Here is a 144,179-nt window from a genome sequence, read left to right on the forward strand (position 1 = left end):
TCCATCATCATCCTACGGATGGATAACCAGAAGAAGACCATGAGCAAAAAGTACAGGGCACACAGTGGCACAAGGACAGTTTCTTCCCGGCTGCCATCAGATTCCTAAATGATCAATGAATCAATGCCTCACTTCGACTTTTCTTCCACTATTTTGATTTGTTTGTAAAGTGGTTTTGCACTGTGAATGCTACCACAAAACAACCGAATTTCGTGACTTGTTCATGGCAAAAAAAAATCTGATTCTGAATAAACAATTGCAACGCTCGCACTTGCTCATGCGGCGCCCAGAGTCTTCCTGCGGACGGGGGAAGGAGCCCACGCCCGTGGGCGTGTTTGGGCTCCTGGCAGACGCCGCGTCCTCAGGCTCCAAGGAAGAGGTCCTGTCTGGCCAAAGGCCACGGCCAAGAGCGGTCCTCCAGCGAACTCGAGGAGCAGCCAGGAGCTGGGGGTGAGTTCGAGCCTGACCCGCCCGTCCCGTGTTGGGGATGCGAAGGACATCGGCCAATCCTCCATCTCTCACTGCGGCTGCACTCGTTGACACTGGAGCTGGGTGTGTGCGGTTGCCCTTCCGCTCCGCTTCGTGCTGCCGCCCTCTCAGCCCCAGTGACCGGCTGCGCAGGCCGGAGTGGACTTGAGAAGGCAATGGCAGGGAGAGAGAGAGTCTGCAGCAGGAGGAGGCAGGTCTCGCTTATTCAGGACGGATTCCCAATTATAAATAAAGGGTTACTGTCAGACCTCGCTTAGGTTTACAGTGATACGTGGACGTCCACAATCCGTCTTGCTGTGACATAAGATGGAATGTATGAGTCTGCTTTTCCCCTTTAAAGTGAAATCTTGAAGCAGATTTTCAATTTGGTAACTTGCACAAGTTGTGCTGATGGTGGAGATGTTGAAGTGGCGCCCAACTCTAGAAAGTATCATTTCCTGGTTTCCTTAACAGCTCCACCTCGACCATTATAAGATAGTTCGAGTGCAACTTCACAATGTTCCGAGACAGCACTTGTAAAAGACCTAATTTACACAATTAGGTCTCGGAGACATAGTGCTTTCTCATTCTTTAACACCATCAGACTAACATAGCTACTGACATACAGAGATATTATATATACAGTGAGCCCACCTCGCTGACAAAAGACAAAGGAGGAAAAACCCAACACCCAACCCCAACCAACCAATTTTCCCTTGCAACCACTGCAACCGTGTCTGCCTGTCCCGCATCGGACTTGTCAGCCACAAACGAGCCTGCAGCTGACGTGGACATTACCCCTCCTTAAATCTTCGTCCGCGAAGCCAAGCCAAAGAAGAAGATATATATGGAGGGGTGACATCATGACCTGGGCATATGATGGACAGCAGAGTGGACTTATACACAACACTCTTCCCCCTCGTGCATAAATGCTGAATGGGCGCCTTCTAACTACCATTACTACATCAGGCCCACAACTATGAGCGAGAATTAGGGTACATGTACTGAGAGATTATAATAAGGAAAGGCACTTAATAGTCCTTAAAGCGCTCGGGTTGTCTTCTTTCTCTCTTGGACCGACTGGTATTTGCTCAGGGCTGTTCTGGGCAGGACCCATAGATAGTCGGGTCAACGGTGACTGCCGACCTTCGCTGGCTTCCGGGGTTCTGTGTGCTGGGCTGCTTGTCACAGTTACGGGGATACCCATCTTTGTGCTTGGATTGCCACGGCGGGTCTGGTTCTACCTCCTCCAGGTCGTGAGGTAGTTCGTGGACTATGCTCGCAATTAATCATTGTGTCATTTCCACAGTCTGTCCCGCACTAGAAAAGAGTATGAGCAAGGGCTCAACTTTTGTAGGATCACTTTGTATTGTCTGTAATCTCATGCCACTACTCTCTTGCCCTCTCCCAGTGCTCAAGGTAAAATTTGTGGCAATGCTGATTTTTCTAAATGGAAGCCCAGATCTGGGTGAACCGTGGACAGCCTTGTCCGCAGGTTGCGGCCGAACATTAATTCCACTGGGGTGCGTTTTGTGGTAGAACGCAATGTGTTTCCTATTGTGTACCCCAATAGGAAACCTGTAATCTTGTGAGTCCAGGAGGCACTTAGAAGTTATTTGGTTTTCATCACCTTCTTGAATATTTGCACAAAGTGTTCTGCCTCCCCATTAGTACTTGAGTGATAGGATGCCAACAAAATATGTCTGATTTTGTTGTTGCACATAAATCCCTTAAAATGTCCTGATGTAAACTGAAGTCTACTGTCCCTGACCAATTTGTGAGGTAATCTGTATGTGGCAAACATGGCCCGTAGACATTCAATTGTAGAATTGGCTTTGGTGCCTGGGAGCAGGATTTGAACCTTTCACTGTCCACAATCATCTTCTTGGTTTTGCTAACGTTGCGGGCAAGGTTGTTGTCGTTACTCCATTCAACGAGCTGATCTACCTCCCTCCTGTACGCTTTCTCATTGCTGTTGGTGATTCTGCCAACAATTGATAACCGCATATCGAACCTTCTTTCAAATATAAACAAAGCATAATATCCTTTGGCCATTGTGTATGTGTAAATGGAGTACTATCTTTCCATTTAATTAAAATTGCACATCTGGTCATCAATTAAGTTAAAAATAAACTGCGACATTGAATTGAAGTTAGTAACACATCATTTTCTTGGAATGTTCTAAAAAGAGCAATTAAAGGACTAGGTTCCAATTTTAAATTTAGAATTGCCGATAATGTTTGAAAAACTTCCTTCCAACATTTTTCTAAGCTAGGGCAAGTCCAGGACACATGAATTAAAGAAGCATCACCTTGTTTTACATTTATCACATTGGAGATTTATGTCTGAATAAAAATGAAACAATATAATTTTAGACATTTGTGCTCTGTGAACTACTTTAACTTGCAGCAGACAATGCCGTGCACAAAGGACTGTAGTGTAATTCAGTTTAAAAATAGAGTTCCAAACCTCATTGGACAGTGAATGGTTCAAATTCTGCTCCCAGGCATTCTTGATTTTAATTAATGGAGCTTGTCTTAGATCAGCCAATTTATCATAAATAAGAGATATTAAGGCTTTATAGGGAGGTTGTATCTCAAAAAAAATGTATCAAGAATATTTGCCTCTGGAGTCCCAGGAAAATCAGGAATCTAAGATTGAACAAAATGTCTAACTTGTAAATATCTAAAAAAAAAGAGCTTTAGATAATTAAATTTTGCAACCAAATGTTCAAAAGATGCAAAATTGTCAATAAACAGGTCTTTAAAACATTTAATATCCAGTCTGTCCCAATTATTGAAAGCAGAGTCTTGCAAAGAAGGTTGAAAGAAGTGATTAGATATAATAGGACTAGCAAGAGAAAAGCTATGAAATCCAAAATAAAACCTTCTAAATTGTGCCCATATTCTCAAACTGTGTTTAATGACAGTGTTGTCAATTAGTATAAAGAAGAGGAAAAATAAGACCCAAGAATTGCCAACATGGAAGTATTCTTAGTAAAATTTAGTTCCATTTCTACTCAAGTGGGATAGTCAACTCAGTTATCAAATTTGCAATATAATAATCAAATTATGTGTATTGACCACTCAATAATAAAATCTAAAGTTAGGAAATGCCAAACCACCGTTCCTTTTAGATTTTTAAAGATGAACTTTATTCAACTGGGGGTGTTTTCCTTGCCATATATAAGATAAAAGAGAATCAAGTGAATAAAAAAAAGATTTTGGAATAAAAATAGATATAGATTGGAAAAGATACAAAAAATTAAGTAAAATGTTAATTTTAATAGAATTAATGCTACCAATCATAGAAATAGATAAGGGTGACCATCTTGTTAAGAACAACTTAACATGTTTAAATAAAGTAGAAAATTTTCCTTTAAATGATGTTTATAACTCTTTGTAATTTTAATACTAAGATAAGTAAATTAATCCTCACAATCTTTTAAAAGGAAAATTAAAATATCTTGGTATAGGAGCAAGTACCTCCCAGATACCAAATAAGACAGCAACAGGCTCAAAAAAATAAATTTTAAACCCTTACGCTTCTGCTGAATATTCTAAATATAGCTCCTTATTTTAAAAGAATAATTATTAATGATTTTTCGAGACGATGAAAAACTGCACAAAAGAATACCATCAAAATGAAAAATTTGCAGTAAAGATACATGATGCATGTGTGTTAAATTCGCATCTCCCTTTCCCACAGTCAGCAATAGAAGAAGAAAAAAACATACGCTAATGCATTAAATTCACAAACACTTCTAGACGTCAAGCATTCAAAATAATACCAGATCATTAATAGTAAAAAAAAACAAAAAAAAATATAGAGACCAACAGAACTTTGCAGGCTCAGTAAAGCAAGTATCCAAAACCTAAGATTTCCCGTACATAAAATGGGCTATGCGCATGTATATTATTTTAACGTTAACCTTATTTTCCCATGGTCATATAATAAACTAAGCCCAAAACTGTTGGGTATAAGCCACGCCCTCTGCTGGACATCATGATGCCCACGTCATGATGTCATCCTTCCATAGGTATATAATCCTGTGTGTCAGTAGCTATGTTAGTCTAATAGAAGTAAAGGATAAGAAAGCATCACATCTCCGAATTTTAACTGTGTGAGTGCATGCACAATACTGGCGACGAGGAACTAAACAAACTCTACACATTCTCCATGCATCAACAATGAGAATAAAAACAACAGAAGAAAGGTAGAAGATGACTATCTAACAACCCTAACAAGTTCCTGCCAAAAGATCAAGGTGAAAGTGCACTAAGATGCCGGAGGAAAAGTTTGGGAAATTCAACAAAGAAGAGAGTTGGGATAACTACGTAGAATGGTTTAACCACTACTGCATAGCCCACAATATTATGGAAGGTCCAGTAAACCACAGACAAGCCCTCTTCCTCAGTATAACTGACAGCAAAACTTTCAATCTCCTAAGGATCTTGCTGGCCCCGGAAGATCTAGGGATTAAGACATACTCTGTTGGGGTACCCGTAGAATTATTCCAGCCAAATGGCAAACTACCATGTTATCAGAAAAGCACCATAACCATCCGGGAATGGTACAAATTAAGGCACTGGCCTGGATGCATGTCTGATGGCCCTCCATAGACAGGGACATTGAAACAACAGTAATAGAATGCAAAGTATGTCAGTCAATGCATCCAAAAATGCTGCAAGCTGAAGCTAACCCATGGAAATGGCCATCGAAACCTTGGCATCAGATTCATGTAGACTTTGCTGGACTATTCATATGAGACTTTCCTACTGGCCAATAGTTTCACAGCCGAAAAACACCAAAGCAGATCCCGCAATTGTCTACGAGCTATCTTTGCCATTTACCGATTGCCTCATGAATTAGTTGCGGACAATGAACCTCAGTTTACATCAGAACCTTTTTTTTAAATTAGGTGCAACAACAATATCAGCCACACCCTATCACCTAAGCACTAATGGGGAGGCAGAACGTTTTGTACAAATATTCAAAAAAGCAATGAAAACCATGAAACTTCTAAATGCCTCCTGGACACACAAAATTGCAGATTTCCTATTGGGGTACAGAAACATGCCACATTCTACCACAAAACACACTCATACTCTGTTCTACTGGGGGACAGATTGTGGAAGTGACACTAAGGTCACTAAGGTCCATGAATTGCCTCATGAACTGGAGGAGGTGGAACCAGACCTGCCGTGGTCTGCCCCAACCATCCCATCCCTCGAGCTGAGTGGTGGGGGCAGGGGGGCAGAGACGGTTGCAGAGCCGAGGAGTCCAGTAACTGAGATACACAGCCAGGAGGGCAGTGAAGAAGGATAGTCACCGCTGAAGGTCATCGAAGGTGGACAGTCGGCATCGACTCAACCGTGACCCGGCTACCTATGGGTCCCGAGCAAAGACAGGCACAGCAATCCAAAAGAGAAAGAAGACCACCTGAATGCTTTAAGGACTATGTGCCCTGATTATTATTAGATACTTTCCCTTTTATAATTATAATTACTCATGAGGTGTATTCTAATTCTCACTTGTAGTCCTGGGCCTGATGTCATCTTATTAGTTTGAAGGGGCCCAATCAAAATTTATTGCTCAGGGGTGGGTTGGGGGGAAGAATGTTAGGTATAAGCCCGCCCTCTGCTGCACATCATGATGCATGATGTCACCCTTCCATATATATAACCCTCTGTGTCAGTAGCCATGCTAGTCTAATAGAAGTAAAGGATGAGAAAGCATCACGTCTCCAAGTCTTAATTGTTGAGTGCATACATAACAAAAATATTACTTGCTCTATTGATAAATGAGTAACAAAAAAAGGAAATTAAAATCAACATTAATAAGCCAAAAAGAAAGAGCAATTAAACTAAAATAGAAAAAATAAATAAAACAGAACGAAACAATATACCAAACAAGAACATTACTTCATCCATTAACAAAGGAGAATACAAACAAACTTCACCCAATTAAAGCAAAACAAAAAAAACCTTCAGTAATAGAAAACTTCAGACACCAATTCCTTGCAACTATCATTGAAAGGTAATCCAAAGCGAGCTAGATATAACAAGGCAGGCTTGAATCCTTTTTTACACAGCTCAGACATGACATCTTTATATTCTCTGCGCATATTCATGACTTCAGGCAAAGGTCTTCCACCAGTCTTATTTGTTGCCCTGGTAATAAAGATTTCTCCTCTGACGAGCCTCACAAATTACATGATCCTTTACTTGAAATTAATGAAACCGGAGAATTACCAAACGCAGACTATGTCGTGAAGCTGGCTTCAGAGCCAAGGAACGATGTGATCTGTCATGCTCAGGCTGAGTAGAGAAAAATTCCTTTCCAAATACTTCCAAAAGTAGATCTTAAAAAAAGTTAGTCAGCAGGCCCATTTCCATATCTTCCTTTAAGCCAAAGATTCATTTATTTTGGCGACTGCTTCTGCTCTTCAAATCAACCACTCTCGAAGTTAATTTGAAATTGTTGGCAGACAGTTCAGAACAAAGAGTTTCTAATTTGCCGATAAATCAATAACTTTTCAAATCTTCCTCCACAGATCCAAGGCCCTCATCAATTGATGATATCGACTGTGAAATCTTTTTGAGTGCAGATTTAATTTCCCTTTGAAATTGTTTTATCATTTTGTTTATTTCTCGTGTGTGTTTATTCATAAGGTCAGAAATTGAGTCTACAGATAGAGTGGCTGTCTCTTCCTCCTTTTTACCTTTTTTTCCATTTTTTGCAACTCTAGTACACCTTGTCGCCATTTTGAAATAATTGATTAATATAGTGGAAAAATATAGAGCACTTTGGTTGAAACTTTAAGGTGCACGAATGGAAAAAGTTTAAAAAGTAACAAGAGCACCTAACTACTGCTACTATTCCATACAGTAGCCAGCCGAAGTCCCTTTGCTATCCTTTGATACATCATGCTTTCCCACCCCCTACATTCCCTGCAGAATCCAAAGCAGTACACGTTATGGAGGAGAATAGTCAAAGGGTGTCTGTCTTCTTTCTTCCTTTACACTTATTAGTAGTTACCAAACTATCTGCAGCCTGCACCTGAGGCAAGACCTTGTCATTATAACTGTAATCTATGAACCTCTCAGCCTCTTGGATAATTCCGAGTTCATCCACATTCAGTGAGGAGCTTTAGCTGGGTGAACTTAGCACCGTTATAGTACCCAGAGTTATTGGATGCTCTTACCTTCCAGATAAGTATTCATTTAACTGGACCCTTCTATCAAAGTTTATATCCATCCCAATACTGATTAAAAACAGGCACTTGCTGAGCTACATAATAAGGTCAGTAAACAAGAGACGGACCACCCCAACACACTACAATCTTAGTCGGCGACGTTAACAAGGCCTGTCTCAAGAAAACCCTGCCCAATTATCACCAGCACATTTTCTGCTGTATAGCTCCTGCTGTACTAGACATCCCAGCACACTTGATCATCGCTGGTCAAAGATAAGGAAGGCCTACTCTTCTTTCCAGAGACAATATTTTGGCAAATTGGATCACTTGACTGTGCTCCTTCTGCCTTCATGCAGGCAGAGACTAAAAAGAGAGGCTCCAGAGATTAACACAGGAGCCTGAAGAACGGCTCAGGACTTCCTTGAGTCAGTGGATTGGTCGCTGTTCAAGGACTCAGTTGAGGATCTGAATGATTACACCAGAGCTGTCACAGACTTTTCCCCAACCAGAAGCCCTGGATGAACAATAAAATCTGGAATTGGCTAAGAGCCAATTAAGTCCAGAGATCCAGATCATGGAAGGAGTAGGTACAACCTGTAGAGAGCCATTTCATGGGCAAAGTGGAGTTTATGGACAAAATGGAAACAACAAGGGATACCCGACAGCTGTGGCCTAGCCTAAATGACATAACCTGTGACAAAACCAAATCTGATGCAGTAGGAGACAGCAAAGCTTCACTCCCAAACTCAATGCGTCTATTCCCAATTTGACCACAAGGGCAAGGAAGAACCACCACTGTGCACCCTTTGTCCCCTGATGATCCTCTCCTGTCCTTATCCAAAGATGATGTGCGGGCTGCCTTCAGGAGAGTGTATCTGAGGAAAGCATCCGGTCTGAACAGAGTACCTGGTCAAGTATGCAAAAACTTGTTCTGACCAACTTGCCAATATATTCACAGGTATCTTCAACATCTCATTCCAGCAGGATGTGGTACCCACCTGTTTCAAACAGGCCTCAATTGTACCAGTGCCCAAAAAGAGTGTAGTACCCTGCCTAAATATGTATTGACCAGTAGCACTCAAATCAACAGTGATGGTGTCTTGAAAGATAGGTGCTGAAGCGTATCAGTTTTTGTCTGAGCGGTGACATGAATCCATTCCAATTTGCTTACTGTAGCAACAGATTTATGCCAGATGCCATCTCGCTGGCTCTACACAAAGCCCTGAAACACCTGGACAGCAAAAATGCATACATCAGGATGCTGTTTATCAACTACAGTTCATTATTCAACACCTTTATGAACCATAAAACACTACAGCACAGAAACAAGCCACTTTGGTCCTTCTAGTCTGTGCCACATCATTTGTTTTGGCATAGCCCCACTGACCTGCACCCAGTCCATAGCTCTCCATACCACTCCCATCATGTACCTTTTCAAATTCTTCTTAAATGTTAAAATTGAGCCCACATTCACCACCTCAGCTGGCAGCTCATTCTGCACCAGTGGTTCCCAACCTTTCTGTGTGAAGTTCCCCCTCATGTTCCCTCTAAACTTTTCTATTTCACCCTTAACCCATGTCCTCTAGTTTGTATCTCACCTTCCTTCAGTGGATAAAGCCTATCTACATTTACTCTGTCTATCCCCCTCGTAAATTTAACTACCTCTATCAAAGTTTGCCTCATTCTATGCTCCAGGGAATAAACTCCTAATCTGTTTAACCTTTTGCTGTAACTCAGTTCCTGCAGTCTAGGTCAAATCATGATAAGAGTGCAGAGATTATTTACTTTCCTGTAGTTTAGGTGACCAAAACAGCACACAATTCTCCAAATTTTGCCTCACCAATGTCTTAAAAAACTTTACCATTACATCACAACTCCTGTACTCAATGCTTTGATTTATGAAGGCCAATGTGCCAAAAGCTCTCTTTACACCCTATCCACCTGTGATGACACTTTCAAGGATTTATGCATCTGTATTTTCAGGTCCCTCTGTTCTACTGCACTCCTCGGTGCCCCACCATTCACTATGTATGTCCTTTCTTAGTTTGCCTTTCCAAAATGCAATGCCTCACACTTTTCTGCATTCAATTCCATCTGCCATTTTTCAGCCCATTTTTCCAACTGCTCTGGGTCCCTCTGCAAGCTTTGAAAACGTTCTTTGCTGTCCACAATACCTCCAATCTTAGTGTCATCTGCAAACTTGCCGATCCAATTTACCAAATTATCATCCAGATCATTGATATAGATGACAAACAATAATGGTCCCAGCATCTAGTCACAGGCCTCCAAACTGAGAAGCAATCATCCACCACTACTCTCTGGCTTCTCCCGTCAGCCATTGTCAAATCCAGTTCACTATTTCATCATGAATAGTTAGCATCTGAACCTTCCTGACTGACTTCCCATATGGGACCTTGTCTATGTAGATAACATCTACAAACTTTCCTTCATCAACTTTCCTAGTAACTCCTCAAAAAGGTTCATAAGATTGGTTAAACATGACCTACTACACACAAAGCTATGTTGACTCTCAAATTAGTTTCTGGCTATCCAAATAATTGTAGATTCGATCTCTTAGAACACCTTCCAATAATTTACCAACTACTGACGTCAGGCTCACTCGCCTATAATTTCTCGGGTTATTTTTGGAGCTTTTTTTTGAACAATGTAACAACATGGGCTACCTGCCAAGCCTCCAGAACCACACCCGTGGCCAAGGTCATTTTAAATATTTCTGTCAAAGCCCCTGTAATTTCCACACCACACTCCCTCAAGGTCCCAGGGAATTTCTTGTCAGGCTCTGGAGATTTATCAACCCTTATTTGCTTTAACACAGCAAGCACTTCCTCCTCTTTAATCTGTATAGATTAAAACACTGCTTATTTTCTTTACTTCCCATAACTCTGTGCCCATTTCCTGAGTGAATACTGATGAAAAATAAACCATGAAAGATAGCCCCCATTTCTTTTGGCACCATACAAAGCTAACCACTCTGATCTTCAAGGAGACCAATTTTGTCCCTTCCTATCTTTTTGCTCTGAATATACTTGTAGAAGCCCTTAGGATTTTCCTTCATGTGGTCTGCTAAAGCAAGCTTATGTCTTCTTTTAGCCTTCCTGATTTCTTTCTTGAGGTTTTTCTTGCATTTTTTTATACTCCTCATACCTCATTTGCTCTATGTTGCCGATACACCTCTTCTTCTGAACCAGATCCCCAATATTCCTTGAAAATCATGATTCCCTCTGCTGCTAACTTGCTTTTAACTCTGTACTCTCCAAATTTCACCTTTCACCATCATCCCATCAAAATTGATCAGTAAACTCCAAGATCTGGGACTCAATACCCTACTGTGTAATTGGATACTGGATTTCCTTACCTCCGAACCACAATCAGTGAGAATTGGTAAGAACATCTCCTCCACAATCTCCATCAGTACTAGAGCACCACAGAGCTGCATTCTTAGTTCCCTGCGCTACTTGCTATATGACAACAACACCATCTACAAATTCATTAACGATAACACGGTAGTGGGTTGTATATAAAGGGGTTATTAATCAGCTTTTGCGGGGGGATTGAAAACAGCTGAATGGTGCACCAACAGCAACTTTACACTCAGTAAGTAAATCTGGGCTCACTCTTAAGTTTTACAAATAAATTAGATAGATACATGGATGGGAGAGGTCTGGAGGGTTATGGACAGATTCCAGGTCAATGGGACTAGTGGAATAATATTTTGGTACAGACTAAAAAGGCCGAATGGCCTGTTTCCTGTGCTGTTATGTTCTATGATTCAGTGTCACCAAAACCAAGAGGAAGGGAAAACCAGAGGTGTACAATCCATAGATCATTGGGGGTTAAGATGTGGAGAAGGTGAGCTAAGTTTGTGGGAGTCACTATCTAAAAGGATCTATCCTGGAGCCAACACACTAATAGCATTGTGAAGAAAGCATGTCAGCGACTCTACTTCCTCAGGAGTGTGGCAGGGGTGGCCAACCTTTTAATTTTTAATTTAGATACATAGGACAGTAACAGGCTATTTTGGCCCATGAGTCCATGCTGCCCATTAAATCTACTCCCCTGGAACATACTCATGGACCGAAATGGCCTGTTACCATGCCATGTGTCTAAATTAAAAATTAAAAGGTTGGCCATCGGAAACCCTGGCAAATTTCTACAGATGTGTGGTGGAAAGTATATTGACCAGCTGCATCACAGGGACACCAATACCTGAGTGTAATGTCCTGTGAAAGCTAGTGGACAAAGCCCAGGACATCACAGGCAAAACATTTCCCATCATCTGAGAAGAGAACACTGCCATTGGAGAAGGACACCAATTATCAGGATCCACAATGCCTAGAACATGTTCTGTTTTCACTGCTACCATCAGGAAAGAGGTATAGGTGCCATAAGACTCACGCCACTAGGTTCAGGAACAACTGCTACTCCTCCACCATCAGACTCTTCAACAACAAACTCAATCAGGGACTCATTTAAGGATTCTTACTTTTGCACTTTATTGACTTTTTCTCTCTCTGTATTGTACAGTCAATTTGTTTTTTTTTTGTTTATATCAGTATGTTAAGTGCAGTTTTTTTTGCACTACCAATATGTGGTAATTTTGCCATGCCTGCATGAAAAAAAGAATCTTAGGGTTGTACGTGATGTCATATATCTGACAATAAATCTGAAATCGAACAACAGAGAGGACTGGCGGAATTTTAGAACAAACAATCTCCTGGCTATCATTTATCACAAAAATAAATTAACTGGTTATTTATCTTATTAGTGTCTGGTGTGTACAATTGGTGAATAGCATTATGATAATAACTTCAAACATTTTTCTTTGATTTTTTTTAAGCTGTGGATATGTAGCAGGGGTGTATTTATTCACCTCTCCCCATCTCTTCACATCTAATCTTCCTGCAGGAAAGTTCATTGGGGAAATAGATATAACCTTTCTTAGTTGAACTTGAACTTGCCTTTGTCTCAACCCATACTGACACTTTCCTCTATTTACCAACATCTTTTCTTTGTGAATTTGCATTGATCTATGGCAGTGGTTTTCAAACTGCACCCCTAAACTCACACTCCACCTTAAGCAATCTCTATGCAAGAAGTGGTTTGTGAGTGGGAAGGGAAGGTTGAGAACCACTGCTCTAGACCCAAGTGTTACTGAATTATTTTGCTTGAGAAAAATTGTAATTGGCCCATTTCCTTTGGAGTTATGAAACCATGCACATAACAAGTCAGTGAGGTACGATTAAAACAGTGGTTTTCAAACCTTTTTCTTTCTACTCACACACCACCTTAAGCAATCCCTTACTAATCACAGAGCACTCATGGCAAAAGGATTGCTTAAGGTGGAATGTGAGTTTGGGGAGCAGTTTGAAAATGACTGTATGGTTTTGCACCTGTTCTCTTTAACTTCCTCCAGTATGACAACTCCCATTCATTCTGCTTTGACACCTCTCCTTTGACCAGCCCTCATATAAGGAGGTAGTGAAATGGATTCAGCAGTGGTTGGATGGAAGGTGTCAGAGAGTAGTGGAAGACAATTGTTTGTCCAATTGGAGGCCGGTGATTAGTGGAGTTCCTCAGGGTTCAGTCCTGGGTCCACTATTATTTGTTATATATATTAACAATCTGGATGTAGGGGTAGAGAATTGGATAAGCAAGTTTGCGGATGACACAAAGATTGGTGGTGTTGTGGACAGTGAGGTAGATTACCGTAGATTAAAAGGTGATTTAGGAAGGCTGGAGGTGTGGGCTGAGAAATGGCTGATGGAATTTAATACAGATAAATGTGAGGTGCTGCATTTTGGAAAGGCAAATTTAAATAGGTCATATACATTGAATGGTAGACAATTGAGGAGTGCAGAGCAACAAAGGGATTTAGGAGTTATGGTAAATAGTACCCTCAAGGCTGATACTCAGGTAGATGGTGTGGTGAAGAAGGCATTTGGAATGTTGGCCTTCATAAATCAGAGTATTGAATTCAAGAGTAGGGAGGTTATGATGAAATTGTACAAGGCATTGATGAGGCCAAATTTGGAGTACTGTGTACAGTTTTGGTCACCAAATTATAGGAAAGATATAAACAAAATAGAGAGAGTGCAGAGAAGGTTCACGAGAATGTTGACAGGATTTCAGGGTCTAAGTTACAGGGAAAGGTTGTGCAGACTGGGGCTTTTTTCTCTGGAGTGTAGAAGATTGAGAGGGGACTTGATAGAGGTGTTTAAGATTTTAAAAGGGACAGACAGAGTAAATGTAGATAGGCTTTTTCAATTAAGAAAGGGGGAGATTCAAACTAGAGGACATGGTTTAAGATTGAAGGGGGAATATTATAAGGGGAACATGAGGGGAAATTTCTTTACGCAGAGGGTGGTGGGGATGTGGAATGAGCTTCCGGCAGACGTGGTCGAGGCGGGATCATTGGTTACATTTAAGGAAAGACTGGATTGTTACATGGATAGGAGGGGACTAGAGGGATATGGACCGGGTGCTGGTCAGTGGGACTAGGAGGGTGGGGATTTGCTACGGCATGGACTAGTAGGGCCGAACTGGCCTGTTCTGTGCTGTAAGTGGTTATATGGTTATATGGTTATATCCTCCAAAACCAACTTATCCCAAGCTTGGTTTACCCCACTTAGCTCATTGGCTGTTTATGACAGATCAATTTGCTTGTATTAAAACCAGAGTATGGATGTAAATTTCCACCATTAAATTACTTATTTTATGCATCCCATTCTAGAACTGTTTTGTAACAGTTGGGAACTTTTGACTTTAATGAAAGGTTTCCCTTCCTCCTCTACATTTTGAAAGGGGACAGATCTCCAGCAGGTTTCTCCCAGATAATGTGAGTGGAGATTTAGGTGCCAATGTTCCTGGACACGACAGATACATTCTTCCCATTTAGCTCCTGCATGGGAAAGAGCAGGAAAATTGATCTGGTGACTTCATATCCATGCTTTTGTATGAGTTTAAAATATAAAGCCATTAAAAAAGTTAATCACACAGCCAAATAAATTGTTATTTATGATTATGTTCTAGTTCTGTTTGTGAAAATCATTATGACTTTCATGTTGGTTATCTTGTCATCAACTTCTCCACCCTTGAACCAACAATATAATACATTTCTGATTTGAAACTTCTGTGCTAATGATCTGATGGATCATGTGTGACAATCCAAATGCTGGAATTTTTCTCATAGAATTATGATCAATTATAGATGTTATAACCTTTATATTATTGCTGCTAATTGATTTATAATTTCCTTCACTATATTTAATCAGATACAATGGCCTCTACAATCAGTAAATGCAGAACAAGAGCTAGAACAAGCACATCTCAATATTTGTCTAAATCACGTATGGACCGAAGACGCACAAAGATGGATTCAGTGTCCAAAATGTGCGACACAGATGAGGAAGAGGAATCTTCAAGTGAAGAGGGTGAGGATGAAGAATCAAAGAGTAGTACTTCAAATAATGAAGACGATCAAAATCCAGTCAACAAAACAACAGATAGCTCAGATGAGGAACAGGTTATTCAGAACAAGTGTTTACGTTTGAATAATGTATTCACTGAGAATGATAGCAGCTCAGATAGCGAGATTTGTAGCAAGCCACTAAGGAAAATAAAAGGCAATTCGCAACGTATATTTGTACCAAAAGAGGAGGAAGAAAAAGAAGAAGAAGGCAGTGTTGAGAAAAGGACTTCAAATATTAATTTTTGTATGAAAATTGAAGAGGTCCCTTATTCAGAAAAAGAATTAAAAATTGCTCGAAAAAGGAAACGACATTTGGAGCTTCAACGTTTATCACAGAAGATAAAGTCCCGACGCAGAACTAATACTAGCTTTGAATTAATTGAGGTCAGTTTCCTTCAATAATTAATTGTTTAGCTGATAGTTATCATTTTTATTTCTTTTCATTGCCAAATATTTAATTCTTCCACATCTATTTCAGGCCAGACCAGGTTGTTCACACCATTGAAGTTATGTTCAACTTCTGAATTTCCTTCGGAGCTAATATCTTCTCAAGTTCAAGTTTAAATTTACATCCTCAAGGTTTTTTTTATCTCAGCCATATCTCATTCCTTTTATCTTCATACATGGATGCTGCAGAATACTTCTTCTTTAACTTAACTATGTTACGAGCCCGGAGGAATCCAAAACCCAGCAGCAATAAAAAGTTCACCAAGACAATAGTTACTTAAGCCAAAGTTGCTTTTATATTTTTTAAACATAATAATAAGATTAGACTTTAACTTATTACTATTAACAACCTAACTTAACCCCCTTATTCTCAGCACACATGTATGTAATGTGTATATGTTCAGGAAAGTTCTTTGTTTCACAGTCCAATCATTCACTTCTCACTTCTCCAAGTTCACCGGTATCAAGCAATTCTTATACTGTGCACAGAATTTAATATTTATGTATCTTCACCAGGCTCTGGTGTTTAAAGTTAAATAGTTACCACTCAGGAAGTTTTTTTGTTGCTTTCAGAGAGATATTTGTTGCTGATTGGACATACACAAACTGATTTCCTCCAATCAGTCACTTCAGTTTCTTGCCAAAGAAACTTACCCTATCATGAGTTTTCCAAATGATAACTTCCTCTTCCAGGTCACCACAAGAGTTCCTCTTATTTCCCTTATTTCAGGAGAAATACTCCATTTCATCTTGTAAGGACTACAAGGGTTTTGAACAGGCTGAACTCAGAACTTACAACTCATCTTCAAAATGGGGTTTTTATACAAGCCTGCCAGCTTGCCATTTTGCAGCCTCAACTGCTACTGCAAAGCTGACTTCTCTCTCTCTCTCTCTCTCTCTCTCTCTCTCTCTCTCTCTCTCTCTCTCTCTCTCTCGCGCTCTCTCTCTCGCTCTCTCTCTCTCTTTTTTTCTCTCTCACAGAGAAGAAATGTTGTTTTTTCCTCTCTCTGCTTGTAAAATCAAATAACCTCCCCCAAGGCTCCAAACCCAATCTTTGAATGATCTTATCAGTACTTGAGACTAAACTTTGCTCTATTTGCACCTCCTTTTGAAGTTCTTTTCAAAGCAGTTCCGTTGTCTTGTAGCTAGCTGCTACAAGTTATGACTCTGTGGAGCCTATAGGACAGGAGAGGTTATAGCTGTATGCAGGTTAGCTCAGAAAGAACGCGCTGTTCTCAGAAAGAATGACACAAACCCTGGTTCAGTGCTGTTAACACTTTATTAGGCTCACAGCCCTGCTTTCATTCTCAAGCTGAGGGGCATGGTCAAAGCCCCCTCAGGACTAATTAGTGCATTTGTAATCCACTTTACTTGATAGGCCAGTTAGGCTCCTTTAGTTGTGGCCAATTGGAGGGCAGCACTGTGGGCCTCGTGCATCCTGCTGGATCGTCGTGTTCATCCTTCATTTTGTGAGGCACCCTGAGGGGGCTGTGAGGGTGAGTAATGTTTCAACCTGCCAATGGTAAAAGTGTCCTCTTGGCCTCCGATGTCAATTACACAGTTGAACCATTGTGCCGGATGATGCGGTATAGCCCCTCATAGGGTCTCTGCAATGGGAGTCTTTGCACTCCACTTTTTAAGAAAATGTGTGAAGTTCTGAAAATCTTTGGGGACAAATGTGTGCTGCTGGCTAAGGGCTTTGGATGGTAAAGGAGCAGGGTTCCCAACTGCTCACAGAGGTGTGCTAGGGCTTCCCTTGGTGGGGGGGGATTTTTCGGCATCCCTGTTAGTGTCCAAGAATTCGCCCAGGATAACTAATGGCCCCCCCATACACCGTTTCAGCAGATGAGACTTCCAAATCCTCTTTCGGCAAGGTTTGGATGCCTAAGAGTAATTCATCAACCCAGTTGGGCTCAGTGAGTTGGGCCATCAGGGCTACTTTTAGGTGCCTATGGAACCTTACTACTACCCCATTCACCTGGGGATGGTAGACTGTGGTGTGATATAGCTGTGTCCTGAGTGCTGTTGCTAGGGCTGCCCAAAGACTGCAGGTAAACAGGGCTCCTCGGTTTGAAGTAATGTGCTCAGGGACCCCAAAATGTGCCACCCAAGTGTTGAGGAGTGTCCTGGCATCTTTCAGTAAATATTTTGGATAAGGGAATGGCTTCCGGCCATCTGGTAGACCTGTCTACCATAATGAGTAAGTAACGAGTGTCTTGGGAGATGGGTAAGGAGCCCACTATACCAATATGAACATGGCTGAACCTGTGCCGCAGAGGTTCAAATATTTGGAGTGGGGCTTTAATGTGTCTCTGAACTTTCAAAGTTTGGCACTGTGTGCGTGTTCTGGCCCAATTAGTGACCTGTTTACGAAGGCCATGTAAGACATAATGGTTGGCCACTATCTTGACTGTGGTCTTGATGGCAAGATGGGCTAAATTGTGCATGGATTCGAATACCTGCCTCCTCCATGTGGTGGGAATAATGGGACGGGGTTTATCGGTCGAGGTGTCGCAGAGTAAACTTGTTGTCCCTGTACCAAAGGGAACGTCCTCAATACGGAGGCTGGTGATAGCCGTTCTGTAGGCTGCAACATCGGGATCGGAGTATTGTGCCTCAGCCAGGGCCTTGTAATTAATGCCTGGAGAGGTGGTGTGGACAGCCGATAAGGTTTGGCATGACAGCGCATCTTCCATGACATTTGCCTTGCCAGCAATATGTTGGATATCTGTGGTAAATTCTGAGACACAAGAAAGGTGACGTTGTTGACTGTCTGACCAAGGGTCCAAGACATTCCTCAAAGACAAAGTTAGTGGTTTGTGGTCAGTAAACATTTTGAATTTCCTTCCTTCCAGGAAGTAACAAAAATGTCTTATCGCCAGGTACAGCACCAGCAGTTCTCTGTCGAACGCACTGCATTTTAGTTCAGGTGGCCGGAGGTGTTTACTGAAGAAGACTAGAGGTCTCCAGTGTCCATCAATTAATTGTTCCAGTACTCCTCCGACTCCTATATTGGAGGCATCAACTGTGAGGCCTGTGGAAGCCTCTGATTGTGGGTGTGTAAGGAGAGTGGCATCTGCTAAAGCGTTCTTAGCCTTTTGGAAAACCTCTTAAGCTTCTGAATTCCATTTGAGATCTTTTTGGGTGCCTGACATTAGAGGGCCACATGATGTGAGCTGCTGCCAGTATGAATCTGTGGCAGAAAATTATTTTACACAATTTTATAATGTGGTACTGCCTACTGTTAGACCCATCTTCTACAATGTCAAAATAATTAAGTGGAATGGAAAAGCAGACTTGTATTGGAATAGACCTTCATAATAATTTGCACGATCTTGTCAAGCTTTTGATTTTCTAATACGACATTAAATCTGTTATCAGGATTTGGATGAAGAATTTGAGGCACCATCTCTTCCCCAAGTGGAAAGTAACTCAGGAACAGAGTCAGAAAATGACAGTTTAGATGGCTTCATTGTATTTGATGAAAATGATCTGCAAGCGACAACATCAAGCCACAATGAATTATCTCACTCTCTTCTGGCAAGACATGTTCCAAACTGTAAGTAACAATAGCCTTTTTAAAATTGCCCTTGTTACTGTAGCATAATGGAAAGGAAGAGGCAATTACTAAATAAAAAGATAACAACAAGATTTCAAATCTTGTAGTACACAAGTTCAGTATCAGCTGAGTTTTGCAGAGTAATAAATTAATAATTCCTTACTTGTGACTCATTTTTAATTTCCCTTCATTTGACATTTATTTCATTAAAGATCTGGAGTAATTTGCTTTGCATTTGGCAACATTAGGCAGTATGAAGAACTAATTAGATTGCAGCACAAAAATAAATAATTTTAAAAGGTAGTTCACCTGATTTGTGTTAAAAATACTATTTCAAATCTTCCTGCAAAATCTCTACGCTTTGGTTTTGTGTTTTTCAGGTTGTTTTTTCACTCTTATTTTCCCTCTCGACCTCTCATCTTGATTTTCTGTATAGGCTCTGTCTGGAATAATACACAATATAATTTGTGTTTTCTACCTTGGTTCCTTTTATTATTTTTAAATTATTGATTTAATTGCCTCTGTACTTCTGCAGATCAAATTCTCTCTGCTTGGCAGTGGTTTGGGATGCAGCTTGCCACTATTGTTTGGGAAAGTTTGCCTGATCTGTTTCAATGTTGTGGTGTGATTGGCAGAGTTGAAAGGAAAAGCATCAATGGGAGAAGGAGCATGCCATCTCACATAATACCCACTTGGTCAGAATGCTATAGCCATGCCTGTCCAATCATTAGAAACTCATAACCTACAAAATAGGAATGAATGCCCTTCAATCCTGGGGAATAGCCTAAAAAGAATTGGCCCTAAGCAAACTTCAGTAAGCATCTCTGTCAGATTGAAACTTTCAATTGGGGCAAAATGACTCATGACAGCTAAAAATTGACCAGGCAGAACCATTATAATAATGAGTTTATTGTCATATACATTGTATAATCTACATATGCACCAAATTTCCTACATGCTTCAGCCAACAGGTACTTTATCAAAGAGCTCCACAGTAGACATTAAATTAAAAATTGAGAATAGACAATCATACAAAAAAAATTCCGTTACCATTGAACAAGAAAAAAAATGATGTTACAGAGAGTGCCTTTGTGGTAATGGAGCAGTTCAAGATCAGTGTAATAAGGGAGGTCCGAGTCCCTGATAGCTGTTGGAAAGAAATTTGTTCTTGAACATAGAAATGCTGGTCTTCAGATTGCAGTACTTTCAGCTAGCAGTGAGAACAAATTCTGAACAGGGAGTCCTTGATGATGAGGCATCCTCTCACATCTTCTTTCAGTGGATTAGAAGTTGGCGCCGGTTATGGATCTAGCTACAGAATGTTTGCCACCTTTTGCAGCCTTCTCCATTCCTGAGCACTCGAATTGCCAAACCAGGCTTTATTGAAAACAGTCAGTATACTCTCCACCACTGTCCCATCAGCATAGACAGGTATGTGGACCCTTGGCCTCTCCTTGAGAAAATCAATAATGCTTCTTGGTCTTAGTGATGTTGAGAGCAAGGTTGTTATTCTGGCATTACCCAACCAGGTTCTTGATCACCATCCAATATCCTGTTAATTGGCCAACTATGCTGATGCCATCAGTGCATTTGTAAATTGCCTTGGAGCTGAGCCTGACTATGCAGTCACGAGTGTACAGGAAATAGAGCAGGTGTACTAAGCCCACAGTCTTGGGGTGCCCCTGTGTTGATGGTCTGCGAGGAGGAAATGATGTTGCTGATTCCCACTGACTGGGGTCTGATGATGAGGAAGTCAAAGATCCTGTTACAGTGTCCCAGATCCCTCAGTTTGGTCAAGTCTTGTTGGATTTATGGTGTTGAGCAGTCAGTGAACAACAATCATTTGTCGGCGTTCCTGTGGTTGAGCTGGTCTAACGCAGAGTGGACAACAAACGAGTTGTGATAATAGGCAAATGGAAATGGGTCCAAGTCTTTCTTGAGAAAGGAGTTAATCTGCTTCATAATTAACCATCACAATGGGTGTAAGTGCCACAGGCTGATATTCATTGAGGTGGGTCCCTTTCCTCTTCTAGGGCATTGTAATTATGGATACCCTTTTGAAGCAGTTGGGTATCTCTGACCACTGTAGCAACAGGATGAAAATATCTGGAAAAACTCCAACCAGTTGGTTCACTCAGGTTTTAATACCATCTGGGCTGGATGCTTTTTGACAATTCATTTCGTGTGCACGTGAAGTGAACTTTGATGGATTTAAATCTTTGAAGTTCCATAATTCCATAGTAAGTGTGAGGTTATCCACTTTGGCAAGAAAAATAAAAGAGCTGAATATTATTTAAAGGGTGAAAAACTACAGCATGCTGTTGTGCAGAGGGACTTGGGAGTACTTGTGCATGAATCGCAAAAAGTTAGGTTGCAGGTGCAGCAGGTTATTAAGAAGGCAAATGGAATGTTGGCCTTCATCACTAGAGGAATTGAATTCAGGAGTAGGGAGGTAATGTTGCAACTGTATAAGGTACTGGTGAGACCGCACCTGGAGTACTATGTCCAGTTCTGGTCTCCATATTTGAGGAAGGATATACTGGCTTTGGAGACGGTCCAGAGGAGGATTACTAGGTTGATCCCTGAGATGAAGGGGTTGACTTATGATGAAAGATTAAATCGTCTAGGATTGTATTCGCTCAAGTTCAGAAGAATGAGAGGAGATCTTATAGAAACATATAGGATTATGAAGGGTATGGATAGGATAGATGTAGGAAGGTTTTTTGAGCTGGCTGGGGAAATTAAAATGAGAGGATACAGTCTCAAGATTCGGGGGAGTAGATTTAGGACAGAGATGAGGAAAAATAGTTTTTCCCAGAGAGTAGTAAATGTTTGGAATTCTCTAACCAGGGAAGTCGTTGAGGCTGCCTCATTAAACATATTTAAAATTCGGTTAGATAAATTTTACATGATAGAGGAATTAAGGGATATGGGGAGAAGGCAGGTAGGTGGAGTTAGGTCATATATTAGATCAGCCATGATCGTATTGAATGGCGAAGCAGGCTCGATGGGCCATTTTTGGCCTACTCCTGTTCCTACTTCCTATGTTTCTATGTTCCTATAAACTCCATGGATAATCTTGGGATGGACTGAGATCAACATGAGTGCAGGAAAGTACATAAATGTTATTGCATTGGTGAAACAGTAGTGTAGCTGGATGAACAGCTGCCTCACTGTTTCAGGGACCTCATTTCACTCCTGACCTCCAGTTCTACCTATTGCAGGCTTTGTATGTTCTATCTTTGAGTTTCCCAATAAGTGTTCTGGTTTCTTCCCACTTCCCTGAGATATGCAGGTTAAAATATGAAGGATTAAATCAGGGGTTGCTGGCCACAGGATTATCTGTTATTCATGGATTTGGATGAAATTAGCCCAAATCCTGGGTCCTCAATGATTATGTACAATTGCAGGTTGCAATTGCAGTTCCAGCAATTTTGGTAATTATGGCAAATTTCCTGGCATAAATACTGAGGAATACACAGGATCAATGACCATTTAAGTGTCCTGATAACATCACTGTGCCCAAGACCATCATAACTCAGAAGCCATGGATGACAGCGGAGGTGCAGGTGCTGCTCTGGAACCAAGACACTGCCTTCAGAGTGGACGACAAGGTAGCCCTAGCTATTGCAGGAATCAAACAGTCTAAGGCCATCAGTGAAGCAAAGCGTGCGCATGCCCAACGCATTCACAGTCACTTCCTGGACAGCAAGAACACGTGACGCATATGCAAGAATATCCAAGACATCACCAGCCACCTTCTTCCAAGATGCACTGAACAACATTTGAGGCAAAAAACGACATTGCACCATATGACCAGGTGCTGTGTCTTGTACTGGCCAATCTGAAGAGAAATCTAAGCAGTCAGCCCAAGGAAACTCACTGACATCTTTAACTTTTCCCTGAGAAGAGCCATGGTCTCAATATGCTTCAAAGTTGCCACCATTGTCCCCGTGCCGAGAAAGTTGTCTGTGTCCTGCCTCAATTCCTTTCACCCTCCTGCACTCACGTTTACCGACATGAAGTGCTTCAAGAGACTCATCATGAGCACATCAAGCTCTCGCTGCCCCCATCACTAGGTCCCCTGCATTTCGCATACTGTTAGGTCTGCTTTGTTCATAAATGAGTGAGTCAAACACCAGACTGAGTCGAAATCAAGGTTCTTTGTTCTTTATTGCCGGATTGTAACACTTGCAACTAACAGTGTTAGTTGGAGAAGGCGCATTCTGCCGTTATCAGAAAATGGTGTTTTTTATATACCTTAGGATACGTACTTAGTAAATTATCATACCATGACATTGTCCAATGAATAAACTGTTGCTGTCCCTCTCTGCTAGCCTCCTGCACATCAATTTGTCATCCCCACTCTTATCTTGAGAGTACAAGGTCACAACTGCATCTTGTTACGGCCCAGCACTGGGAGACTCCCTCTACATTCCCAGCTCATGATGTTTTTACCTAACAGTAGACGACCTGCTATTAGCAGGGAGAACGGCACACGGGTGCCTAATAGGGACAGCGGTTTTACTCAAGGGGTTAGGTGAGGCTGGGTTTAAAGTAAAGAGGTTGAAATGTCAGATCGGAAGGAGGGTGGTAACTTTCCTAGGGAGACTCGTCGGTAAAAATGGTACGGCCATGTCCGAGGCACATAGAGAAACGATACTAGGTTATCGGAAACCTACAACAGTACAAGACATGCTAGCATTTTTGGGGCTCTGTGGATATAGTCGAACTTATGTCCCAGGATATGTGAGTTTGACCCAGGGTTTGAGGGAAATGGTCACAGAGATAGGTCACCAGAGGCTTAAGGAACCAGTCAGGTGGAATGTAGAACGCGAGGCGGTTTTCCTGCGTGTTAAACAGGAATTGGGGAAAACGATCAGCCTGGCTAATCCAGATTATAGTAAAGAATTCCACTTGGACGTGGCTGAAACTGGGGGGATTGTTAGCTCAGTTCTGTATCAGAGAGATAGAGGACGAAGGAAGGTATTGAGTTACTATAGTTGCAGACTAGACAATGTAGAAAGAGGAAAGGCCCCATGTCTCCGATATCTCGCAGCAGTAGCTAGAACGATACAAAAAACCGCACATATTGTCCTCTGTCATCCCCTGATTATTAATACAGACCACAGTGTCTCAGCCCTTTTAATGTCTAATGCTTTCAGCTTCTCGGCCAACAGATCCATTAAGATCCATTAAGATGGAGGACGCCCTTAAGGGCGGGGGGATTGAACTCGGGATTGATGGAAACGCATGACTGTGTAGCAAGAGTTAAGATAGATTCCAAGCTGAGGGAGAAGCTATTTGAGGAGCCCATGGAGGAGGTGGATTGGGAGTTATTTACAGACGGGAGTTGCCACAGGAATTCAGAGGGTAATGTGGCGGGATATGCAGTGGTAGGGTGGGAGGATGATGCACCCTATCTAGTAGAGTCCTCTATCATCCCCCAACCGGCATCAGCACAATTGGCAGAAGTGATAGGGCTCATACGAGGATTGGAGCTGAGCGAAGGTAAAACGGTTAACATTTATACTGATTCTGCGTATGCTTGGAGTGCAGTCCATATTGAAGCACCAGGCTGGATAAGAAGGGATTTTCGGACTGCTGCCGGACAAAACGTCCGTCATGATCTGGTTTTACGGAGACTGGTCAGGGCGGTCATGCTTCCCCGGGCTCTGAGCCTAATTAAGGTGGCAGGCCATTCCCTAGAAAACACGAAGGAAGGGAAGGGAAACACGGCGGCTGACAGGGCAGCCAAACAGGTTACTGGTTATCATGAACCTATACAGGGGATGATTTTGAGGTCCCATGGCAGGAAAGAAGAATTGGAGAATAGGGAAAATTGTATCAAGTTGAGTGACCACACAGAGAAGGAGGGAGAGGGACCCCCACCGAATATTGAGCACCTGATAGAAATACAGGAAATAGCTAGCCCTAGTGAGAAAGAGGAGTGGATGAAACGCGGTGCTACACGACCTAATACACGACCTATTACCCACCTATTATGGCCCCTGTAGAAATAGCTTGTAGACCCCCACCCTATGCATATGTGGAGTCACAAGGTACCCCTGACACCCCAGACGGGACCCAGGAGTCACGTCCCTTATATCCAGATATTGAAACACTGGGACATGACAGGAACATCGGGAATAGGGACACGTCAGACAAGGTACAGGCCCCTTTACTAAAAATAGAAGGGAGTAATAGATGTCGAGACCCCCGTGGAATCCAAGAAAATAGAAAAAGACTTAGGGACGCAGAAAAGGAACATGAAAAAGGTTCAGGATAACATTGAAAACTTAAACAAAGATGTGAATGTGCTGGGGCAGAGCAGTAAGGAACAAAAAGAATTAATGGTAGGTGTATTGAAAGAAATGGAAAAGATAACTACAACACTGTCAGCAGAACTCCAAGCTGGAGGAACAGTAATAGGAATAAAGGACGAAAAGTGTAGTACAGATGAGGAAACGAGATACGACCCACCATGGGAGAAAAGTAGCATTAAAGAACTCAGGAGGGAGAAGAGTAGACATGCCTGCCTGGACATAGTTAGGATGAAAAAGAAAGACGTGAAACCACTAGACTCTAACCGAAAAACTTATCTTAGAGATGACCGTGAACGATATACCTTTGACTCTGAGACATCAGAACCTGACGGGGACAGTGACAGTAGTGACGAAGAGGTGTCTGAACAGGGGGGAATAAATAGATGTATTCCAAGAGTAAAAAAGGAACAGAAATCCCCAAAATTGAGACCTCAATGCCCATCGCTGATCACGGGGCGGGGAAATCAAAAATATGTACCCTGGTCACGAATGGACTTAGAGAGTCTAATGAAAAAACTTCCCCCATTGAATAATGGGGCTGGTCCATGGATCTCTTGTTTTGAGCGAGAAACCTGTCAAGAACAATTAGCACTCGCAGATGTCAGAACTATCATGATAAAAATAAAGGCAGAAGGGGCCCTGAAGCAAATAGAGAGAATCCTTAAAAGTAGTAAATTGGGGGATGAAATAGGATTTGACTCAATTTGAAATAGATTTTGGGAAGCACTTAGAGAAACGTTCCCTACACCCTATAGTTTGGACGCCTTGGTAACCCTCCAACTAAAAGAAGGGGAGACTGCGCACGAGTACCTCTCTCGAGCATGGGACTTATGGGAGACAGAGACTGGAGAAAGACCTGACCACAGCCCCCTGGGAAATGCTCATTTTCGTAATGGGACAATAAACGGACTGCCTGGTCGGGTTCAAGCAAAATTAAGGGACATTGGGGGATTAGAGGCGATGTCGGAGGACTTGTGGAAAAGACATCTGACACATGCACTCAACCGACACCGTCAATCAGAGCAGGTTAAGTCAGAAAGTGCATCCCAGAAGGGAGAGGACAAGACAACCGATAAATTGATGAGAGCCATAGAACAAATAGGGATTAAATTAGCGGCCCAACAGATAGTCCCACAGGCCATGGGGCCAGTGATAAATCCGGGGCCCCACGTAAGGAATGGTTGGGAAAGACCCCTAAGTACCATGTATAGAGGAGAACATACCATATGCTGGCACTGCCAAAATCCTGGACACTACCAGCGGGACTGTCCAGAGGCAGGGAGAGGAAGCGGAAGAGGATTACCCTCTATTAGAGGCTATAGAGGAAGAGGAGGAAATTTTAGAGGACAAGCAAGGGGTAGGGGTGGACACTTTGATCGGCCCCAGAAAATTGGGGGCTGGCAGAGTGATCAACAAGTCCAGGCACCCCAGTGTGATGACGATATTTGGGAAGGTGCTGAATTTGATTATTGACGGGGCCCTGGAGAATCAAAAATCACGCCTCCCTGGGAGCCACCAAAAATTTGGGGGACGGTAAATGGAGAAAAAAATTGAATTTATGATTGACACAGGGGCAGCGGTTACGACCGTGATTAAACAGCCCCCAGGGAGCACATATTCGGGTAAAACTTTATCTACAATAGGATTCTCCGGGATAAGGGAAACACAGCCCTATACAGATAACATCGACATGACATTTGGACGACCAAGGGTTAGAGCACCTGTCCTGGTTGTGCCAAGTTGCCCCATTAATTTATTGGCAAGGGACATTCTTACTAAACTGGGAATAACTATACAATGTTCTGAGAAGGGCCTTCGGTTAACATACCCGGGGGACACACCAGAAAGGGAAGGACAGTTTATAGTAATGACTCCAGCCAATGCTTCAGAAGACTCTGTGGAGGTTATTATTTTCTGGATTCGACTACTGTATGATGAACCAGGCCCGGGGTTGATTAAACAGTTTTTTGAGTGGAGGGCCAGTATTCCTCAGTATGGGGATTACCAATATCCACTGGATCCTATGCATGTAACATTAAACTATACCATCCACCCGGACCAGGAGTATGAGGGGAGGTGGGACTCTCTAAAAGAAGGGAAGACAGAAATGATACATTGTCCATTTATCTTTGTGGGTAAGGAGGGAATAGCTGCTATGGTTGTCATGACAGAAGAACAAATGGAGTGGTTCTGCTTAGGAGCAGAAAGTGTGCCACACGTAACCTTGGGAATTGCCAAAGATCACCACGCCCGACAGTTGGGTCCGATGGTGAAGGAAGCGATGGGGTGTAATTACAGGCAGACAGAAATCCCGGGATATTCCACCTCGGAGGGAAGGAAATTTGTCAGACTGAATATTGAAGCATGGGATCGGGTAGTGAATGAGAAAGTAGAAAGAGACCGACCCATAAAAGGAGAAAATATTGATCACGGGGACTCAGACAAATATCTTTCTGATCTGAACCCACAAATATGGACAACGGGGCCGTATGATATGGGAGCAATAAAAGGGGAGGTATTTCTGGAATTGGCCAACCCCAGTCAGAAACCGATATGGAGAAAACAATACCGCTTGTCACCCAGTCAGGAGGAGGGTATTAGAGGAACGATAGGAGGGTTAATGGAGTCAGGGGTTTTGAGGGCGGCACCAGACAGCATGTGGAACACGCCCATCATGCCTGTCCCCAAACCGGGTAGAAAAGAATGGAGGATGGTACACGACCTCCGGGAAATTAACTTTGCTACCAAGACCATCGGGAGACCAGTCCCAGACCCATACATTGCACTTAGGGCTCTGAGTCCAGAGCACGAATACTATACTGTCATTGATGTGGCAAACGCATTCTTCTGCTTAAAATTAGCCGAGGAGTGCCAAGACTGGTTCGCCTTCACTTACCAAGAAAAGCGGTACACATATACTAGATTGCCTCAGGGTTATAAGGACAGTCCAGGATTGTTCAATCAGGCCCTTAGTGAAATCCTAATGAAATTGAAGCTCCTGGAAGAGGTTACACTGATTCAGTATGTAGTGTTAGGTCTGCTTTGTTCATGAATGGAGTCAAACACCAGATTGAGTCGAAATCAAGGTTCTTTGTTCTTTATTGCCGGATTGTAACACTTGCAACTAACAGTGTTAGTTGGAGAAGGCGCATTCTGCCGTTATCAGAAAATGGTGTTTTTTATATACCTTAGGATACGTACTTAGTAAATTATCATACCATGACATTGTCCAATGAATAAACTGTTGCTGTCCCTCTCTGCTAGCCTCCTGCACATCAATTTGTCATCCCCACTCTTATCTTGAGAGTACAAGGTCACAACTGCATCTTGTTACGGCCCAGCACTGGGAGACTCCCTCTACATTCCCAGCTCATGATGTTTTTACCTAACAATACAGACCTAACTGCTCTACAGGCAATGCAATTGCCACCACCATCCATCTAGCCCTCATTCACCTGGAAAAAAAGGGCACATGTTTTGAATGCTATTTATTGACTTCAGCTCATCATTCAACATAATCATACCACACAACCTGAAAAGGAAGCTGAGCCTGCTTGATCTAAATACCTCCCTCTGCAATTGGATTCTCGACTTCCTGCCGGGGAGACCTCAGGGAGTCCACATCGGTAACAGCACCTCCAAGACCATCACACTGGGCACAGGGGCCCCCCAGGGCTGCGTGCTTAGTCCAATGTTCTTCACTGCTGACCCACAACTGTACAACCAAACACAACTCGAACCTCATCATCAAGTTCGCTGACGACTTGACCATGGCAGGCCTGATCAGTAAGAATGATGAGTTAGCATGCAGAGATGAGGTACAGTTGCTAACAGACTGGTGAAGAGCTAACAATCTGTATTTGAATGTTAAAAAAGCAAAAGGTATAGTTGTCGACCTCAAGAGGGGCCGGGGGAGGGGGGGAGGACCTTGCTCCGCTGACCATTGATGGCTCCACCATTGAGGTCATCAGGGATATTAAGTTCCTTGGACTGCATTTGGCAGAGAATCTTGCCTCGTCCCTTAACACAAGCTCCATAGCCAAAAAAGCCCAGCAGGACCTCTACTTCCTGCGAAGGCTGAAGAAAGTTCATCTCCCACCTTCCATCCTCACTACATTCTAGAGGATATATCAAGAGCATCTTGTGCAACTACATCACCACCTGCTTTGGAAGCTGTACCTCCTCGAACCACAAGACCCTGCAGAGCATAGTGTAGTCAGTGGAAAATATCATTGGGGGAGGGGGGCGTGGGCCTCCAATGGAAGATTTAAACCTTGTTTTTTACTTTTGCAGCCTTTGCTTCTGCAAGGCTGAGAACCTGCTTGTTTTTTAGAATCAGGAGACATAAGCTAAATTCCACCGAAGGGCCAGAGATGCAGTTATCTGACGAAAGGACATCTGTGTACCAAGAACATTTAATCTTCCTGCTGGTTTTGGTCACAGACTGTCAGAGGCCTAGTCTTGATGCAAAATAAACCATTGTATTCAAAGTGATAAGCTGAAAATTACATTATTCGATAGAAGCCTAGGCATGCTAGCTTGCTCGCTTATCTTTCTTACTGTGCTGGGAATAGGTGGTTGGGTAAGCACTTTTTGGGTAATATAAGCCATGGTCCCGCTGCTGAAGTTTGAGACTCTCCGAGAGGTAGCAACATCTCTCAGCAAGAAGAAGAACTTCTAGAGTCCAGCCAACGTCCCGGTCAGGGGAGGTGGAGAAGCTGCTACCGGCTCCCCGACAACCTACTACAAGTGTGCGGTCATTGCCTCGCTTCGGCAGTTGGGACCAGTCCAGGCGTTGATAAGTATAATTTGGAAGGGCTAGCATATTGTAGTTTGAAATCAGCTTTTGAATTTGTAATAAAAATTTGTATAAACTGAACTGCTCTCGGTGTGTGTGTCTATTTTCTTTTGGTAGCTCAAACATTGTGACCAATCTATAACGAACAAAGTGAGAGGTACAAGTTTACCCAGGACAGGGCCTCTTCTTATCATGAAGGACATCTACACCACTCAATGCAGGCGAAAGGCAATAAACATTGTGAAGCACTCCACACACCCCTCATGTTAACTGTTCTCCCTTCTGCCATCTGGTAGGAGGTACTGCAGCACTTGAGCCCTTACGTCCAGATTGAGTAACAGCTTTTTCTCCCAAATCCTCAAACTTCTGAACTCCCAGAACATTTGTGGATAGGGTACCGTGGACTGTTACTGTATTGGTCGTAATATTTTAATGTGTTTAACTTCTAACTTATATTTATGTAAATATGCTCCGTGGCCCTGGAGAAATGCTATCTCATCTTTATTGTGTAAGCATGGTATGAACGATAAATAAAGGTGACTTGATTTGAAGATTTATCTCATGTTCCCTGAAGAATCTGACATCAGAACACTGGGAAATTCACTGGCAAAGAGCGTCTTTTTTGTTTGCATGGGAATCTCAAAACACAGAGAAATTCCATGTGGAAATGCTGGGACCTGTGTTCAAAATAAAGCCGCTGTTTGAAAGTTACCAATTTGTGTTCCATTCTCCTGGACCCCTCTATTACAAATCTGCTATTATGCCTCACCATTTTTATTTTCCTAGATTTGGTAACCACCAGCACAAATGCATGAAATACCTTGTCCATTCTTACAGAAATGAGGACACAACACTTCACCCTTCCACACATCTCTTTTTCCAATTATTTTCTGCACCTTGTAAATTGTGTAATATTTATAGATGCCCAGAGGACATGGTTCTCAATCCCAGATCTACCCCAGTACTTCTTTACTCTCATTCCCCAAATCCATAATATTGTCTGCCATATTATGCTTGGAATATTTTATTGCAGTATTTCAAGATATCCCATCATCATTACCTACAGGAATCCAAATTCTACTCAGACTCTAAGCTCAGCTAAATTCTATGGCATTTTGCCATACCACGATAACCTGTTCCCAGGGATTCCACAACTCAGTGACTTTTCTTATGTTGATACATTAATGACCTTAGTCCACAACTTATATATAATAATGTTCTTCCTAGTTTATATTAAATCTGTCAGCATTAAAGTAGATTAGGAAATAAGGAAATAAATGTGTTTTCCTATTTATTTTTTACAGTCCACATCCAAGATTCGTATTCACACTTCCAAAGAGTTGTCAAAGCATTGTTGATCAATTCATTTGATATCAATTTCCTTAAATCCCTGTATGGTGAGTATATGTATATAACGAGAAGAGAGAACTCCTCAAGAATTCATTTGATAAAAGAATTACTTGGTATGGAACTATGCTTTATTTAAAATCAGTAAAGAACTTGAACTTTTTAATTAATGGTGCGTGTTAAATCCACTGATTTGAGCTTCATTGTCTAGACTAATATATTGGCGGCAGGGAGCTTTAAGAATTAGTATCAATCAACATTAAAAATGAGATTTTTTAATTTCATATTTCTTGTAGCTGCATTAGTTTGCTTCTGTATTATTTCATCTAGTAGAATACTTGGATGCTATAAATAATGTTTAGAAATGATAAAATAGGTTGGGAATGCTAGCCAATAATCTGAGCACAGGCTTACACGAAAGAGCTAATAGATGAATGCAGGTGGGAAGGTAGAAGAGAAAGAAGTGACAGGGGAAAAGGGTAGAGGGCTATGAAGGATAGCTCTCTGATAGGAGAAAGAAGGGATAGGATCTGGAGAATAGGAGACACAGGGATAGGTAAAGTGAGAGATTAGAAGATTGGAGGTCAATGGAAATTGGAGGTCAATATTAATGCTTTCTGGTTGGAGACTGCCACGATGGAATGCAAGATGCTGTACCTCCAGCTTGTGAGTGGCCACAATTTGGCAGTGTTGGTGTGGCAATGGTGTGTGGAATGAAAATTGTTGGGCACTGGGAGATCCTTTCCACTGCATCAAACAGAGCAAAGGTTCTCAACAAAACAATCTCCACTGTGACCCATTTCCACGGTTTAGAGAAGACTGCAGCGGGAGCAGTAAATAACCCCTACAGATTCACAAGTGAAGTGTTTCTCAAGGCATTTTTTTGCAAGGACTGTTTGAGGTTAAAAATGGTGGTGAGGGACGAGGTGGTCACAGGATAGGTACCAAGAGGCTGATTAGTAAAAAGAGATAAGTGGACAGGGAAGTCAGGGAAGGAGCAATACCAATGGAAAGAAGAGAGGGGAAAGGAGGGGAAGATGTGACTGGAGACGGATCCCATTGTAGGTGCTGGAAATTGTGGAGGATAATATGCTGGATATGGAGGATGGTGAGTTGGTAAGTAGGGGATCAGAGAGGTCCTTTTTCTTCAGAATACTGCCATTATCTCTGCCCTCACCTGCATTGCCTCTTTTTCCCACAAATCTGCCCTGTCCTTGTAACGCCTCTGGTGGGAAGGGTCCAGGGCAGATTTGTGGGAAATAGAGGCATTGTGAGTGATGGCCAAGATAATGGTAGTATTCTGAAGAAAAAAGTATATCTCTGATTCCCTGGAATGGAACCCCTCATCCAATGAGCAGATTCAGCAGCGACAGAGGAATTGAGAGAAAAGAATAGAGTCCTGACAGGAGACAGGATGGGAAGAGGGGTAGTTAAGATAACTGGGAGTTAAAAGGTTTAATGAAGATGTCTGTTGATCGTTTGTCTCCTGAGATGGAGACAGAAAGATCTAGAAAGTGCAGAATGTTGCTAGATATGGACCAAGTGAATTTGAGTCTGGTGAAAGTTGACAGAAAAGTGGGCAACACCAATATAGTTGTCAGTGTAGCAAAGGAAGAATATTACATCTTGTGTCAGACAATGATGAGACCAAATTTGGAACATTTTGTGCAGTTTTGGTCACCTACCTACTGGAAAGGTATCAATAAGTTTGAAAGAGTGCAGATAAAATTTACAAGGATGTTGCTGGGGCCTGAGGAACTAAGGAATAGAGAAGGGTTGAATAGGTTCAGACTTTATTCTCTTGAATGTTGGACATTGAGGGGAAATTTGAAAAAGGTACACATAATTACAAGAGGTCTAAATAGGGTAAATGCATGCAGGCTTTTTCTATTAAGGTTCGGTAAGATTAAAAACTAGACTACATGGGTTGTGAAATACTTAAGGGGAACATTTGGGGGAACATCTTCACTCAGAGGGTGGTGAAATTACGGCATGAGCAGAAATGGTGGACATGAGTTTGATTTTGACATTGTAATTGTATGGATTGTACTAATTGGCCGATAAAGGCTCGGACTGGCCCGCCCCCTGATGACACTCTCACCTGGATTCCTCCCCTGGGACCCAGGCCATAAAGGTCGGGCCACCTCTCCCTTCCTTGCAATTCCCTCGCTTGAATCCAGGCCAGCTCAAGCCTTCTGTACAATAAAGCCTATCGTTCTCCTCAGTCTTTATCCTTTGTGATTATTGGGGCAACTGATAGTGCCCAACAGACATCTAAAAGGAATTTGGATAGGTACATAGATGGAGGGATACAAAGTACAGGTCACTGGAAATAGGTAAAATAATAGTTTGGCATGGACTCAATGGGCTGAAGAAAATGTTTCTGCTATAGTGTTCTATGGTTCTAATATTTTAATTGTTTCATTTATTAAAATGTATTGGGACCTTTTAACATATGTCTAATTAACAGGCATTTAAAAATGGTTTTAAAAAGGCATTTGGCATCAACAAGCAGTCAAAAAGCCATCAGATGTTCTAGTTCACTGTCTGAGGTCTAGTGGTTCCTTGTTTCAAGTTTTGTTTTGCTGAAGGTGCAACATCCAATCTTTCAGGCTGATCCTCTGACACTGCAAAATTTGTGGGGAATATTGGGGCAAATCAGCCATTTCATGAAAATTTCTGTGTGCAAAATCTGGCAGTTTCATAGTCATTTTTACCAATACTAGTTTAATGATTCCAGATTTATTTAATGAACTGAATACATATCCACCAGGGTGGGTCTTTGAAATAATGTCAGAATATCAGGAGGAAAAGCCTCTGGATTCTAGCCCAGTGACTTAAACTGCTGAACTACCATAATATTGCTAGTTGGGCAACAATCAGCAATGATTCAGGACTTGGCTTGCTCTAATATTTTGTATTACATCATCTGTTTCCTCTCTTTCATATGGATTCCAATAGAAGGGAAAAGGAAAAAGAAATATGCAAAAGAAATCTTGAACTCACTGAATTATTTGGATAAGCGTTGTGTGCAGGTGCGTCTTACAAACTTAAAGACAACAAGTCGGTGGACTAATTGCTACCAGGTGAGCAGTCAGAATCTGATCCTGTTACTTGGGGTGGCATGGATAAAATAGTGGTTAGTGCAATGTGATAGTCAGCCCAAGACAGAACATACACAGTAGAACCACAGAGCATACAAATTACGTGGGAGCGAAGAATATCAAGTCAGGTAGATAGTGTCACCTTGGTCAATATTGACCTGCACTCAAAGATCACAGTGATTCGGTACAATATTTATGGCAAATTTTGGCAGCATATTTCTCACGTTGATAAGCAAGTTCTTTGAATTCATTTGAAGTACATTGTTCCATTTCCTTATTATCATTTATCATTGTGGTTCTTTCTTAAGAAATGTAAATTACTGTATTTACACACATTAACAATTAATCCTTTTTAAATCTCAGAACTTTAAACATTTGAGATAACGTCTCGTCTCGAGTGGTTGTCTCCAATATATATCGAACATGCTCTGTACGTTTGGATTTTGATATATTTATCAAATGCTAAGTATTAGTCTGAGAATTGATCAAATCCTTAACACACACACACAAAGCAAAGGCATCTGATACTGCTGTGTAATGTCTCTGCCTTCTGTAGTAATTCTGACAGATCACTTATCAGCCAGCCGAATGAATGGGAACAGGTTTGACAGATCAATGAGCTGTATTCTGACTGACTGCTTATCAATGCCCAATTGGAAGCAGATGCTTTCTATTAATTTAAATACTAATATAGCTGTCTGGAAAGGCTAATGAGTCTGCTTTCAAAAATGTGAACTGTGATTTTTTTTCCCCCATCACTGGTTTATCCGCAAGCTAGGGAATTCTGTATTAATAAAGACAAATCAGTGATGTTTTTCCTTAATAATTGTCATTTCTGGATGACTTAAAAATAGAATCTTTTGAAACGTACAGGGGTTGCAAATTAATTGGGTGTAATTAGGTGGCATGAGCTTGTGGGACAAAATGGTCTGGTACTGTGTTGTTCATTTAAATTATAAAATAATTTTAGCAAAAAACACACAAATCCTGGAAAAACTCAACAGGTCAAACTTGTGTTTTACCTCTGTTATTTTCTCCAGCATTTGTGTGAGGTTTTTCTTTTTTCACTTAACCACTGTGTTTTACCTCCCCAAATAATTTTAACAAAGTGAGCAGAGGACAGGTTTCACCTTGAATGAGCTATCAAATTGTCTACCCCAGAATGTCTTCCTATTCAGACTGTATGCTGAAGTGGTTTGTTGAAACTGTCGCATCACTAACTGTGGAACACTGTGTTAAATAGCATGTGACAAAATATTGTGAGTGTTGTTGCCCTGCAGAGAGCAGAGACAAAGAGACATAAATTGAATGCTTTTGCCATCCCCCAAACACAAGTTTTATTATCAGAGTTTGTTGTACTCTCCATTTGGAGGTTTTGGTGTACGTGTAGTTAGCAAAATGACAGAATGAAGTGTATTATTTATGAATTGTATCCAATTGATAGTGGTATTAGGAATATGAGGCAACTTGAAAGCTGCTTGGTGATAATACTGTCAGAGGAAAGAAGAAATATTATCAATGGCATTTGCCAATTATTATGTTGTTTAACAACTCACAGAAGGTATTGAGGTCGTAATTCAAAGATTATCAATCTAAATGCATGACTCCTGAGCATCAGGGAGATTTATCATCATCTTGCAGAGCATCTGGTGGAGTATTAAAAACTACTTTTTAAAAAAACACTGTTGACTTGTTTGTTTACTTTCTGTTGCTGAATGCTACTTCAAGCTGTAATTTTTGAATTTTTTTTTCACTGATTAGTCTGTTTATAATGGCTTAGAAGGAGATTCAAACCTAGAAATTGAATCAGAAATTAAATATTTGTGCTTACTTCATGTGCAAATCGTGTATTAAAATACGTTTTGCATGTGTCAAGTGCTTCTAAACAATTCTGGCAGACACTTTGTTAAAAATTTCCATTGGGTACTTCGCACTGTGATTTCTTCCAGTTTCTTATGTACACAATAAGTAGGGCATGCTTCCGATGCACTAATGAAAATTGGATCAAAAGGTCATAGCATATGACCTGAGATTTCATTCACAGTGAAACAAGAGGGAAAGCATAGCCCAACTTAGAAATCTCATGCAAGTTAAAAGGTTGCCAGTGGACATTTGCCTTTATAAGCTACACTTCTCCTACATTGAATTACAGTCAGTTCTCTATAGCAAGCCATTCTCAAAAAAAAAATTGTCTATGCTCCCCTACCCATCCCCCTCCCTGGGGACTCTGCTCAAAGTTTATGGGCCTCCTTCCCCATGAAGCAGTCCTCATTTTGAATTCTTCTATACTTCTCTCCTACTGATGAGATAAAAATTATTAAAAATATTGATGTTTTATGAGGTGAAAAGAAAAAAGACTTTTACTTAAATGTGCTGTGGCCCCCAGGGGAGAGGGGTTCAGGCTGTATGGCCTTCACTGAGAATAGCTGCTCTATTAGCTCACTTACTTTCAATTCATGTGATTCGGGGGCATATAGAAATTGTTGCATCACGAATAGTGGTCAACAAAAAAATAACACTATGTTATCATGGAGCTAAAATAAAGATCAGTGCTCCTCAGTGAATCTAAATAATGGATATTGCTCTGGAAACTCAACAACTTCACGTCCACTCTTAAGGCTACTGCTGTCTTTTAGTAGATTTCGTTGGCATGACTTCAAGTCCTGCTCATCTCACTACCCATCTACTCTGTGAGTGCCATTTGCTGCTTCAACTCCAAACTGGAACATTTCAATCAATTTATTTCTAATTTCATCCCTTCCTTCATCTTCATTTCTGATATCTACTTTCTTCAACCTGACTCTCTCCATTTGTTTGATAGATTATCAACTTATATTTCCATTATATTTTTTGCAAGGATTCTACTTCGTTCTACCATATTTTCTAATTTCTGCATATCCATGCTCATCCCACTCCTGTTCACGCTACTGACCCACGACTGCATTGCCAGATCCAGTTCCAACAGTGTCATCAAGTTTGCAGATGACACAACAGTCGTCGGCCTCATCAGCAACAATGATAAATTGCGAGGTCACGTGATGCAGGGAGAGTAGGCGAAGGCAGAACCCAAGAGCTCCCAGGCTTTTTAAGCAAAATTAGGGTTAAAAGCTAAGTATCAAAAATACCAGGAAAGGGCTTCGGAAAGTATTTACAGTACAGAATGACCAAAAAGGGCAAGCTGCTGAGTAAAAATACTTACCCCGAAGCAAGAGACTAAGCAAGGTATGCCTCGTGGTGGGAAAAATGGTGGGGCCATCCTGGCACTCGAAGTGGAAGCTGCAATTTCAAACATGAAACTTACCAGATGGGAAGAGCAGGACTCCGATGGAAATGGCCTGCAAGTACCTGAAGAAAAATCCCCTGAAGCCCTTGGGGATGGGGAAAGGATCGGGTCCCCCCTCCTTCAACAGGACCGTCGGACTGGGTGCACTCGCGGGGAGTGCGAGGCCCACGAAGAGGACAGCGTCAGCAACGATCACGGGGCAGCAGCGCTGAACCCCACAGACTTCAGAGCAGCCTGACAGAAGGGGAACCGGCAAGAAATCGACGTCACTGCAGACAACGGGTGAGATTAATACTTACCTCTGCCCCAGTAGTGGGTCCAGGATCGAGTCCCACAGAGCAGTGGGAGCCCTGACAGCAACTGGCATTGAAGCAAACAGTCCAGCTGGCAGGAGCAGCGCTGCTCTAGAAGGGATCTCTAATAGCAGTGGGGGGGTCCAGAAATCTACAAGAGCAAGACTTCAGCGATGACGACAGATCCTGTAGAGCAGGGAGACCCAGAAAGAGAACTCTGCTAAAGAAAAGCAAGCGGGGGGCTCCGAGCCCTCCCTGCAAGATGTTATGGACAAGTTGGGGCAAATGGAAAGCAGGCTCTTTAGAGCTGTGGATGAAAGAGCCCAAGACATGGAGGGGAAGCTGGACAAGGTCCAGAGCACCCTATCTGGGCTAATGGGTAGGGTTGCTGAGGTGGAGGAAGGGGTGAGCCAAAATGTGGATAGTAAACACAGTATAAATAATAGGGTAGAAATATTATTAAAGGAAAGGGAAAATGTTTGGAAAAAATTGGATGCCCTTTAAAATTTTAGCAGAAGAAATAATATTAAGATAGTGAGGTTAAAAGAAGGGGTGGAAGGGAAAAATCTGACACATTTCTTCCAAACTTGGATCCCTAAGATGCTGGGTAGGGAAGTGCTGGGAGAAAAGGTCGAGGTGGAAATGGCGCACAGATCTCTTTTCCCCAGATCTAGTCCTGGACAAAGGCCACGATCTGTCCTGGTAAGACTGCTACGTTACCAGGACAGAGAAAAATTGCTGGGGGCAGCAACAATTAATGCAAAAAGAAGAGGGTCCTCCCTGGAGGTAGAAGGCAACAAAGTTTTGTTCTACCATCCTGAAAGCAAGAAAAGCATTAGAACCATCTAAAAGATCAGTTAAACAAAAAGGTTACGACTGTGTATTAAGGTACCCAGCCACCCTTACGGTATCGTTGCCAGGGGCTACAAGAAAATTTATTGCAGACCCAAAGGAAATGCGTGAATTTGCCAAGGGTTTACCTGCAGTGGGAAACATAAAGGAGAAGTAGAATTTGAAGGAAAAGATGTTCTAGATTATACTTATATGTTGTCTAACCTTTCTTGGTATTTAAATTGTTAAAATACATTTTTTTAAGAAAGGGGTTAACCCAAATAGCTATAATAGTTTTATCTGTGACTTTTCCCAGGGAGCTCAGGTGATGGAGAGTGGATTAGATGGGTGCCAGTGGCACAACCTATAATTATGGGGAATGGTTGACAGCTGAAGGAAGGTGTCAACAAAACAGAAGGGTGGGTGGATGTAGTATGGGGCAGAGGTTGCATTGGGAGGGTTATATGGGATTAAGGGGAAGTATGACTGTGAATGTCTTTTGCACTTGGTTTCATGTTGTTCTGCTCAGTTATTTGAATTATTGTCTTTGTCTTCATCTCCCCTTGTATTTTATTTGCTTATTCTCACAGTTTGGGTGGAGTGGATCAAAGGTTGGATGGTAAGAGATTGGGAGTGCATGGGGGAGTGGCAGTGAGGGGGGAGGTACTTTGGGAAGAACCTGGAGATAGTGACTAAGAGCATAAAGGTAGTCTCTTTTAATGTTAACGGCCTAAACAGTCTGTTGAAATGAAAAGGGGTCTTGGCACACATTAAAATAATGGGGGTGGATCTGGCCTTTCTTCAAGAGACACATTTAACTGAGCGGGAACATCAAAAGTTAAAAAGTGAGTGGGTGGGCTGGTTTATATGCTCCGTGTTTGGCTCAAAAGCAATGGGAGTGGCACTTTTAATAAGAAAGAGTGTTCCAGCGCAGCTGCAGAGGGTGATTGCAGACCAAATGGGTAGATTCATAATGGTGCACTGTCAAATATACTCAGACTCCTGAACATTAGTTAATGTGTACGAACCCAATTTTGATGATGAAAAATTTATACAGGACATTTCCCTACATTTGGTGGAGGGAAGTGAAAATATTTTGATAGGAGACAACTTTAATTTATGCCTGGATCCTGTATTGGACAAGTCCACAAAACATATAACTAGGACTAGAGCAGCAAAAGCCACAATTGATTGTATGAGAGAGTTGAATTTAATATATGTGTGGTGTAGAATGCATCCAAGAGAGAGAGACTACTCATTCTACTCAAAACCACATGACTCCTACTGTAGAATAGATTTATTTTTGGCTTCAGCCCATTTAGAGAGTAGGATCATGGAAGTTGAGTACAGAGTGAGACTTCTCTCAGACCACTCCCTTCTGGTTTGCCAGTTAAGCAGGACACAGCATACAGGTGGCATCTTAACACTTTGCTATTGAGAAAGCCAGAGTTCTGTAGCTTTATAAAATCTCAAATAACTGAGTTTTGTGAGGACAACTGTCCCTCTACTGATAAATTTCTTCCATGGGACACCCTCAAGGTGTACTTTAGGGGTCAGATAATTGGGTATACAAAGATGGTCAAGAAAAACTATATCAGAGAAGTGGAGGAATTGAAAAAGGACATTACCCAATTAAACAAGGATTTTCAGGAATCAGGTCTAAAGGACCAGAGCTCTCACAAATAAGAAATTGGAATATAATATGCTTCAGACGTATAGTATGGAAAAGGTTATTATGAAGTCGAGACAAAAATATTATGAATTGGGGAGAGAGTTCATAAGGTTCTCGCGTGGCTGTTGAGGGTGGAATAAGCCTCAAGAACAATTAATGCAATACAAATGGGGAATGGCCAGATCTCGTACAAACCAAAGGAAATTAACGAGACCTTCAGGGAATTTTATAAAGGATTATATAAATCTGAATTGTCTGGGGACCTCAATCAAGAGGACAAGTTCCTGGCCAGATTAGACCTCCCCTGCCTGAGCCCAGAGGATCAAGTAGGATTAGATCTTTCTTTTACTGAGGAAGAACTGGGTAAATCATTGAGAGCGCTGCAAACAGGCAAATCTCTGGGGGGAGAGGGGAAACGGGTTCACACCTGAGTTCTATTGAGAATTTAAGGACTTATTGATGCCTCTGTATATGGAGATGATAGACCAGGCTAGGGAAACAAGGTCCCTGCCGGAATCTTTTGCAGTGGTGATTGTTATAATGATCTTGAAGAAGGGTAAGTATCCGCTTTTGTTCTCTTCCTATAGGCCATTTTCTCTGCTGAATACTGATTACAAGGTCCTAGCCAAAGCTCTGGCAAATAGATTGGCATTGCATTTGCCAAAATTGATAAATAAAGATCAGACAGGCTTTGTGCAGGGAAGGCAGCAGATAATATTGGCAGATTGCTGAGTGTTATGCATGACAGAATCTAGAAATCAAAAGGGTCTGGCCATCTCCTTGGATGCAGAAAAGGCCTTCGATAGACTGGAATGGGATTTTTTATTCAAGCTGCTGGAGAAGGCAGGGTTGGGACCAATTTTTTCAAAACTGGATTAGGGCGCTATACCACGCGCCCAAGGCGAAAATTGTAACCAATGGGAAGGTCTCTTCAGCCTTTTCACTTATCAGATCTAGTAGGCAAGGATACCCAATCTCACCAGCTCTCTTTGTGCTGGCAATTGAAACATTGGCAGAAGCCATTTGTCAAGATCCAGCTATCAAAGGTTATAGAGTGGGCCAGGAGGAACACAAAATGAATTTGTTTGCTGATGTTGTACTGATATATTTGACAGACCCTGCGACTTCTCTTGACTAGATTCACAAGGTACTGGAGGACTATGGGGAACTGTCTGGGTATAAGATCAATTGGGATAAGAGCAAGGTGATGCCACTCACAGAGGGTAATTATAGTCAATTTAAAGGAATTAGTAATTTCAAGTAGCCATAGAAGGGGATCAAATACCTAGGAGTTAATATTGATAGTGACCTGAATAACTTATACAAGTTAAATTATGCCCCCTTGCTGGGAAAAGTCAAGGAGGACTTAAAGAGGTGGATGCCCCTGCCTATCACACTGGTGGGCAGGGTCAACTGCATCAAAATGAATGTGTTGCCAAGATTCCAATATCTTCCACTGCTATCTTCAAATAAGATCTTTTCTACGGGACGTAATAGGTCCATGTATGGTCCTACCTTGTTGCAGTAGCATAGAAGCCCTGATTTGAAGGGGGGTTGGCAAGAAATTTATTTCAGCAATGTATTACCTGTTCCAATCAGACGGACCTAAACTGGGTCTTCATAGGTCAAGAGAAAGATGGGAGTCGGACTTGTGTATTACAATTGATGAGAGGTGCTGGTCCAACCTGTGCCGGGAAAGCATGACCACAGCCATTAATGCAAGGTACAGGCTGGTCCAGTATAACTTTTTGCACCAATTGTACATAACACCACAAAAAAATCAATAGATCAAAACCAGAATTCTCGGATCAATGATTTAGGTGCAGTGTTGCAACCAGGACATTCATGCATGCAACCTGGTCATGAGGCAAGGTGAGGCCCTTTTGGGTAGATCTAGGCCAAGTTCTGGAGAAAATTATTGGTAAACAGTTACCTCAGGACCCGGATTTGTTCCTGTTGGGAAATATATCGGACATAAGGCTTACAATGAAGCTGTCCAAATTTCAAATACAATTTGTGTTAATCATATTGTGGTGACCTGAAAGTCCGACTCTATTCTTAGTATTGAGCGATGGAACAAGGAAATGTAAAGTTGTGTTCCCCTGGAGAAAATAACTTACAACCTGAGAAACAAGTATAGCATCTTTTGGAAGATTTGGCAGCCATACATGCACTACATAGGTGCATGGAAATCTTTGTTCTACCGTTCCCTGCTGTGGCTCCCTCTCTCCCGATCAAGGAAAGTCAAGAATGAGTACCGAACCGGAAGCCATCCATTGAGCCATGATAGTCCCTGTTTCTTTTTTATTATTTGTACTCTTATTCATTTCCTTAATGTTAATGTGTGTTATTTTTATTGACATTGTAGTATGAATGAATCGTTTCGTTTTATAGGTGGGGGGAGGGGGTTGGGTAATGATATGGGCTTTTATATACAGTCATCAAGAAAAGGAGTACATATACATGTATACGAGATTGTGAACTGCCAACATTGGCAGATATGATTGTACAGGCCTGTGTGAAAAATTATAAATATTTTTTAAAAAACATTGATAAATTGGACTACAGAGAAGGGGTGGACAATCTCATAACAACCTGAGTGTCAAGATGGACAAGACAAAGGAGATGATCGTGGAATTCAGGAGGATCAGAAACGACCACCCTCCACGACACATTATAACTCTGTAGTAAAGAGAGTGGTGAGCACCAAGTTCCTTGGAGTAGAGTTAATTAGTGACCTCTCATGGACACAACATCTCCTCACTCGTCAGAAAGGCGCAACAGCGACTGCACTTCCTGAGAAGACTTAAGTGCACAAGGCTATAGGCCACCATTACTTCAATCTTCTATAGGAACTCTATTGAGAGTGTCCTGGCCAGCTGCATCATAGTGTGGTACAGTTGCTGCAGAGAAATGGATCTGAGGTCATCCACAGGACCATAATAGTGGCAGAGAGGATCACTGGAGTCTCCCTCCTTCCCCCTCCCCCACCATCAATATAATCTTCCAGGGTTGATGGCTGAAGAGGGCACGCAAAATCATTGTGGATCCCTTCCATCCTGCACACAGCATCTTTTAGCTGCTCCCATTGGGAAAGAGATACAGGAGTATCAGAGCCAGCACCACCAGGCTGAGGAACAGCTTCTTCCCATGGGCAGTGAGAATGCTGAATGACCAAAGGAACTGTTCATGCAAACCATCTGAGACTCATTTGTACAAAAGAATATTTATTCACTAATTTTTATAGATATAACCTCCTGCATATGTGTGTACACATAAGTACACAAACAATATTTGTCTGTATGTGTGTTATGTCTGGTTGCATGTCTGCATGTTTTTGCACTGAGGATAGGCAAATACTGTTTCGTCAGGTGTACTTGTATAATCAGATGACAATAAACTTGATCATTACCTCCAAAGTGCAAGGATACTGATTTACAAAGAGAGATTTGTTAAGCAAAAACATAATTTAATAATTTTGGGGTTCATTGTGGAGTCTGATAACAGCAGGAAAGAAACTGTCCTTGAATCTGGTGGTGCATGATCTCGTAGTCATGAATCTTGCTCCCGAAGGAAGGGGATGGGATAACTCTTTTAATATGTTTGCTGGTTTTTCAAGGTAGAGGGTATTATAAATGGTGTTGGACAGGTGAGGGTATGTGTGATTACCTGATCCATATTCACAACTGTGTGAAGTGCCTTCGCATTCACAAAATATGCTCAAGACAAAAGTTGAGAACAAAGAACATTTATTTATATTTACAACATTGCAAGGTTGGGTACTCTCCCCTTACCTCAGGAAAGTACCCCGAGGGCAGGAAGCTTCTTTGTTTTTATACAATTTTTACTTCACCTCCCCTTACATTTGTCTTACCTTTGTCCTTCTTGGATTGGTTTGGCACTTTTCCCTATTCGTCTGACTCTTGATTGACTTTCTCTTTTCCCGTGCTCACATCTCCTTTCCCCACCCCCTATTAAAAAAGCTCTGTGTGTGTACTTGCATATTAAATTCCTCTTATCTTGTTTACACTGTTCTGCTGTTTTTCATGCACCATTTTACACAAAGAATATTTTAGCTTTTTTCTTGCTTTTTCTTTCTACCTTCTATAACTGTTTCAGAACTCCTAACATTAAAATAATAACTGTTTCTAAACTCCTGCAATTAAAATAATAACCATTTCTAAACTCCTTCAATTAAAATAATAACTGTTTCTAAACTCCTACAATCCACCCCTTAAAAAGAGCTACGCTTTCAAACCTGTCTAAATAATTGAGGTATCTTTTTCCCATAGTTTCAGAAGGTTCTCTGCCGTCTCAGCATAATCCTGTTGTTGCAGAACCATAATGGGACCGATTTGTCGAATGGCTCATCTAACCAAACACTGGAGGCAAGGAAGGATGCAAGGGTTCAGTATTAAGGCAAGAAGTATAAAGGCAGAAAATATAAGTGCTGAATGTATCCATGATCAGGAGCCACTAAACCATGTAGACAACCATGAGCCAACGGCAGGGTGCCATGTTTGCACAGGCACATGGGAGAGTTTCCATATACCTGAAGAGATATCTTTAACAGCTTGTCCATTATTATCAATTGTAAGGCAGCAATTGGAGAGATTCAGCTTGCCACACACACCACCTTCTGCAGCCAATAAATAGTCCAGGGCTAGGCGGTTCTGATAAACGGTAGCCCGGATTTGCTGTTGTTCCTCTGCCAACAAATCTAAGGCAGTAGCTGTCTGGTTAGTAATTACTTCTAAGACAGCCTGCAAAAGGATTAGACAATTAAGCATGTAAATTGGAGTTCGGTACCCCCATGAACCATTCTGTGCCCACATAGCCGGTACATAGTATGAAATTATGCATTCAGGGGGCCCGTCATCCCCCCATTTGCTGATCTCAGCTGAACGGCATTGTATGGGGGAATGTAATCGAGTGGAAATATGTTCATCGGAATCTGGAGGAAGAAGATGGAAATGTGGTTGAATCATATCAATACAACAAGCCCCACTCCAGTCGGGTTCAAGGTATGTATAAGCCATATTCCCACAAATCCAATGCAAGCCGTCGGGTGCATAGCCGGAAGGACTAGAATCTTCCCAGAAGGATGACAACGCAGGAATGGCCTGATAAGGGTTGAAACCAGTGCAATTCCAAAACTCAACGTCAGCAAGGTCAGATGTGTCATTAATGGGAACCGAGGGTACACAGGGAACATTTGATCAATTAGAAAGGGACAGGAAGCCGGTAAGCGGGGTTGGAACCCAATTTCCACTAGTGATATTATTCCAGCGGCAGCAAGCCAAATCGCCCTTTGGGTACCTGCCGTGTTCTTTTACCAAGCACTCAAAGTCTTGTGGATAATTTTCCAACTTCAAAGACTCACAGGATCGACCAGAAGTGCTAGTGGAAAGATTGGAGGCAAGAAGTGTACGATCATCTAATGGCTCACCTCTCCATGGCCAAGTTCCATCCCAGGTTGGGGCGCTACAAATCCAACAGTTACGAACACCAAGCTCCTGGGCGATAAGTTGATGTAAATCGACCCATAGGTTATCTCCAAGTCTATGCCTATTGGCTTGTGTTCTTGCCCTCTCGAATAAGTTCTTTTGAGACTCATGTGGCGAAACGGTGATCACGTCGGTACCACTATACTTAGAACCTTCCAGCAGTGAAATCACTTCCTTCACTAGAGGGTCTCCCGGTTTGCCCAATTTGGAGGCACAGAAGGGTCCCGGGGTGGGAGGGGGGGGTGCAGGAAGAATTTATTTCTTGACCTACCTAGGGGAGAACCCTCTCCTAGACTTAGAAAAATGGTATACGTCTTGGAGGCAAAAGAACAATTGTCGTTCTTTCTGGGGACTACACAACCCTCCTTCGTCCCCGTCCACATCTCAAAATACTTAATCTCCCTAAGCTCAACATCATTGCCCGAAGTGCTGCCCCTCTTCCTAAAGGACTCAACACATTGGGAGCAAGATGGAGTGGAGGCGAAAGCAATGGAGTAAATAAAGAAAAATACAAACAAGGACATTATTATTATACACAAATCAAATTTTTCGTCGTAGGGTGAGCTTGAGGTCGCTAGGATGTCGCTCCGACTGCCAATATGAGCCTTCTGGGTCAGTGGAGATATTCTCGAGGGGCTGGTGATAACGTTTCACCCTCTGGACATGAGTCCACCCTTTTTTCACGCGTTCGTACAGTATCTGTAACAAAAAGGACCATCCCAGGTTGGTGACAACTTAACATCTTTCCAACTCTTTATCAATACCCAGCCACCGGGTTGAATGGTATGTATGGGGAATTCCAAAGGCGGAGTCTGCGCTAGAATCCCCCATCTTCTCAGATCAGCCAATGTGGCAGAAAGTTCCTGCAGATACTTAGATATAAACTGATAATTTGCCTCCGGTATTGGGAGGTCTGTATGGGAGCCCAGATAAGGAAGGCCGAACATCATTTCATACGGGGAGATGGCAATATCACAACGGGGAGCGGTACGAATATGAATCAGCCAGGGTAAACATTTAAACCAGGGGAGACCTGTCTCAGCACACAGGCGGGTGAGCTGAAGTTTACTCCCATGGATGCCTTCTTTGCGACCTCATCTACCTGTCCGTTACCTCGGTTACCTAGGGCTTTCCCCTACCTGATGTCCCCAGACATGGACCACGGCCACCTCCTTAGGCAGCATTAAAGCATCCAAAAGTTTGATTATTAAATTTTCATTGACTAATTTTTGGCCCTTTCCTGTAATTAATCCCCGTTCCTTCCAAATTTTTCCAAAGGTATGTACAACTCCAAAAGCATGCATTTAGAATCTGCGTAAATTGTTCCTACTTTCCCCTGTAGTCCCTGGAAGGCTCGACACAGCGCATATAATTCGCATGTCTGAGCCGACCAGAGACCGGGGAGGCGACCAGCTTCGATAACAGAACCATCTTTTCCATCCACTATGCCATATCCACTGTAACGAGTTCCTTCTATACAACGAGAAGAACCATCTATAAACTAGATCACTCCGGATCTTCGTCTGCAAATCTATTATTTCCAAGGACTCATGTTCCAGCTGATCATAGGCCGTCTCACTTGACGGAGATACTAAGAATGAGACTAGAAAATATGCATATAACATAAGGGTTGGCATGTGGTGCAATGAGAAATTAAGAAGGTTGAAGGAATCTTGGCCTTTTTTCCTGCAAGGACTTGGAGAATTAAACTAGAGAGGTTTTCATCTAAGTTTGATCTCAGCTGGTGAGACTCTACAAAGGTGACCAAAACTGCATACATTTGGTCACACCAATATCTAATTCAATTTCAACATCATATTACCAACACCTGAAATAAGTATGTTGTTTTAAAAAGGCCAATACACCAAACCTCTCTACTATGATGCCACTTTCAAGGAATTGTGTGTCTGTATTCCCAGATCCCTCTGCTCTGCCACCCTCCACAGTTCTCTACTGTTTACCATCCATGTCCTACACTTGTTCATCCTCCTGAAGTGTAGCACCTCACACTTGTCTGCACTAAATTCCATCTGCTATTTCACATCCTATTTTTCCAGCTGAACTCAACAATTTGTTACTCGCAATTTAAAGAACAAACATATTTAATTTGAAGTATGCAGGAGCAAATCTGACCAAATGTGCTCTAAAAAGTCCTATTCCATCAAAATTTCCTCCTCTGCAGGTTACTGATTTAATTGGCCACTGTAAATTGTGCTTCTGATGTAAATAGTGGTAGAATGTGAGGAGAAAACATGAGCAATGTAAAATCGGAGTAAGTGGGCGTTTTGTGGTCAACATCGAAGCTGTAGGTCCAAGGACAAGTTTCCATTTATTGTATGACTGATGCCATGATTATAAATTCTGGATGACGTACAAGAGACTGCAAATGCTGGAATCTAAAGCTAAACACACCTTTCTGGAGTAACTCAATGGGTCAATGAGCATCAGATGGAGTAAAAGAATGGTTAACATTGTGAGCCAAAACCCTTTATTAGGACTGAGGAAAGGTTTTCTCCAGCAAAGTGTGTTTAGCTTGTAGCAGCCCACGCTCCTCTCCTCGGGCCAGCACCCGAAATGGCCATTGAATGCTGCGACAGTCAAAATCTGGTAAGGGCAGAGATGCCCGTTTCCATAGGCTGCTGGTGGAAAGGTGAAACTGGCCAACCACTGCCAGTGGATCACATGGGGCCAAATTGGGGCCCTGATGCTGGAACCAAACAATCAGCTGCCAAGCCACGCCCCTGGTGGTGATGCAGCCAAGCTCACTATAAAGAGCAGAGCTGCCCCTGAATAAAATCAGTGTCGATTATACTCCACCGGTGTGCATGTCTTCTTTCCTCTGCAAGTTTCAAGCTACATCCCAGGAGCTATATCCGTGAGCTATAACCTGGCTGTAGCAGTAGCGACTGCACTACAGTGGTGACCCCGCCTGGTCCAAATGGCATTTTAGACCCATCGATGGAGCAACAACCCAAGATCAATGCCATAACATTGAACCTGCCCTGCTTCTGGACTGCCCAACCATGGATGTGGTTCCAGTAAGCAGAGGAGCAGTTTGCCATTCGAAGAATCTCCAAGGATGACATGTGCTACTACTAGGTGGTCAGTGCCCTTGACCAGGACACAGCAGCTCAGATTATCGATTTTCTCCAGCAGCCCCTGGAACAAGGAAGGCATGTGGCCATCAAAGTGCTACTAACCCACACATTTGGGTTCTCAAAGCGCAAGCACACTGCCCGCCTGCTGCATATCAACAGTTTGGTAGACAGGACCCCCATCTGTCCTCATGAGCAACATGCTCGCTCTCTGCGATGGCCACACCTCCCGCCCGCTGTTCCAGCAGATATTCCTGGAGAGGCTGCCAGAGGATTTCTCACTGCTAATCGCTGAGGAGGATTTCAAGGACCCCAGAAATGTAGCTGCCTGAGCAGACATGCTATGGGTGGCAAAGAGGGATGCCTGTGCTTGGATCAACCAGGTGACAACACCACATCAACAGCGCCCAGCCACGAAGAACACCGACCAGACATCCGACTGATTGTTCAATCGATTGTCTGACCGCCTGTCCAATCAGCCATCCATCTGACCGGCTATCCGACCAACTGTCCGACCAACCGACCAATCATCTGATCAACTATTCCATCGACCATCCAACCAAACAAGGTACCCCACCAGTGAGCCGTACTGTTATTATCACTAACAGTGGGACTCCGATGCCCAGCAATGCTGTTCCCATGCCGAGCATGCCATCCACTTGCAGCAACTGTTCTCCAGGCTGAGCAATTTTGGCTTCACCATCTTCCGGCCAAGTGCCAATTTGGCCAAGAGACTATGGACTTCCTGGGCTATCGAATCAATCATCACGGGGCCAAACCATTGCCAGCAAAGGTGGAGGCTATCCATGCTTTTCCCATGCCTTCAACCATGAAAGGGCTACAGGAGTTTGCAGGTATGGCCAACTCTATCACCAGTTCATACCTGCAGTGGTACATGAGCCCACTCTTTCCCTTCATGGTTGGGCTCAATAAAAACTTACAATGGACCCAAGAGGCCACCAAGGCCTTCCAGACCACTAAGAACACCCTAGCCAATGCAGCCCTCCTCATGCACCCCAGGACAGATGCCATGACCACCTTCACCACAGACACCTCCAGCACATTGGTCAGTGGTGTACTTGAATAGCTGGTTGAATGACATTGGCAACTACTGGTCTTTTTCAGTAAACATCTCAGGCCACCAGAGCTCAAGTACAGTGCCTTTGACAGAGAACTGTTAGCTAAATACCTAGCAATTTGGCACTTTCGAGGGCAGAAGGTTCAAAATTTACACAGACCACAAACCCCTTACATTCGGCTTCCGTAAGGTGTCCAACCCAGGGTCAGCTAGGCAACTGCAGCACCTGTCCTACATCTCTGAATTTACTACAGATATTGACCATATAGCTGGTAAATCCTATCCCAGCCAGCTATCTCAGCATTGCATGGTTGATACTGTATAGTATCAACTATACAGCCCTGACAGAGGCGCACCAGGCAGTCTCTGACATTCCTGCATACTGGACAGCGCTCACCGACTTACACCTGGAGAACGTCCAGATTACCCCGGCTATCGCATGCAACACCTTGATGGGTAAACCTCACCCTGTTGTTCCAGCCACATGGAGGAGGCGAGTGTTCAACTCAGTCCATAACTTTGCTCACCCTGCCATTAGGACTACTGTTAGGATGGTGGCGAGCAGGTACATCTGGCACGGCCTCTGCAAAGATGTCATGCTATGGGCCAGGACTTGTACACATTGCTAGTCAACCAAAATTCAGACCCACACCAAAGCTCGCCCCCACAGACATTTGAGCCTGCATGTTGCCGATTCAGCCATGTGCACATTGACATTGTGGGGCCCCCACCCGTGTCCAGAGGCACACGCTACCTCCTCACCCTGGTCAACCAGATGACCAGATGGCCCGAGGCGGTGCCAGTATTAGAGGCTTCCACAGAGGTATGCACACAGGCCCTACTCAACACTTGGATAGTGCGTTTTGGTGTCCCCGAACACCTCACTTCAGATGGGGGGCCCAATTCACTTCTAGTCTGTGGACAATCTTAGCCCAAGCCCTGGAGACCCAACTCCACTACCACACGGCGTAACACCTGCAGGCCAATGAGTTGGTGGAGAGGATCCACAGACACGTCAAGGTGGCTTTAATGGCAATGCTGACGAGCTTCTCTGGGTCCTGTTGGGAATTCAAGCCACACTCAAGGAGGACCTCAAGGCATCTTCTGCTGAGTGGCTCTACAGTGCACCCTTGGTCATACCAGGCAAATCTGTAACAACCCCTGAGGACGTAAGGGAGCCCCAGCAACCACACTGTACCAGCTTCACGAGCACCTTGGCATCCTGGCCCCCACCAAACCTTGACCCCACAGCCAGCCCCGCACATACATCCCCAATGGCTTGGTTGATTGTAAATACATATTTGTTCAGTGCAGTGCATACCAGTCACCTCCCCAGAGACCTTATGAGGGGCCATACCATCTCATAAGAAACAATGGTTTCACCTGTGGCAGAGAGGAGACTTTCAACATCGACCGGTTGAAACCGGCCTACTTAGACTCTGACCAGCCCATCATCCATCCGACCCCATGGTGCAGGGATCAGCCTCCTAAGAACTCTGCCTTGATCATCAGTTCTGGGCAGATGGTCGTGTAGTGGCCCACACCTTGGGGCAAAACCAGAAATGGTTGTCAAACACGGCGACTGGCAAGACCTTGTACGAGCTGAGCCACCCATTTCCATAGGCCACCAGTGGAATGGTGAAACTGATCAACCATCACCGCAGGCTCGCAGGGGGCCCAGTCAGGTCCCGAATGCTGGAACCAACCAATTGGTGGCCATCCCGCTCAAGCCACGCCCTGGTGGTGACGCAGCAAAGCTCATTAAAAAAGGCAGAACTGCCCCTGAATAAACTCAGTGTCGAATACACTCAAACAATGTGCTTGTCTTCTTTCCTCTGTAAGTTTTGAACTACAGCCCAGGTGGTATAACCTGGCTGTAGCAGTAGCAACCCTGCAACAAGCTGTAAATTCTAACTCTTGTTTCTCATTCAGGTCATGTATAAACAAATTAATTTATTTATTCAGAGTACGAGTCTCAATTTGATAAGATAGTATTTGTAAAGAGAAGAATCACAAACCAGCACATGAAACAAAACCATAGACACTGAACTTGTGCATGTTTCTTGCCTTTCACTCTGCCTTTTTTTGGGTAAAATGTTGTTGATATGGACTCAGGCATTTCCTGTTTTTAAAAGTTTTGTTTCTTTTTGCTGTTTTTACAGGAACGTGTACATTGTTATCCTGAACTTAAGTTACAAGAGCATTCAAAAATCGAAAGAGCATGCCAGGCCTGTAATATGAAACGCACCTGTAGATTCAGCGTTTTCCTATCAGGGCACTCATATGACCCTGAGAGTTTGAAACAAGATAGCTTCATGCCACATGACACACAGGTAAAACAAAAGTAACGCCGAATAAGGAAACATTAAGTATTTGCAATGCTCAGTAGTATTAGAAATCAGGTTGGAGTTGGAGAAGGAGGAGGGTGGATTTGGTGAGTCTTGTGTCTGTCTAGAGCAGAGGTTTTGAAATAAATCTACATTTAATCACCTTCATCAGCAGTGAATTAAATGCTCTAAATTGAAGGAAGTGTATTATGTTTGCTACCTCTTATGGCCAAATGTTCTGAGTAATTCAGGCTTTATGCAATAGAGCAAGAAAGACTGTCAGTGCTCTATTTTGTATCCTTCATGATATGTTTTCATTAAAATGGCCTATTTATTTGCATCTGTTAAAAAATATTCAATTGATATATGTTCTATCAACTTGTTTCTTTGTAATAATGACCTTGTCCAATGACATTTTTTGTATTGGAGGAGTATTAATGGTTATGGAGAAAAGGAAAGTAGGTGGAGTTGAGTCCACAGATAGATCAGCCAGTATTGAATGAAGGAACAGGGTCAACAGGCAATACTCCTGCTCCCATTTCTTGTGTTCTAATGTTATGTTGATTTATCTCAACTTACGCCAGCAATCTGATTCTCCATGTAAATATAATTTTATTCCCTTTCACTTCTCATTGTGACAAAAAAAATCCATTCAGTCATTTTCCAAGAATAGGATTTTCTTCTAATTCCCCATTTAATTATTTTTGCTAATTGATTTAAATATAAATCCTTTTGTGTTGGAAAGAATACCAGGTTCGGTGGGTTCACAGAGAGACGAGAATGGACATAAGTGTTACAATCACACGTGACTTTAATTAACACACAGGAGACAAATGGGAGAACATTAAATGGCTTTAGATTACTATTTCACTTAAACGATTATATAAACATTAATCTCGGACATAGGTTGGACTCCAACAATAGCGAACCTATACTTGACACACTCACACTCTTGAGTACACAAACTACAATTAGGGACTCTTACACACACCCACTTCCCTGTACCAGCAGGGGTGCGGCTCCCTGCAAATATTGATCTATCACAATACTACTGCTCAGCTTTCACACTTTAGCTGTGACACTTCCAGCAATGTCTACAGTTAGCAACCTGGCAAGGAGCGGTATCTAGGACTTGGACCATGAGGTAGAGAGAAAGAATGTGCTGTGTGTTGATGTTATATACAGTGCTAATCTGTGCTTCAGCCAATAATGACCCAAGGTGATTTAAATGAGCCAGCAGCAAAGTGTACACTAATGGGTGGCCAGAGTCCAACCTTAATTGAAGGTGATGTGACTTCCAAATAAGTTTCAGACAGGGAGGACACATGGCCATCCACAATACACATATTCCAGACTGACAGGGAGGTCACATTTCCTCCATACACAACACCATCACATTATTTACTTTTCATTTTGGTTTATAAACTCTGACAGTTTAACCATTGAGCTTTTCAACATCAGAAAGGAAGAAATTATCGGCTTGACCTATTTATTTATAAAGTGTTTTTTTTTAGTTACTGGAATGAGTACTGTCTGTAGATTACTCAAAAATGCTGGAGAAACATGTTTATGCAGCATTCTTTGTGTAGCAAAGATAAAGATACATAACCAATGTCTCAGGTCTGAGCCCTTCATCAAGGTATGAGCAAAAGCAGCCAGGCGCCTGAATAAAAAGGGGGTGAAGAGGCAAGGGGAGGAGCACAAGCCCAAAGGTGGATATGGGCGGGAGAGTATAAAAGAAAAAAGCTGAGGTGATAGGGGGAAGAGAGAGCTCTTCAAACGGAGAGGGAAGGGGGTGACGAGCTGGAGGAAAGGAGATGGAGGGATGGGGAAGAGAGGAAGACAGGAGTAGTCTAACAAAAACAAGATAAGTCAACGTTAATGCTATCTGGTTGGTGAGTGTGCCAGAACAAATATCAGATGTTTCTCCTCCAGTTTGTGTGATTTCAGTTTGGCAGTGCATGAGGCTATAAACAGACACATTAGTGCAGGAGTGGGATGCAGAATTGAAATGGTTTCCCACTGGGAGATCCCCGCCATTGCAATGGACAGACCAACCTCACTATCAAACCCGCAGACAAGAATTAGTACTATTGTGGTCTGGCGCACTGACCTCTTCCATGCTAAAACCAGATGACAGCTCTTACTTACTCCTTCAACAGGTCTTCACCAAAAAACATCAGGCCACTATCTCATGTACCATCTCTAACTTATCATCTCCAGTCATTTCCTTCCCACAACCTCCAACCTCAATATTTCCCAACCCACACTGCCATGTTCTACCTCTTATCCAAGATCCACAAATCTAATTGGCCTAGTAGACCTGTTGTTTCTGTATTCTCCTGCCCCACCAAACTAGTATCATCTTACAGCAACTCTATTTCCCTGCCATCACCCCTCTTGTCCTCCCCTCCTGGGTTCAGTCCGTCCCTACATAATCCACAATACCTCATCAGCCTTCCATCATATCAACAACTTACAACAACCGATTCAACTGCTACACTTTCTCGATGAACGTCCAAACTTGATATATATATCCATCCCCCATACCAAAGGTCTCAAAGCCCTTTGTTTCCTTCTCAACAACAGACCCAACCAGTCCCTCTCCACCACCACCTTCCTCCAGCTGGCAGAACTTGTTCTCACCCTTAATAACCTCTTCTTTGACTCATTCCACTTTCTCAATGTAAATAGTGTAGCTATGGGGACTTGCTTGGGCCCCAGGTATGCTTACCTATTTGTTGGATATGTGGAGCCATCCATGCTACAAACCTACACAGGCAAGCCTCCACAACTATATATACACTTCATTGATGACTACTTTGGTGCTGCTTCATGCACCCTTGATGAGCTCAACTTGATCCACTTTGCAGCCAACTTCCACCCTGACCTCAAATTCAGTTGCTCCATCTCTAGGAACACTTTCCCTTTTCCCAGTCTCTCTGTCTCCATCTTGGGAGACAAAAACTCTTGACAGATATATCTACAAACCCACCAACTCCCATTGTGACATCAAGTGCACCTCCATACCATGTCCTGTTAGGATCCATTTCTTTCTCGCAATTTTTCTGCCTCTGTCGCATCTGCTCCAAGATAAGGTCTTTGATGCGACATATTCCAAGGTGTCCTCCTTCTTTAAAAAATGTGGCTTCTCCTCTACCACCATCAACTCAGCCCTCACTTTATTACCCATACATGTTCTGGACCTCTCCACCCCTAAGCCCAACAAGGACAGGATTCCCCTTATTCTCGTCTACCACACCACCAGCCTCCACATCCAACATGATCCCACCATCAGACACATCTTCCCCTCTCCTCCCCTCCCTGGTTTTTGCAGGGACTGCTCCCTCCATGACTCCCTCAATACCAATCACCCCCCCTTGGCACCTACCCCTGTGATCCAGGAGATGCTCCACTTGCATCCACACTCCCCCCCCCACGCCTCACCACCATTTGGGGTCCCAACAGTCCTTCCAAGTGAAGCAATAGTTCACTTGTGAAACTGCAGGTTCCATCAACTCCACTCAATGGTCTCCTTTACATTGGAGAGACTGGATGTAGACTGTGAAATTGTTTTGTAAAGCACCTGTGCAATAGTCTGCTGCAATAGTGGGGATTTCCCAGTGGCAACCCATTTTAATTCCTTGCCCCATTCCCATTCTCCACCCACAAATCGGAGGAACAACACCTCATTAGATGTCATTCTCATTAATTTCTCCACATTCTGTTAGCCCGCCCCTCCGTCTCTTCCCTTCTCCTATCCCTGTGTTTCCTTTCCTCCAATTCTGCATTCACAGAACCACCCCCTCCCAATCAATTCTCATCTTTCTTCTCCTGTCTTCCTATCCATGTCCAATTATTGCCTTTTTTTTCTATTGGAATGTGCTCCTCCCCCTGCCCTTTCTTTCCTCCTCCCCATACCTTGAGTAAAAAGCAGACAGGCATAATTAAAAAGTCTGGGGAGGAGGAAAGAGAAAAGGGGGAGGAGCACATTCCAACAGAAAAAAGGCTACCCTGGATGCTGTGAAACCTGCTGATTTCCTCAACTGTTTTTTGTGTTTTAACATGAGTGTAATGGTTATCACAATGTTATTACAGTGCCAGCCTCCCAAGTTTGAATCAGGCATTGTCTATATGGAGTTGTACATCTCCCTGTGTCTGTGTGGGTTTCCTCCCACATTCCAAAGACATATGGGCTTGGTATATTAATTGATCACAGGGGTGTATTTGGGTGGCATGGGCTTGTGGGCAGAAGGGCCTGTTTCAGTCCTATATCTCAAAATTTAAATATAAAAACAATTAAAAATTTGGGGAGGGGGAGTGATGTAGCAGGCCCATCAGTTCACTGCCACCATCAGTTCACAGACTTACCTGACACATCGCGGGCTTGCAGTGCTGAGCACCAAAGTACAACGATCAGATGAAGCCCCTGCCGAAAGGGGTAGGGCATTAATGGCTCATAGCTTTAACCTGCTGGACCTGTGGACTAGCAGCTGTTCACTAACGAGCTCATTAACAGGCAGGGAATAAAAGGCTTGTGTCTGTCTGCAATAAACCAGTCTTGAGTTGACTATCTACGCATTTGCCTTTATTCAGTAGCTGGAACTGCAGTAACTACTACCAAGTAATTGTTCTGAAGCACTTCTAAATATAAATGAAATTTCCATGGAATTTGGGATTTATTGGTTTTCTTTTCCAAGCAAATTTAAAACTTGTGTGTGGAAAAACAGCAGCAATGGATGTGGATACATTTTTGTCACAACCATTGCTTGCAGAGCAAGAGAAAAGAAGAACTGATGGTTATTTCTAAGGAATTAAAGCTGACTGAAGTCAAGCATTAGATGAGGAAAATACAAATACAAAGGATTATAGTGAAATATATAGGTGAGGGAAAATTTGTTGAGGAAGACTTAGATAATTTTCCAGAGGCTAGATCTTTTGAGTTGTAATTGGAGAAATTGAGGGTGGAATAAGAGAAAAATGGAGGCTGAAAAACAGGAAGTATGAGTTAGAGGAAACTGAAAGACAAAGAAAATATGACTTGGAAAAGATTGAAAAGGACAGACAGTTTTAATTAGAGAAGTTAAAAATTGAGATGGAATAAGAGAATTGAGGCTGTAACCTCTGGGGAGAGGTTTTTGGCTAGTAGAGGTAAATCTAGTTCCTCTTTTTGATGAGGGAGATATAGATACATATTTTCAGATTTTTGAAAAGGTTCGAGAGAGCTCAAAGTGGCCCAAAGAAAAATGGCCTCTTATGCTCCAAAGTGTATTGGAAGGAAATGCACAAATTGCATCCTCTAGTTGGCACTGAGCAAGTGGCAAATTATAATATGTTAAATAAGCAGTATTGAAAGCTTGTGAGTTGGTTCTAGAAGCATATCAACAAAAAGTTAGGAGTTTGATGAAAACATGGAATCAATCTTGTATGGATTTTGCTCTGAACAAATCTGAATGTTTTGACTGTTGGTGCACCTCAAAAGGAATAAATAATGATTCTGACAGGTTGAGAGAATTCATAGTAATTGAGGAAATTAAAAGGTGTGTTCCAAATGAGATTAAATTATACCTGGATGAGAGAGACGTGGTGACATGGCGAGAAATGGCTAAATTAGCAGACGAATTTGCCTTAATTCACAAGAATACATTTCTGATTAGTGAGCATTTTCAGAGAATTAATGTGGAACAGATTAATAAGCCTGTTCAGAGGGTTAATGTGGAGCAGACGAGTAGGTCTGAAATTGGGTCTAGGGAGAGTGTTAAGAGAAAAGATTAAGGTAAGGTGGGAAAGGACAGAACTTCTGAATTTATATGTCATTTTTGTAAGAAACCTGGTCACGTCATGTCTAGTATTGAAAAAGAGACGAGAAAGTATCATCTCTGGATGAACTTGATTTGTTCTTGAAAGGTTAGTGATGCTCGGTAAAGGTACAGGTATGAGAAAGGTAAAAGCTGCAGATGACAGAGAGGTTGAGAGGATGAGCGGGTGTGGGTTCTTGGGAGTCGCTGTCTTGGAGGATCTTTCTTGGAACCAGCACACCAATGGCATCATGAAGAAAGCCTCTACTTCCTCAGGAGTTTGCGGAGAAGCTAGTGGAGTTGTTCAAGTGAACCGGTACGGACTTGAAGGGCCGACATGGCCTGTTTCTGTGCTGTAAACAGTTCTATGGTTATAAAAGGAGGTTTTACCAGGAGCATGTATTAAGACAGTTGAATTTAAGGAGAGCAGATATTCCAAACCTGGTAAGGATGTCATGGATGTTTTCAAACCTTTTGTGTCAGAGGGCTTGGTTTCAGTAAAGGAGGGAGAAGCCCAGGTTCCAGTTAAAATTCTTAGAGATACTGGGGCTGTTCAGTCACAGTTGTTGGAAAATGTTTTAACTCTTGATCAGAAGAGACAACTTTGATTAAAGGTGTTGGAGGTGAGGTGGAATCAATATCTCTTCACAGCACAGTGAAGAATTCAGAATTAGTTAAAGGACCTGTTGTAGTAGGAGTAATTTCAACGTTACCCATACAGGGTGTCTTGATTTTATTAGGGAATGATTTGCCAATCAAATATGGGTCAGTTTTGAGATTAAAAAATCGGCCTAGTAATGATGAGATTGAAGAGGATTGTGAAATACATCCTGCATGTGCTGTAACAAGGTCTTTGGCTAAGAAAATGATGAGAGCAGAGGAAGATCCTGTTGATAGAGACTTGCCCAGTGCTTCTGAAATACTTTTGAAAGAGCAGGTTAATTGTGAGAGTAAGGATTTTTCTTTGTCAAGGAAAGAGTTAATGCAGCACTAGAAAACAGATAGAGATCTTATTGACTTAAGGGACAAAGCAGTAAGTGAACAGGAGATTAAAGAAATGGCTTGTGGATATTACTTGAAGGGGAAATTGTTGATGAGAAAATTGAGACCTCTTAATATTCCTGCTAATGAAGAGTGGGGGATGATTCATCAGGTGGTTGTTCCTAGAAATGACTGGAATGAAATTTTAAATCTAGCCCAAGGTATACCTTTGAGTTCTCATCTTGGTGTAAAGAAAACCATTAATAAGATTTTGAGACAATTTTTCTGGCTTGGGTTGAGGAAGGATGTTGTAAATTGGTGCCGGACATGTCACTTTTGTCAGGTTGTGGAGAAAACTAACCAGGGTCCTCCAGTAGGTCCATTGCAACCTATTCCTGTTATTGGGGAACCTTTCACAAGGATTATTGTGGATTGTGTTGGTCCCCTGCATAAAATGAAGTCTGGTAATCAGCACTTATTAACAATTATGTTTACAGCGTCGAAATTTCCAGAAGCTATACCATTAAGGAATATTAAAGCCAAAACGGTGGTAAAGGCTCTGGTAAGATTTTTCAGAGTTTTTGGATTATCTAAAGAGATCCAGAGTGATCAAGGATCTAATTTTATGTCTGGGTTGTTTCAGCAGTTAATTTATAAGTTGGGAATAAAACACATCACTTCATCTGTGTACCATCCTGAAACTCGGAGAGCATTGGAAAGGTTTCATTCTACTCTTAAAAAATATGATGAGGATTTATTGTTTGGAGAATGGAAAAGATTGGGATGAAGGTATTCATTTATTGTTATTTGCAGCAAGGGAGCCTGTGCAGGATTCATTAGGTTTCAGTCCTTTTGAAATTGTGTTTGGACATCAGGCGAGGGGACCTTTAATGTTGATAAAAGAACAGTGGGTTAATGAGGATGTGCAGTTGATTTAAGCATAGGTTACAAAAAGTGTGGATTTTGGCTAAAGAGAATTTAGGCTCAGGGTGAAATGAAGCATTTATGTGACAGGAAAGCTCGTGAGGAATTTTAAGAGAGGAAGTAAAGTTTTGATTTTGTTTCCAACACATGACAATCCTTTGAGAGCTAGATTTTTTGGACCATACATAGTTAAATCAAAACTGAATGATGTTAACTATGTTGTTAACTCTCCAGATCGAAGGAATAAAATTCAGGTTTGTCACATAAATATGTTGAAACATTAGTATGAGGATAAGGGTAGTGGAGAACAATCTGTATCAGAGGTGTTAGTTGTTGACGGGGTTGAGGAAGTTATGGATCATAAGATTATGGAAACAATCTTGTGAGGGTAACCTTAAATAAACCATGGTTCCTGTGCTCCTGCCTAACTCAGCAATTTTGGAAAATTTGGAGAAAAAGTTAGACCATCTTAAGTCACAAGAAGATGCAGTTGAAATAATTAATTTTGAAATATACAAATTTGTTTTCTGATGTTCTAAAAATGACATCAGTGATTTATCATGATGTAGATGCAGAGAAGCAAGTCCCATAAAACAACACCCATATAGAATAAACATTCAGAAGAGCAAAATCATGGATCAGGAGGTGGAATACTTGTTGAGAAATGATATTATTAGACCTTCAAACTCAGATTGGAGTTCTCCTTGTATTCTGGTACCGAAACCAGATGGAACTGTTAGGTTTTGTACAGATTACAGGAAGGTTAATTCAGTAACTAAAATACTTATTCCATTCCAAAAATAGATAACTGTATTGATAAAATTAGGAAAGCTAAATTCCTCACTAAAATGTATTTATTGTTGGGTTACTAGTGTGTGCATATATCTGAGAGAGGAAAGAATATTGCAGCTTTTATATCTCCATCTAGTTTATATGAGCATAATGTGTTACCTTTTGGCATGAAAAATGCCCCTGCAACATTCCAAAGGATGATTAATTTGGTAATCCAAGGGTTGGCACATACAGATGCTTATATTGATGACTTGGTCACAAAAAGTGACACATGGAAGAACATCTGAGGGAATTGGACAAATTGTTTACAAGATTATCCAAAGCAAACTTAACTGTTAATTTAGCAAAAAATAAATTTGGACATGCTACTGTAACATGTAGCAGGTCATGGCAAAGTTGTATTATTCAAGGTGAATGCAATTTCTAAATTTCCCAATGGCAAGGAAGCAGTGAGAAGGTTTTTAGGAATGGCAGGATATTATAGGAAGTTTTGCAGAAATTTTGCTGAGGTTGCTCTTCCTTTAACCAACATTTTGAGGAAAGGAGAGATATTTGTGTGGACTAAAGTTTGTCAGACAGCTTTGGAAAATTTAAAGGAGATGCTATGCCATTGCCCTGTGTTAAAATCTCCTGATTTTGACAAACCATTTTCTTTAGCAGTGGATGCCAGTGAGGAAGCAGCAGGTGCAGTTTTATTACAAAAATATAATGTAATTGGCCATCCAGTTGCCTACTTTTCAAAAAAATCAATGTTCATTAAATGAACTATTCCACTATTGAGAAAGAACTGTTATGTATATTATTTGCTCTTCAGAATTTAGATGTATATCTTGGTACCTCTCATTAACCAATTGTGATATTTACTGACCACAATCCTCTGGTGTTTTTAAATGACTGTTAAACTGGAGTTTAATATTAGAAGAATATAATCTGCAAATTAATCATATCAGAGGTACAAATAATGTGATAGCAGATTGTCAAGATGTTAAAATTGATCAGGTATAGAATTACTCTCAAGATTGGGTTACATTGTTATAACATGTTATATATTGTGTATTGTTATCTCTTTAGTGATTTTAAAGTCAGTTTAGTTATAACTGAATTTTAACTCAAGAGTTAAAATTCATTTAAAGGGGAAAGTGTGACAGTATAAATAGATATGTTTTGGGGAAATAAATTGGGAAAGGTTTATTAGAGTAGGTTACAGACAAACACTTTAAAACTGATCTTACTTAAAATATCGGAGCTCATGTTGGTGCCAACAGTCTTTGCAAGAGCTTTGGAGAGTGTCCAAGGAACTTCACTAATTGATTGTTGTTTACAAAAGGCAACAGATGAAAGATCTTGTTGGAGCTGCAAATTGTCTGGAACTGTACTAAGATGGTCATATGGTTTTGCAAGCAGAGAGAGTCAAACAGGCTTTCTCTCAGAGAGAGAGAGAGAGAGTGCCAGGGCCAGGACCTGCAGTGTTACATCCAGCAACAGCAGCTGGGACTGGAACATGACAAGCTGGCAAGCTTGTGGAAAACCCCATGTGGAAGATGGGTTGTAAATGCTTGATTCAGCCTGGTAAAAGCCCTTGTGGTCCATGCAAGAGGAAAGGACTGCTGACTAATGCTTCACTTGCAATAAGAGAAACAAAAAGCACTCTGTGGTGGCCTGAAAGAAAGCGATTATCATCTGGAGAACCCTGAAGGGGGGAAGTTTCATCAGCAAGACATTGAAGGGGCTGGGTGTCAATTGTACAACAAATCTCTCTCTGAAAACTGACAAGAGCCTTCCTGAGCAGTAACCATCTACCTTTCAAGCACCAAAGCCTGGTGAACTTTATAAATGTTAAATTCTGTGCACAGTATAAGATTTGCCTGCAACCAGTGAACTTGGAGGAATGAGAGGTGAGATTGGACTGTGAACCTAAGAACTTTTCTGAACTTACACACACATAACATACACGTGCGCTTAGAATTAGAAGGGGGTTAAGTAAGTCAATAGTGATAAGTTAAAATTTGATCCTGTTTTCATGTTTAAAGATAATTAAAAGCAACTTTTGTTTAAGTAACCATTTGTCTTGGTGAATATTTATTGCTGCTGGGTTTTGGGGTCCTCTGGGCTAGTAACACCATCTCCAGCAAGATTACAGTCTTATCCTCGCAAAGAGACTTAGTGTCACCCAGCAGCGAAGCTGCAGCCTGAGTTCAGTTGCATTTAAACCCTTTTCATCTCAGACTGACTGGTGGATAGAGTAGATGATTTTGTGTCTGCACATTTTTTGAAGTCTGTTTACCAGCAGATTAGTGGAAGAGATGAGCCCTGAGATTGCTACTAAACCAATGAAAGGAGGATATTTTGACTAATCAGCATGCCTGCACACTTGCACCTCTCCATGTGTAAACCCAGCCCACCCTCTCACCTTTCAGTGCCCCAAAATTTTTCCAGCAAGTTATTTGGTCCAAACATTAACACTAGCAACAAAAGTCAAATGCTCTTAGACTCAAAAACCCAGAAGTTAATCATGCACAAACTTTACAAGTATTTGAAGCAATAGGTTCCCAAAGTACAACTGAGCTCACGAGAGTTCACCTTCCATGAGTATTTGTCAGGAGGGGATCATACTTTGATATGTGGGAAATAAATAAATTAAAATAGTATTTCAAATTCATCAGTTTGAATTCATTTGGTAATTTGGTGTACCTCATGGTTTAGCAGCAGGTTCTGGCTCTACGTAATTGTTCAGTCCCTAATATAGAAGATATTGGTTTAACAGAACTTTAAGGCATTATGAAGGGAGTGCTGGAGAAGGAATCAAATCTTGCCATAGAGGCAGTGATTTTTCATAAAAGTGAAACAAACAAGTCATTGAATTGGTGAGCAGTTAGCTCATCCCTCCGACCTCTTGTGACAAGCTGCAGAAATAGCCCTCATGTTTTCTTTAATTGTCCAAATTGAATTAGGTGGTGTGATGACTTTTTGCCTTGTAGGAACTTAGTACCAACAAATTGGTGACCATGTTCTAACACTAATAAATTTAATTGGTGAGAAAGTGCTTTGAGACATTTTTAAATCATAAAGAAACTAATTAAATGCAATCATTTATTTATTACCTTTTGATTAACAATAATATTGCTAAATTTCTGACACATGTTATTTATCTTGCTTCAATGAAACGAACTATTGGCAAATGAATACAATTTTTACTTTGTTGAGTTAGTCCTCATTAGCCCTGGTGAGCTTCTACAGCTGATTAAGTTAACTTGGAAAACTGTGATGACAATAGCAAACATTAAGAATGTAAATAGGACAGACCAATAATTGCTTAACACCCATTTTAATTCCATGCTCAGTTAAAATTGGCCTGATGCCTCAGAGCAATCAATACAATAGGACAATATAATTAAGTATTCATAAATCTTATAAGTTTGCTCTTTTGTCTAGAACAATTCAAAGGAATTCTGTCTGAAAATAATTTTCGTTGTGCGAGTTACCTATTATTCATTGTCTGCAGATTAGAAACAAGTAACTAGGAATATTGAAGCCTCAGTTCTTCAAACAATGTGGCTTTCCCTCTACCATCATCAACTCAGTGCTCAGGATATCTGCATATCCACCTGCACATTTCCCCTGGCCCCCTCTGTCTCCATGCACCACAAGGATAGAATTCCTCTTGTTCTCACATACTACCCCACCAGTCTCTGTATCTAACACATCCTCCTCTACCATTTGCGCCACCCACCCCTAGACACATATTCCCCTCTCCACCTTCCACCAGGTCCACTCCCTCCATGACTCCCTTGTCCATTCCTCCCTCCCCAGCAACTGTCCCCTTGGGACTTACCCTGTAATGGCAGGAGATGCTCCACTTACCCCTCAGTCCTTTAAAGTGAAGCAACATTTCACGTGAATCTGCAGGGGTCATCTACTGCATCCAGTGCTCCCATTGTGGTCTCCTCTACATCACAGAGACTGGACGTAGACTCTGAGATCACTTTGTTGAGTATCTCGGCTCTGTCTGCTGTAATAGTGTGGATCTCCCAGTGGCCACCCATTTCAATTCCCCATCCCATTCCCTTGCTGGCATGTCTATCCATAGTCTTATGTACTGCCAGACCGAGACCACCTGCAAATTGAAGAAACAACACTGCATCTTCAGACTGGACAGCCTTCAACTGGATGGCATTAATATTGGCTACTCTGGCTTTTATTAAAACCGCAATCCTCCCCCCCCCCCCCCATTTCTTCCCCGTCACCTTCCTCCAGCTCTGTTTCTCTCCCTTTTCCCTGACTCCTTTTGCACAAACATGATAAATTCTTACCTCATCCCATATCATATCCAATTAACACCTTTTGTTGGTCTTCTTTTCGCCCCCCAGCCGGCACTGTCTGAATTCTGAGACTTTCTGCTTCTGCTTCTAGCTCATTCTGCTTATTCCATGAAGAAGGGCTCAGGCCGGAAACATCAGCAGTGTATCTTTGCTTTTTTCTGGGCGCTGTAAAGACCGGCTAAGTTCCTCTGCAATTTCTCTGTTTTTACTACAATCACAGTTACAATCACAGGATCTGCAGACTTCTGTGCTTCACTCTGTTAAAATATGACTGTTTCATTTGTGTGAGGAATGTTAAATGATCCAAAATCAACAGTATATTATTGGAATCTTGCTCTGTGCTACTTAATTCTATATTTACAAGCATTATAATCTTTAATTTCACTGGCATTATTGTAATCTGTAGTTATCGATAAAATACTACCACTGTGTACTGAGAAGGATGGAGGGTTAGCTTTAAGTGGTTGTGGTACTAAAGCTCCATCAGATGGCAATATTGTACCTTGGTGCATTTTTTTTTTGCTCAGTTGCTTCACTATTAGAATCACTTTAAAATTTGACTAGTGAAAAATAATAAGGATCAAATTTGCGCTCTTCCTTGAGGATTGAGCTTTGATTTAACTAGGAGTACCTTGGAAATGAGACTATACCCAAGAAAGAGCTGAACCTCTTTAGTCTAATTTGACCTTTCATAAATGATGTAAAAATACCAAAAACTAGCATGTGATGTAGTGTCAAATCCGCACTGTTTTGTATCTGTGAGGTATTTGAACTATAGAACAATTACAGCACAGAAACAGGCCACTTCAGCCCTTCTAGTCGACTTGAGCTGCCCTCCAATCCTCTGGCACCACACCCATGGCTAAGGACATTTTAAATATTTTTGCCAGAGCCCCTGTGATTTCTACACTAGACTCCCTTAAGGACCAAGAGAATAGCTTGTCAGGTCCTGGGGATTTATCTACCCTTATTTGCTTTAAGATAGCAAGCACTTCCTTCTCTTTAATCTGTATAGGTTCAATGACCTCACTACTTGTTTTCCTTACTTCCTATGACTGTATGCCCATTTCCTTAGTGAACACTGATTAAAAATTAAAATTTAAGATCTCTTCTGGCACCATACAAAGTCAACCACTCTGATCATCAAAGGGACCAACTTTTGTCCCTTACTATCATTTGGTTCTTAATATATCTGTAGAAACCCTTAGGATTTTCCTTCACATTGTCTCCCAAAGCAAACTCATGCCTTCTTTCAGCCTTCCTGATTTCTTTCTTGAGATTTTTCTTGCATTTTTTATACTCCTCAAGTACCTCATTTTCTCCATGTTACCAATACCTGTTATATACCTCTCTCCTCTTCCTAACCAGACCTCCAATATCCCAATCCATGCATTCTAGATCTTTTCTCGTTTCCTCAAATTTACCCTTTATCCCATTTAGAATCTGAACCGAAGGCCCAGATCTATCCTTCTCCATAATCACCTGTCCTGTTTCGTTCCCTAATAGGAGATCCAGTATTGCACTCATACAGACATTGTACTCCTAAAATTTCACCTTGCTCATCCTTGTCGGAAAACAACATCCCAATCCACGGATTTCTAGATCCTGTCTCATTTCCTCAGAATTAGCCTTTCTCCTATTGAGAATCTCAACTCAAGGCCCAGACCTATCCTTCTCCATAATTAACTTGAAACTAATGGCATTATGATCACTGGACCCAAAATGTTCCCCTCCTCATACTTCTGTCACCTGTCCTGTCCATTTCCCTAAAAGAACATTCAGTATTGCATTCTCTCCAGTTGGTACCTCTATAAATTGATTTAGAAAACTTTCCTGAACACATTTGACGAAGTCCAAGCCATTCAGCCCTTCATACACTATGGGAATCCCAGTCAATATGTGGAAAATTAAACTCCCCAACTATCACAACCTTGTTTCCTTCAGCAGAATGCTGTCTCTCCACAGATTTGCTCCTCCAATTCTCATTAACCCCATGAGTGTGGTCATACCTTTCTCGTTCCTCATTTTCACCCATATAGCCTCATTAGATGAGCCCTTTGGTCAGTCCTGCATAAGCACAGCTGTGACATTTTCACTGACGAACAATGCCATTCCTCCCCCATTCACACTCCCCTTGTCTATAGTATCTAAAGCAGCAGAAGCCCAGAACATTGAGCTGCTCATCCTGCCCTGCCTGCAACCAAGTTTGACTGATGGCCACAATGTCATAATTCCATGTGCCAACCCACACTCTAAGCTTGTTTGCCTTTCCTATAATACACCTTGCATTGAAATAGATCCACCTGAGAACATTTCCATCATATTCAACCTGTTGCAATTTTAACATCATCTTTTCCTCCATCTGTTCTGGCACTCTGGTACCCCTCCCCCCGCAAATCTAGAAATCCCACCAGAGCAGCACTAGCAAACCTGCCCACAAGGATATGTCCAGTTCAGGTCCAAACTGACCTGTCGGAACAGGTCCCACTTTCCCTGCAAGAGAGCCCAATGATCTAGAAACTTTAAACTCTCACTCCCACACCACTTAAGATGCTTTATTCTCCTTAGATTTCATGTTTATTGTCTGAGTACATGCATGACATCACTCACAACGCTGAGATTCCCTTTTCCTGCGGGTGCAACGGAGCTACCTGTAATTGGTAGTGCAAAAATAAACTGTATACAGGCAAACATGCAAACAAATAAAAGAACTATAAACAGATAACGAATGTAAACAAACTATGCAATAAAGAGAGAACTAAAATAAATAAAATATACAAGTAAGGTTCCTTAAATGAGTCTCTGATTGAGTTTGTCGATGAGTCTGAAGGTAGAGGGTAGCAGCTGTTCCTGAACCTGGTAGTGCGAGTCTTGTGGCACCTATACCTCTTTCTTGATGGCAGAAGCGAGAACAGAGTGTGCTGGGTCTTTCATGATTGCTGCTGCCCTCTGACAGCAGCATTCCCTGTAGATGTATTCATTAGTAGAGAGGATTTTGCCTGTAATGCCCTGGGCTCTGTTCACTTCCTTTTGGAGGGCTTTATGCTCAGTGGTATTGGTGTTCCCATGCCAGACTGTGATGCAGCCAGTCAGCACACTTTCCATAACACCTCTATAGAAATTTGGCAAGGATTCTGGTGTCATACCAAACCTCTGCAAATTCCTGAAGGAAGTCGAGGTACTGACATGTTTTCTTCACAATGTCTTTAGTGTGTTGGGTCCAAGAAAGATCTTTCGAGATCGTGACTCCCAAGAACCTAAATTTGTTCATCCTCTCCACCTCCAATCCCCCAATGATCACTGGATTGTATATCTCTGGCTTTCCTTTCCTGAATTCAGCAATCAGCTCCTTAGTTTAGTGACATTGAGTGCAAGGTTGTTGTTGTTGCACCATTCAGCCAAGTTTTCATTCTTCATCCTGTATGGTGACTCATCCCCTTCATTTATACAACCCACTACATCATCAGCAAATTGATAGGTGGTACTATTGTCGTACACAGTCGTAGATGTAAAGTGAGTAGAGCAGGGGACTAAGATCACAGCCCTGGGGTGCTTAAGTGCTGACGGAGATTGTGGAGAAGTTCCTATCAATTTTCACTGATTGTGGTCTGGAGGTGAGGAAATCCATGATCCAATTACACAGTGGGGTGTTGACCCCCAGGTCTTGGTGTTTGCTGAGCAGTTTTGAGGGGATAATGGTGTTAAATGCCGAACTGTAGTCGATAAAGGGCATCTTGATTAATGCATCTTTGCTATCCAGGTGTCCCAGGTCTTTTGTGTAGAGCCAGTGAAATGGCATCCGTCGTAGACCTGTTTCTATGATAGGTGAACTGGAATTGATCCATGTCACTGCTCAAACAGGAGCTGATAGGGCTTCATCACCCCAAAGTCTGCAACCCCTTGTGGAATACTGCCTAGTACCAGCCCTGCCATCTTGGGCACAAACCCTCTGTGGTTGCAAGATTTAAAATTCAAGTTGTAAATTTTACCACACTGAACCAGTCAAGGACACACCAATGTGAATATATATTATCTTTACCTTTATCGCACAATGGGAATATTGTAAGCTGCATCACTTCTCAAAGAGCACCTTTGAAGGCTGACATCTCTACCACTAACCCAATAGCAACAGACAAAGGAATATCACACCCTGCAGATTCTCCCTTAATTGTCCTGAAATATATGGCCATCTCTTTGCTATTACAAGATCTCATACCTGGGAGTATTTGATTGTGGGAGTACTTTCATCAAGAACAGAGCAATCCTAAATGCAACTCAACCCCTGCTACTTTCGGGCAGGTTTGGATAAATAAATGCTGGCCCTGCCGTAACATTATCCTGAAAAAAATCCAACATAGGAAAAAAAGATTTATTTTGACCTTGTGTTCATGATTGGCACTTATGGCCACTCCTAGGGTCTGTATTGCTTACAATAATACTTGCCCTGAGGCAGTTTACAGGGGCAGAATGAACAAAATGGCAGATGGCCCTAATGCTGTCTCAGTTGTTGTGGAAGTCGAGGATTAGGTCAGTTTAATCCGTTGTTTCCCCTGCCCATTTCCCAGACCCTTCATCTCATTCTTTCCCAACCATCCAACCAAAGATGATGGTTTATCTCGTGTGATCATTTTAGAAGTACCAGCTGTACTTTATTTACCTCACCCAAAAGGTCACTTTATTGGTTGAACCCTGATAGAGAGTCCCATCAGGCTATTTGGCAAAAAGGCTATATAGAATCAATGAGGACTCTGCTGTCTTTACTCAACATTCACTTAGAAACACAGTCAGGAACTTGATGGCATAATGTTTTACTCCCCAACCCACAGATATTATGGTTATCTACTTCATTGATCAGGGCCCTCTTACCTGTATGAATTCATTGCCCTCATCTTTGAGAATGGGCACCACTCAAAACCTTGTCTTTCTTGTTTAAGTGCCATCATTTAAGAAATCAGCAGAAAATGCTTTTAAAATCAATTAATCAGATTTCTTGCTGCAGTTTGAGTTTGAAAGAGTTGCTGATGTAACGTTCATTGATTTACAATATATGACCTCATTGAAGTGCAGTGCTCTGGATCTGTACAACTTGTCAAGTTATCATCTTTTGAATTATTGCAGGTGCAGTCAGTGGGTCCAGTATGTGCAGAAAGGACAAAAATCTACCATCGTATAAAGCACTTTAAATATGAGTTATATCAGGAGTGCTATTCCATGATGCAGAGTGAAGTTATTCAGGATGAAAGCCTGAAAGACGCTATCAATCGAATCTACACACATTTGGAAGAACAAAGCTGGATACAAGAGGTAGAAATTTTGCTTTTTAGTATATTCTAAACATAGAATAAATGAGATGTGGTCTATTATCAATATCATGCTTTTGAAAATGAGTGCTGACAGAAGTCAGAAAGACTGATGGCACCTTTATAATGACTCAGTGACTCCAGTCAGTGCTAGGTGAGCCACACTCACTGCCTATTCAATACCATGCTGCTTTCACACTGGCTTATTGAGGGCATTGGCTTCCAGGCTCATTTTCCTATTGTCAAATGTCAACAAATCTGAAATTAAAATAGAAAGTGGTGGAAATGCTCAGAAAGACAAACAGCATTTGTGAAGAGAGAATCTTCAAACTTTCCTCTCTACACACACTGTTTGTCAGAAGAAGAGTTTTCACCACTTGCTCTTTTGATTTCTATCAAAGCACCTTGTGGGCAGCCTTAAAAAATTCAGCAAATCCAGGAACTGCAGTATTAAAGTATTGGGAATCAACAGTATTAACAAAAGAACTTACAATTTTTTCTAGCACCTTTCATGACCTTCAAACATCCAGTGAGGGATATAGCCACCTTTTTTGGAAAACCCCTAACCTTTCTGTCCACTAGCACCTTCACATATGCACGCGCAGGAGTAGCAGAATGACTCTGTAGAGCATCTTTGCAACCCCAGTCTTCGATCCCCCACCATCTACACCTAGTCATATGTTAGCCTAGAGGATACTTGCTGCATTCACATCATACTTTAGATATACTAGAATTTCCAAGCTATTGTCTCTTAGGTAGTAGATCTGACTTAATATGCCAACAAAAACTTATTTAGATCTAATACAATAAAGCAAACATTTTCAGGATATATTGTAGCGAGGATAGTTCATTAAATAGCTTAAACTCCTCTTGGTATAACTGTTTTTGTTGAGAAGGTGTGCTGAATCAATGAAATGCTTCCAAAATATCTCTATTAAATTATACAGGCATTAAAATCACCGAGATTTTGTCAGGGTATAATAGTAATGATCACCAAAATTTTGTCTTTGGCAGTAAAGCAAAAATACAGACCGATGTTTTTTCATATTAACATTGGTTGAGACACTTTGGAGAACCCCACTGCTCTTGAGAATAGAGCCATGATATCTGTTAGTTCAAGCAGATGGGGCAGTTGGTGGCTTGCTTTAATATTAATTGAGGAATTGTGCACTATAAATCTGTGCTGTTTTTGTGCCACCAGTGAGAAACAGCAAAGCAACGGGAAGGAAAACTGCAACAACAAAAAAACATTTGTTTTAGAAATTCACAAGCAGGTAAATTTGGCCATTTTAAAAAAATCACATACAGTGTGAACAACCAACTAATACAATAAATACATTATTTGTTCCAAAAAAATGAAAAATATATTTGTTAAAACACTGAAATTTATTATTCAGCAGCTTTTGTCCCACATCTCCCAGTTTGTGCAAATGTGGCCATTATGGCTCATGGTTATCGATAAGACGTAACTTCCACTGTTACACCATCTGTTTGGTTTCCTTCTTCCTGTAGTCAGGCTGCAGTATTGTTATTTGTTGGAGCTGTGCCATGTATTTGAATTTCTCTGGAGTTGCAAGGTTTTTTCTTTTAATTTTGTTTCAAGAGGTAAAGTTACCAGTGCAAGAATCTCACGGGTTAGTTTAAATGGCAGCTTCATAATCTAGTGGGTAAAATGATAACTGTGTTGCATTTAGGTTACAGTTTAATAATTTAACATGAAAGGTAGAAATGTGTTTTCTACATTGCAAGTGTTTTTGTTTTGCAGCTTTAAAGTATGACGCAGCAACTTCTGCAATAGGTATGGAGATAGGTTGGGAGAGGGATGGGAGGAAAATGTCAGAGAGTGACCATGAAAGGAGTTGAAGTTCATCAAAGTTCCCATGTGTAACATTTTAAACCTCTGGTTTGTTTACTTCTATTATGGTAGTTTTCTTAATTGGTGCCACTGCACAATCAGGTAGCATATGGATATGATTCCAGCAATAAACTTATTACAATTCTCAGTCCATTGCATATTTGCCAGTAATTTAAGAAATAACTTACCCAGTTGAGTTGCTAAGCATTAAGATGTGCTTTGAATCCTACTTTTTCACTTGACTATTCTTTGAAGAAGAGGCCCTAAGCTAGGTCAGTTGATTTGAAGGAGAATGCACTTTCTCCCCTTTCCATTGCGCAACGCAGATTTAAGAACCTGCAAGTCTATCTTTCAGATAGACACGAGAAATTAAACTGCATCTCTCCACCATGCTCCACCATGCAATAAGAACTTGGGTGTTGCTGTACATTCATTCATTTTCTCACCTGGCCTCATAACTTTTGAATTTCTTAATGTCAAAAAATCTATAGATCTCAACCTTGAAAATATTCAGAATTTCTTTTTCATGTCTAGCTCATCCAATGATGTCAAGCAGTAGTGCAATGCCTAAACTTTCAAGGTTACTTTTTTGTCACGTAATAAAAACAGTACATCATTACACACAATTTGCTTTAGTCTGTAATAAGGCAGAAGATTTGCCATCGGCAGAAACTGCCTGAAACATCTCATAGACAGAGAAAAAGAAGCAAAAGAAAGAACCCTCAGAGTCACTGAGTGTTCGTGGATTCACCCCAGCACTCCCATAGCCCCCGCAGCCTCACACATTCCAGTCCAAACCATCAGCTCCAGATCTGAACCTCTGACACGATCAGGAAACCTTCAGTGTCCTTGGCGCATTCTTGCGCACTGGTTCCACAACTTTCCACCAGCATGAATTTGAACGATTTTGTTCTGAATTAAGAATGGTGCTACTCACTTCCTGGGGAACCAGCCTTTAATATTATCGAAGGCTCAGACTTAATAATTACCATCATCTTTCCTGTATTGATAAGCAGAATTGTATACAACTCGACAAAATAAACCTTGAGTAGGCTGATCCAAACTGGGTTCTCAATCACCATACCCTGCATGGTTTCGAAAAGATCACCTCAAAATTAAGCCTCCAAAAACACTGTGGGGGGAAAACAATCCTACCAAAATAATGTACCATATTAGTACAATCAAAAACTTTCTTCACTTTTCCTCTCAGCTCTGATCTCAGGAAGTACCTATTAAAGGGTCAAAACACAATGTGATCAGCAATTGTTCTGCTACTGGAGTATCGGCTAGGTATAAATGTGTGCTGCAAGATGCAAGCCCTCCAGGGGGTGCAGATTCTAAAGAACTCTGTGTGCAGAGTCTAAAATCCATGTGCAAAGGCACACGACAGAAAGTTGTCCGTGAAGTTGTGAGTCCCTTTAATAAATGCTCAAATTTCACGCAGTACAGCCAAATGCCTATTTGGCTTGATTACAAACATTACATTAATCAAAAATGTAAAGATTACACACTTTGTCAGCTGAGCCTTAGGAGTCATAAAATAATTCCGCAAAGTAATGGGCTGTTCGGCCCATCAGGTCTCTGTTGACCTATATATTTACAGGCTCCTACATTGATTTTTTTTTATTCTGCCCACGATCTTATCAATTTATTTGCCTGCCCCCTCCAGATTTTACCACTTGAAGACACACTAGGGGCATTTTATGGTACCAATTAAGTTACCAAACCACTTGGGATGTTGGAGGAAGCCAACTCAGTCACAGGGAGAATCAGAACTTTTAGCTTTTTCAATCAATATTAGGAAGATCATTTACACAGGACTTTGCAAGAAAAACAGCACAGATAAGTTTTCAGGCCTTGTTTTTTTTTATATATAGAAAGAAAGTCCAAAAATAAATTGGAGTTTCCTGGTGAAGAAAGGTTTTACAATTGATAATGATTCATAGATTTAGGTGAGAAAGAGACTTAAGTAATATTTAGAAAAGTTCACATCTGAAGTAAGATTTAAAGATTAAGTCTAATTGGGAGTTGCCTCTTTGTCATGTCAAAATATAATTTCAAGATTTGTATTTATTCAGGAGTCAGAACTCAGAATATTTTAAACATCAAGCAGGAACCAAAACAAACTCCAGGCAGTTAGCATCTGAGGCCAGGATTGAACCCTAATCTCTCTCTCTCTCTGGTGGTATGAGGCAGCAGGCCCTGCAAGTCTCTCTTTTGAATTCTCCATTGGAGGACTGAGCAGCAAAGTGGCAAATCTCAATGAAGACATCCTCCAAAGTTTCTGAGAGAACTGATCCTGAGTTTGGCTGAAAAAAGTGCTGACACTAAATCTGTCTTGTATTTGTTTGTAACCTGAGCATTCGCTTTGCAAGTCCCTGAACTGCTCTTAAGGCCAAAATCAGATACTGTCAGATACCTTACTTTAGAAACCTTGCAGGGATATATGTCTGGTGATATATGTCATGTATGATTATTTTGAATTTCAGGTTACATCAATGAGTATTTACACATACATCTTCATTACAATCAGCCTCCTAAGTGGACTGATCTTCAGTAGCTTGTGCAGGGTTCTCTTCTCAAACATCTCACAACATTGTAATATACATGGATTCTTTGCCAGTGCTCTGCAGTAACTGAAGGAGTGCTGGTTACATTGTAATGTGGCCCTTCCCAAGGCTGGAGCCGTGATAGAAATCCTTCTAATGTCTCCAGCACATGCTGTTCCTGAATCAGAACTTTTAGCTTTTTCGATCAATATTAGGAAGATCATTTACACAGGACTTTGCAAGAAAAACAGCACAGATAAGTTTTCAGGCCTTGTTTTTTTTTATATATAGAAAGAAAGTCCAAAAATAAATTGGAGTTTCCTGGTGAAGAAAGGTTTTACAATTGATAATGATTCATAGATTTAGGTGAGAAAGAGACTTAAGTAATATTTAGAAAAGTTCACATCTGAAGTAAGATTTAAAGATTAAGTCTAATTGGGAGTTGCCTCTTTGTCATGTCAAAATATAATTTTAAGATTTGTATTTATTCAGGAGTCAGAACTCAGAATATTTTAAACATCAAGCAGGAACCAAAGCAAAACAAAGTGTTTTTTTCAAAAATCAACGTATGTACTTAATTTGCTAAATTTTTTTGTTTTATGGTTCCCAAACTGCAACATTTGCCAGATTCTCCATGCAATTAATATGAACTTCAAAAAAGTTACAAATATCAACATCAACTATCTTTTGAACAGCAAACTAAAGGAAATGTGTGTCCAAGTGGTTTGGTTCCACTGAATCAAAAATCACCTCAGAAAAATACTAATCCTATCAGGAATGAAATGATTATACACTGATATTAGTCCAAAGGTTTTGAAGATCTTTACTTGAGGGTCAGAGTTAATTGGATTATGAAAAATGGTCTGATACCTGTAGTACGTATGTTCTGTTTGACTGTTTAAGGTTCTTCATTCGAACAGTGAACTTGTCCAGCTATTTTCTTTTCTTTTCAAACAAACACTGTCTCATCTGAGCAACATTGCTTGAACAGCAAGGTTTTAAGCTGATGGAATGTTACGGTTTTTCAGTGAAGTTTGCTAAGGTCTAGATCTTTCGCCAAATGTAATCGCTGTGTAGTCCATTACTCCACTGTCACCTGTGATACATTCCCTTTAATGAGCAGAAACCTTTGAAAAGTAAATCTTTCTTTGGCTTGGCTTCGCGGACGAAGATTTATGGAGGGGGTAAAAAGTCCACGTCAGCTGCAGGCTCGTTTGTGGCTGACCAGTCCGATGCGGGACAGGCAGACACGATTGCAGCGGTTGCAAGGGAAAATTGGTTGGTTGGGGTTGGGTGTTGGGTTTTTCCTCCTTTGCCTTTTGTCAGTGAGGTGGGCTCTGCCGTCTTCTTCAAAGGAGGCTGCTGCCCGCCAAACTGTGAGGCGCCAAGATGCACGGTTTGAGGCGCTATCAGCCCATTGGCGGTGGTCAATGTGGCAGGCACCAAGAGATTTCTTTAGGCAGTCCTTGTACCTTTTCTTTGGTGCACCTCTGTCACGGTGGCCAGTGGAGAGCTCGCCATATAATACGATCTTGGGAAGGCGATGGTCCTCCATTCTGGAGACGCGACCCATCCAGCGCAGCTGGATCTTCAGCAGCGTGGACTCGATGCTGTCGACCTCTGCCATCTCGAGTACCTCGACGTTAGGGGTGTGAGCGCTCCAATGGATGTTGAGGATGGAGCGGAGACAACGCTGGTGGAAGCGTTCTAGGAGCCGTAGGTGGTGCCGGTAGAGGACCCATGATTCGGAGCCGAACAGGAGTGTGGGTATGACAACGGCTCTGTATACGCTTATCTTTGTGAGGTTTTTCAGTTGGTTGTTTTTCCAGACTCTTTTGTGTAGTCTTCCAAAGGCGCTATTTGCCTTGGCGAGTCTGTTGTCTATCTCATTGTCGATCCTTGCATCTGATGAAATGGTGCAGCCGAGATAGGTAAACTGGTTGACCGTTTTGAGTTTTGTGTGCCCGATGGAGATGTGGGGGGGCTGGTAGTCATGGTGGGGAGCTGGCTGATGGAGGACCTCAGTTTTCTTCAGGCTGACTTCCAGGCCAAACATTTTGGCAGTTTCCGCAAAGCAGGACGTCAAGCGCTGAAGAGCTGGCTCTGAATGGGCAACTAAAGCGGCATCATCTGCAAAGAGTAGTTCACGGACAAGTTTCTCTTGTGTCTTGGTGTGAGCTTGCAGGCGCCTCAGATTGAAGAGACTGCCATCCGTGCGGTACCGGATGTAAACAGCGTCTTCATTGTTGGGGTCTTTCATGGCTTGGTTCAGCATCATGCTGAAGAAGATTGAAAAGAGGGTTGGTGCGAGAACACAGCCTTGCTTCACGCCATTGTTAATGGAGAAGGGTTCAGAGAGCTCATTGCTGTATCTGACCCGACCTTGCTGGTTTTCGTGCAGTTGGATAATCAAAACAAAACAAAGGACTCTACATCACCTTTGTTGACCTCACCAAAGCCTTCGACACCGTGAGCAGGAAAGGGCTTTGGCAAATACTAGAGCGCATCGGATGTCCCCCAAATTTCCCCAACATGATTGAAAAGTAAATGATGCAGTAGGAAACCTCTGATTATTAGTTCATTAGCTGCAGTTTAATTGAAGAGTCATAACTAGCCAAAACAGTGTACAACCATTACAGAAATTAACTTCATCCTTACATTTTAAATTATCATACACTACTCACTTGGTCACTCTCCAAAGCCAGAGCGTTTCATCTTCACTAGAAGGATTGCAGCAGTTCAAGAAGGTGAACATCACCCTCTTTTCAAGAATGGTGACAAATGCTGGCCTTACCAGCAACATCTATATCCTAGAAAATAAATAAATATACAAATACTTAACAAAGGACACTTTAGAGGATAATTGGCATATTTCTGCATCAGAAAAGACACAGTGGACGTCTTACGTTCTTGGTTGCTCACACAGGAAAGAGAGGGGGTGAATAAAGACTGTGCACTGTCAGAGAAGACTAGATACTCAACACTGGCATTATATCCTGTAACTCTTCTGAGAAGCAACCTGTATTACTCTAGACATTTATGACCTTGAAATTAAGCTAACAAAAGTGACTTTTGTAAAGAATGTAATTGATTATTTTTTAAAGGAATGTGAAGAACTGCTGTTACTTGTATGGAAGAATGATTAATGTCTCAATCACTCTGATTGTTATCATCAGTTTGTTATCAGGTTCTGTGTGAGGTCCTATACTTACTTCGATCTATGAATAAATGCACTGACAGTGTATGACATTGATATTCACAGGTAGATCAGGATGTGAAAAGAGCTTTTGAAACATTAGCCTTATTGAGTACAGAACAGTGGTGAAAGAAAAAAGTTGAGCATCACTGGATAGAAGATGGATGTTGTGTTGAAGTTGAATAAGACATTGGTAGGTCCAAATTTGGAGTATTGCATGCAATTTTGGTCACCTTCCTACCAGAAAGATATCAATTAGTTTGAAAGAGTGCAGAGAAAAATTAAAAGGGCATTGCTGGGACTTGAGGAGCTGAGTTATAGGGAAAAAATGAATAGGTTAGAACTTTATTCTTTGGAAAGTTAGAGAACCTTGGGAGACTTGGCAGAGGCATACAAAATTCTGAAGGGTAAATGCAAGCTGACTTTTTCCACTATGGTTGGGTGAGACCAAAACAAGAGGTCATAGGTTGAGGGTGAAAGGTGAAATGTTTAAGGGGAATATTAGGGGGAAACTTCACTCAGAGCATGATACAGAGTGTGAAACGAGCTGCCAGCTGAAGTGGTGGATGTGAGTTTGATTTCAACATTTAAGAGAAATTTAGATAGGTACATGGATGGGAGATGTTTGGAGGGCTTTGGACCAGGTGCCGGTCTATTGGACTAGGCAGAACAATAGTTCATCATGGACTAGATGGTCTGAAGGGCCTCTTTCCCTGCTGTAGTGTTCTATGGTTCTTAATCATACTGCTCTAGTTTTTATTGCATTGAATTTTGAATTAAATTAAATTGTTTATTGTAGCAAGTTTCAAAATACAGTGAAACCTTTCCTTTGCATACTGTCCAGGCTAGTCAAATTGAAGAAAATGTAACAAAATTACAGAGTATAATGTTAGAGTAGAAATATAAGAGAGTAGAGCAGTTGCAGTGAATGTAAGGACTGGATCTGCTGGGAGCAAAAAGTCACCCTGCTTCATCATCTTTTTTTTGGAAGAATTCTGTGGTCTTCTTGAATGACCCCCTTTGGACCTTTTATATTCACACTGAAAGGGATGAAAGCATCCCAACAGAAAATCTACAGCAGTGCAGCTATCCCACAGCGTAACACCCATTAGACAGGCTTGATGTAGCCAATTCCATTGAACCCACAGCATTATGATTCGGTCCAGATTGCTGCCACTAAGCCATGTCTAGAATATTCAAGCAAAAACACAGAACACAATCACCTAAAAGTTGTATACCCTAATGGGTCCACTGGAATGTGTTGGGATTAAAACAGTCTTCAGTACTGTGTCCTGCAGAAAGAGAATGGGGATTGGATCAAAGAAGCTGTTGTCACTATTGAAGGGGGAGAGATCTGGAAGTTCAAGAATAGGGACCACTGAAATCAGGATGGTGTGATTGCTGGATATCAGAAGCATCAACCTTTGGTGAAATATGCAGAGGATCTATAGATGGAGATACATGTGAACATTTGGTGTTAGCTGGGGACATTCAATGTTTGGAGAAAGGGCATCTGACCAAGAGAGTAAGTTTATCTAGTGGTCTTCCAGTCTCTGCTATTAATTTAAGTATATTCTCCTGGACAAGTTCAATATTAGGTGCCTGGATAAAGTGGCCCAAGTTTGCACTGGCAGCCACTTTGAACCAGGCCAGCCGGCTGGTAGCCTTCTTCTACAGAACCCTCCAGGGTCCTGAGAGCTGACACTCCTCTGTCCAGAAGGAGGCCCAGGCCATAGTCGAAGCAGTACGTCATTGGAGACACTACCTCACTGGCAGGCGCTTTACACTGCTGACCAACCAACGCGTGGTCTCCTTCATGTTTAGCAATACCCAGCGAGGTAAGATCAAGAATGACAAAATCGCCAGGTGGAGAATCGAACTCTCCACCTTTAATTATGACATACTGTATTAGCCTGGTAAACTCAATGACCCGCCAGATGCGCTCTCCAGGGGGACTTGCGCCAACATACAACTGGACAGGCTGCAGAGACTCCACAAGGAGCTCTGTCATCCAGGGGTCACTAGGTTCGCACACATTGTCAAAGCTCGCAACCTGCCCTACACGGTCGAGGAGATTCGCTCCATGACCCGAGCCTGCCCAGTGTGCGCTGAGTGCAAGCCCCACTTCTTCCATCCAGAGAACACCCACGTCATCAAAGCCACCCGGTCCTTTGAACATCTCAGCGTGGACTTCAAGGGGCCTCTACTGTTGACCAACCATAATACCTACATCCTTACGGCCATCAACGAGTACTCCCGCTTCCCGTTCGCTGTGCCCTGCTCGGACATAACTGCCTCAGTCATAGAGGCCCTGCACAGCATCTTTGCCATCTTCGGGTACCCCAGTTACATCCACAGTGACAGGAGGTCCTCGTTTATGAGCACGGAGCTGCGGCAGTACTTTCTGGAGCGTGGTATTGCTTCAAGCTGGACCACCAGCTATAACCCACACGGTAATGGGCAGGTCGAAAGAGAGAATGCCACTGTCTAGAAACCAATTACACTTGTCCTCCGGTCCAAAGGTCTCCCCACCTCTCATTGGCAGCATGTGCTCACTAGTGCCCTACACTCCAACCGCTCCCTCCTATGCACCGTGACCAACGTCACCCCCCACCCCAATGAAAGGATGTTCTCTTTCCCGAGGAAATCCGAATCGGGAACAACCATACTGGCATTGCTCAAGGTTCCCGGGCCGGTCCTCCTGTGACGCCACGTCTGGTACTCAAAGAACGACCCCTTGGTTGACCGAGTGATTCTGCTCCATGCGAACCCACATTATGCCTACATTGAGTACCCGGATGGGCGGGAGGACAGTCTCGGTAAGGGACCTAGCCCAAGCCGGATCAGGCCCAGCCGTGCTTCCAACCCAACCTCCCCCAAATCCTTCTCCCCCAGGTCACGTGCTCAAACGAGGGACCAGCACCACCCCACCAGCTCAGTCCAGACTGTCGACAATGCCGTTGGGGAATTGAGCGAAGCAGTGGCCGCACCTGATGAGCCTGCCAGCGACATGACTCTAGTGACCCCAATCCCGGCACCACATCGGTCACACCGGATGGACAGGCCCCCTGACCAGTACAGCCCCTAACCTCCACTGGGCCCTTTTTATTCTTTTTCTTTTTTTTTCAGCACTCCATCCACCCCAGGATCAGTTCTCAAAGAAGGGGTGAATGTGATAGTACAGATTCTATCACTAATGTGTATATGTACAGATTGTAATGTAGGATGACTGTGATTGTCTGAGAGTGTAGTCACGCCTACTGGCAGGTCTTAAAGGGTTGCTCCTAGCCAGACCAGGTCATTCTGGTCTGGTCGATCTACATGTGATATGCTCCAGTCTTCTAGTTAATAAAAGCCTTGGTTTGGGTCAACAAGCTTTTGATCCTTTTGATTCGCTCTACAGGCTGTAATTGCCCACAACTGTAATTGGTTAAGGGTTCAATTGCTAATGGTTGTCAAGGTGAGAGTGGCAATGTTTCTGCTTCCCTCGGGCTGGAGTTGGCTATATTTGCAATATCTCATTGTGTTTATATAAAGGTAGAGTAAGACTAGGTAACAAGTTTGTATATAAGAAAAATCACAAGGTGAGGTCATCCATTGAAGAAGCCCCGGCTGCAGTTTAAGCCCTCTATCCAGCAACCAGCAGGAAGAGTGGGTGCACAGGTTTCATTGGAATTCCTGCCTTCCCAGAAGTACAAATTGCCATTGACTGCACATTTTTTTGCTATATGTGCAGTAAGTCAATTCTGCCCTATACCAGAAACAAAAACAATTTTCTTCCTTTGGCGTCCCGCTGTGCCCGCCACCGCCACTACCAACAATCAGTGATTGTCATTGAATCATGCAGGTCATTTCCCCGTATGCTAACTGCAGACTTGGCATTTTCATTATGGTGCTCCACAGTGCCATTAATGTTTGTATCACTGCAGCAAACCACAGAGCACAATTCAGAGCACAAAGAACTATCCATTGATGATATGGCTCTTGATTCTGTTGTGATCCATGCATACTTGCAGCATATATACCGTAAAGGCCCAAGAAATATCTCAACACAAGCCATTGGCATGTTAAAAATTTTGTCATGGGTGTAACAGAGCTGCATGGGCCCAATCAAGAAAGGGCTCTCAGCTGTTGTGTGGTGAGAAATTGAAGACCAAATGCACGAGGAGGAGAAGGTGGGAGAGGAGAGGAAAATTTGATAGTCCTTTTATCTGAGGACTGTTGTTAAAGAACTTATCCATGTGTTATACTAATACAAGTAGAATCTGTTCCCCATTCATAAACAGACCCCCTGTTTGTCTCCCTCTCCACTGAAATCACGGGTTCTACCTGTCCATCTTGCAGAGATAAAGGCCACCACAAAACAAACAACCTGAACTAAATTCATTAGTGAAATCTTACAGTTTTCATACAAAAATCAATAAACTTTGTGTTCCCTTGGGATCTTTGAAAGCCTTTGCCAGTCCCAAGCCTCATTTAGTCTCACTTCAGTGGGTGCTGCATGGAAGGTAGAAGCCCATTGCCTCTCAGTAGATGAAACTACAGATGCACTTGGAGGACTGTACTGGCTTGACAAGGAAGTTTGCAATTTGAACTGACCGGCATCACTGATAGAGTGAAAGGTAAGAGATTGAAATTAGTAGCATTGAAAGCAGCCCAAAAGAAATTCATCAGGCTAACTCCCGGTTAAGAGCATCATCCATTCATGAATGTATATCCAGTGGCTAAACAGGTTAGGTCTGTTTTTTTGGAGTTTAGAAAAAATGAGGGTGATCGATAGGCAGTAGGGTAAATATTGAAATCATTTCACTAGTTGGAGAATTTTGAACAAGAAGCCATCGTTTCAAGATAAAGCATCAATATTTTAAAACTGGGAGATAAAAAAAATTCTTCTCACCGAGGGAAGTGAACCTCTGGAATTCTCCACCCAGAGTGTTGTGGGAGCTAGTTTGTTAGAAGTAATTGAAGTGGAGGCAGATAAATATTTGAAAAATTGGCAATTTGAAGTCTGCAGGATTAATGACAGTACAGAGGAGGATTGAGCCTTGGGGTAGATATTGAATGGTGGGTCAGCCTTGAGGGGCTAAGTGGCCTATTTCTGCTATTTTCTTGTGCTCTTATCTTCCTTGGAGGTGGCATGAAATTTGTGGTGCATAGAGACACTGGCAATCCCTTAGGACAGACATGGCAATTTTTAGGGACCTTTTAAAGGACAAATTGATTAATTACTGTGACCCATTGAAACAGCTGCTGCATCCATCTGTTACCATGATGGCAGCTGTTGAAGCACCATAGGTGCATCCAGGCTTTGGCAAATGGTGCATGTGCTGAAGCAGACTCCACAACACAAATCAACTACGTTGGGTCTTCAAATGGAGAAAGGAGTGCTGGAAAGTTTGGGCTCTTCTCTATGTACTATTCCAGATTTCCTCCAGACTTCTTGACATTGGGAGCACCTCAGTTAAGAAATCTAGCAGGCCTCCAGTCCAATAAGCATTTTACTCTGTAGCTATCTACCTTTGCCTACTTATTGAAACATTCATCCAGATTTTCCACAGCAGAACTTGTATGCTGCCTCTCCTATGAACTGCAATCTGCACTTTCTTTATCCACTGCTCAGAGTTCAGAGCATTGATGCCCAGTGTCTCACCATTTTCATCTCCCACCTCCATGGTTCTCTTCAGATTAAGCACAGTCTTGTTATCTGAACTAGCAACTGGGAGTGTAATCTCAAGTCAGAATGTTATTTCCTCATCACCCTCTGATGTTCCTCAACTGCCTGAAAAGATTACAATTTCCCAGATGTCAGAAGCTTAAAATGGCACAAGAAAAGATGCTGTGGCAGGATGGAGTCAGAGGTGGAGGATCACATATTTTGGAGTTGGTAAATCACAACAGAGCTTTGGTTAAGAGGAGAATGGGGTATGAAGAGAAGCACTGGTTATGTGGATGGTTTTCATGGATGGTTCCTGTCCCATCTCTGGACGCAATATTCCCAAAAGTAGCCAACACTAATTTTTCCGGGGGTGGGGGGTTGTTTCTCTATGCCTCTGTTACCTCTTGCTGTTTATAGTTATGCACCAGTGATGGTTAATTTATTGTGTGTGGTTTCATTGTCATGAATGAATGAATGTCACTGCCTGAAAGTGTGAGCACTGGGTGTGAAATTGACCTCATTCCCAATGTGTGAGGGTGCGAAAGAACACAGAAGTTCTGATGCCTTGAGGTTCTTGATAATGAGTTGAGTTGAAATGAGCAGTGTTGAGACCACTGAGAAGTGGCATTTGAAGTTGGATTTACGATCCTCATGGTATGAGCACAGGTTAATTAAGCATGGCAAACCCCCTGCTTATTTTCAGGTCTCTCTAATTTAGGTCCTCAATCACACACTCTCACCCACTGAAATGAAGATATGATCAGTCAATATTAAAATTAACTTTAAACTGGGTCACAGTGCTCTATTCAATCTAAGGAGTCATGCCACAACTGCAGCTAAACAACAAGGTTACTTAGCAATACTGGAATAATTCCCCTGAAACAAAGTATGATGAAATAGAAAAGGAAAACTGACTGCCTTTCATAGAGGAAAGTATGCATTGTAATTATTTTTAATAAACCATGAGATTAAATTAATTCTTGATCAGGAAGGATAAAGGAGCCAATCACAAAAAAAATCAGCTGATCAAATTATAAATGCTTCACCAAGAACCAAATGAAGGCATGACAAGCCTTGCAGCAACGTCTACTGAATGGATTGTTATAAAATGTGGTTATAAAATAGAAATTCTAAGCACATTCTAATTAATAAAAAAGGCATGTAGAAATATGGAGACCATGAATATAGTGAAATAGGAAGTGGTTAATATATATTTTATCAGAACTGGATGTGAATAATTATCGTATTTAAAATGCAGAAGTTCAATAGAACAGTATAAATACTATATTAACATTAGCTTTTGAATTATGACCATTATCCTAATTTGGCACTCAACAGGGACATTGTTCAATAATTCCTGAACTACTGAACAGTATTTGATAGTCCATTTTGTTGACAGATTCACAAACATATCGCTTGGTAAAAAGCCAATTTAGGTGTGTCAATTGTAATAAAGAAATGTTGACAAATGCAGCATTCCGCAATGAAAGTTTGTGAGAATATAAAGTATTCAAAAAAAAGTATGGAGGATAAAATGTAAACAAAAGACTGGAATCAATTTTTAAGGTCAGGATTGATCAGAGGTATTCCATTCAATTTGAAATGACAATTCTAATAAATTGTTTTGCAATTATATATCAACAATATTCCAGGTCATTATCACATAAAATTTAACACTGAGCCACATAAAGGGACGGAGGGAGAGGTGACCTAAATCTGGTGAAGAAAATTGGCTTGTGGAAGAAGAAAGCAGTAGAAAAATGGAGAAGATTTTTGGAAGGGGAGGAGAGAACTGAAAGATATGGGACTGGTTAAGTTGAAAGAACTCTGAAGGTGAATTGATTAAAACCATGCACAGAAATTCAGAATTGGAAGACCAAGAGATCTTTGAGAATTGGCAGGGAAAAGGTGGTTTCTGACGTAGAGAAGTAGTGGAAGAATTTGAGAACTTATTTGAGCATTTTAATATTGTGGTCTTGCTGGAGTAGGATCCCCTGAAGGTCCACAGAAATGGGGTCGGTTTGTGATCTGGAAATGGGAGATGAGTGGGAGGGGATTGTAGATGGGGATGAGGGGAGAATGGGGATCAGAAGTTTGGTTAAGTCCCAAAACACTTTAGATCATAGATTGGGAAACCATCTTAAAAGCTGAGGAGTTGTAGAAATATGGAGACCAGGAGTATAGTGAAAGAGGAAGTGGTTAATATAAAAGGTAAAGAGAAATGTATTCATTCAGAAGGTGCTAAACTTTCCAAGTTATGCATTAGATTTGGAGGCACAGTCTTTTATTCAAGAAAAAGGTTTATAGATCCTGGTTATTGAGAGAATAGAGGGATATGAGAATAGTGGAGGAAAACGGAGCTCAGGCTGCAGATCAGCCAAGATCCTAATGAATGATGTAGCAGGCTCAAATGTCCAGATAGCCTATTCCTGCTTCCATTTTCTTATATTCTTACCTCCACTTTTCTTTCATTTTTGTAGCACAGTTTCGGGATAAGGGTACCAAACAATGATCACCACAAATGAAATATGAAAGTCTGAAGACATTATGATTATAGTAAAAACTCACTGAAATGCTGGAGGAACTCAGCCAGTCTTTTCAGCATCCATAAGAGAAAACAATATATTGCCAATGTTTTGGGCCTGGGCCCTTCTTCAGTGAATAAGCCAGAAGCAGGAAATCCCAGAAAGTCTCAGAATTCAAACAATGCTGGCTGGGGGAGGAATCCAGACCAACAAAAGGTGTTGGATATGATAAAGGATGAGGTAAGAATTGATCATGTTTGTGCAAAAGGAGACAGGGAAAAGAGAGAGAGAGAGAGAGATCTGGGTGAAGGTGATGGGGAAGGGCGGGGGGGAGAATAACAAAAGCCAGTGAAGTCACTATTAAATACCATCTGGTTGGAGGCTGCCCATTCAGATGAGGTGTCTTTCTTCCAATTTGCGGGTGGTCTCAGTTTTGCAGTACATGAGACCATGGACAAACATGTCAGGAAGGGAATGGGATGAAGAATTGAAATGGATGGCCATTGGGAAATCCACGCTATTGCGGAAACAGAGCTGAGGTGCTCACAAAATGATCTTCCAGTCTGCGTCCAGTCTCTCTGATATCGAGGAGATCACAACGGGAACACTGGATGCAGTAGATGACTCCTGCAGATTTACAAGTGAAATGTTGCTTCACTTGGAAGGACTGTTTGGGGCCCAAAATGGTGAGCATGTCCTGTGGACACAGAGGAAGGTCCCAAGGGGATGATTAGTAGGGAGGAAGGAGTAGACAGGGGAGTCATAGAGAGAGCTGTCCCTGCAAAAGGTAGAGAGAGAAGGAGAGGGGAATATTTGTCACATAGTAGGTGGCAGAAATGGTGGAGGAGGATGTGTTGGATGCGGAGGCTGGTGGGTGGTGAGGACAAGGGAAATCTTGTCCTTGTTGCGCATGAAGGTGGAGGGGGCCAGGGCAGATGTATGAATAATGGAGAATAGTGCTGGGTTGATGGTGGGAGAGGGAAAGCCACATTTTTGGAAGGAGGACATCTCTAATGATCTGGATGGAAGTCCTCATCCCGGATGTGGATGCAACGGAGACAGAGGAATTGAGAGAATGGAATGGAATCCTTACAGGAGATAAGGTGTGAAGAGGTGTAATCAAGGTAACTGTGGGAGTTAGTCGGTTTGTAGAAGATGTCTGTCGAGAGTTTGTTTCCCAAGATGGAGATAGAGAGATCGAGGAAAGGGATAAGGTTACTAGAGATGGTCCAAGTGAATTTGAAGTTGAGGTGGAAGTTGGCAGTAAAGTAGATGAAGTCAACATGCTCATCATGGGTACATGAAGCAGCACCAAAGTAATCATAGATGTAGCAGAGAAAGAGTTGAGGGCCTTGCCTGTGTAGGCTTATAGCATGGATTGCAAGAAATGAAGGGCTTTGAGACCTTAAGTTTGAGGGATGAAGGTGTATAAGGATTGGAATCCATGATAAACATGAGGCGATTAAGCTTTGGAAAATGAAAGGTGTTGAAGTCATGAAGGGCATGTTAAATGTTCCAGATATAGGTGGGAAGGGACCAGGAGGACAAAGCAGATTTGAGGTAAGCGGACAGCAGTTTGGTGGGGCAGGAGCACACGGACACAATGGGTCTGCCAGGACATTTGGGTTTGTGGATTTTGGGTAGTAGGCACAAGTCGACTAACTCTCATTACTGTCTTGAGTACTCTTCACCCTGCTTTCATTACCCCAGTTTTAAACATTTCTGTCACATCCATGCTAACATTGCCACTTTCCATACCATGCCAAGATATCTCCACTATAACAACCCTTTTGTATTGCACTTGACAGGGTAAAAACTGGAACAACGTTTCCTCTGCAAACAAGGGTATTAGCTATTCAGGACAGAGTTGGAAAGGGTTATGGATTTTTTTGAATTCTCTACTCAAGACGGCTGTTGAGGCTCTGTTGCTGAGTATATTCAAAACAAATCGATGGATTTTAAAATTATTAGAAGCATCAAGGGAAAAGAATTGACGTAATATTTGAATGGTGGAGCAGGCTCCTGCTTCTGTTTCTTATATGGTTACCATCACTTCCAAAATAACTTCCTCTTTCCTCAATCACAGATTCTGCTCTACTATAGTTGGTCGGGTTATTGGGTGGTTTATTCCATATCTCTCTCCTTTTTTTAGGCTCCCAGAAGCAGGATAGAATTCATCTTAGAACATAAAACATTACAGCATAGTACAGGCCCTTTGACCCACAATGTTGTGCCAACCAATAGAAACCTACTCAACAAACTAAACCTTCCCTACCTCGCACTCATAACCCTCTATTTTTCTTGTGTTCATGTGCCTGTCTAAGAATCTTGTAAAAGACCCTATTTTTCTAGGCTCCATCACCACCCCTGGCACCGCATTCCAGGCACCCCTCATCTGTTCTTACATTCCACTCCATCAGTCTTCATGTTCAATGGATCACACTGAGCAGTCTGTGGCACTTCCAACAGGATGCCAGCATCTGACATGTTGCTCTCTCCAACTCTTTCAGCTTTCTCAAGCAATCATTCTCGCTCAGATACTCCTGTTCATTCTTCCATTTTAATTAATAAGCACCACCCTTCTCATGGCACTTTACGAAGAACTGCGGGTGATGTTGCCCCTATGTTTATTGCTTCTCACTTTCAGAGCCACAGAATGTCATTTGAAACTGCAATCCATTTGCCCATCTTCCAATTTAGCATATTCTATACACTGCACACTGCATAGTTCTATCATAATTTAATCACTTGCATCTCCCACCTAATCTCAGTCCTTCCCCCATGCTCTGATCTCTCCTACCCCTTTATCTGCACCTTAAAATATATTATCCCTCACTTTTTAAAGTTCTGATTTGACCTTAACGTCACTTCTCTCCTCATAGGTGCTGCATTCCAGTAAGCCCAGTGATTTGCTTTTCATATTAGATGAAATCAGACAGCCCATTACTTAATTAGAAGCAGTGATGTGTCTATTTATTATGCAACTGTTTTAATGATTATTTTATCAGAATTATTTTATTCTGACTTGCAATTGATAAATTTCCCTTGTAAATAAATGTAGGCATTTCCTTTTGTTGTATTCTGCGCAATCAGCCTCACTACATGCGTCACTGAATCACTTCTATCAAGACTCCTAGGTGGCCTGTGTTGAATGACCCAGGAAACCAGGCTGTGGTTTGGGAATGCAGCTGAGAACATAGTTTCCCAGCATCCTGCAGTTCCAGCTAGTACCAAAGCAACAATTAAACCCTGTGCCAGTAAAAGTTTTCTTTTTAGATTTACAACCTTGAAGAGTGATTTGGTTTCAAGCTGAGCTGAACTCTATCAAGATTATGAGAAACATCTACTGCTACTGTGGCTGCTTTATTTAATTTCACTTGGATATCTGAAAGCCAGCTTCAATATTTTGTCTCCCAGTAATCACCAGATATAGTGTACTGGGTACTGATGACCTTCCCAGGTACCATTTCTGAGATAGTGAGTCTAGGATATTAATCTACCATTAAGAATATTGTAATTGAGCAGAATTCAGTTCTCATTCAGTCAATAGCAGGAAGCTTCAATTAACCTTTTTTTCCCCCTCTTACCAACTTAATTGCTGAAGGAAATTACAGAACTATTTTGGAATTCAAATATGACACCTTCTGGACATTACAATTTAGGCTTCAGCCATTACGTTTTGGGAGAAACGGAGCAAAGGGTTGAGGGGAAACGGAACAAAGGGCTCTTATCCAAACAAACAAAAAAGGTTCTAATTCACTCTGCATCTCATCTTTAATGCAAGGAAAATATTTATTATTTTAATGCTCTACCCACTTAGTAGATTAGATGTGATTTTAACTTTTAGTTACTCATGTGGTAAGTATCTCATTTTAATGTCATCAGGAAAATCTGCCAGGTTCAGGAAAAAAATTTACCGCTGAGAAGGAGGGGAAATCTGTGACCAATTGCCAAAGGTCATCTAAAGTACTTCCTTAGCAACTGTTTAAGCATTGGAGTTTTTGAGCTTGTTTCCTGTGTGTCCCATTGGTTGGGTGAAGGTATAGGGGAGACATGGTATTATAGAGTTCTACAGCACAGCAAGAACCCTTTGGCCCAACTTATTCATACTGACCAAGTTAGTCCCATTTCCCTGCATTTGACCCATATCTCTCTAAACCTTTCCAGTCAGGGTGTATGTCAAAATTTTTTTCTGAATATAACAATTGTTCCCTCTTCTACCACTTCCTCCAGCAGCTCATTCCTCTGGTCCCTTTTAAATCTTTCCCCTCTCACCTTAAATCTATGCCCTCCAGTTTTAGATTCACTTGCTCTGGGAGAGGAAAGGCTACCTTATCTATGTCCCTCATGATTTTACAAGTCTCTATTAGGTTCCCCCTTAGGCTCCAGAAAAGACTCAGCCTATCCAGTCTCTATAATTCTAACCTTGCAGCCCAACAACTTTTGCATGAATCTTTTTTGCACTCTTCCCAGCTTCATTATCTGTAGCACTTAACATGATGATACATTCTTGGAAAGTGCTGCTCGAAGTGAAATGACATTAAACAAAATCAATTTTATATCATGCTAAAATAGTGCAGTATTTTATTTTTTTTAAACTTTTTTTACTGATCAGCATTATAATGAAACAAAGTTAAATGAAATTACATTATTCAAGAATTTAATATACTGCAGCTGGTGACCAAAACTGTGCACAATACTCCAAATGTGGTCTCACCAGTGACCTCGCTGCTGTAGAGTGAATTAGCACTCCTACTCTGATCAATGAATGCAATCATTCCAAACATAATCTTCCATATCCTATCTATCAGTGTGGCTACTTTCATGGAATCATGTATCTGTATCCTCAATGTTCTCCAGGACTCTGCTAATCCTCCCTCACACTTGAACAAGTTCAATTTCGTCTGCCATTCCTTGGCCCACTTTCCCAGTTCATTTAGATCCTGTTGTTATCTTAGATCTTCTTTACTCTGTACTATGCCACCAACTTTGATGGCATCCAAAAACTTACTCAACATGTTAACTACATTGTTATCCAAGTTGTTAATATGGATGACAAACAACAGTGGACAATGCCATTTCCTGTGGCACATCACTGGTCACAGACTTCCAATGCCTGTCCCCTACTGTCAAGCAAATTCTGTATACAATTAGCCAGCTCACCCTGGATCGATGCGCTCTCATCGTCCAGACCAATCTATCATGAAGGACCTTATCAGAGGCTTTGCCTAAGTCCATATATACAATGTCTTCTGTCCTACCCTTATCCTACCTTCTTGGCCACTTCTTCAAAGATGCAGTCAAGTTTGTGAGACAATTTCCCATACAACAAACCATGCTGGCTGTGGTGGTACACCACCATCCTACTGCAGGGGGCAACCTCTGAACCTGCATGAGTGTTAGGGGACAGGACAACACCTGGCCAGCTGTCAATCAGTTGTCCTGAATGGATCAAGCCCCACACGGTCGGGTGTCAATCACCCTCCACGATATAAACCTGCTCCGGCCTCCCGAAGTCTCACTCAGAGTTACTGGAGCTACAGCCAGCCTGGCTCTGTGGAAGTCTTTGTGGATTAAAGCCTTTTGTACAGTCTTTACCTCGTGTGTGTCTGATTCTGGCTAACAGCACACCACACTGACTATCCCTAATCATTCTTTGATTTTCCAAGTGTAAGTGGATCCTATATCTCAAATGCTTGAATGACTTCTCAGCTCATTAACATTAATGTTAATAGGATGTTATTCAGAAATATTATGATTAATTCATCCTGGTTTCTACCCATGATGTCCATTTTTTTGAGATTTTTGTTCTCCTGGATTTTGTAGCATTGAGGAACTTTGCAGTAAGCAGTCATCTTAATGCCAAAAAAATATTTTGCTGAACTTGTGAAATGACTGAAATGTTCTGGCCTGCAACCAACACCTATAGTAATATTAAATAAACATAGACAGTTTTATCCAGAGCTATGTAATTGGTTCCATTCGTCTAAGTTATTAACATGTCTTTTTTGACCTGCAACTGTGGCTGTGTTAGCAGGTGGTAAGCTAACACTGTGATCGCACCATTGGTTCTCAGACCAATTATTAGTTTAGTTGTTTGAAGCTATCTAAACAAGTATGCAGTGATCCACCTTATTAGTCATATTCTTCCTCTTGTTTTCGTGCAAAGTCTGTTATAATATAGGTTTGTTTTTTTTTTGTTCTGCAGCAATATAATCAGCTTGAAACAATTCTAAATGAGGCTGACTACTTCTGTGAACAGAAACATTATAAATGAGACATATGGAAGAAAGCAAGAAGAAATTTTTTATGCATTCAACCACTCACTTTCCCTTTCTGTTTTGGATTTTGGAACAATCCATGCCACATGCTACTTCATTACTGCACTAAAAGCAATTTGCCAATTTAAAGGTTAGGAACCAGGAATCAGCTCAATAGTGTTCTTAACCTGCCTATTTTGCAATGCAATGGAGATGAATGTATCTTTGCAATATGAAAAGATAAACCTTTAACTACTGGTTGTTTAATTTGAGTATTTAAAAGATATGGTGGAAGAATAATTGTGTGTAGAATATATTTCAATCATGAAATGTTTTTTTGTCAGTAGAAGTTATTGAAGATTACATTAAAGGTTTAAATTAAAACTTTTGTGGTGAACAATCAAGAATTGTTTTCATTAAGCAGAGACATTCTGTTAGGTATGTGGATCATAACCAGCAGCTGTTTAGTGGAAAGAGTTGTGGAATCAATATTGGATCATTCTCGGGGGAGGTCACATGATGCCATAGGGGACGACACACAGACTCATGACTCCTGTGGGATTTAACAAAAAAAAATACCTATTTAGCAAAGTTTTTTAAAATTAAAATATTTTAAAGTTAATATAAAACACTCAATTAACTTTTAAGTATGGCACTGATAAAAGAAAAAAACTTCTAAGCTGACTCCAACTTCAAAATCTGAAGAGATGAAAAAAAGAAACTGGGCCTACCTTGAAGAACAGATTGGAGGAGAGAATAAAATTATTAAGAAGGAAAAAAGTAAGATTGAATCCAAAATTGATGAATTTCAAATTAAAGTTAATTTGATTTTGGAATATAATTTAAAGTTGTTAAATGTGTCTATAAATCAATTGTCAGAAGAATTGAAACGTTAAAGAGCTGACAGCTAAAGTAGATAATGCCTTGAAAATGATGAATAATGTTACACAGAGAGTGGATAAGTTGGAAAATAAAGTTAAAAATGTTTGAAGTGATATGCAACATGTTGAAAGATCTAATATATATGAAGACTCGATGACTGGTTTATTAATGATGCATGAAAAATTGATGGATAAAGTTGACATTATGGAGAATTACAATAGAAGAAATAACATTAAAATAGTGGGACTATCTGAAGGTAAAGAAGGAGATGATGTGACTTGTTTCTTCCAAGAATGGATACCAAAGATATTTGGAGAAGAACATTTTGAAGACAAGATTTTTAATTGGGAGAACCCATAGAGCTTTAAGACCTAAGCCAACTCCGATCCAGAGATCTCAATCTATCCTGGTCAGATTTTTGAATTATCAGGATAGAGAGAGGTTTCTGGGTTTGGCTATGAAAAGGACAAAAGAACATGGTCCTTTGAATTATGAAGGAGATAACATTTTCTTTGATCCAGATTTGAGTCAAGCTTTGTTAAAGAGGAGAAAATAATTTAACCCTGTTTTAAAAAAAATGTTCTGTATGATAAGGTTTATAGATTTGAATTGTGTTATCCTGTTACTTTGAAAATTTTTATACCAGGTCAGCAGAATGTTTTCTTTAATAATTTATTTCATGCTGGAGATTATGCTCAAAACTTGCCTAAAGTGCACTCAATAGAAGGTACTGATTTGTGTTACCATGACCCATAAAATGGAGGGAGGTAGTCCTGTTAGTTATGGCATGTATTGGGTTTCCCTTTGTAATTGAATATGTTACATTTTTAATTGAATTGGATTGCGAATGGTAATGCTCAGGACTAAATGATCTTATGGGAATTCTTCCTGGATAGAAGAGATGAAAAGGGATTTAAAAAATAAGGAAATATAAATAAAACCATTAAGATCATGTTTTAATATTAATGGGATTAACAGGATGATAAAAAGAAAGAAAATATTCTCTTATATTAAAAATTAGGGGTGGATGTAGCTTTTTTTTAACAAGAAACTCTAACTGAAAAAGAACACCTAAAATTGAACAGAGATTGGGTAGATCAAGTATTTTTATTTTCTTCTTTTAACTTTAAAGCAAGGGGAGTAGTGATTTAATTTAGGAAAAAAATTCCAATTAAAGTTCAGAATGTTGCTATGGATCCTGCAAGAAGATTGTCAAATATTTTCTGAAATGTGGACTTTACTAAATATCTATGCACCAAATTTAGATGATAAAAAATTTATAAAAGAAACTTTTTTTAAAAATTTGACAGATGCATATGAAAATATTTTAATAGGAGGTGATTTCAATTTTTGTTTAGATCCTTTATTATCTTCAAAAATAATAGGTAAATCTAAAGCAGCTAAAACTATGTTATGTTTAATTAAGGATTTAAATCATTCGAGGATAAGGATTAATATTTTTATTCTAATAAATTTGATTCATATTCCAGAATTGATTTATTTTAACTTTCCATTCAAAATCAATTAAAAGTTCTTAATATTGACTATAAAGCAAGAATAATGTCTGATTGTTCCCCACTATTAATGGGATTGGAATTTACTGAAAATAAGCAGTCAGTATATGGATGGAGATTAAACCCTACATAATTAAAAAGGAAAAATTTTTGTGATTTTATAAGACAACATATTAAACTATTTTGTGATATTAATTTACAATCAATGGATAGTAAAAAATTTTATTTGGGATGTGTTAAAAACATATTTGAGAGGGCAAATAATAAGTTTTACTTTGAAAATTAAAAAAAGATTATATGAGAGACAGATAAAATAGAAAAAGAAAAATTCAAAAATCATCATCAGAAGACAAATGTAGTTATTTAATTAATAAAAAGTTACAGTATAACAAAATATCGACTTATAGACCACAAAAATTATCCTTAGATCTAAACAAAAATATTAAGAATGAGGTGAGAGATCGCATAAAGTCTTAGCTTGGCAATTAAAAGTAGATAAAACCTTGAAAATAATCAATGCAATACAATAAAATAATAAACCTCAAAAAATAAATGGAACCTTTAGGGAATTTTTTGAAATATTATATACTTCAGAATCATTACAAGACAATACTAATATAGAAATTATTTGTCACAATTAATACTACCTAGATTGACTGAATTAGATGAAGACAATTTTGATAGACCAGTTACTGAATAAGAAGTTAAGGAAGCACTTAATTGTTTACAGAATAATAAGTCTCCAGGAGAGAATGGATTTTCTGTGGAATTTGATAAAGAATTTAAAGACCATAACTCCTTTGTTCATGCAAGTAATAGAACAAGCTTCCAGTGTACATGCTCTTCCAAAAATCTTTTCAACAGTGATATTTATAGTTATTCTTAAAAAGACAGATATCCATTAAAACCAGCTTCATATGAACCTATTCCATTGTTAAATGTTAATTATAAAATTATAGCAAAGTTATTAGCAAATAGAATAGATAATTATTTTCCTGAAGTAATAAATATAGATAAAACTGGTTTTGTAAAAAAAAATAGACACAAACTTCTGAAAATATAGTAAGATTGTTAAGTATAGTTCATTTAGCACAAAAAGAGGAGATTTAAGTGTAGTAGTTGCATTGGATGCTGGAAAAGCTTTTGATAGATTAGAATAGGATTTTTAAAATTAAAGTATGAGGTAAATTTGGTTTTGGATTTAATTTTGTAAATTAGATTAAAGGACTTTATATAAGTCCTAAAGTAATAACTAATGGGAAAATATTGCAATCATTTAAGTTGACTAGATCACATAGGTAAGGTTGTCCTTATCTCCTGCTTTATTTGCATTGCCCATATAACCTCTTGCACAAATGTTTTGTGCAGATCAACAGTTACAAGTTTTTATGGTAACTCAAACTCAACATAAGATTAGTTTATTTGCAGATGATTTATTGATATATTTGACTCAATCACAATAATCATTTTGTAACCTTTATAAGCAATTGATAAATTATGGAAAAGTTACTGGTTATAAAATAAATTGGGATAAAAGTTAAGTTATGAATTAGTACAAGGTGATTATTCACAATGTCAAAGATATATTCAATTTAAATGGTCTAACACTGGGATTAAGTATTTAGGAATATGTACAGATAATAATTTGAAAAATTTATATAAATTAAATTATATTCCATTACTTAAAGTAAATGAGGATTTGAAAAGATGAATGAATTTACTGATAACTTCCATTGGAAGAGTTAATTGTATTAAAATGAATATCCTTCTGAGAATTGTTTCAGACTTTGCCAATTTCTATACCACAAAAAAAATCAGGAATTAAATAAACAAATTAGAAAATTTCTTTGGAAAGGTAAGATGGTGAGAGTATCGATAGAAAAATTAACATGGAGATATGAACAAGGTGGATTGCAACTTCTTAATTTTAATCATTATTATAAAGCTGCACAATTAAGGTTTATTGCCTCCACATTTGGAAATATTAAATTATCAAGGGTGAAAATTGAGTTAACATAACATAACATAACAATTACAGCACGGAAACAGGCCATTAGGCCCTTCTAGTCCACACCGAACCAAATACCCCTTTCTAGTCCACCCTCCCTGCACAATGCCCATAACCCTCCATCTTCTTCTCATCCATATACCTGTCCAACCTTTTCTTAAATAATACAATTGACTCCGCCGCCACTATTTCTCCCGGAAGATCATTCCACACGGCTACCACTCTCTGAGTAAAGAAGTTCCCCCTCATGTTACCTCTAAACCTCTGCCCCTTAATTCTTAACTCATGTCCTCTTGTTTTAATCTTTCCTCCTCTTAACGGAAATAGTCTATCTACATCCACTCTGTCTATCCCTTTCATAATCTTAAATACTTCTATCAAATCCCCTCTCAACCTTCTACGCTCCAAAGAATAAAGACCTAATCTGTCCAATCTCTCCCTATACTCTAGATGCTTAAACCCAGGTAACATTCTGGTAAACCTTCTCTGCACTCTCTCCACTCTGTTTATATCCTTCCTATAATTAGGCGACCAGAACTGCACACAGAACTCCAAATTAGGCCGCACCAACGTCTTATACAATCTCAACATCACCTCCCAACTCCTATATTCCATGCAATGATTGATAAAGGCCAGCATACTAAAAGCCTTCTTCACCACCCTATTCACGTGAGTTTCTACCTTCAGGGAACGATGTACCGTTACTCCTAAATCTTTCTGCTCTTCTGTATTCCTCAATGCTCTCCCATTTACCACGTATGTCCTATTCTGATTCTTCTTACCAAAATGAAGCACCTCACACTTATCAGCATTAAATTCCATCTGCCATTTTTCAGCCCACTTTTCTAAGCAGCCCAAATCCCTCTGCAATCCTTGAAAACCTTCTTCATTATCCACTATTCCACCTATCTTAGTATCATCTGCATATTTACTAATCCAATTCACCACCCCATCATCTAGATCATTAATGTATATAATGAACAACAATGGGCCCAATACAGATCCTTGAGGCACACCACTGGTCACCGGCCTCCAACCTGACAGACAATTATCCACTACCACTCTCTGGCCTCTCCCTTTCAGCCAATGTTCAATCCATTTGACTATCTTAAAATTTATACCTAAAGACTGCACCTTCCTAACTAACCTTCCATGTGGTACCTTATCGAAGGCCTTACTGAAGTCCATATAGACAACATCCACTGCGCTACCCTCATCCACATTCCTAGTCACCTCTTCAAAAAATTTAATCAGATTGGTCAAACATGACCTTCCTCCCACAAATCCATGTTGAGTGCTCCTGATCAGACCCTGTCTATCCAGATGTTTATAAGTACTATCTCTAAGAATTTTCTCCATTAATTTACCTACCACAGACGTCAAACTTACAGGCCGATAGTTGCCAGGCTTCCTCCTTGAACCCTTTTTAAATAACGGAACCACATGCGCAATGCGCCAATCCTCCGGCACTATCCCCATATCTAATGACATTTGGAAAATTACCGCCAGAGCCTCTGCTATTTCCTCCTTCACTTCTCTCAATGCCCTGGGGAAGATCTCGTCTGGTCCCGGAGACTTATCCACCTTTATATTCTTCAAAAGCCTTAAAACTACACCTTTTGTAATCTCTATATTCCCCATATTTACCCAATTTGCTTTTTTTATCTCACATCTCCCAATATCCTTCTCCTTAGTGAATACCGAAGAAAAGAAACTGTTCAATATCTCCCCCATTTCTCTAGGCTCCACACACAGTTTTCCGCTCTGATTTTCTAAGGGACCAATTTTGTCTCTAGCTTTCCTCTTAACATTAACATATTTGTAGAACTCTTTTGGATTAGTTTTCACCCTGCTTGCCATAGTTTTCTCGTACCTTCTTTTAGCTTTCCTAATTCCTCTCTTAAGATTCCTCTTACATTCAATGTATCTTTCAAACATCTCCTTAACTCCATGCTTCTTATATCTAATGTACGCCTCCCTTTTTCTTCGAACCAAGTTTCCAATGTTCCTTGAAAACCACGGCTCTCTCAAACCTTTTGCCCCTCCTTTTAACCTAACAGGAACATAAAGCTTTTGCACTCTCAAAATCTGATCTTTAAAAGACTTCCATCTCTCTACTACATCCTGCCCATAAAACAAATTGTCCCAATACACACCCTGCAAGTCCTTTCGCATCTCCTCAAATCTAACTTTTCCCCAATCAAAAACCTCAATCCTTGGCCCTGATTTCTCTCTTTCCATAATGACATTGAAGCTGATGGCATTATGATCACTGGACCCGAAGTGCTCGCCAACACTAACCTCCGTCACTTGACCCATCCCATTTGCCAACAGTAGATCTAACACTGCTCCTTCTCTGGTCGGCACCTCTACATATTGTTGTAAAAAACTATCTTGCACACATTTCACAAACTCTAACCCATCCAGTCCTTTCACAGAATGTGTTTCCCAATCTATATGTGGAAAATTAAAATCTCCCATAATTACAACCCTGTGTTTATCACAATATCTACTATCTCCCTACAGATTTGCTCCTCTAGGTCTCGGTCCCCTCCGGGTGGTCTATAATACACACCTACAAGTGTAACCTCTCCTTTCCTACTCCTCAGTTCCACCCAAATAGCCTCCGTGGATGTGCCCTCTAATCTATCCTTCCTAGGCACCGCTGTAATGTTTTCCCTGACAAGCAATGCAACCCCACCTCCTCTTGCCCCTCCGACTCTATCACACCTAAAACAACGAAACCCAGGGATATTCAGTTGCCAATCACATCCCTCCTGCAACCATGTCTCACTAATCGCTACCACATCATACTTCCAAGTATCAATCCACACCTTCAGCTCATCCACCTTTTTTACAATACTCCTGGCATTAAAATATATGAATTTCAGAGATTTCCCAATTTTTAATCCCTGTTTTCCCTCATCTTTAATAACAACATTATTTACTTTTCCTGCCAATTGCCCTTCGTCTTCTTCCAGAGCATTTCCCTTCTCTATCACCTGCCCATCCATATTCAAATACTTACTACAAACTTTCTTTGTTTGCATTCTAACCTTCTCCTTACTACTCTGTACTATTTTGTTCCCTCCCCCCAACCATTCTAGTTTAAAGGATCCTGAGTAGCCCTAGCAAATACCTCTGCCAGGATTCTGGTCCCCCTGGGATTTAAGTGTAACCCGTCCTTACTGTACAGGTCACATCTCCCCCAAAAAAGGTCCCAGTTATCCAGAAACTTAAAACCTTGCCCTTTACTCCACCCCTTCAGCCACGTGTTAATCCTCCACCTCATTCTATTTCTATTCACACTGTCACGTGACACAGGGAGTAATCCAGAGATTACCCCCTTTGCGGTCCTTCTTTTTAACTCCCTACCTCACTGCCTGTACTCACTTTTTAGGACCTCTTCTCTAATTCTCCCTATGTCATTGGTACCTACAAGTACCACGACCTCTGGCTCCTGTCCCTGCCACTTTAGGATATCTGGGACACGAGCAGCAACATCCCGGACCCTGGCACCAGGGAGGGAAACCACCATCCGGTTCTCCTTGCTGCATCCGCAGAATCCCTTATCCGTCCTCTTAACTATGGAGTCTCCTACCACAATTGCCCTCCTCTTCCTTTCCCTCCCTTTCTGAGCTACAGGGGCCGACCTCGTGCCGGAGGCACAGCCACTGTCACTCCCACCAACCTTGATGTCCCCCTCAACAGTGCTCAAAGAGGCGTAAAATTGGAGAAGATATAGCTGATGAATTTATTTAAAATGGGAACCAAGGTTAATGACTATTGACAGAGATGCTCCATATTTGAAATATTTGGTTAATATTTGGAATAAGATTAAATTATAAAATGATGGAAGCTCTCCATCACCAAAAATGCCATTAGTTAATCCTCTCATAACTTTTTCAAAAGATCATCCTTTTTTAAACATTTGGCATAGTAAAGGAATTTGTAAAATAGGGGATTGTTATGAGAGTGATAGATTTATGTAATTTGATCAATTGAGAATTAGATATGATAGTCCCTATAATACTCTTTTCTGTTATTTTTAATTGAGAGCTTATTTGAGAAAAAAATTAGGATTACAAATGGTAGTAAAGGACTGTACAAAATTAGAACCATTGGTTACTGATGGAATTGTTAAGAAATTTATTTCATTAGCATATGTGAAACTACAAGAGAAAACACATAAATTAGTTTTATTTAGGCCAAAGGAAAGATGGGAACATGATTTAAAAATATCAATAGGTCAACAAATTTGACAAAATTTACGTAAATGAAAGATTGATGTAAGATATAGATTACTTCATTATAAATTTTTACATCAATTATATATTATGCATCAAAAATTGAATAGATGGAAATTGAATACATCAGATCAATATTTTAGATGTTGTTAAGATATTAGAACTTTTTTTTCTTCATTCTACATGGCCTTGTTCAAAAGTTAAACCTTTTCAGATTTCTGTTGGTAACGTTATGCAACAGGTTACAGGTGTTGTTTTTTCCATTGAATCCTGAGTTATTTTTGATGTTGAATTTTGAAAATATAACTCCTAAATTAAATTTACCAGATATTCAATTGAAATTTGTCAAAGTAGCTCTGGTGATAGCAAGGAAATGTATTGTTGTTACTTGGAAATCAGATTAGGAAGATAGCAAACAGAGATTCCATTATATTCCATGAGGAAAAAAAATACATATAATTTGAGGGTAAATATTCTATATTTTTACAGATTTGGAGCCCACATGCTCAAACATTACGTTTGAGTTTATAAATTTTTCTTTGAATCCTCCAGACCAGTGAAGTCCTCACTTAATAAATCATATTCTTTTGTGAAATATTTTTGGGATCTTTGAGTGTTTTCTAAAGCAATCCAATTTAATATATATCTATATTCATTGTAATACTTTAGCAATTTAGTTTTTTTTTTAAGTTTAGTATAATTTTTAGTGTGGGATAAGTAGGGGATGGGGGTTGGGAGGGGGGTTTTAGATAGGTTTTTATTTTGTAGCTTTTTTTCTTTCCATACAGATCAATATGTATTCAATCAATCATTTGTAACAATGTGATATATGGTTTATATTTGTTTTATATGTGTTGATTCTAAATAAAATATATTTTTTTTAAATGGGTTATTCTCCACCACCAAAGGAAACATTCAGAGGATCTTCTACGTAGCATTTTCTAAAGCCTGTGCAGGCACTTGGGAATGTTATTTCTTATCCACTCAGAAAATATTACAGATATTCTGAAGTGAATGTGATAAATGACCATTATTAAGGTATTTTTGTCCACTCTCAGATGCTGGATGGCCTGATTCCATTTGTTATCTATAATTGTTAAATTGAGAAAATATTGGTAGGATCTCCCTTTGAACGGCTGTTGCCCTTGTGGAGATGGTCTTCCCATCGTGCACAGGGTGGTGAATTCAAGGATTTTCATCCACTGGCAGTGAAAGAATGATAATTGCATGTGCAATTCAAGCAGCATGCATGACTCACTGGTTGAGAATACAGGAAAGGAAAGTTTTGCTGCCCCTTTTACATACTCTCTCCAAGGCAGCAATATTGAGCCTTTATTACGCTACGCCATTCTGTGTAAAAAGTACTAACATGGAATGGGGTCATTGTAGTCCCGCCTTTAAGCCAGCAGCGGAGAAAGTCACAGTGCCAAATCAACATCTGTGTAAAAAGGGCGAGCTGTCACACTAGACACCGATGCTGTTGTGTTACACGTCGTGCCACTTTTGCTTTTAGGATGCCAGCATGCTTTGTAAAATGGCACACTGGGGCAGCATTATGCTGGCATTGTTTGGTTCAGTGTAAAAGCAAAGCCAGCTTAATGAAGGATCTTCTTTACAGCACTATTGTGAGATCTCTTGTAAAAATGGCTTTAGTGTATTGCAACAGTACATGCAGTAACACCTAATGCACCTTAGATGGAGGAAGTAAATATGAAGCTCAATGGAGGAGATGCCAAAGAGTTTTTCTGCTCTGACCTGAATTATATTAAGCTTGTTGTCACAGCTGCACTTATCTCAGTGAGTGGTATGTATTCTGTCATCTTCTCCAAAATTACAGTGGTGTATGGAAACTTGGCCATGGGAGAACTTTAATCAAGGGAAATAATAGAACATTCTTTTATTCAGGCTGTTCTCTGCCTGATAATTATTAGGCACAAATGTTTTCTAGAGATCCTGCTTTGGTTGGCATGGGCAGCTTTGCTACCGAAGAAATTATGAAAGGATCAGAATACTGTAGAATCATTGTTAAATGACTCTATATCTGCCTAATGGGCATTGCAAGACAAAATGTATCTGTCATAGGCATTGCAATACAAAATGTATCCACTCAAATTTCATTTGGTCTGTGTCTGTACATTTTCATATTCTGGTTCTTTCCTTTCGAAATCTGTTGCCAAGATTATTTTCTACAATGTAAATATTAAGGAACTTGCTAATTGAACCATTTGAATCTTTATAATGTAAAAAGAATAAATTCAAGAAATGATTTTCAGCATGAAACTATTACAAATTTTTTGTTGTTAAAAATCTCAATAGTATTTTAAGTTTGTACAATATATTTGTAATTTTTTTAATCTTGCTGAAATAACAAAATATCTAAATGTGCTTTTTGGAGTATGTTATAGCATATCGTACCTATTAAAAGTACTTCATTTATTGACTTTTTTCTAAAGTAATCACTCTTTCTTGCCTTTAGTGCCTTGAAAAAATATTGTTCGGCACTGAAATTTAGTTTAGATTAATGCTTCACCTTGATGTGAGATCAGTCCAACATTAACTACCCAGCACCATGACCGGTAACAGTATTTGATAGCCAGTCCACTGGACAGATTAAAGTGTATATGCTGTATGTTTCTTGAACTTGTACAACTTTGCCTTTATGAACGTGTAGAATATTGAGGTGACAAACCCTCCATGCACCTGCTCCACTTTGATCCTCTGGTCTAGTTTAATTCACTTTGCACACAAGTGATCATTTTGGAGCTAATTGGCTTAATTTTCACATTCCCTGACCTCAAGCAGCTTGTATAATGAAATGGCATACTTATCTCTGTCACTGTATTTCATCGGCATAGAATTTGATTTGTATTATCTCTTCACTCCATAATAACTGCTTGGGATAAACCCTGTATTTTTAAAAGCAGTGTTTACATCTGCTGGGGAAGGCTTAGCACAGAGGACCATGTAAGCATAAATCTCACAAATCGAGATTAATGATCGCCCTCACATAATCTATTTACTAGTGTATGCTGACCATCCACATATTTACCTCATCTCACAAAATATACCTATCCTATTCAATTAAATGAAGTGAATGATGAGCATGGAACTGGAATTCAGAAGAACAAGAGGAAATCTAACAGAAATGTATAAAATGATGAAAGGTAGATGGAGGCAGGGAAGTTATTTGGAGACTGGAAATTTGTAGGTGAGAATAGAATGAGGGGACATAGCTTCAAGATTCAGGGGGGTAGATTTAGGATGAATGATAATGATCAGTTTATTGCCATATCTATGGTACAATGCACACATGCACCAAAAGTTTTATGGTGCCTGCTGAACAGGCTCTTGTAAAGAAAACTATAAACGTAAGCCAATTGAATTAAAGTAAAAGCCAAATACACAAGGTATCATAAGTATTCACAGTAATTCTATTGCAAAAAAAAATGGGGGGAAAAAGTAGACAGCCCTTTTGTGCTGTCAGAGCAGTGTGTGATTAGTATAACAAGACTGTATATTAGTATATTCAAGAGTGATAGCTTTTGGAAAGAAACTTCCAGAACCTAGAGGTTCTTGTTTTCAGGTTTATGGATGAAGGTAGAACTGAGATGCAGTTGTATCCAGGATGATAAGGGTCCTTTATGATGGTGACTACCTTCTTGAAGCAACGCCTTTCATACATGTTTCCAATGGATGGGAGGTCAGAGTCTATGATGAAGCTGGCTATGTTTCTGCAGCCTTTTGCTTTCCTAGACAGTCAATTTATAAAACCAGGCTGTGATGCAACCTGTCAATATACTTTCCACAGTGCAACTGTCGAAGTTTGATGGAGTATCTGACAACATGGCAAATCTCTTCAAGCCTTTAGAAAGTTGAGGTGCTAGAGTGTCTTCTTCATGGTTGCTAGTTCCAGAAAGATCTTCTGACATATGGACTATTTGTCATGAACTTGAAAGTTCTGACTCATTCTACCTCCATCACATCAATGTGAACAGCTGCATGATATCCTGGTCTCTTCTTCCTAAAATCAACCATCAACTCCTTGGTTTTAGTGATGTTGAGAGCAGGTTTGTTGTTCTGGCACCACACAACCAGATTCTTGATCTCCACATTGTATTTTGATGCAACATTCCAGTTATTTGACCAACGATGATGTTGTCATCTGCAAATTTGAGGATTGGGAGTTGAACCTGGCTATGCAGTGTAGAATGAGTAGAGAAGATTGCTAAGCACACAACCTTGGGATGCCATTATGTTGATGGTTAATGTGGAAGAGATGATGATTCCTATCTGCACTGAGGAGAAGGAACAGCTTTTCCCAGATAGTGGTAAATCTGTGGAATTCTCTGCCCAAGGAAGTAATAGGGGCTTCCTTATTAATTTATTTTAAGACCTGGATAGATTATTTTATAATAGGGGAATTAAGGGTTTTGGGGAAAAGACAGATCGGTGGAGCTAGGTCCATGTGCAGATCAGCCATAATCTTATTGAATGGCTGACCAAGCTTGGCAGGCCAGATTACCTACTCTTGCACCTATTTCTTATGCTCTTAAAGGTCAAGATTTATTTCCCGAGAGGTCAATCTTGTGTTGAACAAAGGATCTTGCTGAATACGAATTAATACATGATGTATTAATTTGCCCCAAACCAAGCTTTATTTGATGAGTAAGGAATTATTTTAGAAACTTACAAATTTAATTAGTTTTCCAGTCATTCTCTTTATGATTTAATTAGGCCCTTCGAACCAACTCATCCACGTCAACCAAGTTGTATGACTAAGCTTGTGTTTTGCCCATAGCCCCTAAACCATTCCTATACTTGTCTTAATAACTTTTAAATGTAATTGTACCTGCCTCCACCATTTCCTCTGGCAGCTCACTTCACATATCCACAACTGTGAAAAAGTTATCCCTTTTGAAATTTTTCCCCTCATTTTAAATCTATTCCACATAGTTTTAGACTCAACCACCCTGGGAAAAAAGGATGTGATTGTTTACTTCATTGATGCCCCTCATAATTTTGTATACTATCTCTATATAGTTCCATTCAGTCTCCCGTTCTCCAGGGAAAAAAGTCTCAGCCTATCCTTATTACTCAAGTCCTTCAGTCCCAACAATATTCCCGTGAATCTTTTTCTGCACACATTCTAGCTGAATGACATCTTACCTCTCGTTCAGTGACCAGGATTGTACACAATCTTCCAAATGTAGTTTTACCCACATTTTGTATGGTTCTAATATATTACAGTACTATGTACAGTACTATGTTTTGTTCCTCCCTTGGCTTCACTCCCTCTACCCCAGTATAAACCCTGGTTATATCACCTTACCTCGGATTCACCTGAGGACTATTGTGTCTACCAGCCATTGATTGTAAGCTATTACAAGCATGTTTGTACTCCTCACGTCTCTGAGTGCAATCAGTCACGTTACAATTTTAATAACTTTGAAGCCCTGTTGAAGCCAGGCATGCTCCAGATCAACCCTCTGTCACCAGAGGTCCTGGAGGAATTCACTTACAGGCTGGAGTGTTTTCAGTCCTACCTGACAGCCACGCAAGACGTCTTCAACTTTGGTTGTCTCTGGAGGTCTACATTTCTCTCTCGAGTGAGCCCCAAGGGATTAACTGTCATCAGGAACTGTGCAACTTATGAGTAGGCCATAGAAGGCTTGAAGGCCCACTACAAGAGGCCTCAAAATGATGTGCTGGTGAAACACAGGCACTCTCAACATTGGCAATACCTGGGTGAGTCGCTGGACGGTTATGTCCTTGAACTGTGGGCCTTAACTAGAAAATGCCACTACAAAGTGGCCATGGCCCCTGTGAGAGAGGAGGATTTGTGTGCTTCAGTGTTGCTGGGCCTGAACTTCCTGTGTTACCTTAAAAATGTGGCCATAGAGTACTCTGGCCCACTTTCTCCAATCGTAGTGCTGCAGAATGGAGGGTTACAAAAGCTGGATGCCGTTTGTGGTCTCTCGATCCTAAATATTGATTTCCCGCACCCCCCCCCTCCATTTTTTCTGAACCTGATTCCTGATTGCAAACCAGACTCCACAAAGAGCAGGCGATACAGTGCAGGGGATCAGGAATTTATTCGATCCAAAATGCAGTTCCTCCTCAGAGAAAATATAATTGAGCCTAACAACAGCCCATGGAGAGTCCAGGTGATAGTCGTAAAATGGGAAGAAAAGTCCAGGCTGGTTATTGACTATCATTTCACACTCCTGGATGCATAGCCCCTCCCTTGAATTCAAACATGGTAAATGAAATTGCACAGTATTGGATCTATTCAACCATTGACCTGAAAGCTGCATACCAGTTTCTGATCCATTCCAAGGATCAACACAGCATTTGAGACAAACGGACAGTTTTATCAGTTCCAGAGGATCCCTTTTGGTATCACCAAAGGGGTCTCAGTCTTCCAGAGACAGATGGACAAAATGACTGACGAGTACGAGTTAAAGGCCACCTTCCCTTATCTCGACAACATCACCATTTGTGAACACTCTCTGCAAGATCACAATGCCAACCTCCAGAGAAGTTTCTCCACATGGCCAAATCCCTGAATCTCATGTACAACTCTAGTAAATGCGTGCTCTGGACTAAGCGTTTAGTGATCTAGGCTATGTGGTGGAGGATGATGTCATTGCACCTGACCCCAATCAAATGCACCCCCTGTTAGACCTCCTGATCCTGAAGACCATGAAGGCCCTCAAGAAGTGCATGGGCTTCTTATATTACTATGCCCAGTGGGTCCCTCGCTACATGGATAAAGTCCACCCCCTCTTAAAGTCCACCTCCTTCCCATTATTGGCTGAAGTGAGGCAGCTTTCAACTACATTTGGAGCTATATCGCAAAGGCCACCATGCATGCGGTGGACAGAATATACCCTTCCAGGTGGAAAGACATAGCTCTGGCTGCTACCCTTAATCAGGCGGGCAGGCCAGTTGCCTTTTTTCCCACATTATACAAGGCCATGAGCTTTGGAACCCATCAGTGGAGAAAGAGGCCCAAGCCATTGTAGAGGCCATCAGGCACTAGAGGCACCTTGCCAGCAGAAAATTTACTCTGCTCAACCAGCAGCATTCATGTTTAATAGTGCAAAAAGGGGTAAAATAAAGAATGACAAGATTGCCAGGTGGAGGATTGAACTCTCCACCTATAATTATAATATAGCATACTGGCCAGGTATTCTCAATGATCTTCCAGATGCCGTGACAAGAGGAAGCTGTGTCACTGCACACACCAACCAGTTGCGGTCACTACATGGTGGGTTTTGCCACTGGGCATCACTTGCATGGCTCATTTAATCAAGCCACACAATCTGCCCTACATAATTGAGGATATCAGGAAAATAACTAGGTCCGGCTAGGTCTGCGCTGAGTTCAAACCAGACTTCTACCACCAGGTCAAAGTGCATCTGATAAAGGCATCCCGCCCCCTCAAATGACTCACTATTGATTTCAAGGGTCCCTTCCCTTCCTTTCCACCAATGGAAACATGTACTTTCTGAACGTGATCGACAAGTATTCACGTTTTCCATTCGCCATCCTCTGCCCAGACATGACCACCACCACGATCATCAGAGCCTTGCACTCTATTTTCACCCTATTTGGGTATCCCAGCTATATCCATAGCTGGGGCTGTGGATATATCCACCGGGGCTCATCATTTATAAGTGAAGAGCTACGTCAGTACCTGCTCAGAAGAGGTATTGCCTCAAGCAGGACGACTAGCTACAATCTGCGGGGAAACAGGCAGGTTGAAAAGGAAACTGTGATGGTATGGAAGAGTGTGAAATAGGCTCTCTGGCCCAAAGGCCTTCCAGACTCACACTGGCAAGAAGTCCTACTCACAGTGCTTCACTCCATAAAGTCGCTCCTCTGCACTGCAACCAGCGCCACTCCTCACAAGCTAATGTTCACTTTCCAGAGGAAATCCATATCCAGGACTATTCTTCCAGCTTGGCTAATGGTACCGGGGCCGGTCCTGCTGAGAAAGCACATGAGGAGGAGCAAGACAGACTCCCTGATTGCGAAGCTGCACCAACTCAATGTATGCCTACATAATGGCAGAGGGGACACCGTCTCGATTAGAGACCTGGCACCTGCCAGAACTGATGATCCGACGCCTCAAACAAGTCAGAAACCATCAAGTACTCCATTCAGGGTTCAGTACGACACTGCTCAGGAAGTGGGTCAATCCACTCCGCGACCAGAGCGGAGACCTTGAGACCCAGTAACCCTGCACCACAGGGGGACCAGGAAGTTCAGGAAGCCCAAAGTCCTCCAGTACTGAGGCACTCAACCGGAATAACTGATCCCCTGACAGACTTATCTTGTAAATATTTGTAAATATTAGTTTTTTTTAATGTATGGTCTCTGTTTTTCACCTGCAGGTTCTCTTCTGAAGGAAGGGGTGAATGCAATGAACTGGAATTCACTGTGTGTTGTTCAGATGGCTGGCTCCTCCCCTGGCTCCACCCTCACCTACCCCAATATAAACCCTGGTTTTCCTGCCTTACCTCCAATTCACCTGAGGACTATTGTATCTACCGGTCATTGATTGTACACTATTTGTTCTCCTCACAAGTCTCTGAGTGCAATCAATCGCATTACACACAGATTAAAAAAAACCCTGTTTTCAGATATGACCTGAGACATTTTTGCTTCAAGGACTCATCGATATTTTTAAAAGATATATTTTATATGCAATTAGAACATTTAAAAAGAGATGCACGCATAAAAAGAAATCAGGAACCGAAGTTAGTCATGTGGCCCATTAGAACTACTCCAGTATTCATTAAAACCTCGTTTGATCATATCTGTGGATTCAACACCTCAACACCTTTGAGTAAAATAGCATTTCTTTTAAACATTCTAAATTTGAGACTGTTTATGGTTTCCTAACTAATCATACAAGTGAACTAATAACTATAACATTGATTTCATTCTCTCAGAAACAAATAATTTCAATCAAGACATTTCTTCATCAGAAATTAATGAAAATCCATTGAAATTATTGCTTTGTAATGTATGGCAAGATAACTGGCAATGACCTTGATGAATGTACTTTGGGTTTAAGATAGCAATAGCTGTGAAATGAAAGCCTGAGAACCAACAAAGTTGCCAAATTGAATTATTGATGTCTGGTGTCAGTTTTGTTTTTAAATGATGTCTATTTTGGGGTTTTGCTCCATGATTTGATTCATACATTTAAGGTAGTACAACTTCCTGACTCATAAGGTTAAGTAAAAAGCATTTGACAGCATAATACCGGTAAATTAGGGTTGCCAACTTAGACCGTTCATGCAACAGGTTGAAACCACTAGAAAAGCATGAAGAAACATGTTATTTCAGTCCAGGGCTTTTAAGAAAATTAGTCAATAAATACTGGGTGTGATTTGAAGTGACAGGACATTTTTGGATATCACAGTCAAATATTCACTCTCCATTTGTACCATAAAGTGAACATACATATCAGTATCTTTGAGGTAAGATTCCATGGTTCCAAATTGTACTTGGGTTTTTGTGATGGCTGTTACTAAGTTTGTATCTCAACCTGGGATTTTCCAAGGATCTCTAACTGATCTGCTTGAAGATCAAGATTCCTTTATTGTCATGTAATAGTACAGAACAAGTAATATTACACGAAATTGCCTCCAGTCTGCTGTATTTCTCCAGTGCCCCTTACACCAGGGAATGAGAGAAGCAAGAGCCAGTAGGTCTTTTCACACTGTTGGCAAGCAGTGACCCTACTTGGACCTGATGAAATTCCAGAGAAGGCAGGACATTTCACACTGCGGTCCAAATTCTTTGGAATTTTCCCTCCCTGGAAATTTAAGGGGATCCGCCCCTAACTAATGATATGTAACACACTCACAGGAGTAAGAGTAAGATCCCCCCATGTCTGTCAGTCACTCACCTGCCACTCGCTCCCTTCCCCCCAGTCATCTGTTGGTTGATCTCCCGCCCACCCACCGAGCCTGTGCTTGGTGACCTCTTTGGCAGCACAATGCAGGATGAATGGCCGACTTCATTTCCTATAAATGCTCATGCAGTGGGATCTGATCTGGGAAATACAGAGCGGTTCCAGCTGCGTGAGAGATTATGGTTAACGAGGACAGCCAGTAAACCTGCATTGTGCTGCTGTCATAACCTGCTAAGCGGCCCACTGTTGTTAGGAGGTATGAATGTTTTAATTTTAATCACCTACATGATGCAGGCCGAAACTTCCCTGCTTGGCCACTTGCCTTTTCACATCACAGGGAGAGGGTTGTCTGGGAAAATTACCCAGGTCTGCGGCCCTACCAACAAGGTAGGGCCGTGGAATTGTTTAAAATTCCCGGGGTGGCCTTTTTATACTGTAGGTTCACGGGAAGGTTCTTGGGAAAATTTCCTGTGAAAAGGCCTACTGAGTGTCTGAGGATTCGCCACCAGTGCTCCCGCAGCCACTGCAGCTGCACAATTTCTGTTTGATCCATCGGCAACCCGAGCTCCAGATCCAAATCTCCAATACGAGCACCAAACCTTCACTGCCCAAGGCTCTTCAGGAGCCATTCATTTGCATTTATTAAAATAAACAAAATTTCTGGCAGAGAGAAAAACCATTCGAATCGGTATCTATGTTAGTATACCTATTCCCAGGCTGTATCATGTCATTTGCAGCTTGCAAGTGCTCAATAATGCACATTTTATGTATGGCAAAGATTTCTGCCAATGCATCCTTTCAAACATGAATTTCAGACCTTCACCACGAGGCCTTCAATTCTCTTCTAATCCTACTCCAAGTTGCCTTAAATTTATGCCCTGGGATTTTAAACCTTTGCTAAGAGAAATATATTTTCTATCGACAATATTGAGGCCTCCCAGAATATTATGAATCCCGATTAAACCTCAAATCAGCCTCCTTCAGTCTAGTCGATCTGTCATCATAATTCACATTCTTGGTAACATCCTTGTAAATCTCTTCTGCCCCCTCTGGCAGTATTCTAAATTATTTATTGTATTTATTCGAGCATGATCTTTCTGCTTATATATTCTACCCTTGGCTTTTGGCTTCTTAATAAACCTGCATAAATATTTGTTTATCTCAAGGGACATGCATTCCCATTTCCTCACCACCATCCAGTATTAGGAACACCACAGGAACAGGCCTTTCATACCATGATGTCTGCACTAGACACATTGTCCAAATTAAGCTCAAATTCTGCTGCTTGCACATTATACATTATATATTATTCTCTGTGTATTCATGTGTTTATCTCTTCTCTCTTTGGCTTGGCTTCGCGGACGAAGATTTATGGAGGGGGTAAAAAGTCCACGTCAGCTGCAGACTCGTTTGTGGCTGACAAGTCCGATGCGGGACAGGCAGACACGATTGCAGCGGTTGCAGGGGAAAATTGGTTGGTTGGGGATGGGTGTTGGGTTTTTCCTCCTTTGCCTTTTGTCAGTGAGGTAGGCTCTGCGGTCTTCTTCAAAGGAGGTTGCTGCCCGCCAACTGTGAGGCGCCAAGATGCACGGTTTGAGGCGATATCAGCCCACTGGCGGTGGTCAATGTGGCAGGCACCAAGAGATTTCTTTAGGCAGTCCTTGTACCTTTTCTTTGGTGCACCTCTGTCACGGTGGCCAGTGGAGAGCTCGCCATATAACACGATCTTGGGAAGGCGATGGTCCTCCATTCTGGAGACGTGACCCATCCAGCGCAGCTGGATCTTCAGCAGCGTGGACTCGATGCTGTCGACCTCTGCCATCTCGTCGAATGTGTTTATCTAGTAACCTCTTAAATGCTGCTATCATATCTGCTTCCACCACTACCCCTGGGATCCCACTCCATGAATCACATGCTATATATTTTCTTAAACACTATATCCATCCCTACCTTACTTTAAATGCATGTCCTCTAGTATGTGATATTTCACCTTTTGGATAAACATTCTGGCTGTTTTTATAAAGTTCCATCAGGTATCACCTCAGCCTCTGAATCTCCAGAGAAAACAACAAGCATTAGTCCAATCTCTCACCATAGCTCATGCTTCCATGGTCAACTTTAAGGAGCAAGGAGTGATGGACTTTTACTTTCTTCCAGTGAACCAGTTTTGAATTCAATTTGCCACTTTCTATTTTCTGATCAGTCGTGATGTGGGACTTTTATCAATATCCACGTAGATGTTATCTTGTGTTCTGTCATCCTTGTTATCTCCTAATAAAATCACTTTTAAGTCACACCATTTTTATTAACATGTTGTATTTGATTAACCAATGCCTTTCTAAATGATGATTTATCCTGTCTCTCAGAAAGTTTCTGATAATCTGCCAGTCATCAATGTTACATTGATTGACCTGTAACACTTGCTCTCACCCTTTCTTCGCTTTTAGTACTGCACAAAGCTTGGAGCCAAAAAAAAAATGAAAATCATGCTCTGAGTCTCTTCAAATCCTTCACGATAGACACTAAGCAACATGTTAAAATTATCTTTTTTTCTATGTTACCATAACAACATTTGAAGCTCTTCTTTAGAGCCATAGCCTATATTGTCCCCTCTTTTGTGAAGACTTATGCAAAGTATTCATTTTGAACCATACCAACAACAACAGTTGGGTTACCGCTTTGACCTTCAGTCTAATCAAATTTATTTGTAATGATCTCTTTGCCATTTTTAAGACTCTTGCCTGGAAATTGGACTTACTTGGGCATGCTGGTTTATCTGAAATATTTGCATAGGAAGCTGTTTTTGACACAGCAGATATCGTTTCCAGGTGAATTCATGGTCTTTGTAAAAATAGCTAGTGTGTAATTCCCTCAAATAGCTGACAATTGCCTCATGTAACTGATGCAACTAATGGAGCCACAAGTCATACAGGATAACTTTCCTCCTCGACAGAAACTAGAACTCTGATATGCAACTTACAGTGAAAGGAATGGGCATGAGGGCTTACCTTTTGTATCCTCGCCTGCCATCAAGAGGCCCTTGAAACTTTCCCAGAAACATTTTATTTCCTATTGATCCCATTACTAACTTAATCCACAGGACATGGCAAAAATATTTCTGAGATACATTGCACGGTCACCTAATAATGTTTATATCCAGCTATAAAAGTGCCCAAAATGAAGGTAAGAAAGTTTAGGGGAGGTATCAGGGTACATTTATTTTTAACACAGAGAGTTGTAGATGCTTAGACTGCATCGCGGGGGTGGTGGTGGAATCTGAAACAATGGAGGCATTTAAGAGACTCTTAGATAGGCATATGGATGAAAGAAAAATAGAGGGTTATGAAGTAGGGAGGGATTTGGGTTTTTTTTAGTAGGTAGAAATAGGTCTGCATAACATCATGTGCTGAAGGGCCTTCACTGTGCGATGATGTTCTATGTTCTATTTTTGGAAAAGTCCTATTCCTTTCATTGGCTCCCTTTGCTGGATCCTGCCCTTGAAGATGTGCATTCAAAGTATAATTAGTCAATGAACAAGCTGATAAACAACTGTGCCGCACAAATTCCCATTTACCTGTGGTTTCCCAACCACTGCCTCCATCTGTAACAAAGATGTGTAAAGCTAATTGATTACTCCAATGTCCTCATATTCCAGCTGCATGCAGCAAACAGCAGACAACTCATCAACCAAAAATTTTCAAGTTTGAGCTTTTGATTTACAACATTGCCCTATGCATGATTTCAAGAGAAAAAAGTTAATCTGCCATCAGTTGACACCCTTGAAAACAATTTTGGTCAATATATGTTGAGAAGTAGATTACGAAGTTAAGAAATATTTAAAACAGTATCTTTTTATGTGTCACGTCAAGCAGAAGATTAGAAATAATTTGAAAAAAAAGTCCATGCAGAGTAATAACTCTTATGTGATGACCTTAATGGATTGAATGCACCTTTCTCATTAGATTTCCTTAGGTTTTTATAATTTCCTGGGAGAGTTGATGAGTGTGTGGGAGGAAATGTTGTAGGGCTACAGGGAAACAAGTAGAGGAGGAATGAGAATGAGGAAGCTGGAATGGATCAAAATGTTTGCCTTCTGTCTAGATAATATCATAAGCATTGCTTGCTTGTACCTTGGAGAATTAAATTCAATCTGCCTTTTTGCAGTCCACTTTTTCAGCTTCAGATCCTGCTGCAAGCTTTAAAAGCCTTCCTCACTATCCACTATACCCCCAATTATTGTGTCGTCTGAAAACCTGCTGATCCAATTTACCACATTATGATCCAGATCATTGATATAGATGACAAAGAGAAAAAGATCTAGTACCAATTCCAGAAGCACACCACATGTGAAAGTCCTCAATTGAAAAGGAAATCATCAACTACTACTCCCTGGCTTCACCCACAAAGCCATTGTCTTCATCTCATTGATGATCTCATCCTTGTATACAAGGTACTAAGGACCTTGTCAAAGACCTTACTAAAGTCTTACTGAAGTAATGGGAGCACGGAAAGAAGCAGAAGTAGTGAATGCTTAGTTTCAACATTTAAGAGAAATTTGGATAGGTGAATGGGTGGAAGAGGTATTGAGGGCTATGGCCTGGGTGCAGATTGATGGGATTTGGCTGAAATATAGTTTGGCAAGGACTAGATAGGCCAAAGGGTGTATTTTAATGTTGTCATCTTCTATGGTTCATTGAAAAAAAAAACACTTCATTTGGCTTTCCCCTAATGAAATGCCAAAATTGTTACACCCAGCTACCAAACAAATGACTTAAGATGTATCTTTAGTGAACCAGCCATTGAAGACCCTTCATTAGAACTTTTGGTATTTGACCTGAAATGTTAATTCTGTTTCTTTTTCCAAGGATGTTGGTTGACTTGATGAGTTTCCAACATTTTATTTTGTTTCAGTTGCCAGTTTTACCTGGATTTTCAAGGCTTTCCTTTGGCAGACACAACTTTCCTTTGGCATGAGAGTGCATAATTCTTCCCTTTCCTGGAAAACTTGATGTCCAACAAGAAAAAAAACATTCCAATAAAATACAAAAAACACTCCATGATTTGGGAAGAATTATTATTTTTTGTTATAAATCCTGGAGTTCATTTAGGTTTGGCAGAGTGAGATGGAAGTTATCACATTGATTAATATGCATTATTGATTGGTGCAGATGATAAACAATCAGTCTATTTTATTAGATAGACATAGATCGGACTAAATAAATATTGGGTATTAGATGCTGCCGTGCAAAGAGTCAAGTTATTAGGGGCTGTTGAAAACTTCTGCAACTGAGAACAGCAATAAAACATCCTGGCACAGTATGTTCTGATCACAGACCACAGTGACCTTGGTGATATTTTTGTGGTTCTCCATGTGACAATCTGTGATATCCTGCTCTTTGTGCATTTTCCCATAATGTTTCTTTTCACAGGCTTAATTCACATTTGAAGATGATGTTTCCTTGTATGAAGACCCCTAAAAGCAGGAAGATTCATTTGCTTTTAATCCCCTTCACCATTTTAATAATCTTCTGCAGATCACCCCTTAACCTCTTCACAATTAAAGAATGTAGCTTCCACATTTGTGCCATTTTATGTCAACTTTAACCCAAGCTCCTCATAATTTGGCAAATGAGAATTAGAAATCTCATCTAAAGTGAACCAGAATACAATTTTGGGTGCTCTTCTGGGATTTGAGTTAGAGGGAAGATATAAATTCCTTTGGATGATCTGATTAGAGGCATGAGGGATTACTTTAAGAGAATGTCTTTTTTATTTGAAAAACTGCCTAAGATTTAAACAGGTTCCAAAGTTTTTGGCAGTGTAATTTCTTTATCAAAACAATAATGGCAAGGCTAATAAAGTGAGCCACCATTTAAGTGTGAATGCCACAATAACTATTAAAAATGGATACCTTGTTGAAATTGGAAAGATGCCCTGCTGTCAATAAAGTCATAAAAATAGAAGCTGTCTGTTTGACTCGCTATTTGAATATGTGGAGCATAAAGTTCCTGTACTTTCAATATAATAGATACAGAGTAAACTCAACACAAATATTTAATTTAGTTGTGCTTTCATTTCCCTAAAGAAAGAGTGAAAGATTCACTGCTTCATAGTGTCTTTATGTCTTGCTTAACAAGTTTCAAATCACTCTATAGCCAATCAAGTAACTTTTTTTTTAATGTGGTCATTCGAGGAAACTGTTACAATTTGCACACAAGGTCCCTCAATAATTACCAGCCATTGACTTGCTAAATGTTAGTTACAGCCAACAAACCTCTATGAGATTGGCACTTAACTATTAGAAGCTCATGCCCAGGTTCACATTGAGAAAAAGATGGAATTGTTGAGGCATAACATTGAAATTCTCCTTCAGTATGGAGAATAGTGTCAGTGATGTTACAACCTTGCTCATAAAAAGGTGAGTTGATAAATATCACAATTATCAATCTTGCTCAGCAATTTTCTATAAATAATAATTGAGGGGAAAATATTAATAGATACTTAATAAGCAAAATTTAATAACAGCAAATCATGTTTGACTAACTTGACCAATAGGTCTGTGCAGTTAATGTGGCATACTTTTGAAGGACTTTTGAAAGAATCCAGTTCAATGCTGCATGGAGGTTTGTTGAGAAAACATAAGCTCAGAGCATAGATTGGGTAATTATGAAGTTAGTTTGTGAAATAATTTCTATTCATACTAAAGAAAGTGCTGCGCCAACACATTGTTGTGTGTGGAGGAAATGTGTCCTACCTGCCTATCTGGAATGTGTATATTCTGGGTGGTCACATGACCTCCCTGTCTGAAACTTATTCAGAAGTCACATCACCTGTCAGTCAAGTTTGGACTCTGGCCATCCATTAGTGCACACCTTGCATTTGGCTAATTCAGATCACCTCGGATCATTATTGGCTAGAAACACAGATTAGCACTGAAAATAACACCAAAGCACAGCATATTCTTTCTCTCATGAGCCAAGCCTAGAACATCGCTCCCTGCCAAGTTATTACTGTGGATATTACTGGAAGTGTCACGTGTAAGGTGTGCACTACACTAAGCTGTAGTATTGAGATAGATCAATATATGCAGGCAGCTGCACTCCTGTTGGTACAGGGAACCGGATGTATGTAAGAGTCCTTGTTTTTAGTGTCAAGAATAGGTTTACCATTGTCAGAGTCCAACTGAATGTCTATATCATCGCTTAAGTAAAATAGTAATCAAGTGCCGTTTAATGTTCTCCCCTGTTTGTTTCCCATGTGTTAATAAAAGTTACCTTGGATTGTAACACGTGTCCAGACTTTGTCTCTCTGTGAACTCACTGAACCTGATATAATGCATGCACATGTAGACCAACACATACACACTCAAACACACATATACACACATGCACCAACACCCATACACATGCACAAAAACACACTCATCTACACACATGCATGCGAACACTTGTGCGTAAGCACACAAGTGCACCAACACACAAACGTGAGTACAAGAACACGTGTGCCAAAACATACACACATATTTGTTTCAAAATCTTTTAAGTGTATGAACCAATAAGAAGTGAGTTGATCGACCTCAAGAGGATGCACTTAGGCTGCTGTAATCCCATGTAGAGGTGTACAAAATGAAACATTTTGTTAGAATAAATGAGTCAAGATTGTGTGATATAAAGGGCACAAGTACATCAGCAGAGAAATCTGAGGCAAATATATTTGAAAATAGAAGATGAAAGCCTGTAGGATCCTGGATTTTCAAAGTAGAGATACAGAGTATATAAATGAGCAGGTTGAAGCTTTATAAAGCCCAATTAAGGATTATTTGTCAATTAAGGATACATTTGTCAATTTCAAAGGGGGCCCTGCCTAGACATTGTGTAAGGCATAACTAACTCAAGAAAATAAACTAGTAAATAGGTGTTGAGCAGGAAAGGAATGGTGCAGCTAGTGTAGCAGTTAGCGCAATGTTGTTACAGCACCAGCGATCAGGACCAGGGTTCAAATCCTTTGCTATCTGTAAGTAGTTTGCACATTCTACTTGTGGCTGTGTAGGTTTTCCCCTGGTGCTCCGGTTTCCTTACACCATTCGAAACTTATCAGGGGTTGTAGGTTAATTGAGTGTAATTGGGCGGCACAGGCTCATGCTGTACACCTACATTTAAATTAAAATTTAAAATTAACTTTTTCTACCAGATTTCCTGCAGTTTGCATTCCTGCCCAACATCTCTCTGTCAGATTACTTTTTTGAGTTAGATTGTCTCACATAGTGTCGTAGATGCTTACAACAGAAGGCAGAGAAAGTGAGTGGAAAAATAAAGATAAAATTAGGAAAACAATGAGAGAATATGAAACCACAATCACACGAAATTTCAGATGTTGCAATCTTGAGCAAACTGAGAAAGTGGAGGAGCTCATTGGATCAGGCAGGATCTATGGAGAGAAATAGACACAACATTTCTGCTCAGGACCCTTTTTTGAGTCTAATAACTTGTAAAATGAAAAAAGTCAAATATATTATCTAAATGTATAAAGAGTAAGAGGATAACTAAGGAAAGGAGGACCAATTAGGGACTAAAATAATATGTATAGAGCAGGGGTTTATGGATCAATTTGTTCATGAACACTTGGAAATTATTTTCTTTTTAAATATTTTATTTTTGATTTTCAAAGACTCATATAGATTCAGTCAATACACTTTCTTTCAACACTGATGTATAACATAAAGAATCTGTTTTTCCTCTCTCCCACCAGCGCCCCCCCCCCCCCCCCACCCCGCCTATGCCTCAATACAACCAAGAATACTGTTATACAAATTATACAAAAACACAAATACCAGTGAGGTCAACAGCCCTTTCAAATAACTGAAAAAAACCCCAGGTACTTAAATAACAACGGGTAAGGGGCAAAAAAAATCAAGGGCATGCCTTCTGCACCACATCCTTACTTCTTTGATTCAAATTGTTTCCCTGCTGGAATGGATTGTTTCATTTCCTTTATTCTGAAGGGGTGAAATTATATCTGTGTATCTATCTGTTTCAGATAAGGTTGCCACACTCTAAGGAATGTGTCATATTTCCTCCATAAATTGTATGTGATTTTTTCCAAGGGAATGCAACTCTGCATTTCCATATTTCATCATGTAATATTTAGTTGGGAGTCGGACTTCTACGTGACCACTGTACATTTCCTGGCTACCAAAAAGGTGACCTTCACGAACTGAATTTGGTATCTGGACGGTTTAAAACTCATATACATAATGTTTCCCAGAAGGTACAGTTCTGGATCCTGTGGAAAATCCACCTTGGTAATTTTTTTCAGAATGTCCCCAAGGTCCTCCCAGAAGGATCTCACCTTTGTACATAGCCAGGTTGGATGGATAAAGGTTACAATCTCCACACCACATCTAAAACGCATTTCCAAGATTTCTGGTTTGAATTTATGTAATTTTTGTGGTGTGAAATACAGTTGATTCATGCTGTCCAGACACCAGACTGAACAGCACCGCTCATGGATTGTTGTGCCCAAGTCCGACTCCCACCTTTTCCTCAACCTGTGTCAGCTCAGTTTCAGGCCCACACTTTGGAATATGAAATACATAATAAAGATAAACTTACACACATTCCCCCTTTGAATTAGAATCTCCATGTCACTACACAAGGGCAGGGTCATAGATGGTTCCAATTTGTCCCTTAAAAAACAGATCTTAGTTGCAGATAGCAGAAGAATGTTCTATTAGACAAATCATATTTATTCCTCAGCTGCTCGAATGATATGAGCTGCCCTCACTTGTAACAATCCTTGATACACCTGATCCCTTTCTGGCACCAGGTGTCCAGGATCTTATTTTCCAGAGTCATGGGTATTAAATGCTTCTAGGTCAAGGGTGTTTTGGGAGATATTCCCACCTTCAATCTATACATTGATTTATTCTATGACAGTTGTAAAGTATATGCTTTAGTATTGGGTTAACTGTTTTCTATGCAATTAATTTAGTGTACCATTTAGATATAAACACTTAACACATGTAGAACAATTTGAGTCTGTGAGGGAGATGTGGGGGCCTCCCTCAAAGATCAAGGTGATAAACCTCTCCTGGGCTGCCCAATAATACTTCTTGAAATCTGGCAATTTTAAACCCCCACTTTCCCCACCCCTCCCCCCCCCCCCCCCCCCACCAGTTTGAATCACAAGTCAACTTTTCCATGGAGATTCTAGCCACTTTACTGTTCCACAGGAACTTTCTGACACATCTGGTGAGCATCTTAAAGAAGGCCTAGGACAATGGAATGGGCAAGGATTGAAATAGATATTGCAGTCTTGGCATTTACCTTCATTTTAACACAGTTAACTCTGCCCACCAAACTTATGGGTAGCGTTTTCCATCTATCCAAATCCTCCTCAATCTTCCGGAGCAAAAGAATGTAAATTACTCAAATCCTTATCTACATTTATTCCAAAATATTTAAAGCTCTCTGGCGGCCATTTAAACTAGCTCCCTTATTGGTGCTGTCTCTAATCCCCCTTTGTCAAGGGCATGATTTCATTTTTATCCAAATTTATCATGTACCCAGAGATCTTGCCATAATCTTCCAGTCTGATCTTTAGCCTGGCCAACGATCTCCCCAGGTCGGTCTAATATACTTGCACATCATCCACAAATAAATTGATTTTTTGCTCTTCCTGGTCCATTTTGAACCTATTTATTTCTGAATCCTATTGAATGGCTTATGTCAGCAGTTCCATAGCTAATAGAAACAACATTGGGGACAGTGGGCAACCCTGCCCACTGGATCTACTCAATGGGAAGACTGAAGACATCTGCCTATTTATTATAATTTTAGCTTGGGGTTTATGTTAGAGTGTTTTTAAACAATTAATAAATGATTATCCCAATCCAAATTTCTCCAGTACTTTGAAACAAAAGTCCCTCTCCAGTCTGTCAAAAGCCACAGCCAAGCCTGGATCCACCCCCGACTGTGCCAAATACACCATATTGAGTAATCTGCATATGCTTTCTGATTATTGTTTCTTTTGTACAAATCCAGCTTAGTCTGGATTTGTCAACTTTGCAAATATTGCACCAATCTATTAGCCAATGCTTTTTGCAATAATTTTATAATCCACATTCAATAATGTAATGGACCTATAGGAGAATTGCTGCTGAGAAAGACTCTGGGAGGGTATGTGTCTCAGCCGCCTGATCCACCACCTTCATAAGAAGGGGCAGTAAGATATATTTGAAGTCCTTATAAAATTTGGTGGAAAATCCATCATCCCCTAGTGATGTGCAGGTTTGCAATGAGCCCAAAGCTTTCTCAGTCTCCTCTCTGAAGAAGGGAGCACTCAGCTCGTTTCGTTCATCCTGATCCAAATTTGGTAATTCAATGTAAGCAAGAAATCATCTATGTTAATGGAATTCCCCATTGATTCTAATTTGTACAGTTTTTTATTAAACTTTCTAAAAGTTTCATTTATCTCCTTTGAATTTATGTGAAATCTTCCCTACCCCTGTTTGAATTGCATTAATTGTTCTTGAGACCTTTTCAGCCCTCACCTGCCAAACAAACTTTATGGGACCTTTCCCCCAACTCATAATATGGTTGTCTAGATCTTAAAATCATATTTTCTATCTTATACATTAGCATTGTATTGTATTGACTTGGAAAATATCTTCCCAAAGGGAGGGGAATGATACTAGCTGAATTGGCAGATATCCATCAATCCAGAGAAATGTGAAGAAATGTAGGTGCAACATGGCAAGAGGATATTCAGCCGTAGTCTCAACCTTTTTAGTCCTAGGCCCCATTTTAATTTTACTAAAAATTGTATGCCCCACCATTAGCAGAAAAAAAGTTATATATTCAAAAGAAGTTTTCATTAAATCATTTAGTGAAAGTTCATTTAAAAGTAATTAAGGTCAGGAATACACTGGAACTCGTATTTTATATTCAACTACTACTTCAATATGTCAACCATCTCAAACATAGATTCGACATTTTTTTCAAACCAACTTTTTAATTATTTCCTAAAATATTCGTATGCCCCACTAAAATATTCAAACCAACTTTTTAATTATTTCTAAAATATTCATATGCCCCACAAAAATATTCCCACACCACACCGAAGGGAGATATGCCCCACCTTGAGCATCTACGATATACAGGAAATTGGTTTACACTTAGAGGAGAGGAGAAAATGTTGGGGTGCATGCCACAGATCCTGAAGGGTTACAGGACAAGTCAATAATATGATTTTAAAAAGCACACAAGATGCTTTCCTTCAGTAACTGAAGTATAGAGGACAAGAAAAGGAAGATTATGCCAGAACTGTCCTGTACCACATTAATTTTATCACAACTAGAGACCTGCACACAATTAGTCACCACATTAAAGGAAAAACATGATGGGATTGGAGAACAGGTATATGAGGATTACAAACCAAGATAGGAAAATGTAAGTTGTAAAAAAAATATGGATAGATGGAGATTATTTACTTTGAAGGGAAGACTGAGGATGAACTGAATAAAAGTGAAAAAGATTATGAGTGATTCATTTGGGGTAAATAAGAATATCCCAATGTACATGGGTTAAAACACAAGAGCCATTACCAGCAGAAAGATTTAATTTGAGCTGTGCAGAATACAGTATGCATCTGAAATTCTCTGAGGAAGAGGTTAAAAAAGAACTTGGATACTCACCATTGACACAGCGGATAGCGCAATGTCTTTAGAGCGCCAGCGATCAGGATGTGGGTTTGAATCCCAAGCTGTCTGTAAGGAGTTTGTATGTTCTCCCCATGTCCATGTGGGTTTTCCCCAGGGGTTCCGGTTTCCTCCCACCATTCAAAATATTCCTGGGGTGTTGATCATTTGGGTGTAAATTGGGTGGCATGGATTTGTGGGCCGAAATGGCCTGTACCATGTTGTATGTCTAAATTTAAAATTTAAGATTCATTAATTGCACAATTACTGACCAAGTACTGGAAGGTTGAATTGGCTCCTTTATGAATCCAGTTAAAAAATGGTCTCATTCTGTGTCATAATTTATCTGTGATTCTGAAACCCCTTTACCAGGAAACTACTAGCTGAGGTGATTCAGACTGATGTAAAATGGTCCCCACTAAGAATGGAAAAAATGTACTTGTGGGTAGTTTCAAACAAGCTATCATCTTTATTGGTATTTGGCTGATATGAATATTGAAGTTGAAACCACATCGAACAATTCAGCAAAATACATAATAGTAAAAGTTAGGATTTCCATATTTGTTTCTGAGCTTTAGTGTACTTCAAATGAATAGATTTTTAATTTGTAAACTGTTCAAACATTCTCATGATAGGATGTTGAGAGAAAGCTGCTGGGCACGTGCAAGCACACATTCCTAGCATTCTCTGGCAGCCAGCTTAAACAAAATTGGGAGACTGAACATTTTTACTGCCAATTCCATGTTTTTTGTGGAGCAGTGCTTTCCAGGTGCAGAAAATGGCAGCACTAAAAAAGCTCTATGTTACATTAAAAAGTAATAAAATATGGGAGATTTTCATTCCACCAGCCGGGCAACACAATTTCTTTAATGCGGTCCCAATGTTTAAAGGGCTCCTCTTTTGTGGTGCATAATTTTATTTTAGACATACAGCATGGTATCAGGCAATTTCGGTCCATGAGCCCATGCTGACCAATTACACTCTATTAACCTAAAAACTCTGGAATGTATTGAATGGTGGGAGGAAACCAGAGCCCCCGGGGAAAACCCACGCTCATCAATTGTAATATTCAGATCCTGTTCCCATTTCTGTTTTGATTGATAGAATCCCAGTTTACATATTGCTCTCTGTAATGAAAAGTACATTGAAGAGGTAAATTTCTGTATTGGCCCTCATCAGAGACGTGTTTCCACTTCACTACCTGGCACTAATAAACCTTTTGGTCCCAGTTTATCTCTTAAGAATTGCTTTATTTCAAAATAGGAAAAACACATATTTCTAGATATTCCATGTTTATGCCTCAGTTGAATAAAAGACATTAACTGACCTTGTTCAATCTTCACTTATCATACCACAATTTCAAAATTTTATTGTCTTGGGAAAAAGGGTATTAACCTATTCTGGAACAGAGGGGTATTTTGTGATGTACACCCCCCACCCCATTTTCCCCATCGATCTTACCCCTTAAATGTTTCAGTAAAGATGTATCTTTAGTTCCTAACATCAATCTTGAATTCCATTTTTTTTTAAACTTAGCTGATTTTTCTCCAATTTTCTCCAGTTCTATATTAATCCATGTCAGGCTGGTTTCATCTTCAAAAAATGATGCAATAAAATGCATTTGAGCTGTTTTATAATAATTATAAAAATTTGGAGTTGCAATCCCCCCAAATTCATATTTCCATGTTAATTTCTGCATTGATACTCTAGATCAGCGGTTCTCAATCTTTTTCTTTTCACTAACATACCACTTTAAGTATTCCCTATGCCATAGGTGCTCTGTGATTAGTACCGGATTGCTCAAGGTGGCATGTGACACTAAACTGGGTGGTAGTGTGATGTGCAAGGAGGATGTCTGGAAATTGTAGAGGGACTTGGACAGGTTGGGGAGTTGGTGGAGAAATGGCAGATGAAGTTTAATGTGAGAAAATGCGAGGTTGTCCATTTTGGAGGCAGAAACAAAAGAGCAGAGTATTATTTAAATGGCGTTAAGCTGGGGAGTGGGGTATTGTAAAGGGATCTGGGCGTACTTGTTCACAAGTCATTGAAAGCTAACGTGCAGGTTCAGCAAGCGGTGAAGAAGGCGAATGGTATGTTGGCTTTCATAAAGAGGGGATTAGAGTATAGAAGTAGAGAAGCCCTCCTGCAGTTGTACAAGGCCCTGGTGAGACCTCACCTGGAGTATTGCATCTAATTTTGGTCCCCATATTTAAGAAAGGACATACTTTCTATAGAGCGAGTGCAGCGCAGGTTTACAAGGTTAGTTCCCGGGATGGCAGGATTGACATATGTGGATAAGTTAGAAAGACTGGGATTATATGCAATGGACTTTAGAAGGATGAGGGGAGACATGATTGAGGTATTTAGGATTATCAAATGGCTTGGCAGGGTGAAATCGGAGCACATGTTCCCAATGATTGGTGAGACTAGGACTAGAGGGCATAGTTTAAGATACAGGGAAGGCCATTTAACACAGAAATTAGGAGAATTTTTTTACCCAGAGAGTTGTGGATCTGTGGAATGCATTGCCACAGAGGGTGGTGGGGGCAGATTCGCTGCATAGATTTAAGAGAGAGTTGGATAAGGCTCCTGTAGGCAGGGGAGTTAAGGGTTACAGGGATAAGGCTAGGATTAGTTATTGAAAGAGAAATATCAGCCATGATCCGATAAATTGGCTCGACGGGCCAATTGGCTTACTCCAGCACTTATTGTCTATTGTCTATTGAAAAGAAAAAGTTTGAAAACCACTGTTTTACTCCTACCTAATCCACTAGTTATGTCCACGGTTTCATAACTCCAAAGAAAATGAGCCAATGACAATTTTTCTCAAGCAAAATATTTCAATAACAATTGGGTCTAGAGCAGTGATTCTCAACCTTTCCTTCCCACTCACATACCACCTTAAGCAATCTCTTACTAATCACAGAGCACCGATGGCATAGGGATTACTAAAAGTGGTATGTGAGTGGAAAGAAAAAGGTTGAGAACAACTGGCATAGATATATTATCCTTCCATAAAACTTTCTGAATCCACTTATTCAATTCTTTTAAAAAATTGTTGAGGTTCTATTGAGTTCAAATCTTTCATTAAAGTCTATGTTATTTTTGCTGCTCTGCTTCTATTAGTTCCTCTGGAAGATCTATCTAATCACGGATATAAACAAAAATTAAAATCTTCTCCTATCACTATATTCTCGTGGGCATGTGGCATTTGCTAAGTTTAGAAAAATTTCCTGAATAAACTTCTCATCATCTGTTTTGGGTGCATAAATATTCATGAGAGACCATAGCTTAGAATAAATTTGGCAATGAACCATAACCTACCTGATAGATCTGTCTCAACATGTTGAATGTCAATTGGAAGATTCTTATTAAATAAAATTGCTACCCCTCTTGTTTTTACTTAAATTAAAAAGATACAACATGGCCAATCCAGTCTCTTTTCAATTTTGAATGTTCTTTTTCTGTCAATTGTCCACTTTCCACTTTCCACTTTGGCTTGGCTTCGCGGACGAAGATTTATGGAGGGGTATGTCCACGTCTGCTGCAGGCTTGTTGGTGACTGACAAGTCCGATGCGGGACAGGCAGGTACGGTTGCAGCAGTTGCAAGGGAAAATTGGTTGGTTGGGGTTGGGTGTTGGGTTTTTCCTCCTTTGTCTTTTGTCAATGAGGTGGGCTCTGCGGTCTTCTTCAAAGGAGGTTGCTGCCCGCCGAACTGTGAAGCGCCAAGATGCACGGTTGGAGGCAATATCAGCCCACTGGCGGTGGTCAATGTGGCAGGCACCAAGAGATTTCTTTAAGCAGTCCTTGTACCTCTTCTTTGGTGCACCTCTTTCTCGGTGGCCAGTGGAGAGCTCGCCATAGAACACGATCTTAGGAAGGCGATGGTCCTCCATTCTGGAGAGTGACCCACCCAGCGCAGTTGGGTCTTCAGCAGCATGGATTCGATGCTTGCAGACTCTGCCAGCTCAAGTACTTCGATGTTGGTGATGAAGTCATTCCAATGAATGTTGAGGATGGAGCGGAGACAGCGCTGATGGAAGCGTTCTAGGAGCCGTAGGTGATGCCGGTGGAGGACCCATGATTCGGAGCCAAACAGGAGCATGGGTATGACAACGGCTCTGTACACGCTGATCTTTGTGTGTTTCTTCAGGTGGTTGTTTTTCCAGACTCTTTTGTGTAGTCTTCCAAAGGCGCTATTTGTCAATTGTGTTTCCTGTAGAAAGGCTACACCTACACCCTTTTTTTAATGTGTGCAAGTATTTATTTCTGTTTGATGGCCCCATTAATCCCATTAATATTAACATTTAAGAGTTTTACTGATTTACTCATTACTGTATGTTTAACTTTTATTTCATCAACTTGTCCCATAAACCTCCACCAAACAGTCCTCCTTGCTTGCCTTTGGCCCGCCTGACAATCCAAGAATGAAAAAGAAGAAAAATGTAAATAGAAAATAAAATCAAGTACATTACTAAATATAACACACTGAATGAAAAAGAAAAAAAAGCCCTTATCATGTTGCTTACCATAGCAACATTATCACCCTCCCTTGTGCAGACCATGACTGAAGTCACAGATACACAAATGAATCAGCGGTGGTCAGCATCCTTCTCCACCTCTCCCCATCCACCAAAAATCTTGATACATTTCTTTTATTATATATGAAAAGAACTTCATAATCATAATTAAACTCCAACTCAAATTATACAGAGTCAACAGAGAAAAAAAAAACACATTGCTCTTCGACCTCAAGGTCTTCAGCCTGATTGTTGACTTGACAAGTTTTCAAAAAATTCTTCTGCCTCGTGATGGTTTAAAAGAACCTATTTTGTCCATTTGGGAGAAAAATCTTGAAGGTCTCTGGGTGTCGTAGAAAATAACAATATCTTTTCTCTCATCATACAGTGCCTTCTTAAAGGATCTGATAACTCTTACTCCATTTTCAAATTTGCTGACAATACCAATGTATCGGGCTAGATACAAAATAGCGACAAGACTGAATAGAGAAAAGAGAATGAAAGTCTAGTGGCATTGTGCCATGATAACAAACTTTCTCTCAACATTAAGATGAAGGAGACTATTATTGACTTCAGGAGAAGGGTAGAATCCACAACCCTATCCAAATTAATGGCACTGAAGTGGAAAGAGTAGCTATATTATCCTTCCATAAAACTTTCTGAATCCACTTATTCAATTCTTTTAAAAAATACTGAATAAATATCTCAATAATCTGACCTGGGACAAGACCATTGATATGACGGTCAAGAAAGTGCACAACACCTTTACTTTCTTACAAGACATGTTCGAAGTGCACTTCCACCAGTGCACAATTGAAAACATATTTAAAGGATGCATCACTGTGTGGAATGGGAGCTGTTCTGCTCAAGATTGGAAGAAGCACCAGAAGGTAGTGAATGCAGCTCAAAACATAACATAAACTTGAAAACTTGGCTGAATAGTGCAAAACCAACAACCTTGTACTCAATGTCACCAAAATTAAGGAGCTGATTGTTGACTTCAGGAAGGGAAAACAATCCAGTATACAATCCAGTGATCATTGGAGAATCAGAGGTAGATTCTTGGGAGTCACTATCTTGGAGGATATTTCCTAGGCCCAACAATCAATGGCATTGTAAAGAAAGCACATCAGTGCCTCTACTTCCTCAAGAGTTTGCAGAGATTTGGTATGACACCAAAAATCCTGGCAAATTTCCACAGATGTGTGGTGGAAAGAGTGCTGACCGGCTGACTGGTCTAGTATGGGAACACCAATGACCCTGAGCATAAATCCCTCTAAAAAATAGTGGATGCAGCCCAGGACATCAGGCAAAACCCTCCCCACTATCCAGTACATCAACAGGAACACTGCCATCAGAGGACAATCATTAAGGATCCACACCACCCAGCACATGTTCTGTTTTCACTGCTGGCATCAGGAAAGAGGTATAGATGCCACAAGACTCACATCACCAGGTTCACAGCTGGTACCTCTCCCCCATCAGACTCCTCAACAACAACTCAATCAGTGACTCATTTAAAGACTCTTCTTGTGCAGTTTATTGATTTTCTTTTGTTCTCTCTGTATTGCACAGTCAGTTTGTTTACATTCTTTATCCATTTACAGTTCTTTTATTTGTTTACATGTTTACACTGTGTGCAGTTTATTTTTTGCATTACCAATTATTGGTAATTTTGCCTCACCCACAGGAAAAAAAGAATCTCAGGGCTGTATGTGATATCATATATGTACTCTGACAATAAATCTGAATCTGAATCTGATCTTCTCTCCCCTACATGATCTCTATCTACATCTCTCGCTTTCTTGGAATGGCAGCCAGCAGACCGAAGGACCTGTCACATCCCAGTTACACTCTATTTTCCCTCCTCTAATTGGGAGAAAGCTTCAGAGTGTGAAAGTGCATAGCACATTCTTAAAGGCAGTTTCTTCTCCACTGCCATTGGACTCCTAAATGAGTCCCAGAGCTATCATCCTGATACTAATTGATCTTTCCATTGCAATCCTCTATTCCATAACCGTGCTCTTTACATGACTGTATGAAAATGAGAGATAACCTGTAGTCTGCTCACTCAATAACCCTTCTCATGACTAGCATTTTTCTGACAAATAAGCTTAAACTTTAGGTAGTTCAATACTACCACAAAAATCCTTGAACAAGGTGCAAACAGTATGGAGATTTTGTCACGTCAAGTTTCCTTTTGCATGAAGGAATGTTCAATTCCGGGCAGGAAATCCACTCATTTCTTCCACATGCAATCTTTTAAAGGCTTGCTAATTCCCATAATTTGAGGCTGCATGTTTTTTTTTTCCTTAAGGACCCAATGCTCTGTCCTTTACAGTTTTTGTTGAGGTTTCTTCTCTGTTTTTATCCGTTATTTTCTAGGCACTTATCCTCCAACTCTGCCAGAGATTTCTCTATTGGCAAAATATTTTATTTGAAAATGGTGTCAAGTGCACTGAAGTTTCTCCATAATTATTTTTCTCTTCTTTTTTGTTCACTGAGATTGGAAACAAATCAAAGGATACCAGCACTTTATCATCTTTCTGTAGCTGTTTCTTGTTCTGACTTTGATGACATACCATTGGAATTCCATCATGTTATTTTCACATTCTACAGGCATTTTTGAGAAATCCTTATTCAATTTTGTGAGAAAACCCCTTTTATTTACATGAACCTGTTGTACTTGCCAAAGCTTCCTGTGAAGTTTGAATGGCCAAGTTCTTAGGATACAAGGATCAGGTGGCATTTATTTCAACTGAACACAAAGTTCTCCAGTTTAGGCCATAAGCAGTTCCTCTCAAACAGCCTATTTCCCTTTCCACATCTTTTGCAGTTGATGTGTTTCACTTCAGTGGCATTCAATTCTATCACTGATGCCAAAATCCAGGAGTTTGGTGCATCTGTTTTCTTTCCACAGACTCCTGAACGTCAATTTCATGTTGATGTATAGCCTCCTCTTCCTTTTTGTAGATCCCATCAAACCGTGGAGATTACCAGAATTAACAAGCGATGCAGCCAGCCAGATTTCTGACTTCACTCACATACAATTCTGAATCAGAATCAGAATTTATTGTCATCAACAAGTCATGAAATTTGTTGTGCTGCAGCATAATAGGGCAAACATTCATTTTATAACCATCTTACAGCATTACTATAAAGGGTAAAAATAATAATGGATGAAAAGTAAGGCAGTGTCTTTGATTCAGGATATTGATTATTCAGGAATCTGATGGCAGCGGGGTAGAAGCTGTCCTTGCGCTATTGAGTGTTCATTTTTAGGCTCCTGTAGCTTTTTCCTCAAGATAGCAAAGTGAAGAGGCCATGGCTTGGGTGTTGGGGGTCTTTGAGGTTAAGACCTAGCTTCATGAAGATGATCTCAATGGAGTGGAGTCAGGTGCCTATGATGTTTCAGGCTGAGTTAACAACCCTCTGGAGTTTATTCTTGTCCTGAGAGTTGGTGCCTCCAAACCAGACAGTGATGCAACCAGCCAGAAGGCTCTCCATGGTATGCCTATAGAAGCTTACAAGAGTCTTCAGTGACATACTGAATCTCCTCAGACACTCACAATGTATTGGTGTTGGTGAACCTTCTTAGTATTCCTTTCCTCCAAAGATTTCCTCATGATCACCTGTCCCATTAAGCTGCTTGGATAGGTTGAAAAAGAAAGTTTGAAACTTGCCTCTGCCTCGGTGTTCCATGTCCATTGGCATAGTTGGGAGATATCACAGATATTCACTATCGTGGTAGGGCAATCTGATGGCATGAATGTGTGCTCTATGATGAGAATGGAAGACTTCATCAGGTAGTGTGAAAGGAGAGCTCAACTTAGCAACAGACAAGGAGAATTCAGTCCAAATGCAGAAAATGGAGAGGTCTGACAGTTGGATGAAAGGGCCTGTCTTAGAGAATGACCACTTAGACCAAGGGAAATATTCTGACAGTAGGAGAGGTCAGTCTGACAGTGAAAGGGGACAGTCTGACAGTGAGAGGTTGGTCTGACCATGGGAGAGATCGCCATGGTCACCTACTTAACTTCGTCGGGAGTGGTGCCGGTTGCTGCTGAAGACGTAATCGAAGGAACGCGCGGGAGTAATAGTGCCCATGTACAGGTTACTTAAACGTCAGTATGCAAGTGATGGATGCATGAGGAGGAGAGTGAGAGCATCAGGATCACCCGTGTGACAGTGAACCAGTGAGAAGGTCAGAGGAGTTTGGCTGGGTGGTGTTTTTGGAGCTGAAGAATGTAATATTGTATCTGAAGAGAATAAAAGAAAGTTAGATCCATTTTGTGCTGAAAGAAATGAATGACTGTATTCTTTAATTATGTGTAAACTGAGTAAATCAGTGCTGTTACAAGGTCAATTTGACAGTGAGAGAAATCGGTTTGGCAGAGAGGTCTTTCTGTCAGTGAAAGGTCAGTCTGAAAGTGGGAGATGTCGCTTTGAGAGAGAGATATCAATCTGACAATGGGAGGGCCGACACTACCATTAGGTCAACTAGGCAGCTGCCTCGGGTGTAGACCTCAGAGGGATGCTGTTGAAGAGAGATTGCAACAGCTCTGGGACCTCTGCATCATAAATGGCATGATTCTGACGAACATACTATAATCATGTGCGTTAGTCTGGTATGGCAGAGGGAGGAAGTGATACAACGCACGTCAAATGTCACATCAGGTATTGTACCCACTGCTCATCCTAGTCAGCACCCCCACAACCCCCGCACGGCCCAGCCAGCACCCCTCCACCCCACCTTATGCTCAGCCAGGCCTAGGGCACAAAATAGACTGACACCAGTCCTGAGTGGGCGAGTAGGTTTAACAGTGGGAGAGGACGGTCTGACGGTGAAAGAGGTTGGTCTGACAGTGGGAGAGTTGGTCTGACAGTGGGAGAGTTGGTCTGACAGTGGGAGGGAAGTCTTCCTGCAAGAAATGAGGCACCCATTTATCTTCAGGAGGTGAGAATGAAGGTGAGGGGGACAGGTCATCTGAGAAAGGGAGAGAGAGAGAGAGAGAGAGAGAGAGAGAGAGAGAGAGAGAGAAAGAGAGAGAGAAAGAGGGGAGAGGAGAGAGAGCAATAGGACCTCTGGAGAGCTCAGTTTGACAGTGAGAGAATAATAATAACACCCAAGACAATTAGAAGGGCCAAACATAAGCACAGCTGAAGTTGTAACAATGTGGGAAATATCAATAAACGATGATGTGTATATTAGTGGACACTCCCCTTTTTTGCCACAACCATCTCCATCCCTTTTTTTCCTACTTTTCAAAATGTACAGAATGGTACCCTAGATACCAATTGTATGGATACCATGTTTCATATCCTAGAGTGTGGTGACAGAGCACACCAATTTTTCCGACCTGCCCATGTGGCACCCAAAACTGAGCTTTTCACTCTACCTCACTACACATGATAATAAACAATGCAATTCAATTCACATTTTGTGCACATTTTGGCTCCTCATCTCCTTATTAGCCCTATCACATATCAAAGCAAATGGATACCTTTACTTTACTGGCCCTCTAACTCAGCTCTTGCCCTGTCACTCCAACATCACCCAGAGGCAGTTCCCATCTTACATCATGGATGGCTGATACTCGCCCTTTCTTAAATTCTTTCCACATTTCCTGTGCTTCCATCTTTGCAGCAAGCCACATAGAAGGCGAAGGTGATGGGAATGATAAGGGGAAAAGTCCCTTCACCATCCTACGGCAACCACCTCTTAGCACAGCAGCAGAGTTCATCTTTCCCTGAATACTGATCGTGTGGACACTGGAAATGAACACCAGGCTGACATGGAGAGGTTGGTCTGACAGTGGGAGAGGTCATGTGAATGTGAGACCAGTCTGCTGGCTTTTCATAGGATACAACCAACCACCTAACCCTCAGGATTCTGAATTTCAGCTAACGGTCGAGTATGTTCCCATCAGGAGTGCTATAAGATGACTTGGTGTGAACATAAATAATTATCAGGTCAGGCATGTCAATCTACTGTAGTCAAAACCTGTGAAAAGCAATGGGTCTCTTTATGGAGAATGCTATCTATGTAATCTCTGTTTCAAGGAACTCTTCACTCCTGAGCAAATGATTCCTCATTGAAATGTAACTTTCTTGCCCCAGGGAAGTCAGGAGTTCAACATGAGGAAACTCAGAGGTGTTTCACCACTGGCTCTCATTAACATTTAGAAATGAAGCCAACAATGTTCCTGTGAGTTGAAGCCAGCCAGGCAAGAAGCTTAAATTCTGATGGGTAGAAATCTTTCCATCTCACCTTCGCACAGAAGGTTTCTAACAGCACCCCAACTTAATAAATGTACTGGAACTGGTAAGCAAGTTCACTATGAAATCTTTCCATCATGCTACTGGGTGCCTCTGATTCAAAATACAGCACCTCTCCTCAGTTAGAAACCACAAGCTTTTGTTCATTGAATTAATAATTCAACAAGTCTTAATTCAGCTAACGCGCCAGTGGTAGATAATGTGATAGTTTATTGCTTTCCTCTTTCAACAAATTTCATAGAGTGGGAGGATGTGGCTTTGTGTTCGTTATTTCCCAAATTATACATTGTAGGTTCTCATGTGCCATCTGGCAAAGTAGAAAATAGCGACTGAATATTTCCGCACAATGAAAAGGGAGAGGAAAGTTAATTGAACCATTGGCACTCACCTTCTTGTGTCCTGGAAATGAAAAGGAGAGATGCCTTCTCAAAAAGTCTAACATTTATAATTATAAAAAATATCTTTATTTTTAATTACTTTCAGCTTTCTGAGTTTCATTCGTAGAACCTCACTATTAAAGAAAGTAATTATTCAGTCGCCAGGACACTTTTTTTTAATTATGCTCTTTTACAATTGTATACAATACAATTGTATACAGACTCGCCAAGGCAAATAGCGCCTTTGGAAGACTACACAAAAGAGTCTGGAAAAACAACCAACTGAAAAATCTCAAAGATAAGCGTATACAGAGCCGTTGTCATACCCACACTCCTGTTCGGCTCCGAATCATGGGTCCTCTACCGGCATCACCTACAGCTCCTAGAACGCTTCCACCAATGTTGTCTCCGCTCCATCCTCAACATTCATTGGAGCGACTTCATCTCCAACATCGAAGTACTCGAGATGGCAGAGGCCGACAGCATCGAATCCATGCTGCTGAAGATCAAACTGCACCGGGTAGGTCACGTCTCCAGAATGGAGGATCATCGCCTTCCCAAGATCGTGTTATATGGCGAGCTCTCCACTGGCTACCGAGACAGAGGTGCACCAAAGAAGAGGTACAAGGACTGCCTAAAGAAATCTCTTGGTGCCTGCCACATTGATCACCGCCAGTGGGCTGATATTGCCTCCAACCGTGCATCTTGGCGCCTCACAATTCGGCGGGCAGCAACCTCCTTTGAAGAAGACCGCAGAGCCCACCTCACTGACATAAGACAAAGGAGGAAAAACCCAACACCCAACCCCAACCAACCAATTTTCCCTTGCAACCGCTGCAATCGTGTCTGCCTGTCCCGCATTGGACTTGTCTGCCACAAACGAGCCTGCAGCTGACGTGGACATTACCCCTCCATAAATCTTTGTCCACGAAACCAAGCCAAAGAAGAACAATCTATACAAATGAATGCAATTTTGATACAATGCATACCATTCCACAGGACTTCCCATAATAAAGCTCCTTTCACACCGACAACCCACCAAATTGGCTAGTAAACGACCAGTGTTGCAGTACTGGGTGAGCTGTTCACGCTGGACCATGAATTTCCTGGTTTTTGTGGATATTGTGGATCTAAAGGGGCCCAACCTCCAGTGGTGATGTCCCAAGTAAATTTTTATGTACTTGCAGGGCAGTGAATTCATAGCAGGAATAAAGCACGTATGAGCTCAATGTATAAAAGACCATGGGAAAAAATGCACACAATTTAATAAGACATATGCATGCAATGTCTTAAAGACTGTGGAAAAATCTACTGCAGTGGGCTTTAGATTGTTCAAACCTACAGACCAGCTTGTCATTATTCCTTAAGCAATAGAGTATAACAACTATTTACATAGTATTTATATTGTATTAGGTATTATAAATAATCTTGAGATGATTAAAAGCAAAGGTACACTCCGACAGGTCCATCAGCTGTGCTCTAACAGCTTCACCAGCTGTGCTCTGACAGGTCCACCAGCTCCGCACTGACAGCCCTGCTGGCCACCCTGTAACAGCTCCACCGGCCACGTGCTGATAGGCCCTGCTGGCCGCACTGTGATATATGACTGCACTGATATTAAAACTACCTGACTGATGCACGCACACGCACACAGGCACTAACGACACTAATGATACCCGGTTGAGAAGTTTGGACTTTCACACTGCAGCCAAGTCAACTCAGAATCAACTCAGCCCGGCTCTGATACAACCTCCTATCAAATATCAGAGCCCAGTTAATTTTACTCCCCTCCCAGCCTGGTTGGGAACATTCACACTGCCAGGTGACCCACTAAATAGCCTTGTTCAACCCATGTTATTTGACAGTGTGAAAGGTGCTTAAGTCTCAATGTTCGTTCTAGTCTCATTTATGTTGCACAGTTTTGTAATCATGACTGCTTGGACCTTGCCATCAGATATAAGCGAAGCAGCTAGAGAGCAGGGAGAGAAGAATGAAACAATTGAGGAAGGCATTGTTGCATTTGGCTCCAGGGAATAAATGAGGTGGGTCAGGCAGACGATATATCAGTGGGTGAACATTTGGGGAACAGTGATCACTGGATCGTGAGGTCATATCGAACAGAGGGCATTTCATTTTGGCGCATCTCCATGAGGAACAATGCATAAGGTCTCTGCAAATAAGGAAAATCCCATCATTGCATATCAAAGGATCAACTGAAACCTCAAATCTAGAGATTGTTCTGTTCATCATGTCTATCTCAGTGTCAGCAATTATCTTCAGCACATAACTGTTTTCAACATCCCATCAAATGCAGGGATATTGTTTTATTTGGTTCCAGAAAATAAATGAGGTGAGCTAAGCAGACTACGTATAGTATCAATGTGTGAACACTTAAGAAACAATAATCAGGTTAGTAATGGAGCAAGGAAATCTGAAATCAATGTAGTCATTTGAGAGTGGAAGACAACTCTTCTGCACTAAGCTGAATGAGATGAGATGTGATCTGGCCAGGTTAAATGAACCTAAAGAAGAGAGAAACAGGAGACTTCAGATGCTGGAATCTGGGGCATAAGACAGATTCCTGGAGGATCTCAGCAGGTTGAGCAGCCTCTGTAGAAGGAAAGGAAACATTGATGTTTTGGGATAAGTCCTTGCAACAGGACATTCTATGGAATTAAATATTAGTATATCATTTGTAGTGACATTTAAAGAGCAGTTGTTTCATATACTGCGAAGGTTCATTTCCACATCAGGGCAAGGTAAATGCACAAATCGGAGAAGATAATGAAAGAGTAAAGGATGGTGTACAGTGCAGGTAGGGTGAAAAATTTAGGAAAAAAACAAAACAGGGAGAATATAACAAGATAAGAGCGGAAGTGAAAAGAAATATAAAACAAAGAGAAAGTATGAGAAGAGAATGATAGGATAAAGGAAATCCAAACAAGTAAATCTGTAGACAATTAAACATTATGCAGGTAGTAAGAGGAAGGATGGGACCGAGTATGGATAAAGAATGGCATCTATGGGTAGAGGAAGAAACCATGGCTGGAGTAATGTACTAAATTAGTACTTTGCATCAATCTTTATAAAAGGACGCAGTCAAAATCTCAGTAGAATGGTAAGTGGTTGAAAGAATGGCTGGAGTGGAAAATGGCAAGGAGAAGGTGTGGAAAGGTTAGCTATGTTTTACATAAACAATTCACCATTTCCAGATAGAATACATCTAAAACTGCTAAGGAGGTAGATAGGTGGGCATGGAGATTTCAGAAAGTCGACATAAGCTCCCAATCTCCTCATAAACAGGAGAGGTGCCAGAGGACTAGAATTTGACAAATTTAACATGTTTTCAAAAAACATGTGTTCATTGATGTCTGCAACTCCAGGTTAGTCAATTTAAACTCACTCTGGTTTTGGGGCTGTTGTAGCATCGTCTGTACCAAATGGATTATTTCAAACTGTTATTTACATGGGTGAACATGAAAATTAGAGTAAACAATGTGACCCAATGCCAAATTACAAAAAATTATCACTTCATCTGTTTTTACAAAGCTTGTCATGGGATTAATACTGGCTTAGTCTTCTTGAATAGTGTTTTATCCTAGCAACATAGAAAAATAGGACCAAGGGTTGGTCATTCAGCCCCCTAGCCAGCTCTAATGTTCAATATTCTCATGGTTTATCATTCATATTCAATACCCTGTTTCAACTTTCTTACCATATTCCCTGATTCCCATGGATCTTAAAAAAAATCACTTCCTTCTTGAATATATTAATGATTTGACTTTAACGGTTTCATGTTATGGAGAATTCCATGGGGGTTCAGCAATCTCTGGATGAAATTTCTAATGTCATCATACTTATCATTAGACTTAGTCCTACATGCCCTAGCATAGACTTTTTATAATTTTGGAGGATTTTGTTTGGTCTCCCTTTTGAACTTCCAAACTCTTGTGAATATAAGCTTAAATGACCCAAAATCTGTACATAAGCCTTGCTGTGCCAGGAATCAGTATGGTGAAAAGGAAAGGAAACAGCTTGTTTGAAAGATGACACCTTTGAGCATACAATGTGTTTGAAAAGTCATACAAGATTATTTTGTCAAGTCTTCAAATAAGATTGAATCCTTAAACCTAGTTGTTTCGGGAACAAATGTATAGCCAGGTGATGGCTTTGATGGAGGGCTCTTTAGATGGATGAAAGCAGATATTTACCAATGTTTCTTATCAAGATTTGGAATGAAAGCTCTGTGACTGACATAGGATAACCAGAGAGTAAAACTATTCCATTTCTGTCAATCATATTCTTTACTTCGGAACCCATAAAAAATTCACTCAACAATGTTATGCCAATGGCAAGTCCCACTTCTTAACCACTTTCAACTGAGTATCACATACGCACATATAAAGAAACTTTACCTATGCACCTTGCCATTCAACTGAATGTTACATTATTGTATGGATGATACTTCAAAATAGAATATTTTTCACAAAATTCCAGTTAGATGTTTCAAATTTGCAGCCAGGTTTTAAATTTATGGTTTCATATTCTATTTTTAATCATAAATATCTGTAAAGAAATTGTGATTGCACACAGTACAATTGTGAATATAATTATAAAACTAAAATACCATGTTTACTGTACCAAGCACATTAATTGCTTGCCGAGTGTTATTACAGATTGAGACCATTTCCTGTGGCAAGTGTATTTTTGTAGTTCACATGTTTGACTGGTTGGGTTAGATTTCATTTTCCAGGTCCTGCTCCTTGGTTCCTATTCTTGTTCTTTTCCTGTTTTAAATTCTGCACTGCTGCCTGCCACCATCTCATTTTAATTATGGCATCATTTGTGGTTGATGAACAGGTGATGATATTCAAAATAAACTGTCGCCTCTGCTTCCAAATGAAGTGGAACACTTCACCTCAATCTTCAGTTCTATCTGTTGATATCTCCAAGGATTATTTAATGACAGCTGCTATTTTTTTTTACAATCTATTTCCAAAGGCAAGGGCTCAGTATTTTGCTGTATGTTCTAACAGCATTAGACATCCAACCCAAGATTATCCAGAGTAATTCTTGGATGTATGGCCTTCTTTCCCATTCTTGGAGTCATCTGCTGGTCATGACTTGGCACTCTCTCCTGATATGATGTCTGAGAGCTAGTATTACTGTATGAACCATGGATTATATAGTGAATCTCTCCATTAGCTCTGGCACTCTCACCTCCTTTAAACCAGACATTGTTTCAAAATTTCAGACCCATGCTTTGAACATCTCAAATGCTTTTTAAAAAGGCATTTACATTTTCTAGTTGTTGTTGCCTCATGTTCATGGATTTATAATGCATCTGCTAAAGTTTGGCCACTGGTTAATCAAATGGGAGTGGTACAGTTGGTGTAGGGGCAATGCCTTTTGAGTGCCAGCCATCAAGGCCGGGGTTTGAATCCCACATTGTCTGTAAGGAGTTTGTACATTCTCCCCACGTCTGCATGAGTTTTCCCTGGGGGATTTGGTTTCCTCCCACATTTTGAAAAGTATCAGGGGTGTATGTTAATTGGGAGTAAATTGGGCAGCAAGGACTTATGGGCTGAAATGGCCTATTACCATGCTGTATGTATAAATCTAAATTTAAGGTGGTCTAAATTTAAATTTAACGTGATGCCCCCAATTTCACCCAACAATTAGTGGATAAGAATTCTTATTTGCAATATTACCAAAGATATTGCTCACACACTTTATAAAAGCAATGGTTGCAGAATATAAAGTGAGAAAAATATAATCAAGAACCTGATAGAATGGAACACGGTGTAAACTAAGTGCATCAATTTAGCTTACCCATGAAATTTGAGGATCAAGAAATAACTGGCAGATGATTAAGGAGAGAGTTAAAATTCAGCATGAAATTGGGAGAGAAAGGGAAAAGTTACATTTAAAAAAAGAGCCACAAAAATTACAACTTCTCATATTCAGTACAAACAAGTGGTGATGCAGACGCTGAGATGTTAACACTGGGATAGCACAGCTCTGGGATAACTCGTGGTTTCTCCCATTTATCTTCTGTCTACCTGAAATTTCTGTCATATTTACTCATAAATGCAATTTTTTTTCACCATCATCTTGACAATAAAATCTAGGCCATTGATGTCAGGCACTGCTTGTGTTTGAGATTTGGTAAGGAATACCCTAAACATTATTTTCCTCTTTCATTTCTCTCTCACTGATAATTGTGTGGACAGGATCAGAAGGATTGGAGAGGAGGTTTTGGTGTATGGTTGGGTTTTGGTGGGAAGATGTTAAGGAATGTGAAAAGCAGGGTTGTGATTTACAATTCATATGGCTAAGTCATTTACCCAGTAGTTGGTCTTGAAGCGGTGCATCTCTGATGTAAAATGAAAGGATTGTCTGCACTATTGCAAAGTTACTTTTATGCACTTGGGATAACTGTGAATATTTATTACCTAAAGTATTTTTTTTTATTGTCTGCTTTTAGTTCTTTTTGTAGATTTTTTACTAAGTGCTTGTTCAGCTGCAGCAAGTAACCATTTTGGTATTTATGTATATTCTGCAATGTATGTGATAATAAACTCATTATTATTGTTATCATTTAGTGTGGAAAGAGGGTAGCAGGAGATTGTTCCTTCAAAGCTATACAGTGACTGAAAACAGCAATGTCAGAGGAAGTTGATGGTAAATATTAATGCTGGCAATTGCATAATAAATACCATGGCCAGAAGTGTACCATAGAGTTTCTATTTTCATTAAGGATCAAACAAGGGATTAACAAAAACCCATCTTTGCAAGAATGTATAAAAATTAGGATTCTAACTTTGAATCTCCCATTTAGTCTCTTAAAAAAAATGTTGTGCACTTGCAATACAACAAATGCATCTCTTGAAACCTTAATAGAACTGGCAGAGACTTTTATTAGCACTTAGATTTGACCATGGACTTAGAGAAAACACTCAATTCTAGCTCTGAAGAGATAGCAAAATCCAAAAAATTGTGAATATTTTAGATGAGGATTCAGGTATAAAATAGTTGTAGACATTGAATCTGTAAGCTTTAAGTTAACTTCCACTGTCTTTTCTATAGATATTTCAATAAAGAATAGCCACCATTCTGTCAACTTTCTACTGGAGTTCTATTGAGCGTACCCTGGCAGCTGCATTACAGTGTGGTACAGTTGCAAAAAAGCATCAATCCACAGGACTATAAAAGCAGCAGAGAGGATCACTGAGGTCTCCCTCCCTACATCAATTTGATTTACTAAGATGGCACTGCTGTGTGAATAATTTTGACGTCAAGTCCACAGACTGTACCACAGGTTTTAATTAGCTTAAACTTGTACACACCAGTCTCAGTATCTTGCTGGTTCCACATGTCTGACTGTCCACAGTGTTTAAGGAGGGCTTTCAAAATCTGTTAAAACCCCTATCACCCCACACACAGCATCTTCCAGCTACTCCCTTTGGGAAAAACATACAAAAGGATGAGAGCCAGATCCATAGGCTAAGGATCAGCTCCTTCCCATAGGCAGTGAGATTGTTAAAACATCTCTCTGTGACTCTACTATTTATTAGTAATATTTATTTTTAATATCTGTATATAAAATGCATGCATTGTAGCTTCTGTGTATATGTAGAGTTTGTCTGTATGTGTTTTCACTATTTTTGCAACGTGAACAGGAGAACACTGTGCCATCAGATTGCACTGGTACAATCAGATGATAAATGAACTTAAATTATAGCTTCAGGTTCTTCAGGCCTTCTTAGCTTTTGTTGTCTTTTTATGCAGATTCAATACAGAAACCGTTTAGAGAAAGATGATGGCCATTAGAGATGTGGATGAGAAACATCCATTGTTTTCAATTCGATGTTTCTTGATATTTCATCCCTTGCTTCACATTATTGCATCCCAGTTCAGACATTTGCACCCAACATGAGTATTGAGTTTTGTATGATTCTTTAATATAAGGAATGTGTCCAGCCTGAACTGGAGGTGGCAGTCCTCATGGTCAGTGGCATCAGGGATTCGTTGTTATTCAGTCAACAAGAATAGAACAAAGTTATTGTTTGAATAGAATAGATGTAGAATAGCTGCACAATAAAGAATATATTCCACTGTCATTTATAAACAACTAGCCACAGAGATCAAATTATTTTCCAAGATTTTATTAGAGCATAATGTTCTCATTCATAATGAGGCTTCAAGCTGTGTTTTGCATTGAATTTCTGCACCATTCTACACAGACTTTGTTCTTCCAGTTCCTGACTGGAGCTGGAGGAATTCTGGATCATTTGGGAGGCTGGAGAAGTGTAAGAGAGGAGCTATAGGAAAGCAATCACACTGAGGAGTGTTAGGTCTGCTTTGTTCATGAATGAGTGAGACAAACACCAGGCAGAGTCGAAATCAGGGTTCTTTGTTCTTTATTACCGGATTGTAACACTTGCGACTAACAAAGTTAGTCGGAGAATGCATTCTGCCGTTATCAGCAAAATGGTGATTTTTTATACCCTTGGATACATGCTTAGAACATCATCATATCATTACTTGTCCAATGACTAAAACTGCTGCTATCCTTTCCCTGCTAGCTTCCTGCCTCTCAATCCATCAATGTCTCTCTTATCTTGTAAGTACAAGGATGCATTCTGTTACTCCTTAGTACTGGGTGACTCCTTCTCCGGTCCCATCTCATGATGTTTTACCTAACAGGAGTACAAGGACACCTCCCCTTCTTGTTACTGCCCTG

The 144,179-nt window shown here is 40.8% G+C and overlaps 1 protein-coding gene across 2 annotated transcripts; it reads left to right on the forward strand.

The window, feature by feature from the left end:
* The first annotated feature begins 367 nt into the window (after positions 1-367).
* ccdc82 (coiled-coil domain containing 82) lies at positions 368-93,361 on the forward strand. Of its 2 annotated transcripts, none has more exons than XM_069890774.1 (8): positions 368-450; positions 14,959-15,539; positions 18,984-19,161; positions 31,590-31,682; positions 34,594-34,718; positions 52,658-52,828; positions 70,755-70,940; positions 92,926-93,361. In XM_069890774.1, the coding sequence occupies exons 2-8, from the start codon at positions 14,964-14,966 to the stop codon at positions 92,992-92,994; spliced, it is 1,398 nt and encodes a 465-aa protein (XP_069746875.1). In that variant the 5' UTR covers positions 368-450; positions 14,959-14,963; the 3' UTR covers positions 92,995-93,361. The 2 variants fall into 2 exon arrangements, with proteins under 2 accessions (XP_069746875.1, XP_069746876.1); XM_069890775.1 differs by lacking the exon at positions 92,926-93,361 and adding an exon at positions 86,673-86,732.
* The last annotated feature ends 50,818 nt before the right edge of the window (positions 93,362-144,179 follow it).

Source organism: Narcine bancroftii, chromosome 7, assembly GCF_036971445.1.
Source record: "Narcine bancroftii isolate sNarBan1 chromosome 7, sNarBan1.hap1, whole genome shotgun sequence".
NCBI lineage: Eukaryota > Metazoa > Chordata > Chondrichthyes > Torpediniformes > Narcinidae > Narcine > Narcine bancroftii.

Coding starts and splice junctions, on each gene's coding strand:
- ccdc82 (XM_069890774.1), top strand. CDS start 14,964: ATGGCCTCTACAATCAGTAAATGCAGAACAAGAGCTAGAACAAGCACA. Junction 15,540..18,983: donor CTAGCTTTGAATTAATTGAG/GTCAGTTTCCTT, acceptor ATCTGTTATCAG/GATTTGGATGAAGAATTTGA. Junction 70,941..92,925: donor AACAAAGCTGGATACAAGAG/GTAGAAATTTTG, acceptor TTTGTTCTGCAG/CAATATAATCAGCTTGAAAC.